Raw genomic sequence first — 144,179 nt, forward strand, 5'->3', positions numbered from 1 at the left:
GTGAGTGAAACAGACGGAATTTCGACAAACACAACATGAGAAATGGTTAATTCTCCAGCTAGAGGGCTCAAGGCGTAGTTCTGGCCCTCACACACAGCTGCTCCCTGCATTATACATTCATCCACATGGGAAATAATGAGATCACTGAGATCATTCTCTTAGAAAAAGGAAATCCGTTGCATTCTCGTGGCTGGTGCCCTGTACATGTTAACAGCGTGTGGTGAGGAGAAAAACCAACTCTCCCTCCACGCGCCTCTCTCCCTCCTTTTTTCATTTCTTCCCTCACTCGCATTTTTTTCCTTCTGGTTTTGCAAAAATTAGAGCATGTGTAGAAAATACACGGGAATCCCATAGACGGGGAATGGGAGGGGAAACCAAACAAAGAGGCGTTATAGAAAAGAGAGCAGATGTGAATCTTGTCAGCAATAAGTCTGGGGAGTTGCATCACTGCTAGACTGGAGGCAAGACTAAAATGTTTAAAGTAAAACATTCTCATTGGAGAAGAAAAGCTACTGTATGTGAATCCTGAACATAAATGCATTGCTGCAGCTGTGCAAAAGGGTAAAGATGAGATATGTAAGCAGCGAAACATTACCAGCCGGGCTACTTCTGCATGATATCACACAATGATTCATATGTCAAAGATGATCCTCCTCACAATGTCTTCCATAAGTGATCAATTCTATGCGGTGGCCTTTCCCCAAACTAATGAGCACCAGTTTTTGATGGTTTGAAAGCCTCAGTACTGTAAGCATGTATTATTAATGCCCTCTGACTAAAGGTCTTTTTCATGTTCTGATTGTTCATACAAATGAAGAGCAAGAGCGCTTCTTCACATATGTAACAGAGCAGAACAAGACAGGAGACCTGTAGAAGGCACATTACACATTAAAAAGGTACAAAGACTATCTTTAGTTGTAGAAGTTGTATGAGTTGTTACCCTCACAGGAATTCCCTCCCTATCAAGATTGGGTCCTTACATTTTTAATTTTTTTTAATTACCCTATAGATTTGGCTGCAAGTGTGTTGTTGAAGCTAAAAATAACTGATAGAATGATTTTTGTAGTAGATGGAAAAGCCTTTTAATTAGCACATTTTTGGTTAAAATATCTGATATTTGCACCCAATGTGTTGCTTGGCTTGTGAAATGCAGGAATATATGAATTGGTTAATAATTGATTGTCTTAACCTTTGAAAAAAGTGTAGCGATGTTTTGTGTGGGGGAAAAAAACACTTGTAGGACTAGTGTGTATACTAGAATGAGATCATATCAGGGTTTAGACCAGTTAAAACTTCCCAAAAGTTACCCAGTGGCATTTGTGGCCACTAGTAGCACTATGGAGCTATTATGAGCTATGCTGCTTTAGAAAACAACTCACTTTTAAAAAGGTTCTTTAAAGGGTTTCTGAAATAGCACAGGTGCTTAGTCAAAGATGAAGGTCCCTCTCCTTTTTTGAAAATGTCCTCCTATTCAATATTTTCTCAAGGTTTTTTGGGTCAGAATTTTGGGAAATTGCACTTTTTTAATTATGACTTCCTTTTCCATACTGTCCAGGAATAAGTGTATTTTGAAATTAGAGTTTGGCTGCAATATATTAAAGTTGTCTTCATTTTTCCAGGCCTACTCTTAAAAATATAAAATGTTTTCAGGGGGCGGGGGGTGTCGTATAGTAAATCAAACAGTCACCTTTTTCTCAATCCCTTTCCCCCTCAGTCTACTTCAATCTATTTGTCATTTCTCTGCCTCCTGCAGCTCTGTCTCCCCCTTTCTTCTCACCCGCTCACTTTCTCTTATGTAAGTAGTTCTCATTAATCACGGCCCGGCTCTGACTACTAAGGCTTGTATGGATTTTTGTCAAATTGCTTCTGCCACATAAATCTAGCACATATAAATTTGTGTGCATTCAACTCACAACTGATGTGTGATTAATGGGAGCACATTTGCCTGTTCCACTGCAGGATTTTGGCCTCGCAACAAGTAGCATTCATACCTCATGTTTGCTTGGAGGCTCGTGGCTGTAGGTCATTGTGGGAAATCTATCATGCCGCAGCAGGGGTCACGGAGAGTCTTGTGGGTAATAACTAGTGACCAGCACACACTGAAAAGATATCACTCATACCTCCTCTGTGCAAGTCCTGCCTTCTCTGTGTCCTTGTGTGCAGGTGAAAACTGTTTGTCATGTACACAACTGACGGGATGAGAGTGAAAACAATGAATAATGGAACCCAAAAAGCTGCTGAGATATACTCATGGTGCAGTGTGTCTTATTTACTGTGCATTTCACTGCAGGTTTGGTGCAAGGTTTTGTGCAAAATGTAGTTATATCCTAGATCTGTACATATAGTAACTACACAACGACGCCAGCCTAAGAAGGAAATCCCTATCTAACTCTAGGATGTATCTGAATCTGCAAAGTAGCAGGTATACATGAAGTCCATCAATGGATGGATGGAAGTAAAAGAACATTATCTGCCCTTTAAATGTAAAAGAATATAAGTATAAAGTAGCAGAAAATGGTAAAACTTAAGTACAGTACCCTAGTTTAAATGTACTTTCAACTTCAGACTGTTGAGTGTAAACAACAGGGCTTGTCGAGTAAAAGCTAGCATGATAGCGCAGATAGCTAGCCTTAGCTACAACTAAAGCTAGGTTGAGTTATTTATTTTCCCTGTGTTATCTGTAAATACGTAGATTCATTTTGATAAAATGTCCGTTTTGGAAATGTGTTACTCAATTTAACAAGCAGCAGCCACATCTATGTGTGATAAAGCACAAGACTAGGGTCTGAACTGAAGCTAGCTAAGCAGGCTTCAGTAGTTGCCCACCCAGGTGAATCTAGTGGTAAATTAAATGTAAGATGGAAGTTATTATTTAATTGTTATTTTAACAACATTATTAGTAGCCATTCTGATAGAAAACAGACGTTCATTACATTTCCTACAATTCCCTTCTTTTTTGTCTAAGCATCTCTTTAACCTTTAAAAATGAATAACAAATCTCAGAGGAAACATCCCATAAAGATTATCCAAAAGCAGAGTGCAGTGCAATTTTCGGTTCATGTTCCATCCATTATAGAGGGTTATTTGGTAATATTGTTTTTGGGTGAAAAAATTAAACCTTAAATGGAAGCAATATAACAATTTATCCATCGAAAGTTTTCCGTCAAGTCAACTTTAAATCCACCATATTACAAATTGCAACAGAACAAAGCAGCAAATCCACTCTCACAAATGAATTTCCTATAAAAGAAACACTGACTATAGCAGATCAAGTGTGACCACAGGGTAAGGCACACTGCATGTTCTATGCGTTTGTCCATCTCTGCTGTAAAAGCAATAAAATTAACTTTAATGACATCATCCTCGGGGGAGCGATAGCTGGCAAAAAAATAAGCGCTGATAGAATTTATGTGATCGCAATTAAATCACAGTTATTGCAGGAGTTTCCTCATGAACTTGTTTATTTGTACCATCCACAACACATAAAAACTTAGCCCTCAATCCCTGAGCACATTCATAAAATAAATATGAAATAGAAATCAATTTAACAAAGCCCTAACTGCTATTCCTCGAATCCCACTTCCTGCGGTTGCGGCAGAAAAATAAAATCTAAAGACAATAAAAAAGTCATAAATTGCGGGTATCATATAGCTCCCTTTAAGGTTTATGGTCAAATTCCATTTGCTGATGTGATTTTAGGTCGTTATTTCGCACCAGTGAGCATAAATGGGAATTGAATTCATATTAAAATGGCATACCTCATGTTTGATGTTGGAGAAGTGATCAATGATTTCATTAATTAGCTTTACATATTCCAGCTTGGGGAATTATATCTTTGATATCTCTCTCTTGCATATCGAGGCTGCCCCCCCCCCCCACACACACACACACCTTCCTCTAGTGCCTGCAGTGTTATCTGCCTGTCTGTCCCACACTATCTTCTCTCATAGGCTGGTTGAACACGACACCACTGCAGAATGCTCCTTTGGTTGCGGTAAATGTGCGATCATTCTCCAGGTTTAGCCTATGCCTCTTTTAAGGATTTTCATATTGAAACTTGTATGGGAGGTCGAGTTCATGGCCAGACCTTCTCTATGAGTGGGTGCGTGTTTGCATGGAGATGGATGATAAGAGGGCAATGTCAGATTGCTGAGGATCCCTGCCAAAGGGTGTTTGTTGCTGCCAATGAAAATCAGGTGCTTATGAACCTCTGAACCAGCACGGAGTTGCGATCCAATCGGGGAAAATGCTCACACCTACACACTCTGACACTCACCTTTAACCTGATGGCAACCTGACCTGAAATACCTGTTCCACCACAATGAATTATTATTTAACTCAATAAAGGATTTAAATAGATGTGTGTATCTTTTAAGAAATTATAATATGTACATAAATTGGATTATTGATTTGTGCCTCCCACTATCCAGAGTTATCAATGCACCTCCGGCTCTTTTTCTTATTTATGGCATTCACAGTACTTGCTTATGTTTCATTAAAAAAAACACATTAGTATGCATCGCCTAAACATTAATTACATTCAAATTAATTCTAATTTGTCTTAATTTGCCTCTCTCTCAACAGCAAAATTATTACTGCCCGCTGATTATTCCATGCCAGGCAATTCAAAAATGCTTCAGAAGGGACAAGAAAATGAGCGAGACAATTTTCATATCAACGTGACTCAAACCTAGTATTTCTTGGAAGTGGGATCTTTAGAAGACAAATATGCAGAAATAAAATGGGCAGACTATTTGAATTTTTAATTGAATTGTACATCAACAAAACGTCCAATCCTTGTTGGAAAACAATGTTTTTCTCCAGTCTTGTTCTCTCCGTATGTCCTCTAATATTCCCGAGACAACTGAGAGGAAAACTTTCTCAAAATGATTGAACTTTGGAGAAATAATTTTACAGCGTATTGTAGTTTCCTATTAAGACGCCATTATCAGTTTGAGGCTGGTGGAGAGGCTGCTGTTAATCAGAGCGTAGGGAATGGCTCTCTAATCACCTACACTGTAATGGCCTCATACATCACCCAGACATAAAGGCAAAAATAGTAAACGCATAATTAAAAACATATGAATATATTCACTTACGCTAACAAGGGCACATTCAATATGTATAAACTCACATACAGCTGCCAGGAAGGGCTAAAGGCTGGTTTCTCCCTTTTAAATTAAAATGTGTTCCTTATTATTGTTACTTAATTGCATATATAACTCTCAAAATCACCAAATATCACTCTGATCTGAAGGATATGATCACCAGGTTATATCATTTTAGGCTAACTATACAAACAAATTGGTCATTCAACCTCTACAATTTATTTTGTAACCAAACCCTTAAGCATTCATTTGAATCTTAAAACTGAACATCTTCGTTCACCTTATGGTTGGATGATGATGTGTTATGTGAAACTAATTGATGCAGAAAAATGCTCTTATCAACACACTGCACCCTGTCAGGCGAAAAAAGGCGTTAAAAGTTAGGGCATTGCTGAAATGATAGTTGGTTGAGACCGAAACAGAACAAAAAATGGAGTGAATACTGGGCTTGCATTCGCCTGCTATGCTTATATGGGGACATGTTTCAAATATAGTTTGAAATGTAGCCCTAAGTTCTCAATTAAGACTTGACTTGTCTGATTTCAGGCTTGTTTCACATCCCCCAAGTGGCAGAAAGATAGATTCCTGTATTAGATTATCATTTGTTTAAATACCTGTTTTTAAAGTGAACATTATAAAATATGACGTAGTTAAACATAAAGGTGGCTGATGAAGTGCTGCATCATGATGACGCTATAGATTATTGTGTATTCATTGGGCAACCTTTAGCGTACTTCGGATAACTGTGTTATGGTTGAGGCTGTTCTACGATCCTAAATTAATTCATTTCTATAAAATACAAACAAACATAAAAAAAACAATGAAACCAAGTAGACTTGTTTTACCATGTTATATTTTAATTTCTGCAGAGACAAAAATGACAAGCAATTTATTTACACAAACCTGTACAAAAGCAAATTAAATTATGTAAAATATCTCATAAATAGAAGTGGACTTGCGTTCAATACACTTTGCCATGTTCAGCTAAGCTGCGTGCATAGTGACTCATATTAAACGATGATACATTTGTTCCTCAATTTCTATATCAACATCCAAGTCGCAGGACAAATAGTAATGGTTAATATTACAAATCTCATTACACACCGTGAAGGCTATACGAATAGAGGAGAGCACGGACTGAACACACACCTCGGACGGCAAGAGACAAACATTTTTTTAGAGGCAGCTACCTCCAGTCCAGATTTCTGCAGCAGTTAACTCAAGTAAAAAAAAAAAACAGTGCTCAGAAATGAACAAGTGTACGCTCTATGTATGGCATTTTTTCTTTCATGTCTCCTCTTTACGTCTGAGGTTCACACTACAGAGTCTCTGTTTCGTTCTGATCTAGAAATTCAAAGCATCACCTTGCGGTATCATAGCGAACATCATACCACGCTTATTTGTAGGACAGGATTCCATCACTCTTCTGATATGCATATACTTTAAATCTGCGCATGAGTGTTGTGTTGCTCGGCACATCCTGAGGTGTGTGTTCTGTCAGCGAATCGCCCCTGAAGCTTTTTTTCCCACCTCTACTTCCACTCCTCCTAGTAAACCGTAACATTAGCATTTGTATCTCTAGGCTCCCTCAACTCTGAGCAGTCTCCAAGCGTTGTTTTTTTTTTATCCCCGCCTCTATCTCTCTATGCTTTTATATTCAGTCCTAGAGCTTGTTTCATGCACAAAGAAGGTTACTTGACCTCTGATGTCATACATGTACGTGAGTGGAACACGACAAAAAAAATCCATTATATCATTAATATTACTACCAACAAGCAACTTTTGAATGTACCTGTACTCACTCTGTAATGCACTATGCTAGGAATGGAGATCTCAACAAGGTAATTGAACCCAGTGAACACTGGCCGTTTTGGGTGTTAGACCTACAGGCTCACTGACATTTAACTGGTTGTCCTCCAAGAAGCTTTTGACATCATGGGATTTCATCTAAGATATGCAAATGTATTTCAGTCCACTCTTGAATGCCACCCCATCTGCTTTTGTAAGCATGTAATTGTTTATGCACCATTCCAAACCAACATTAAATCATACCAATTGGTATAAAAAGGCACAATTGCATATTTGCATTCACTCTTGTGTTTAGTTTTTTTATGTTTTGTTGTCTTTTTTTTCAGAAGCACTCTTAATATACAAAGTGGCACAAGATAAAGGAAAAAAAAAAGGAAAACACATCGAACATTGTCGTGATTGTGACGAATTCCATGGTTTCGACGGTGACAAATAAATGGGATTACAAATAAAAAAAACAAGAGGAATATAAAAAATTGACAATTTCATGGTATAAAGTTGATTTAAATGAAATATATGAAAGATTTAGGTTTGTGTGATGGTATAAGGCGGTGAAATAAAAAAAAGGATCAATGGTACGGTCTTCACTGATGTACTAAGTTGTACTACATGTTTCTTTAGGTATAACAAAAGCAAGCAACAAGGTGAATTTCCATGTTTACAGGGAAAACATTTTTTTGTACATTTTGTTTTACAGTTTTTTTCTTCTTCCTTCTCAGTAAGTGAAGTAAGTTCCCATTAAACGTGCAGTAAAAAGTAAATATTTATGTATACAGTTTATAAGTATAGGAGCACTTTCTGTCGAACAACGAGTAGTACTTACAGACTATAGATTGCCGGAATACAGAAAGAGCAGCTCCGGTGAAACCAAAGGGGTTCTGCTAACATACAAAAAGGTTCCATTGCATCTGATATTCTTTTGCTTTGATACAGTCATGGGATTTTTGCGCCAGTGTAGCTGCGAAAAGGAAACATCACCGTAGACAGGGAGGCACAACATCTCAACATTTTCATGTGTCTGTGTGAGGGTGGTCCGTAAGAGTCAGCTCGGAGGACTTTTAGTTGAGACATCACATTCTTATCTCAATTCTTCATGAAAAAGTCTATCATGAAATGTGTCCTTAAAGCAAAGTTCTCCCTAAAAACAAAAAAGGTTGTTTGTGTGTAATGTGGGGAATGCTTCATCCTGTTCGGGAAGCTTTGGTTTAACTTTGACACCATTTTTGACACCATTCTGCAACCCAGAAACCTTGTCAACTGCGGGCGTACAGACGTTTGATTGTTCTCCGTTGAGCTGATTCTTACATTCGTGCTCAAAGATGCCATCACCATGTACTATGGAAAGCAACATCTACTAGTGCTTAAAAAGGATTCTTGGACAACCATGTGTGTGTGTGTCACCTTGAAGGCTTGAGGAGGAGTGAAAAAGAAATTGATGCTTGTTGGTCACGTGTACATTATGATATTTATTGCTCAGTCTATCACACAACAAGAAAGAAATAACAGTAAAAAGCTGTCCTTGCAGCTGTTCGAGAATCAGCTTGGCCATGTCTACGCCCTCCTAAGCCTATCATCGGTGTACATCTACAGTATACACTAAATATAGCCTACACACACACACACTATATACTGCATATCGGGGCCATACACACGTACAGTTTCAAATGCACCTCCAGAATTTTAATCTCGGCATGCCACACACTGTGCTAACCCAGGAATGATCAGTCCGGCAGCACCACTGGCCTGTTATATGAATCGCTTGGGTGTGTCTGCATATGTGGTTTGGGAAAAACAGGGTAAGTATTACAACTCGATATAAACAGTAGCATGACCATGTACACACATGCTTTTCCAGCCAATAGATGTAAGATGTTGCATCTCGTAAGAAGGTTTTGGTCTCAACCTTGCCAATCAAAGACAAAGAACGAGAGACTGAGGAAAGGTAGCAAGACAAAAGAGAATGAGAGCAGTTAGCGTTGTTGCTGTGGTCCAATGTTTATGTACAATGAGTGACTTTTCAAGAGCGTACACACTGGTAGGTTAGAATCAGTCATCATATGTCCATTATACCAGTGTTGTTGAAGTCTGTTACATGGTGTTGTTGCAGCAAATTCCATTGGCTCCCATGTATGTCCAAAAATCTCAATAGAGGACTGACACAAGTGTTGTAATCTGGGCAGAGTATTTAAAGCTTCCCGTCCTCGTAAGATTTGAACACGGGTATGTTTTGGTCTGCTATAGAGCCACATTTATCACAAACAGTCAAGGTGACAGAATCCATAGCAAGCTCAGTATGATAGAGACCATAATGTCCAATATATTGTTGCAGCCACTGAACATCACGGCCATAGCAGAGTTCTGAAATAAAAAAAAGGCAAAACCACACACTTTGAAGTCAAAATAGTCCACATGTACAGCTTTGTTTCTAGAAAAAACACAAACAAAAAAAGAAATAGTCTCTTTTGTACAGTGTCATCTTCAGGGAATGGGGCAGGTAATGCATGCATGTACTGTATATGTAAAATGAGTTGATTATTGTACAGATTGACTGTCAAGCAGCAGATCATGTCCCAGGAGGCCGACTCGCCAGTAGAATAGCCTCATCCCAAGTCAAGTCAATGCCCCTCAACAGTTCTTCCTCCTCCTCCTTTTTTTCCATAACATGGCCGGAATTAGCACTTTAGAAATTGTGTTTTTATATCCACTCAATTAAGGAGCTGTCGTAAAAGTCTTTGGAGAAAGTTTAGTCCTACCTTGCAGAACAAGGGTGGCTAAAAACTTCTAGAGCTGTAACGGCGGTGGGTAAGCAACTATTCTTAGTGTTCATTGCAATATGTTGTGGCACAGCAGGCTTGTCTGAAACTCACAGGTACACCTCCCGTCTCGTCAGAGTACCACAGGAAGTGGGCTTGTACTCCCCAGTAGGTGCCAGAGGGATCTCCTCAGTGGGGTGGCGCAGTACTTCCTCCCCATTTCCTGGCGAGCCATAGGAAGGCGAGCCGAAGACCTCGTAGGAGGAGGAGGAGGAAGCCATCTTTTTGTTGAGCAGGTTACGATTGCGGTCACCCATCATGTGAGCGGCGGTGGGGTCTCCGTTGGCCATGGCGGCCATGGCGAGGGTCTCTTGGCTGCCGGGCTGCTCAGCGCTGCTGCTGCTACTGCTGCTGCCATTGCCGCTCATGAAAGTGGAAAGCTTTGGTTGTTGAGGGGTAGTGGTTGACTTGGATGGCCGTCGCTCAGGCGACGTGCGCACAGGCATCCAGCAGGAGTCGGAGTGGCCGTACTCGTCACATTCCCGGGTGCACTTGCCAGTCATGGCTACGTCAGGCAAGGGCCGGGAGTCTAGAGGAAGCAGAAGGAGAGAAAAAAGTAAATGATACTGTGTTTTTCACTAAAGTTGGATATTTTAAGATAAACTAACATGAGTTAATACAAATCCTAGCACTTGGTGTTTTGTGTGGTATGTGTCACATGATTTGGCTATAATGAATTCGTCATTAGATGCGTGAATTCGTATTTTCTGCTTAATTACATCATCAGCGCATCTAAATGTTAATGGAGAAGGCAAAAAAACAACAAAAAACGCTCAAAATGGTTGCCAGGCACCTATTGTCACAGCCAATGCAAGATCTGAATTTTATCACTCGTGGAGAGAATCAAGCTTCTACGGATAAAATTGCATTTCATGCAGAACCCAAACCACATGACAGAAACGGTAACGTAAAACACCAATGAAAAGAAGACTCCACTGGCTACGACAACAGCCTCAAACTAAAAAACAGTGGCGTGAATCAGAGTTGAAATAATGTCATGCTTCAAAACGTGTTTGTCCTAAGAGGGGGAAGGAGAGGGGAGGGGGTTTGCAATGGAGAGAGAAGGGAAGGAGGTCAGTTTGTATTTCTCAGTCTGCCCTGATCCAAAATGTAAGATGCACAGGCCTTCACTGTGTGTCTTTGATATATGTGTGTGTGTAAGTATGTTTGTGAGTTGAGAACACCAACAAAACCCTATTTTCTTATCATGTGATTGACAGACGGCAATCACATCCTGATCTAAGTAGCTTAATAGCTTTGTGTGGCTAAAGCGCCCTGATATCTTCTTAAATCCACTAATAAGGGTCTTAACCAATTACCTAGCTGGGAGCTGGCCCCAGATTAACTACGGCTACTGTATTATTGTGGAAAGCAAATTATGTGCTTACGATGCTACATAAGGACAACAAGTTGATACCCAACTGTCATTGACTTCTGTCGGACGATGCAAGGGTTTGTTTCAGTGAAGTATAATTATCCTAAATACATCAATTCAAGGCTGAGTAGCGTATTATCAAACGAAAAGCTAGACAGAGGGAAGGTAGGAAGGATTCTGTACAAATGCTTGGATATTACAAGAAGTTAATAAGAGAGCCAATGTTATAGAGATGCTATGTTAGATTTATGATCTTGATGCGAAGTATGGAAAAGCAAAAAGAAAGCAAAAGCGAGGGTGAGTGCAAACCAAGCCAAGCATGCCTTTGCCCATTTTAGAATCATATCAAAAGGGTTTGGACCATGGCTTACTTTTAATGCTCTTTTTCTCCTGTAAAAGAAAAAATAGAACAGAAATCACTCTTTATGTTTAGCACTTATGGGATAAAGATATATTTATGTATATATATATACTGTATTTGAAACCATAACTGTAGCTAAGCACCACAACAATGTTATGCAGAGCAGACACAATGCAGCCAGACGAGGAGAGCAAAGAAAGAGAGGATAGGAATAACAGAATGCCTGCCGACTGTACTGTTTAATCAACTAATGAATAACTTTCACTAGGAATGCCTTTCAGCAAAACATTCAATATCATTTTGAGAGTGCCATTCCTGTGCTGCCAGAAATCCTATTCATACTAAATACCTATTAGAATCCATTTTGATGTCACAAATAACCTTTTGTAAAGCATCAGCTAACGATTGCCAGTCAATATATAGCCAAAGCCTCAGGGAGCTGCCACTTGATAGAAAAATCAAATAACTTGTTGTCATTAGTGAGCCCAAACAACTGAATAGTTTTGTTTAATGGAATGTAAAAAGCCAAATAAATGAGACGACAGACGGGAAAATAAAAGAAAGCTGCATTGGCAATCACAAATATAAAACATGCCAGCTGATGTGTTGAAAATGACAAAAGTTGCTATGGATCATGGCATGGGAAGAAGAGATGTCTCCCTCTCCCTCCTTATTCCCGACACAGCTTGATAAACACAGCCATCAAAGAAACAAGAGGGATCCCAGGTCCTGATTGTCTTTCTCATTTACACCTACGATTGAGCCATCACACTACCCACAATGCTCGGCGGTTCTCATGAGGCCACCCTTCTCCTGAATGCTCATCCAATTGCCTGCTCACCCCAGTCGCATTTAGACAAACGGGTGGGGAAATTTTCAGCAGGATGGACCTCTTCCTTCCTCCAGCTCTCTTTGGTAAGCGGCCAACCTTGGGAATCACGTCTTCGCCGGCGTGTGCGCTCAGCTGCTGAGGTAGTTAGGCGGCACTCTGTGTTGTGTGCGCTGAAAGGAGGCTGATTATTTCCTAGCCATGGTCCATTGACTCAGCAGGCTTGCTAAAAATGAAGACATTTCCCACTGAGCTATATCAAAGCAAAAATGCTGTGTTTTTTTCTCTACTTATGGCTATACAAGTGTTACCTCCCTCTGAGGTAATGCTTTAAAAGCGCTCAAACCCACATGTCCTTAAACGCTGGACAAAAAGGAACTGTTTTGCCAACCTTGACCTCTTGGAGGTAATGCTAAATTAATTTCAGATTCTTTTTTATTCTCAACAAAATGGAAAGGAACCACTTTCTGTATAAATCCTTAAATGATCTTAACATCTTAGAATCTAAGTTGGCCGAATAAAAGCAAATGGCTGATAAAAAATACATTGTAATCAAGTTGGGGTTTTTTTATGGAGAAGACACGCACAGTGCTTTCAAACATATCCAAAGGCCCTTTCAAGACCCAATTCAGAAATCAGGACGTAGAAAATATCTTCAAAGAAAAGCCCTTAGAGCACACGCAGCACTGTAGAAGGCTTTTGTTACATATTCACAAACATCCCGCAAGCCCACACTATCTACCATAACATAACACAATACAAGTGGGTCACCCGGCTGTGCTAAAAAGCCTCCCTGCAACACAGAGCACCCAACAAGAAGGCCCTCCATACCAGGTTACGTCCCCAGGGCTTGGGTCTTGTTGTTCGGGGGAACAAGAGCACATTCCCTGTGCCCGCCTTCTCCATCGCTGGAAGAGAAGGGCTTTTCAGCCAATGCTCACAATAGCCTGCAACGCAAGCCATTAATTCTTTTGCCTTTTCTCAAAGAAAACTTCCAGAGGAACGAGGGAGAGGTGGCAGTGGTGGATCGGGGAGTGATTGACAGATGAGTAAGAGGGACAGAAGGGAGAGGAAGAAGCAGAAGCTTTCCCTGAGATGTAATTCCATATGGACAAAAGTTGTGCGCTGCCGAAGTAATGATTACCCAGAGACTCTACTGTACAAGATATTTGCGCCTCATACTGTGTGACTTTCTTGAAGAAAGCAGGCAGAAAGTGGGCTAGAGGCTGCAGTGGTTGAGCCGTGGCTTTTCTTAGCCGGGCTTTAGTCAGCCACTCTATCAGCTGACTGGCTTACACTCTGGGATATTTCAAAAGAGCCTCCACTGCCGGGGCACAGTAGCGATTTGATACGGCGTCTTTAGCACTCGCTAAGATGTTGCAGTGGGAAAAATGGAGGGTTAGACTGTCTTCGCTTCTGGCCCTATCCGCGAAAATGTCTGTTGCGTGGGCATTTCTTGGCAATTAGGGTTTAGTGCGTTTGTTTGTGTCACAGTACTGTACCATGTGTTTTCCACTGCATGTCAGCAAGTCCCCTTTCTAGTCCGCATTCATATACATCACCATATTTCAATTTCAAGATATGTCATCCCCTGCACCATCACTTCTCTTCTCTCTTTCTATATCAAGCTATGAACCGCTGCTACAGACTGAAGCGCCTCAACCTTTTGCCCTCTCTCTTCTCCGGCCGGCATATAACCCAAACATTGGGAGGAGAGGACGAAGGGAGAAAAAAAGACAGAGAAAGGAAAAGGAGTCGAAATAGAGGTTATGGCGTTTTTGTGTCTTTGACATACATTGCAGTCATCTGGACAGCAGACAGGGGTCAGAGCAGGAGGGAAGGAGGGATGATGCAAATAGCGAAGGATAGAAGAGGAATAAAAGACGAAGAGACAAGGAGTGAGAGTGTCTGTGCTGAGTATAGCAGGGTCAGGGCCTGGGAGAAAGGGAAACAGCAGATTGAGTGGAGAAGACAGCATGGCTGCCTCTGGGCCGTCACAGGCCAAACACACTGCCAAAGAGAGCAGTGGAGAGGAGAGTAGGGGAGACAGGAGGAGAGGAGGAAACATTGAGGACATTAGCAGAGACGTGAAGAAAGGACAGAGCGATGATAGAGGGAACTTCTGATAACAGAAGACGTTCTGTGCTCTAAATAAACCCTCACACATTAACCCATCAATGCAAGGACCTTTATTTAGCCTCTCAGGTTTCTAATTATCTCCCTAACAATGAAATTCTGTGTGCAGGTAGATGTCAGGCGCTGCTTACTTCTCCATTAACTCAATCTAATAAACTCCATCACATTCCCTGTATTTGGAAAGCTAAAATAAAGTGTCTGGGTCCACATGCTTCCAATTTGAAGGTTCTGGATAAAGTTTTTAAGGCCTGGCAGAAAAGGCACAAGAGGGCGCCTGTGTGAGAACAGAGAGTTTGAAAATGGGCTTATGATTGCCTCGCGCCCCGCATCAAAGGCCTCCCTGTACGGACAGATCTATTTCACACGGCGGAGCAATCAGCGTGAAGATGACAGTGTACATTGCCGGGTGTCATACAGATTACTCCGTGCGGGCTGAGGGAGGGAAGATGAAATATTTATCCCGAAAAATCCAGCCGTTGGAAATACTTCAGGACAAAACAGAAAGGAATGAGACAGGGATAGGAATGAATGTCAATCCAACAAGAGAACTCAGCTGGTTTCATTCTCACACCCTAACAGGTTCCCGTTTAATTAGGAGAAACTTGACGACTAATTACGGTGTAAGAGCGAGTCTCAATATGTTTTGCTGTCTTCCTTTTTTGCAAGGGCCCCCGTGGCATCGCCTTGCAGCTAAGAGGTCCTTGGCATCAAAAGAAAAGACAGGCAGAAAGACACTGAGTACATACACAACTAAAGATGGCCATGGGCAAGGAAATGGAAAATAAAACAAACCTTAGAGGAGACAGTAAGGTGAGAATGGAATATGTAGGAGCGTGGAGAAAAGGAATAGGTGCTAAATTATTAACGGCGAGTTCAGACGGAACAATATCCACAGGAAAAAAGCGATATTTGTCTTTCTCTTGCCGAGATGTTTGCAAGGCAATTAAGGAGGCGCGGGAGAGGGAGAGGTACGCAGCGGTGCGGGGGGAAATGAGAACAAAAGGGGAGTCCTGGGGAGCAATGCCCTTTGAAATCGCAAGTCAAGCCGCGCACCGCTAGCCACTGCATTAATTGATTGCATTAATGTCAGCATAGCATTATAAATAAAAACCTGCAGTTAAGAGGTTTAAAGCGGGAGCTCAATTTGATAGGAAGGAGCAGAAAATAACACTTGTTTAATTACTGTATGTTATATAACACATACCTATGTGACTGACACTTGCCATTTCTCAATGTCTTTCCATGTAACCCAGCAGTCCTGCTTATGCGCCAGCTGCAGCAATACTGTTTAAAGTGGCAGCAGGTGATCTATTCTCTGCCTTCTGAGCCTCTTGAAGTATTTACTGCCTGGCAAGGGCAACTAAGGGAATAATCTGGAACCCCCCCCCCCCACACACACACACACACACTACCACCACCCCTTCTCCCCTGCCATGCCTTGAGAGGTGGAGGACGGGTGCGGAGAAAAACAGAAAGGAGAAAGAGTGAGTGAGCAGGAGGGGAAAGATACGGAGCCCATGGAGTTTCGTAATGAGCTGTCACCTCCTTTTGCCTCGCTTTTCGAGATGCCCAACCTCTGCATGGAACAAAAACTCAGCATAAAAAATCCACATCCAGTACTTATAGGGGAACTTTTCTAGGCGATATGCAGGTAGATGATGACACCACTTCCTGTACATTCTTCCTTTTTTAGCCGTCCCCTAACAGGCTAACACTGCAGGTGGGTATGATATGGCTGCTTTTCTATTCCAGCAGGGTCAATACTCTTTCTGGAATGATGAATGTACTACAGCCTGCTCCTGTGGTAATTAATTGAGGAGAGATTAACTAGCATAATTTCATTCTGGTGATGATCTTGCGGCCAATTATCAAATGTGGCTTGCACCTTCCCTCCCCTTTGCAAACTTCCCCGCTCTCCAGGTCTCAACCCCTCTCCTCCCATTCGAACAGTCAGCACTCAAGAGCCCATAAATAAAGTGTCCCCGCATGTCACGCTCCCTCATTCATCTTGTGTGCATTAAGCAGTCTTGCATGCATGTGCACAGCTACAGCAGGTGGTTGTCGACGTTTTCACCGGAGGCATATGGTCTCTTTCTCAGGTAGACACACGCGCACACACACACACACACACATACACACACACACACACACACACACACACACACACACACACACACACACACACACACACAAATACAGGCCACGTCCTTAGATCGCTTCATGACCCATAACCTCATCTTTAAGTGGAACAACAACCGGAGGATGTGGAGAGGAGAGAAGCAGAGTGACTCATCCACTCTGCTAATAAGAGTGATGGTGCTGGCTTCCTGCCACACACACAAAAAAACACCTAAAAAAGAAACCTCTAAAATCCTCACATCCTAAAACAAAGGGAATTTCTCACGAGACCTTCATATTAGCCTTGATGTGTAATACTTATAATCAGCTCTACTCGCTTCAACTAATATCTTTAATCCGTTTATGAAAAAAAAAAAGGCAAATGATAGTAGTTAATAACACCACTGTCTACTGTATGTGCAGTTTTCTTCACTGCTCTGAATTTATACAGCTCTGGAAGACCCGTAAGGATTAGCATTAGCCGCTCTGCTATGGTGAACACATGCAACACTGCTAGCAACCGATAAAACAATATGGCATTCTCAGCTCATTTCCACACCAGACTCAGTGCGGGTTGTAGCAAACCTTACATTAACCATGCAGCGCGTGTGACGCTGGTGTGTCGATGCTCAGCATTCACAGGCACAGACAAGAAGACGAGCACACAGTATTATTTGATAAGACAAACACAGCATAGGGGATGAAGGGATGTGTAGAAAATGGTAGGGCTTACTGAGCTACTCTGTATGTAAGCAATGGGTTAAATCAGTTTAAAAGAAAGTGTGTTTGTATTGTTTACTATTTCTCAAAAAAAAAAGAATTCACAAACATCCCCACCCTCTCCCTCTCTTTCTAGTCCTTACACAAAGTGTCATTGCTCCTTCTCCACTGTTACTCTTATCACAAACCAGCAGGCACATTCACACAATGGCCTGTTTTACACCATTAAATGGTTATTTGTCAAAAGACAATTTCGATTAAATACTCCCTTAAAATAAAGAAGTCTGTGGTTGGGCTTTTCTTAACCGAGGGTACTAATAAGAGAACACATCTAAATCATGCTTATATACAGGATACTTATTCTAAGAGGATGACCAGGAGTAGTTTAACAAATATATATCATAGCAACAGGGGGCTTGGTGTATTCTTTAGCTTATATGGTTACTGAATGGTGGCAAAACATGCGTAATGTTCAGCCTTATACAGGATAGGAAGAAAGCTTTAATCACTTGGCGAAGACACTAACAGTAGTACCTCATCTGCATTAGAATTTCATTATGTGCCTTGAATTTAGCATAACCTACACAACACACACGCTGTTGTATCATCCGTCTCATTTACACATTTAAAAAAAGCACCTAACCAGCTCCTTTTTTGCTTAATTTGCAATAGAAACCAATAAATAACCAGATGAAAGCCTTTCCTCCCATTACAGAACTTAGCACCTGATGTCTAAAACAAATGTTCCAATTGTGATAAGTAGTTAGCGGTGATGGCTAGCTGGTTAGCTCGAGTGTCAGCCAAATAACACCCACTGTCTACTATGCTTCCCGAGTGAAGCAATTAGCTCTCAGCTGCTAGCACATTCTCGGCCATTGCAAGCTGGGCACGGTGAGTCACGACCTAATGGAAAGCTAGTGGTTGAAATGTGGTGGGGTTAATTATGCTGACCTCAAGGGACATGCTCTCAGTTTTTTTCTGCCGTGTCGGCTCAGTAACAGGCACAGGGAGAGCCACTCCAGGGCAGAGAAAGGCAAATTATCCCGGGCCTTGTGTTTTCCACAGGGATTTGTTTTCTGTGTTTCAGCGTGTTCACAAAACATGATGGACTTTTGTGTTCTGCCTCAAAGCTCTGCAGAGAAGCTGAGCTGCTCCAGTGTTGTTGATTCAGTTGAAGAGATGCCTACTTTTACTTCATACATTCCTTTTCATGGCGGTTGATCAAGTCTTGCTAACAAATGATCGTCCAATCATTTTGAAAGAGCAGCATTATTCTTTTGTTATTTAGCCTTTCTTAGGCTATTGGCAAAATGCAAAATATGGTGATTAGAAATTCTATTTTAAATCAGACAATAATATTCTACTTGTTAGATAGAATAATCGTCTTTTTCGGGTCACACCTAAACTAATGATAAATTCAAAGTCTCCTTTACAATATAAGAGCAAAAGATTGACTATAGTGTTCGGATAACAGCCGCCTTTAGTATTTTTGTTTGTAGTCTCTGTCTTCTAAATCTTAAACTGTCATTTAGACTTCTAACTCACATACTGTGGGGATATTGGAATGTGACAAAACTCTAGAAACAGCTTTACAGTTTTATGACTACGATAACCCAACAAGCGTTCAGACAGGTTTTAGAGAATTCTCCCTTCAGACCACCTACTGGCAAGGTTCAAAACAAACCACATCAAATGGCTCTGTGCAGTGTAGCCGCTCATATAAGTGCTGAAAGGATGTGCCAGTCAACAAACAGGTCCTCCAGCACCTCTTTAATATATCCTTCAGTCTGACCAGGGGGTCTCTGTTGTGTAACAAACCTCCCACGGTGAATGAGTGTTCAGAAATTCAGAAGTAAAGACTTCCATGACAGCATGAAAGCCTTATCCTACACAGCAGACATCTGGTGCAGGAGTCTTGATCACTTACATTTGCATAGGAGTCATATGTACTAAAACATGTCCAGATATACCGCATAATGCCAAGATGTCATCAAATATTGGACTTGCTCCCACGAGTAGGAGGTTTGGGAGCTCTGTGAGAAACGGGATCTTTGATTTCTCGAGTGCCTTAAACACTATCCAGCCACTGTTGCTCAGGCAGAAGCTCAGAGCGATACAGCCCGATAACGCCAAGGTGTCCTGGATTATAGACTATCTCAGAGATAGGCCACAGTTTGTTCCCTCCCAGAGCACTATATTGGATTTGCTGCTGCTGAGAGGCACTGTGCTGTCACCTTCCTTATTCGCGCTCTATCTTTCGACTCAACTGTAGGTCACGCCACCTCCAGATTTTTTGTGGTGATTCCTCCATTATGAGATGAATCCACAATAGAGAGAAATGGAAATTGGTTGTGGGGAAACTAATTGAGTAGCTACTGTGTAGGCACCTTTTTTTGAGTGAGGTTGCTACTTGGCTTTAGAAAACCAATTCGATACCAGTGTTTAGTTGTAAAGCTCACTGTTAGGAATTAACTGGGAGGCAACAACATGCTTTCCTAACTTTGTAGAACAAAATGTCCAAAGATATTTAATTTTATGCATCGAATGTGTTGGTGTAGCTATCTTTAAACAGCTGATATGTTGTTAGCTCTCATTGCTATGCAGTGTACTGTCAGGCCTCATGACATGTGCATGTGTAATCAGATATAAACATAGAACTGACATGAAGAGATTGGCCCAACTACTTTTGATACCCAGTCCAGCTGTTTGAGTCAGTATCGCCTCCTTACCGATAACAAAATCTGATCCGTGCCATCCTATTTTCGAGGTTTATAGTAATTTAAATAACATATAAATATTCAAAGTTCTTCTCACACAGTAATGCATGTACATATATTTCTATGTGTTTCTATGCATACATGTCAACGCAAGGACATGCAAGCTGTGTGCATTACCCACGTCCGCTCCCCATCCCTAAGAGGTTTCACATGCCGGGTCAAATTATGCAGCGTGAAGAAACAAGAAGCCCATCTGAGCATTTTCACCGTCCTCTCCTCCTTGCCTTGCTTCACCAGCTAAGGGGGTTTCAGCGACAGTGGCACACCACATCTTAAACATTCAGCAGTGCATGATTCTGTTTCCAGCAAACAAGCGCCACAGGGAGACAACAAGGCTATTTGCAGTCATCACTCAAAAGTCGGTTCCTATCTCCGAAGCTCCACATCTAGATTGGAATGCAAGTGGACACTTGAAAGCAAGTTTCACATTAACATTTGCATGTATCACTCGGATGAACAAGAAGGGTAAAAGATTTGAAGGGAAACCAGACCTGGATTTGAGTCACAAAACATGCCTCCTTTTTCAACCCCCAACACACCCTTCTTAACAGGCCAGATTAGCAATATAGAGCTACATTGCCATGGCTGGAGCCATACACAGTGTATTATTTAAAGCACCAGGGGCCCAATTTGTCACTCTGGCGGGCTCATCACAGGCCAACATCCTTTATGAAATGCACTTTTCACGCTGCCTGTCTGAGGGATCAAAGCAGCAGCAGCCTTGCCCGTTTCTCTCTCTTCAGTTTCCCTGCTCCGATTCCCACTGACAAAATGAGTCAATTTAAACCAAATGGATCCCCTATCAAAATAACTAGTGAGTGAGGGAGACAAACCGAGAGAAAGAGATTCATATTGTGGGTGGATGAGATTTGGACAGGTGGGCAGGAACTGGGGAATATGGACACTCAGCCTCTCTTATTTTTGACTGAAAATGGTTTGATGTAGGACATAAATGCCATCACTATATTAGAGTTGAAGTCAGTTTTCAGCTAAATGGACCAGATAGTCCAACCTGGTCTGTAAAATATCAGTGTGGTAAAAGAAAATAATTCCTACACAAGAATTCCGCTGAGGAAAATAGTTCCTCAGCGGTTTCTATGAGAACCAAATTAAATAGGTGATCATCGAGGCCCGGTTATTAGGCATTTTGAACTTTTTGGTTACGGTCTAATATTAGGGTAAATACTCCCTGAGTTGAACGATTTAATTCCAATTTGTGAAACGTCTTTAACCTGGCATTTATCAGTAATAATTGAGAACCCTGCTGATATTGGCTGCAAATATTAGGCCACTGATTGCTCCTTAAGAAGACACTTGAAGGTGGTAAATGAATACTCAAAAGCCCCATGTTCACTCCATCACTCGGTATATGATTTCTGGCTCATGTGATACTCAAATTCATTTGACATAAGATGACATAGAGTTTGTAACATAACTCCACCATGCCTCTTTCCCTTTGAAGCACTGAAAACATGCTTCATTATTCAACCATCTTGACAGGCGTATCTTTCCCCCGCTCCTACCCCCTCTACCACCCCCGTTTAGCAAAGCTCTCTACCAATTGATTTTTCCTCTGTCTGCCACCCACCCCCCCATCCCCCCATCCTTGATTCTAATGCTTCTGGGTTGTGGGAAATATTTATTCACATTGATCGACGACGGAGCTGATGGGTCTTTCACGAGCGTCAGAACTCAAACTGTTTTTGTCCCACCGAAGTCTCCAAATATCAATCACCAGTGGGAGGAGTAAGGGCCAGACTGCAGATGAGGCCAAGAAAACCCCAAAGGCCAGGCTCTTTTTCCCACCAGAAAATACAGAATAGATTATACACCACAGAGCATTAATCTTGACCCTTGGAGAATTTGTGTATTCCCTGTGCTGTGCTTTAAGACAACGTTTTAAGCGACACATTTTTCCGAGCATGATTGAAATACGTGTTGGGGTTCTAGACCAGTTCAGCCTGGAGGTACTGAGGTCTTTAGGGAGCAGTCAGTTGGTAATTCCTGCATCGGCCTGGTCCTTATTAAAATTGCAGCGCAGACAGGATATTTTCCACATCAAATGTTCATATCATCAAGCAGTCTCGACAGCCCCCGTCTGACAAACGTTCACACGTAACAATGATGAAGTTCTTGAAGCCCATCCCAATCTCTCTCTGAATGAATGCTGCATGGCTTGTGTATGAGAATTGCAGACAGGGTTCACGGTTCAGAGACAGTGTTATTCCTCAAGGGCCTTCGCTACTGTATGCGTGCCATCCCCCCCCAGATGCACTGACTCACATGCATGGACGCACACCAACATGGCTGTTGACTAGCTCTGCTGTCTGTACGTACACAAAACTGCATTTAGAGATGAATTGCATCCCAGTGAGGCTGAATTATCTTTGTTTTTGTTTAATTAGCATATAAAAACAGAGCATTTCTGGATTACTTATTAATAGAAGTATGTGGCATGGATAGTAATTTTCAAAGTGAAAAGAACGTCATAATTATTTACGTGTCTATTCGTAAGTTGAACAGTATCTTGTATTATTCTGTACTAATTGCCCTTTCCTCAGATAGCTTCTTTACTTCATCATCAGACTGTCACATTCAATAATTTTCACAATATTGACAGAAAATGAATCTCCAATCTGCCCCCGTATCTGGTGACGGCGTCTCATTTATGCCTAGACAACAATATGTGCGCTACATGTAAAATAAGCAACACATTTGCTCATTTTAGATGGCTGGTAGCCCACACATGCAGTACCTTATAGTCCATTGACACAATATACAGTACGGTTGGCAGCCAAACTAGTAAACACATTATGTCTAATCCTCATGAATATCACGACCCAATGTGACTCAACTGCTCTTTTTCATATTTTCATATTCATATTCTGCTGTCACATCCAAGATAAAAGCACATCATTCTCGCAAAAATAAAACTGGTTCCACCAATTGCTGCTTGCAAGGTCATATTTAAATTGGTTTCCCTTGCAGCAAAGGGAGACGGAGGCATCGCCATCCCTGTCAGCATTATAAAAAATGGCAAAAGCCACGTTTGATAAATACGCCGCTTGGTGCACAGTCACACGTTTTCCCTCCACCTAAGCAAATAGTCTAAGGAAAAGAGAGCTCTGGGAGTAGCAGGGGCAATGATGATGTTCGCTTAACACATGGTCACCTCTTCCTCATTATCACCCTACATACTATTATGTTCTTTTCTCCCGTGTTAAGACCAGGAACAGCTCATCTTGGGCCCCGTTAAAACCCTTATCGTGAAGAAAGCTGTAGTTGTGAAAATGAAACGCATAAAATAAGAAAAATCCTTTTGATGATTCCCAACTTAATCCAAGCAAAGCTGACAGAGTATTTGCTTTCTATCCAGTCGAAAGATTAGCATTATCTATATCCTTTGATAAAAAGAATTCAGGAAGAAAGGAACACTAAAGCATATACAGTGAGTTATATGAGGGGCTGCTGCTAAGGAAGGGCCTGCTGTGTTAATACCTGATGCATCAAAAAAAGTAATAACACTTATTTACTTCCTTTGTTTCCTCTTGAGAGACGAATGGGAGGGGGCTCGTTGAGCTACCGCGGAGTGTGCAACCAAATTAAGAGAGAGGGAGAGAATTATAATGAGTGAGTGGTAGAGAAAGTGAAAGATGCAAGTGTGTAGGAGTGAGAGAGAGAGACTGGTAATATGCTTGGGAATTTAATAACGCTCAGCGCTCCTCAATAATATCACCCGCTTCACAGTCCTCTGGGGAACATGAAATGTGTCGATAAAGGATGATGCTTCCCTCTGACAAACTGGGTGTGCTAGAAGCGGGGTAAAAACATGGGCAATGCATTTTGAGAAGAGTTCCTGTGTGTGTGTGTGTGTGTGTGTGTGTGTGTGTGGGTGTGTGTGTGTGTGTGTGTGTGTGTGTGTGTTATTAAGGAGGACAAAGCAACATCAGAATGTCAAACTGCGCTGTTCCTCTATCTGCCTTTGACATATTGTTTGATTTCCCTGGCTGTAAACAAATACATTATTTTATTGTGTGTGTGTGTGTGTGTGTGTGTGTGTGTGTGTGTGTGTGTGTGTGTGTGTGTGTGTGTGTGTGTGTGTGTGTGTGTGTGTGTGTGTGTGTGTGTGTGTGTGTGTGTGTGTGTGTGTGTGTGTGTGTGTGTGTGTGTGTGTGTGTGTGTGTGTGTGTGTGTGTGGGTGGGTGTGTGTGTGTTAGGATTCAAGCCTATATGGCCATGTTGAATGCACAGCAAAATGTGTCATGGCACCACAGCTTTTCCTCTTTGGATTATACTGTAAAAGTTGTTAAAATACCTTCAAAGTATGTAGATACCTGAATATCACACGCATAAACTATAAAAGCATCAGCATCAACATCGTCTAAATACTCCAGCTACTGTAAAATCTCTCAGTAACTGATCTCACCATCCATTAATGTTTTATAAATGCTTATAATATCTTTCTTTTTTGTAAGCTTTTGCACCAAAAAGCAACAAAAGCGCACAGTAAAAATGTTTCTTGGGCTTTATTTTGACAACTATAATCATGGAGTGAAAATCTGATATTGTGGCTGCCCTAAGAAGAGCTGTACTGAAACATTTCTTCTATGTTGTTGGCTGTATGGTATTTGGTGGAATTTATCAAATGTCTCCGAGAATCCTTTTTTGAAACTTGAGCAAGGACATTTTCAACCAACATTGGGCCGTATGCGTACTGTTGCTCTTTCGCAATATCAAAGAAAGAGCAATATTGGTTAAATAGCATTTTATGTGTGAATTTTTCTCCTTTCCCAAGTTTTTCCAAGGTTGCAACCCTACCCATGTATGTCCAATCCAATGTGTTCATGTTGACACCAACACAACGTAGAAATGCACCCCCATGACCCGTCACATCCTCTCAAACAAACGGAGAAAGACAGCCTCTCGCTCCGTTGAGTCCTATGACATTTACCTACCACACTGCCTGGTAGTGTAGGAATCACCCTAAGGCTGTACCAGGCCTTGAATTTTGGACGGACCCATTTTTTTCTGTCCAGACCCCCCTCTCTTGTCACTACCTCACCAGGACCTGCTCACGCTTGACAAAAAGAACCCCAAACATGTACCTTGCTCGACTGCCGCCAAAACGGGCTGCTGGCTTTCAGACAGGGGACACAAAGCGTGAAAGGGAAAAAAACATGGCCCATTTCTCTCGCTTCCTCCCTCCCTTCCTTCTTCCCTCCTCCATCCTATCTGAGGAGACATTGATGTTCACATTCTTTCTTTCATCGCACCTCTGTCTAGGCTCACCTGCTCTTTTGTCTTCACTAATCCCTTCTCTCACGGTCGCTCAATCTTCCACGATTTATTTTTTCCCTCCAAAACCTTTGAATAGTTCTCTCCCCATCCCTTCCTCTCTCTCCTCTCCCACCCCCCACACCACCCGCCCCCCATTTCTCTCATTACCATCCTCCGTCTCTGCTGATCGGCCGACGACTCCCTATTGGCAAATTCATGAGATTGATCATTTTTACACGGGTGGGTGGACTTACTAAAAGGGCCCCTCTCCTCTCTTCCCCGATACACGGCTCCTACACAGTGCGCTATGTGGCACCCACACCCCTGCCGGTAAGACTCTGAAGCCCTATCACTTAACATGCACTGGGCTCAACTCCCGGGAGAAGGGAGAGAGAGACTATGGGAGAGAAGGAGAAGAAAGCGGAATAGCCTGTCTGAGCGGAATACTAATAAAGTGCAGCACTCGAGAAAAAGCAGTAGGGAAAAGACATTGGTGCTACAAAAATTACCACTTAATTTGATTCAATACTGTGGTATCTCCGTTTTCTCCTCGCCTTGTGTTTGTGTGCACAAATTGTGTGCGGGAATCTATGTGTGTAAAGTGTGCCCACAGGCATGCAAAGACACAGAGTTATAGAACTCTCCACTTAAGATATTCATATGCCTTAGGGGAATTTGGGCACTCCATTCGTTCTCGCTTTTTTCTTTAACGTCTGTGTGTGTGTGAGTTCCCGACGACGTGTGTGTGTGTGTGTGTCGGCTTCTTTGAGTGCAGAGAGCAAGAGGGAGAGAGATAGCATTAGCATGATTAAAAGGACAGTAACAAATGACTGCTGTCTCACAGAAGCCATGTGACTATCACAACAGGATATAGGCCAAGTATATCAAGGCGGCTACTCCCTCATGATTTGACGTTCCTTCTTAAAGAGAGCCACAGTGGCGGGAAAACGAGCATTGGGTAAAGGCGACACAATATGCAACATCGTGCCATTTTGGACATTGTCTCGATTGTATATGTTGTGTATATTATTTAAAAAGGCTGGTGTGCACGTGTGTGTTCAGATGCATGAAATATTAATGGGCACATGGTCGCTGGTGAAGCCTCATTATCACAATTTCTTTTGGGGGAAGAATACAGAAAAGAGAGTTTCTTTCATTGCTACAACTGCTGAGTAGCGGCAAAGGCGGCCTCTAAAAATAGCCTCAAGGTTTCATGCGCCGTAAACCCATTTCTATGCTCTCACACTGGGTGGAAAGTGGTGGAGCATATTCTTACTCTGGTTGTGCTCATTGTTATTCATCTGCCATGCCGAATATTTCTCTTCATTACAGCTTTTAATCATTTAGCTGAGAATTACTTGCCTGGTGCTGGGAAGTTCATTGGCTCAGCTTTCAATAATAACCATTCGGAATGGATAAAGATATTAAATCCTGCCTATCACTTGGCAAATGCTCACCCATGGCTCGGCAGTAAACCTTTGCTAGCCAAATGAGTATTTTTTCCAATTCCACTCAGAAAAAGGAAGCTATAACCTTGTACATGTTAGCATAGTGGAGAGAACATGGTTCTATCTTTGCCAATGGCAGCATTCGGCTGACATTCATTAATATTAGATGCAGAAGAAGAGGGAGAGTGAGAGAAAAAGATTCTGTGGTACATTAGCGGCAAGATTTATTGACGTCTTTGCACTGTGAATGTGGCAGGTGCTCTTAGGCTACTTGTGAACAGTGGAGCTTTGCTCAACTTCTGCCTCTGGAGGTATGTTGGGCGGGGGGGACACACACACAGCACATTCTGTCAAGGTTGCTGAGACGTTGCAGGAACTTTTATGAATGTTCTCTGTCTTGTCAGGGCACAGTGTGTAGCCCCTCACTGACAGCAGGCACTAATTGATGGAGGGTCTGTGAAAGGCGTTGCCAACAGCTGAAAATCACCTGCTGGACCTGGGGCCGGTCCTTGAAAAGAGACCATTTTTGAAGTCTCTAAGTCATATTTTAAATATTTCAAACTACTGCAAAGGCTCGTCTATGAATAGTGGCTGTGGCACAGAGCTTTCAACACAAGGTCTTTCTAGCTCAGGGTGCAGGAAGGACAAAGAAACAGCAGTCGGAGCTACCTGCAGAATACAAGCTTAACAAATATGTTCCTCTTTTGTAGAGTAAAGACATAAATCAGTGCAAAAAGGCTTCTTTCTTTACTCATGTTGACATTTTTCTTGTATTGTCTTGACAGTGAAAGCCTTGAATGGACAGAAAATCATATTTTCTTTCTACCATACCTTGGAAAGCTTTCTTTGGCACTTCTTTCACGCTGCTTACCTCACTATTTATGTTGCTTTAACATTGGCAATGCTTAGCTGAGGTCTAAAAGTCCATAAACATAATATGTCTCTCACCCCGCCATGCAAGACAAAACACTATTAAATCTCCAAGCATGCAACTCATTTATTTTTGCTTTATGATGCCGTTGTTTCATCTGCGTCCACCGGATGGATCTGTTCTATCTGTCCTGTTCAAATTACAAGAGTAGACAAGGAAATATAAGGTTGCTACCAACAGATGAATGTAATATATACATGCTCTATAATGGTCTTGGCTTTCTTTCATTGGAGCCCCGCAAGATTCATTTCTTGGCCCTGCCCCAAGCCACAATCATAACCTATTCACCCCGGCTCATATGTCTCTCCGAGGCCTGCGGCAAACAGTGAGCACCATCACTCACCGGATGAGAACTGATGTATGGAGCCACGCATTGGTTCAATACCATTTAATTGTGTTCGGCCTAAAGTATGAGATTAGTCTTCAAATCTGTCCCGAAGAAACAGGAATGCTGCGTGAACGCTGGTGGTGGCGTATTAAATTGATGTGAGTCCGCAACAGTCTAAAGGAGTGGAAAAGCCGACTCTGGTCTCGGGAGATAATGACTTGCTTGGTTTGTTTCTGCGGGTCGGCCTGGCCATTTCAGGGCTGGGGAGGTGCACAGTTGATGTGTTAAAAACTATGTATCCCCTCTCATCACCAGATATTCCATGCAACTTGATTTTCATTCCCTTGCTTACAGCTCTGAGGCATGTTGTCTGCTATGTGAAATAAATTAGAAAAGGGAAGGGGAGAATAAATCACATTTTCATTGGATTTTGTAGTGAGGAAGTCTCTGCAAGTATCAAAGGGACGAGTTTAGGCTATGTAACACTATCTATTTTTAGATTCTGTTTTAGAGTTCATGTGTTGCTGTAAAGCATGAAATAATATGCTGTAGTGTGCTTTTTGTCATATGAAAGGCCTCGGTGCCCATGGTGATAAACAGAGGACACAACTACCATTTATCTCCTTTTTCGTCTGTGCATTATAAAAAGCATATTGTGTCATCCTTAAAATTGCCAGGAACAAAGCTCTTTTGTTCCTGTTTCCTGTGTGTTTCCATGTGGAGGAGTGCAACGAAATACAGATGCGCCAACCAACCTTCCATCGCACACACGGACAGATTTTGTAATTCAAACACAGAAGCATTCCGGGTACTAAATCTCCGAATCGATTGGAGCTGTGGATATCATAGCAAAGGCAAGAAAAAGCCACCAAATATTTAATACACAACAAACATATCAGCCGCTAACAGCTGAGTATGGATTAGGCCATCTTCCTTGAAAGTGAGCGCATATTTACTGACACAAACAAGCTACGGGAGCATATTACCGAGATGCACATTGCTCTCTGCCAGCATATGAATGTTAAATCAGACGATATGGAGGTTTAGAAATTGTGACTGAGACATTTGTTGCAGAAAATAAACAATACTGTTGCATAAGGCTGCTCAGTTACTGGATTTAGCTGTTATTCTTTTGGTCAATTCGAGGAAGAAAGGTTGATTTAATGACAAATTTACAAAGTGACTCTTTTGGTTAATGCCTTTCTTGACTAGCTGAATTCATGGTAATGTTGGAGTTTTAATACCAAGAGATTAAAGCGTTGCCATCTGTGCAATGAACCCTCCCAACAGATGCTGGAATAATGGCATTTATCTTTTGGTTTTCCCTTACACTTTTCCTCCCTTTTTGTTTAAAGGCATTTTGACAGAGAAGACAATGGTACAACAGGGAAAACAAATAGTCTCTGATCTCATGGATGTAGATTGGTATTGTTTTTTATTGATTTCCACTGGCTGAGGAGCTGGTGACAAGGAGTCTCCACTCATCAGGGTAGGTTATCGATTGGTTGAGGAGGAGCAGCAGGGAAGTGTGAGGGGTCAAGCGTTAGAAGCGGAAAAAAAGTTGGAATGCGGTGCGTTCAAAGGCAAAGCACCGCCATAATCTGGTCATTAACGTGTGGAATGGATTCAATTCTATCTCGGATGTAAAAGGCCAGAGTCAACATTTTTGCTTGTATAAGTCAATGGTCTGACATCCATGAGCACTTAAAGACCGAAGTATCATGGGGAAGGCGTCCGTCTAGCACAGTTGAATTGTTGGGTAGGTGGTCGCACTTCCTGTTCTGGTGCCAGTCAGCATTAATGGACAACACAGCTTTGTCCTTTTGTTTGTCCTTAGCTCATTACCAGTACTAATAACAGCATTTGCTTATAACACCTTCCCAAAAAAGAATAAATGTCTATACCCTTTAAAGAATTATCCCTATGTTGTAGAAGTCTACACTTAGAGGACGCTGGTACATTCAGAGGTGGATGAGACAGATGACATTTTGAACCCCCGCAAGGACTGAATCATTACAAGCACCTCCCCACTAGAGGTGTGGTGGGATCAGCAATATTTCACACTGACAGAAGGACCTGACAGCAGGTGGCCGCACACATGCCCGACTCTGCTTCGACTCTTTATTTATTTATTTCTGTGTCTGTTACTTCAACCTCCTGCCATATATTTGGGACATACCAGATTGGATCAAAAGCACATCAAATGTACTCTGTCGCTAACTTGAAGAGGTACTCTGGCCAGAAAAAAAGGCAGAGTGTGAGATTAGAAATCTCAAACTCCACAGAACATTCTTCTTTATGTTTCTAATCAGCAACTAAATGTAAATTTGTCTGTGGCTCCAGCTGGAGTGATGGGACTAGAATCAGTATGTGTCTGCTTAGCGCCAAAGTGTTTAAAATGCCTGCTGAGTACCCCTCTATCTTCCTCCCCTCTACTTCCTCTGACTTTGTTGCTGATGTATATGCAGAAGACACAATATTAGGCCTCTGGTTCGGCTGATTGAACACATTTACTGCCTCCATCCACACGGCCATCCGATAATACCTTATCGCACAACAGTTTGCTTGTACCTCTCTGACATCTTACAAAGAAGATGAGCTCATTTGATCTGAATACTCTGTTCTTAATGCATTTCGTTCCTTGTGCTATTTATTTCTATTTGGGCCAAAGCCTTTCTTCTCCTTTAGGAACCATGAATACTGCATCATTCTTTGCTGTGAGCAAAAAAACGAGGAACACAAAGAGCCTTGGATGTCTAACTTTGACTCCGGGGCAAGTCTCTTTCCTTGCCTCCCTCAGCCTTCTTCCCATGTACCTCTGACTTTTTTTTATTATCCTGCAACACATAAATGAAACGAGTTGGAAGTAACAGCTCTGTCTTTGGCAAGGAATCTGAACATCGTAATTCTCCAAACAATCGAGGCGTATTAGCTTTGGAAGCTACTGACATGGAAAGATGTTTGCTGACAGATACCACACTAAATCACTTAGGAGGAGTCCTTTTGTTAGAGGACACTTCTGCTTGGGTGGCCCCACATAGCCTTTTGGGATTAAGACCGACAGTTGTTTGTTTTAAATGTCGTGTTTTCATTTGGTGATTAGATATCTCAACGTCTATCTGTTATAAAGCTGGAGTTCCTCCAATGTTTTACAGATTAAATGGAGGATTTTTCTGTGAGCATATCATGGCATAAAAACCAGGAAGAATTTCCTTGTGAAGTACATACATAACTTTCTGGTAGTACAAGTACATTGTCTTTATAGCCAGTAAAAAAGGAATCACCATAAGCTCTTCAGAATTTGTTCCACTGTCAGCCACCATGAAGGGTGACTGCTACCATTTGCTGGGATCAATTAGACTGATTGGCTTAGGCTCTGTCTTGGCCAGCCCAGGGGTTTTGCAGTTGCAGACAAGTTGTCCAATTAAGTGAGCACAAGTACTTGCCAATAATGGCTGAATAATGGGCCTTAAGGGGGGTGCGATTCATCTCCAATGTTAGGCACCAGGGAGGCAGCCACTAAGTGTGTACAAACCATAGATTTTTCTTTTCAGATTACAATCAATATCACCCCCATGGCTTTGACAATGGCCTCAATGAAGGATTAGACGGTAAAGATGTTGGCTTCCTGGGTTGATGCAGATAGTTATGTTCAGGCGAACTCCCCCAGTGTGCAGTGTACAAATGTCAACACCTGCTCTTTATAAATGGAGGATGCAATTGGACTTTGGTTAGCATTCATGAATGACTCTTCCTTGCTTGTCCTGTTTTTTCCATTTCCTTTCCAGTATTGTTCCCATTAAATCATGTTGCCAAATGCAGCCAAACTCGTTCAAAGCTAGTTTGTATGTAGTCACTGCAGCATTTTATCCCACTTCCCAATGAGTCTAGAATAATTGTAAGAAGTTGAAAGGCTTTCATTTCTTCTGACATTACATCCAGCGCCGATCTCCCTCCCCTCTCTTTCACTCTATGGATCTCCTTTGTCTCTGTGTCTAATACTGGCACATTTCTTAATGTCACATGTAAGCAGCTATAATTGAATGCGTCGAGTGTGGCGCCTGACAGTCGCGTGTTTAATCTCTCCCTGTCGAATGCTTGTTAGTGCCACCACCTGATCATAGGCCTGGAGTGGAGGAGGCCACAACGCTCACAAAAGGACCATTTGAAATGAGCTGGAAGAATGACTGCCATCTTTGAAGCATTCTTTTTTTATCCCTCTTGTTTCCGTTCCTTGTATTTCTCATACATATTGCGTGATCACTCAAGATGTGGCTTTTTGTCATAATGAAGAGCGGAAGAAAACGGTGCAGTCATTTCAGTTTCTTCTCTCTAACACATCCCTCAGTCTGCTTTACGTCGGCAATGCACTGCACTTGGTTACCTCTCTGACTTATTTTTCTATTCTTCTGCTCTCTTCATTTTCAAACCTCTGCTTGTAGTCCCTCGGTGTGCATTGGCTGAAGGGTAGAACATGTAACAGACTTGGATGTTTTCCTTTTCTAACACTCTTTTTTTCTTTCTTCTATTCTCTCGTTCTTTCCTACTTCCTCTCCTCTCCCAGGTGGCTTTCTCCGGCCAACCGTGTACACTGCACATCGGGGTCAGTAGCAAAACGGACGACATTAACAGGGGAATGCACAGTTGCACATGTGTGCAAGCACGACCGTTCCCCGATGCACACATTCCCTCGCTGATACCAGGGCTGTCAATCATGATGGCCTGGGAAATGTGTGCTTCAGTACAGCAACAAGCCGGAAATAATACAAATCCTCTGTGCAGCGCTAGGCCCCACTATCTCTTCTTCCCTCCCACCATCACTATTGGATCTCTTTTCTTGTTACCTCCAACAGACACCTTCCTTGTTTATTTAGCTACTACAATAAAGTATAATCCCTCTTTCACAAGAGGGTACTTGTTTTTTTACGTACCTACTATAGTGGTTGCCGGCAGATAATTGTTTAGACGACACATTGCCGTTTTAGTTAAGATTTAAAACTGAGACACAGGAGAGGGAGACAAACCAGTGACATGAGCAGGCTGAATCTCATTAGATATATTTGAACATCAGGGTTTCATGAGATTCCGCTGACCACAATGCCACGCAGTTACCAGCGGGGCATTATGGGAGAAAAAGCAATTTGCTGCGGCAAGGCTCAATGGCCTCATGAATCAAGTCAATATGGACAAGGCGAGAGCAGTTAAGAGACCAGTGCACGCTGCCTGGAGATTTCACTTAATGCCGTTCTGTAGTGAAAAAATGTCACACATCTAGCTACCTTAACCCACAGGTTAAACCTTCTTTTTTTTTTTCTTGTCTCATTGTCATCTGCCTATTGCATACAACAGGTTTCTGTGGGTCGCTGTGTAACTTTTATGAAGTTCTTGCACAAGTTAAAGTGCTTGTAAAAATAATAATTATTATTATTATTATTATTATTATTATTATTATTATCAGTTCTTGTCCCTTTTGGGAGCCAATGTTCTGCATTGGCTTGTTTGCTTCCAAACAACAACCCGTAGGATTCTGGTTGAGTTGAAACACCTGTCATACCCCACTGTCAAACCCTTCCTAGTAGGTAGCTGCGTCGCTGAAGTTGATAATGATAATGACGGCAATCAAAACATTTGCACTAATGCTGTTAATAGTGATGATGGCGCTAATGAGGACACTACCTGGGATGCTGTTTGCCTAAACTGTTGTTCCTGGCTCGCCTCCGGGACCAGAGACAGAGGCCCTGATATCCTGTTGCAGGGTCCCCCGGTGGTCTCCTTGCTGTCCTGAATAGCTTTCATCGGCACGGGCTAACTGCTAATACAGACCTCTAATTACAAACAAGGGAGATGAGGTAACAGCAAGGACGCCTCTTGGGGCTAAGAGATGCACCCTGACTGCTACCACTCCTTGCGCTCTTCCTCCCTGGAGGGACGTGGTCTCCAACACATTTCTAAACATCTATTTTTCAGTTTGGCTGTTGCACAAGTTTGAAGAAAATAGGCATATTGTTAATCTCCCCAGCTCTTAGCCTCTCTGTGCGGCAATTAAAACCTGACATATTACTCTGCAAAATGGCTGCATTAATGATCATTGGAGGCAATGGAGAGGCAAAAGCAACAAAAGGGACAGAAAATAGCTCTTAAGCTCGTCTATGTTGATGAAAGCTATTTATATACTGTATATTCTGTCTCCTAACAAAAGCGGTGGAGGAATGGGGGTGTGGGATTACAATGTTGTGGGACCACCTTTGTAATGCTAAATCCCATTCTTAATCTGCCAGTATTGATTGGCCGTCGTCAGCATCCATTTACAAAACAGAGGATTGTGTGGGAATAGGGGATTGAGAAGGCGGGACTAGGCAGCACAAGAAGTTCCCAAATGGCCGACACTGGATAAAACAAAAGCCAGCGCCACTGAGCCTGCGCAGACAGTAAATAGAAAATCGAGGATAATTCTCTCCCTCTCGTCTACTGTTTCCACACGCCACAAGCACAAGGGAGAGCATAATCGGCAGAGCAAGACTGAGCTAAAAAGGAAAAAGAGGGAAAAGGGTAAAAATGAGCCCTCCTGCCTCCATTTTGGCTCTGATATCTGGCAGTTGCCCTTTAAGAGAGAGAGTCTGCGGGGTCCAATTGGAAACGGGAGCTCAATCCCCTGTTCGGTCATTAAAAGCGATTTCTAGAATGGCATCCATCTGCTGCTCCCTCATTACTGCTGTGAGTGATGGTGGTAATGTTCCTAAATACGGTACTGGCGAATTGTCATTGTGACCCTTGACTCGGGAAGTGGACACAAGCCGGATAATGATGCCAGTGTGTAGACAGAAGTGAGCTCTGGGTGTGCAACTTGGACTCGATGCAGGTGGGGCGCGGGCCGTCGCATCATTAAGCTTAAAGGACTTGTTCATCCGGTGCAAGCAGATTTCCTTGCTACTGTGTTTGTGCTCCGAGTCGATTGAGCAGCCGCCTCCATTAACACAGAGGGGTTGCCAACGCTCATTGAGGGATTGCTCATCACCGTCGGATGTCAATCAATGTCGCCTGGTACTCTCATACCCCCCTTCCCTGCCACAAATCCCCCCACCACCCCCTTCTGGACCTGATTCTTTTCTTTGCCTCCTTTGACTAATGTAAAAACTCCAATGTGTGAAATGAGTAGTAAAGCGTTGCTAAAGAGCTAAGCTGTGACTCAGCAAACAGCACATTCACTGAGGATAAAAGCCTTTTCCACGGCAGCCATTTTGATTTCACATCCACAAGTTGAGGCTGCCGTTGTTTCCTCCTCCATAGAGTGAAACTCTCTACCCTCCTCAGATTTTTTTTCTCCTCCAAACCAGCCCCTCCTACTTCTGCTCTCCATCCATAGCTGTGGCCAACACTCCCATTAATTACCTGCTTACAGAGGCTCTGCATTAGTCCTGCCAAGACACCAACAGAAATAGAGCAGGTGGAGTCACCCATGTTGGGGGCTTGTGTCTTACGGCCTTATACACACAACCAGACCCCCACCCCTTTTTGTTTGCTCCAGACAAATACACACAATCAAACGTTGTTGCTGACAAACAACTTCATATGCATGCGGCTACAAATCTGAATATGCAAATAGATACAGTAAATTCGGAAACAACACTCAGACTTGCATGTGCACGGATATTACTCATCACTCAAAGATGTGAGGTGCGCTAGCGTTAAGTGTATTTACCTAGAATAGACATGAACTATACAGTACACTAAGGACTAATGAGCTCTCTGCAGCCCAATCCCCTAGGAACAACACACACACACACACACACACACACACACACACACACACACACACACACACACACAAACAGTATACACACTCACATTCAAGCTCTCTTCCCCGTTTCTGTTGCTTCCCCTTCTCCAACCCCTTTCGTCATTTTTGCAATTCCTCCTTGTGCGTCTCACTTCTACTCCTCTCCTCATCGCCTTTTTGTTCTTCTCTATCCCTATTTCCCTCATCCCCGAGGCATATCCCTGGGAGCCTGACTGATCCAGTGGCTGTTTGTTTGGAGTGCAGTTGATAGGGCACATGGGTACCTTGGGGCACAAAGACGGGGAAGCAGAAAGAGGCATATGAGGTGACAGGGAAGAGGAAATAACAGTTGTGATGCTCCGTTAGGTGCACACGCTTGGAGGCTTGGAGGGAGGAAGATACAGGGCAAAACGCAGCGTGTTTACAATAGGTGGTGACTTTTTAACCAAAGTTTGGGTGACACAAGTTCAGATAGAACCATTGATCGTTAGTTTTTTGCCATGTCCTGCCCCGGAGCTGTACAACAAAAACATTGGCCTCACATTTAAGTTGACCTTGTGTGGGAAAAACTTTTCTCATTGTACTGGCAGCTGGAATGGTGTATCCTCTATCACGATGTATGAAATCCTAAATTGAGATATTGATATGAATTGTCATAATTTACATTTGTATGCAAATCTATAAAGAAATGGTTTAATGGATGAAATAATGACATATGGTTGCCTATGTTTGACGTATCCAAGCATTGAAAAACCATTGTACTACACCACATTGATGCAAAAGGGACACATTTACAAAACCTTCACTACACATCATGGCATGGCAAAATACTGTATGTTGAGTTAGTAAAGGAGTAAGAGTAAGATGACTTGATTTCATGTTTCATTCTTCCCTTGTTGTGTGAGAATAACAGGCAGCTAAACAAGTAAGTGTTGGCAAAAGAACATGTACCTCTCTGGCAAGCATCAACCATGTGGCTCCATTTAAAAGCTTATATTCATACTAAAAGCAGCACACATCGACCAAGACATTGATTGACAAATAGCAAAAAAAAATTGTTTTTAGAGTCGATTTGTCCCGTTGCTAAGGAAACCCAAACTCATACACACAAATGCACACTTCTACATGAGAGGTACACAATAAAATGGACACCCTAATCCCATAAAAGGTCTCTTTGTGGTATATGAAGCTGCCGCACCGCTGACTACTTCACTTTGCTGGTAATTATCACCGTCTGCCTGGAAGACAGAGACATTAATGCTTCATTACAAAGTGGAGGAAAGACTGAGGACACCAAGAAGAAGAGAACAGGCTTGGAGGAAAATAGGCGATGAGGGTGTATCATTACTGGCCCATTTGTCTTGAAGCGATGGAACGGGAAGGTACAGAGTTTGAGGAATGGAAGGTGCACAAGACGCATGTATGAGAGCCAGACCCTTCAGGAACTCATCCAGTTCAGTCTCATGGGACTTACCGCCTCTCTGTGAGGGCTGATTGGCGAGCAGAAAAAGAGCCGGTGTCGAAGTCACTCCAATTCAATTTCGTTTTTCCTCCTTAATTACTTCCCCAATTTGGGGGCTATAGTATGCCTTGATTAAAACGGACACTATTTAATAACCCCAGCCCCCTCAAAACGGAACGCACCTTGAAGATGGAATAATTAAAGTAGCTGTGAGATAAGATTCATATCGTCGCTCTTTAACTCACTCCCTGCAAATTGGATGTGCTCGTAGAGAGGAGTGAGGGGAGAGAGCTACAATGGGAGAGCGTGGGGGGAGTTTAGTGAATGAGCGAGTGGCGGTAGGATTTGATGGACAAGCTGGACAAGTGAGAAGATACGTGGGGGAGAGAAGTATGGTAAAAAATAGTTCTGGGAAACTGAGAGCAGTGTCTGATTTAGCATTCATTTGACCAGTCTGAGGCCTCAATCTGGAATTGCTTAACACCGCTGATACAAAAGAGTCTCCCTCGTTGTGAAGGGTAAATGTGCTGGAGAATGTGGTCGGGTTAGCAGCGTTGCCTTTGCATGCGTCCAAGGGTACCCCCAAGGGAATGGCTATTTAAAGAAAGGGACGGACGGCAGAGTTTCGTTTGCTACTCTCACTAAGATATGAGGAAAAAAGTGGGGCAGGACTTTTTCAGTGTCCTCCACACAAAGAGTTCATACCGAATGTGCACGAGCAGCATCTGCAGCTCTAGTTTTGTTTCTCAAAGGACTCTTTGCGTTGAGAGGGGAACTGACCGAATTAGTTCTCACCTCCGCTTAATCATACCCAGTGGACCAGAGGTTATGAGCCAAAACAGTAACAAATGGGAGTTTTTTAACTCCAGTAAGCCTCACTCCAGTTTAACCGTTATTTAACAAGAAACATACTTTAGTTAGAGATTAAAACCTCTTTAATATTAGTTATACAGTTTGTGAATGTTATATTTACCTCCACCTCCTTTACGGCTTTCAGTCTCCATTTGTTTATGAAACATGGTTGAAGGGTGTAGCATAGGCCACAGAAGAACCCATAGCACTTTGGAGCAGAACTCAATCATTGGGAAGATACATGTCTTACTTTGGTTAACATTGCACCATCCAGCATTTGTGATGCAATCATGTGATGTCTGAAAAAAGACCGGGTTAATTTTCATGAGCTCTCGGTGGATCAGGCTTGTTTTACCAGCTTTCAAGTCTTTTGAGCCACTTTCCTGATATTAAAAGCATGTCTGCATGGGGTAAAAGTGTTTTTTCTGCCGTGTGGATGCGTGAGACAGACTGTACCGTGTGTGTGTGCGCGTGTGTGTTTGTGTGCCACTGTAACAGCTACTAACCTGCGTGCCCCCATGGCCTCACCTAGTGAGAGTGCCATGGCTCGTTAGGCTGGCAAGGATGATAGGGCCTGACATGTATTTACCGTAGCCATGCAAACAGACACAGACACACACAAATGGCCCACTTTGGCCAACAGCATCGCCCCTGGCCGTTTTATGACTCTCACTCTTTGACTCTTTTCCTTCTATTACACCCACACCGCAGCCCCCCCTCACGTCTCTTTTTGATCCCTTGGTGCCTCCATCCTGGTCTGAAACGATTAGTGTCATACCTGGCTATGAGCGTACTTTACTGTTCAGTGCCCTACAATAGCTTTCATATAAAAACACTGTAATCTCACTTAGGAAGATGGCTTTGAAGGTATAAACACATCAAATGATTAACAAGATGTAGCAGGTTATCATATACAAAGTTACTTTAGGCTCGTCTTTGTGGATGTGTGTCTGTGTCGAGGGCTTGCAAATCATCCTTTGCAGAGACTTTCCATATCTAGTTGCCCAGCAATGTAGTGGGAAGGCTTGCTCTTATATGGAATACCTTCACTTGAGAGTCCTGGGAAGTTTTATAAGCATCAGATTGCTAAACATGAAATTTAGCTTGCTTAAGGTATTCAGAAAGTGATCTAAATGAATAAAGCGGGGGAAGAGACTAATGCAGGAAGATGGATGAAGGGGAGAGCCAGCCAGGGAAAAATCACAGCATGCCACCCGTGGCTCAAGCAAATCGGCGCTGTCTAGGTCAGCATATTTGAAGTTAAAGTCAGTCTTAAATGGGTCTTCAGACACCCTCAAATAAAGCCGACAGACAGCGCTGACCTTTACAAACTACTGTCTGCAGCGAAGAGAGATGGAGAGGAGGGAGAGATGGAGCGCACCTCCTTCTAATTGAAACTTTTCAACTCTGTTTCGGGGTTGAGCTAAACTCTAGGGAAGGCAAACAAAAAGAGGAGTAGGTTCTGTTTTCACTTGTTCTTTTTCAGTAGACTCCCCACAACCACCACCAACACACTCCCAATGTTTGTGTTTATGTTCAAATCTAGGTTGCCGCAAGTGTGGGAGCGGGAGAGACGGGTGTTATTTGGAGCTCACGTTATCTTTTTTTCTTTTACCCCCACACTGCGCAATTAAATTTAATGACGCACAATCTCGTCTAAATCGTTTGAAGTGACTTAGCGTTGGCGAAACTAGAGCGGGAGAGGGCCAAGGTCGAAGGCCTGATATGTCATATTCCGTCTCATGTTGCATAATGTAATGACCCCGAGTGTTAGCTTGTTAATTCATTCATTCTAAGGAGTCTGTAAGTGAGAGATGGAGCAGCAGGAGAGAGGAGTGGAAAGAAAGTTTTAGTATTGCTGAACAGAATGGATCTGCAAAACCAGATGCCTCACATTTCTTGGGGGCTGGTTTGACCAATGCTGTTTCTTGCCAAAAACCTATTCTGTGGGGTTGGGTCGGTCCCCTATAAATCTCCCCCTGGTGCATGAGTTATTTGTTTATGCGTGACATGCTTTGGCTAGGAAATGTGTGTCAAGTGAGCAGGTGGGGCGGTCATCAATGAAGACAATTAACCACCTCCAAGGCACTCAGCCAAATCTTCCCTCTGTCCCCTTGCTTTCCTGTACCCTTCCTTCCCCTCCCACTCCGTGGCTCTGACAGATGATAATTCAGTGGGAGTAAGGGGTCACGGCCTGACAGGGAAGGGCATCATCAGCTGTGATAACCATCGCTGGACTCAGACAGTCAACAACAAGTTGGCTGCTGAAAACAAACAACAGACGTGAAAGAGAACTTTTCAAAGGCACACATATACGCATAGGCCTGGGGTTTTAGTTACAACCTCACACACCACTCTTGAATGTGCGTGCGCTCGCATAAATGCTGAATCGGCGGTTTAGATGAAGGGTGGTGCAGGTACACTTTGTACTGTGGCGGCTGCTTACTCATCCTAACTTGACTCCCCTGTGTACACTGAGACCCGGAGACACACAAACACGCACTAAGACACAAAAACGTATCAGTGCTCAGCCCCTGTCGAGGTCAAAAGAGCTCTCAGTTTCTGTGGCATCCTCTCAAATGCTCGCTAATTACTCGGGGTTGATGGGTATTATGGTACTTCCTCTAATTGCTGAATATTCTAGAAGGACACAAAAATACTTCTGACACTTGCACATCCTCAAAGGAGGGATTATAGTCCCAAACTAGAGTGGGGGAAGGAAAAAAACAGTGTCACAAAAGGGGATCGACTGTCAGCTCAGCTAATTAACCGCATTGAAAAGAGCAAGCTTCATTTCCCGGACTTATGTCGAGGGGAATCATTTGTGGCGACCTCATCTCCGACTTCATGAAAAGAAAAATTACATTCACAATATTACTTCACTCCATTCTTTCCATGTGGCTCTTATTTTGACGACTAATTCCAGTGTTTTCATTTCAGAGGCATGAGCTTAATTCTAATGCATATTAGCGCATTACAAGGGGGTACCGCGGCAGCAGCCCACACATCTCACTGACACGTGGGATAAAACATGTAAGCTCTCGGTCACAACCACCGTCAAATTAGCCAACAGTGTGCTGAGTGATAGCTCCACAAATTAGCGCTTCTTTAATGCACTCACACTGTTAGCCTTGTGCCTTTAACTGCTCTGTAAGAGGTACAACTTGGGTACCTCACTCTGAGTTCAGAGTGAACATGATGCAATGAGGTCAAAGCCGGGGCACTCACATGATCGATGCTAACGTGATTAGCGACACGCTAACGTTCAACCAGAGGCTGCAATGGCGTGTGTGAAGGCGCTAGTATCGCGCTCTCTTTCCCATCACAGAGAGGTGCATGTGAACCCAGGAGCAGACATGTGTGCAGGTTAATGTGGAGCTGCCCATGGACCATAATCCATTTACTACTGTAAACATGAAGGAGGGGGGGAAGGCATTTACTGTCAGGCAGCACTTGCCACAGCCAGTATATCATCTCCCTGTCAGCAGCAATGCACACACTGCCGGCCTCTATGAGATCGCTGCAGCTACTAGTGGCTTAAAGCTTCTTTGTCCCATCAAATGTCATTAAGACTCATACGCAAGTAGTGGAATTTCTTCTCTTGGTGAAATTAATAAATGAATCATATAACATTTTAGTAAGATGGCAAGATATATAAATTACCATAGCGATAGAGCGGTCAGTATTTTCCTACCGCTCTGGCAGTATCATCTTAATCCAGCGGCCCTATGAGAGGGAAATAAGGGCACGGTTCTGCAGCCAAGGTTAGAGACTTGTTCAAGAAAGGCTGACATTTGAACACAGAACCTCCTAAGCCTTTAGACTCGCAACATTCATTCAGTGGCTTTATGTCCTGCTGCTCATGTCCTGGCATATGGGTGGCGGTTAAGCCATTGTGATGTACAGTAGGTGTGTGAGTGTAAAGGAGTTGGATGTGACACAGAGAGAATAGAGAGATAAAGTGTACCTCTGTTTAGGGCATATAACATCTTTCCCGTGGTGTGCGAGGTATACAGATACTTTACTAGAGTAGAAATATTAACTGCAACTGTACTCCATTACAAGTACAAGTAGTCCTGCATTGAGAATGGCACTAAAGTAACACTGGTATCCCTTTTGATCTTCATTTGTTTTGAATACTGGAGCCTTGCCTGTGCAATGGACCACCCTTTCTCCATAATGCTCACAACGTTCAACCATAAGAAAAATACATCATTAGTTATATTTTGATGTTGGTTTGTCTATTCAGCTAGACGGCGATAATTTCAGGTCAAGCAATGTATACTGTAGCACAGATGTCTGCCCTCAGACAGCCAAGGTTGTCTGCGTCCTCTCGATCAATAGTTCTCCTCGAAGTAGCTGCTGTAATAATGCAATGGCTGCTCAGTAACATCAGAGGTGAAACACTAAACTTGGGGTTTATGGGCTATACAATGTCGAGTTCTAAAATCTGGAAGTTATAACATTTTAAATAAGTTGCAGCTGTTGTTCTGTTCAATTTGGATGTTCCTAGAGCAATGCAATAATGGATAGAAGGTCATGACCAGTAAAAGCTTGATAAACAGAATAACTAGTGATCATAACAGAGGGGATGAACTAAGAAAGGCTTTTAAATGTAATGTCAATGCTTAGTTGTATAGACCTCTCGTTCTTTGAACACGTTAGCTAATGTTTGCTAAAAGAAAATGTATGATTGTTACTTAAGAAAGTCAAACATATGATGGTGCATAAAGAGAAAATGTGTATACAGAGTTGGGTTACTGTAACTGCCCTGCAGAAAAAAAGGTGCCTCTAAAGCATTGGCAATGGACTTCTTTATCGACCGAGTTCTAGAGATGAAGGGTACATGTTGCTAATAGTTTAGCTTCTGCTTACAGAGGTCAAAGGCTCAAGGCTACGGCTGCTGTAACCACTATCTCTTTCCAATACGTTTTTTTCTGCAAGATGTTTCTCCATCTATCTTGAAGTTAAGCCTTCTGCGTGAGAAGGGGGAACAATTAGCCATTTTCGGGCTAGCTGAACCCGCGAACCCTTTTCTCAAATGTATGCGGTAAAATGTTGGAACCATACACCTCTGACTCTGACATCCCAAAAAAAAAGGATGACATTTACCATTTATAACTTAAGCCTGCTACTCTGCGGTGATTCATTTTTGCCTCCAGTCTTTCTTTGTGTCGCCTCTAGCTAACACTGTGATGTAATCGTGACGTCGGCACTAAAAAGGGTCTATATGTTGGTGTATAAATCATTTCATTACGAACCAGTGACTCACACACATAATGCATATGGCTCTCTTTATATGCACACACAAACACATGCGATATTCAACCTTACACCCATGGAGAAATAACCGGAAACTTGTTCATTTCATAGCAACGCAACACTGCCACCAGAAATCGTCAGAGTTATTAGTCTATTATTAGCTGCAGTAGCGGTTGCGTCCCCCTGTCTCCCCACCCTTCCAGTCTACACAGCGCTGTCATTATAGATTACTGGATCCTTATTGTATTCAGACGGGGGCCGCATCCATGTTTCACACACTGCGAACGGCTACCGAGTGGAGAGAGATCAGATTTTCCATTAAATAGACCCCAAAATGCAAGAAGTAACATTTCTCTGGGAAGTGGCAAGCTGATCACTCTGTGAATGGTATTGAGGCTTTTGCATAAACAGATGATTACAGTCTGTGGAGGAGAAAAAAGGGGAGGGGGGAGTTGAGACAACAAGGAGAGGGGAGAAGTTTGTGGAACAATGAAAGACCCTTTCTTCTCCGTCTCTCTGCGCCTCAAACATTTGGCACCTATGTTTCGTCTTTTTTTTCTGCTCACATAAAAAAGGAAACACACACACTCAGACACACTCAAACACATATATACACACACGGTGGGAAACTGCAGAAATGACAAGAGGCAGCTGTGAAAACATTGCTTTTCAGTATCAGAACAGGTTTGAGAGGAAATATGGTGCAATTTAGTTTTTTTTACAGCTCTCTGCCTGTCTGGGTGAGTAAAGAGAGCCCTGTCCAGTGGAGCTTTTACAGTCTACACACCATAAACATACACACACACATCACGCTTGAAAACCCAAACCCTGGTGTCACTGCAGGGTTGTGAACATTTGCCTTTTGCCTGATTTGAAGCAACTCGTTTTGTTTTCTTACCGCTGCCAGATTTTTTTCAAGGGAACACATTCTCTTCAGTGTCCTCATTTTCTACTGAAACATAAGCAAGTGATTTCATGCTAGTGACAGTGGGAAACTTTCTACTTTTCTGCCTATTTTTGGGCTCCAGACATAGCACGGTTAACTTCCTGTTTCCAGTAAACACTTTAATCCCTTGAATATGTTGATCAAATTGTTATTTTCTGGCCCTGCTTTCTGAATGACTTCCACACATTTAGCAATTGATTTCTTTAGAATGTTATCCCCAGCAGCTCAAAAGAACAAGGCTTCATTTAGAGTGTGTGTGTGTGTGTGTGTGTGTGTGTGTGTGTGTGTGTGTGTGTGTGTGTGTGTGTGTGTGTGTGTGTGTGTGTGTGTGTGTGTGTGTGTGTGTGTGTGTGTGTGTGTGTGTGTGTGTGTGTGTGTGTGTGTGTGTGTGTGTGTGTGTGTGTGTGTGTGTGTGTGTGTGTGTGTGTGATAATGTGTCAGACACTGCCTTTCATTAGGGAAAGTGCTCTGTGGATCTTAACTGTGCATTCTTTGTTTCTCGTTATTATTTTGTATCCCTCTTCACATCATCAGCACTCTAGATTAAACTGACACAATCTGCAGCCTGAATGCGAGGACACATCAAACGCACACACACACACACACACACACACACACACACACACACACACACACACACACACACACACACACACACACACACACACACACACACACAATTAATCACAAGAAAAAGGAAAGAGTCTGTCCGGGTTGCATAACACCTTGAACATAATACAGTTGCGTCTACACACTCCCACACTTATTCTCCATTTCTCGCAATTTCCTCTCTGCCATCATCACCTTTGCCAGAGGATAAATTCTTTGGCTTGCAGGGTTTCTATCAAAGCCTCAAACCACAAAAAGGAGCTCACTGTCTTCATTCGTTCAGTCTTCTGCAAAAATCTGTTTACGCACTGTGTCTCGTCTAACCTCTCTGCAGCCAGCTCTCCTCAAAACCCTTTGCTCCTCTTTTGATGCTTTTGAAACAAATTGCTTTGTCCTGCCGCAGAGTTCAGCTGAAGAACATGAGTGTTGACAGCTATGGTCTTTTTAAGAGGAGTGGGGGATTACTGCATGTATGTATGTATTGAGGTGGATTAAGACTTCGGCGCTAATGAAAGGTCCTGACAGGAGCAGTTTGGGATTTGGTCAGCGAGTCTTAAGCCCAGATAATGCCTTTAAGACCAACATGAAATCAGCCAAAGCAGGGGTAGTAATAATCATAATAACACCACGGAGGGAGGGAGAAAAGAGCAAACAATCAAAAATGTCTGGAAAATGTAATTTTCACTCCGAAACCATCTGTTCCTTGTCTATAATCTGCAGTTGCTTTTGATTAAGATTAAACCCCGCTCAAGCCCTGTGAGCCGTTAAAGAAGTGCAGCCTGTATTTTTTTTTAATAAAAATGAGTGATTTGAAGGGTGATTTAGGGAGTTCTGGAACAAGGTGAGGGGTATGTGTGTTTATAAGCGTGTATATGCATATAAGTGTGTTTGTGTGGATGTGTGTGTCCTTGCTCTTTCTGCAATTGCTCAGGGATTAAGATGATTTATGCTGCCCTGGCGTGACTTCAGATTCACAACGTGTGGGGTGATGGAACCATCATTCATCTCTCTCTCTCTCTCTCTCTCTCTCTCTCTCTCTCTGTCTCTCTCTCTCTGTCTCTCTCTCTCTCTCTCTCTCTCTCTCTCTCTCTCTCTCGCTCTACGTCTCCCTTTTTCTTCTTCAGAGTCGGTAAAAATTACACTCGTAGACTCAATTCCCCTCAGGCTGTCTAAAAGTTTAGATTCATATTCAAATTCTTACCACAGCTGATATTTATCTATCTGTGGGGTTGTTAGTGTCACAAAAGAGCACTCAACAGATTTAGCATAGCACTCTAAGAAAAAAAAAAGTGGTGAAGCCCAGCCTTTTTTAAATGTATTCATGCTTATAAATCTAATTTCCTGTCAAAACCTGGTGCCTCCATTACCCACAATGCAACTCAAGCTCAGACGATTCCACAATTTTAGACTCCATTCACACTTAACCAGGTATTGCAACCAAATGGTCCTATCGTTGTAAATGTGGGGAGTGCGTCCTGGGTGCGATGGGACCGCAAGGGATGCTGGGAAAAACATGTTGAGTATTCCAATAACCTAGCTGCCCATCAATTGGTCGATCAAATTAAATAGGGCAACCAATAGTGAGTGAGTGTCACTCAATTGGACCACATAAGTGTCAATTCTATATAGCCACGCAACCTTGAGCTTATCGCCAAATAACCTGATTTGGTGCGATAGCAAACATATGCTAGTAGCTGCCGTTTAAATTGTTGGAATTCCACTTTAATTGGCTGAAGGCAGTACTGTATTAAGTTAGGGAAAGCAATGAAATGACCAGAAAATGGCAAACAGTTGAGTTGCTGTGTGTGTGTGGCAGTCCTGATATGAGACAACTACCCAAAAACGAGTACATCATGACCGCTATAACTGGATAATGACTGTAACTTGTTTCCCTGTGCAGTGTCTGAACCCAATCTGTCACTTCCAGAAGATTTTCAAATCCAAGCCTTACATTGTGTGTGGGAGGAAGACTAAACAGCGCTTCTCTGCAGCCCCTCTGTACACGCAGCGAAGAGTACAGTAGCCAGCTGCAACCCAAAAAACGCTCCAGTGTTAATTTGAAAGCAGTCCAAACATAATGCCTTTTTTTATTTCACATAAGCTTTCACTTACACCTACAGCACAAAGGAACCCCTTCTTGTCTATGTATACAAGCTCTTGATTTGTCAGAGGTAAGCCTCTTCCCAGTAGCATCCCTCAAACAATTACACAAATCCATTCACTCGCAGTGAGTTGCAGGCGAAACAATGTTTGCAGAGGCTGCCAAAAGCTGATTTCAGGGCATTCACTTAAAAGAGATAGAGAGTGATTTGTGCATGTTTCGATCTGGTACCGAACATATGTATTTATGTGTGTTCAAGGATGTGTTTGTGTGCATTGTGAGCGGGCACATCGTCTGGATTAGGATGCTTTGTTTTGTCAGGCCATCGGTGGTGGGGGCGCATGCAGGGGCGTCTTTTGTCATTGTGTCAGTCTCTTCTTTTTTCTCCTTCTCTCTCGTGTCATGCCTGATAAAAGTTTAACGGTTGCTTCATGCTGAGAAAATGTGTAAAAAAAGGTCTCAGAAAATAAGGGTCCGATCAAGAAGAGTATGACTTGAGAAGTGCAACTTTCCTTCAGACAATGCTTCAATTCTCTTTTGACCATTGTTCATTAGTTAGTTTTTCCCTCCACTTATATCTAATCGTGTGTGCCCTGTGGACACACTCCTGTGACTCGTCCCACAACCTCTGCTAAAGTGGATGCCTGAGGCTTTCTGTGAGCCGCAGACAAGATAAATACTATTGTTTTAGCCTTCGAGGTAGCCATTAGTCTGCGGGCGGGAACTGCAAAACAAAGGGACAGGAAACAGACAAAGAGTCACACTCTTTCCACAATTGCACAGAAACAGGTGTGTCCCCTTAGCGTTTGTTCAAAGGGTTCATCTTTTTTGTAAACCCCCTGGGGAAAGAAAAACAACTCACCTGGCTTTCCCTCATAAAATCCCCACCGCATTTACCTCCATTGTTTGGTGTCGGTGTTGCGTTACTCTGCTTCCATTTTGCCGCTGATGTGTTTTGACTTTAAGGTGATTTTTCTATTGTGGTTTAACTGGAAGCTTTTGACTGCCATTGTGGCATTGCCCAGCCCTCACAGGAAGTTATGCTTAAGGCCGCATCATCAGAGGGGTTGAGCCCGGGCTTTGTGAGGTGATTGCTGCATTTCATAGGCTTGAAAAGGCAGCTGCCACGGTGGATGACGAACAAAGAGGGGGAGAATTAATTTCCACTTCTTGTTTTGTGACCTTGAGGTGAAAGAAAGAAGTGTACACCTAGGGGATGGGTGGGTTGTTGTATGTTTTGGATGCACGCTTCCTCGCCTTCGTGACCAGGTGCACGGAAATTACAAACAACAAGAAAAAAGGGAGCGCCGTGCCGATGATGGAAGGAGACTCGGGTGAAATTTGTCAAGTCACGGGCTCAAGTTGACTCGGCACTTCAATTACTGGGTGCCAATGAATATTCATCCCAGCGTGATGGGGGAAATGGTGCGTGGTGGCCCAAAATAATTCCTGAGCTGTCAGCAGGTTGTTCTATTCGACGACAAACACTGGCGATGCAGCTGATGACATTTCTTTGCAATCTACCTTCCAGGACACGAGAAATGACGGTAAAGGGGAAGAAAGAAAAGGAAAAAAAGGATGTATTCATGAATAGAAAGAAACAGACAAAAGAAAAACCATTAAATACAAACACATTTTCCTCCGAGTGGCTGTATCGTTTCACATTTGGAGTTACTAGAGACAGCACAATAGTGAAAACGCTAAAGCCCTTAAATGGGTCAACGACGCATAAGAAAGCAGCTTCACACGCACAGGAGAGAAGAAGGGAGAGCGCAAATATTAAGAGCACACACAGGATTTACTCCTCTCTCTCACACACACACACACACACACACACACACACACACACACACACCAATTTCACGGCTGCGCGAATGCTTCAGCGAATGTTTGTCTTAAGTAGGGTGAGCTCTCGGCCTTCATAAAACATGTATGGTGCTAATGTTGACCATTATGTGAATGCTTTGCCTCGCAGTTTCCAGGGAAACAGGTTTGATGGACTTAATGGACAAGGCTTTAACCAAAAAGAAAAAGGCATTAAGTCACTCACGATGCTCAGTGATGGGTCAGACAAAACCTTACCCTCGATTTCTGAGGGAAGCACAAGGATTGGGTAGGGTTAGAAAAATATTGAGTTAACTTTTTTGTGTACCCCTCCTGAAATAGAAAGAGAAAACATCTACCCACATCTACTTTGGAAGGGGACCCTAACGCACATATGACCCTATGAGTAATTGTGTCCATGAGCGCAGTGCCTACAGAAAATGCTTCGCCAAAAGGAAATAAGAAGAGACGGAATAATGAAATTCCTCAGCTAGAGGAACTCAGGAGGATATTGTCCCTTGAGGTGGATATTTTGCAATGCTGTATAAGCAGTGTGTGACAAAGGCTTCTGTAGTGCATGTGCCTTCGGGGGGGATGTTATGAAACCATCAAAGGTGTCAAAGGTTGTAACGCGTGCCCTCAAATACAATGCTACCACTGGGAGGCCAACTTCTATAAACCGTGTTCATTTCAATCCTTTCCCCCTCAACACTCTTCCTCCATATGAGACGCATTAAATGTGTCCTCAAAGAGAGAGGAGGCGAGAAGAGAGCGGGAGGATAACCCCCGTCTCCCATTGTTACACCCTTTCATCTATTTTTATAAGGCGAAGGCGCGGAGGGGCAGGAGAGAGGGAGCGGATGGAGGGGAATAAAAATAAGTTCTGGTGGGCCGCGGTATTCTCGGAGCACCGTCGATAACATAATGCATCTACGCTGTGATCCATACATATGTACAAGTAATGTGCACACACCCAGCTATACTGCACACACATGCTTGATTACACACAGTTATTTTTGTTCAGCGTTAAATCCACACCACTCTCTGTAAAAAACAAGATCGTACTTTACCTTAAACCCCCTTTTTAAGTAGTTATTATTCATTTTGACAACAGTAGTGTTGGTTCATGAATTTTATAATAACTATTCTATATAAAGCATCGAGAGCTGATGTTTATACTGATTTCTGAGCGGTTGCGCTAACAAAAGCATGTTAAAATGTATAAAATGTAAAGGGCAGTATGTTGATTAACCTTTACTACAAGTTACAAGTGTTTAAGGTCATAACTGTTCAATGATACATTTAAAACTCTTAAGAGATCTTCGTATCAGTTTGAAACATAACACTGTTTCATACTTTGTTTAAAAAATATATACTTGTTGTTTATATTCATTTTTAATTTGAATAAAGTGACAATTGAACCAATAATTATTAGAAGTAATGACCTACTTACGTTCCTGCACCCTCCGCATAGCCTACAGCCCCGGTTAAAACACTAACAACATCTCCCTCATACTGTAAGACACACACACACACACACACACACACACACACACACACACACACACACACACACACACACACACACACACACACACTGATTATCATTAGCTTTGCACATAATGCCTGCAGCAATGGAGCATTTGCTTGCTGTTGTTTTGACAGTTTTACAGCATTTAGCTGCGTCTCTGAGTCATCAAACCACCCCGATTAAAGACGAACACGATGTCAAATTCCTAAATAATACAACCTAATTGGTATCAATTAGTGTTAGCAGCCGACGCTGCTGGCACAGTGAGGAGTTTCCTGACAAAATCCCTTTCCCAGAAGGAATGCCAGTTTACAGCCATGCCTGCTGGAGATGTAGCACAGCAAGCTGTTCTGCAAATAGGCACACGTGGGTGAACTCAGACAGGGTGGCAAATGAAAGCTACGAAAACAAAAGTTCGGATGATTTTTTAAACATGTTGGAGGACAAAGTTGTGGGCGGTGGTAAGAAAGCATAATGTGAAGTATTGGAACTGTCGGAAGGTTAAGCGTCTGGCGGGCCATATGCCACATAAATAATGTGTAAGATAAACAGAAAAGGCCTAAAACATGCAAACGTCAGCTTATGCACAAACACAGCCAAAAAAATGTACACAATTTGCAATTCCAACCTTAAAGGTCAAGTGGAGAGTCACTGCTTATATTCAAACTGGAGTCACAAGGGCATCTAAACAATTTTGGCCAAGCGTTACATCTGGCTCCTGTTGGCTTTGGTGATACATGTTCACCTTTAGTGCTAGTTCTGTAATCATAAATCGCATGTTTCATAATCAGCGCTGCGTTCTTTGTGTGCGAAATTAAATTGGCGGTTTCTCAGAATGTGATGAGCAGGCAAAAAGAGTTCCAGCAGAGTTATTATGCATGAGTTTGAGTATGTGCTGTAGTGGGAGATGGTGTTTGCACATAAAGTGTAGTATGTTGGCAAATGCATGAATGAATGCATGAGTGGTCCCAGCTTGGTGTACAGAATGTGTGAGCACCTGAATTTGTTTTTCTGAAATCTTATTCCCCGAAGTGCGGGGAAAAAAAAGAATGCCTTCATTCTTTCTTAGTGTTTCTCTCATGGTGTGAAGTTGGCGTGCTGCAACATATGCACATACATATGTATCGTTCTTCCTATCAGTGGTCTTGTTTGGAAGCTTGGTCCATGTTCGAGGATCAGAAAAAATAGAAATAAATAAATAAACACTTGCAGGCAGCGAGGGAGATTATTGGAATACTTGCAGCTAGCCCCCTCCCATGTTATAGACCTCACACTGGGAAAAACATGGCTCCCAACTGTGCCACGGTGCGGCACACCTGATGTTCCTTCTGCACAACCTGTTCACCTCATCTTCTCCACAATCATGCTCAGAATCCAAACCAGTTATTTTGACAAAAGGGAGGAAAGTTAGAGCGAGAGGCAAGAACAGGAGGAGGGGCAGGGGAAGATCCAGCGGGAAGGAGGGAAAACAAGCAGAAGACAGAGTGCCTGGGAGGAAAGGGGGTAAAGAGGAAAGGAGGGGTGGGAGGCTTTGGCTGAGTGCCTTGGAGGTGTTTAATTGTCTTCATGAAGACCGCCCCGCAAAACATTACACCTGACACACATACCCTAGTTTAAAAGTGATGATATCATGGGTGAAGAAGTAAAAAAAAGAAAAAAGCATCAAGGTTCATTTCAAATTAACAGCTGTCGGAGAAAGTGATTTTATTCCGAACATAACAAATACCAGTGCCATTTGGAGACAAGCCAAATTGCTAGTCACCGCTCCGTTGCACCTAAAAAGGCACAAAATGCACATGTCGGCGCGTATGACTGTAGGCACTCATTGAAAAAACAGTCATGTCGCTGCGGTGTCATGAAAAAACATTCTGCTTCTCTTTCTCCTGCAAGTGCTGCCTTTATCAACTCCACATTGTAGAAGACAATGCCAAAGTACAGCCATGTTTGAAGTTAAATCGTCACACATATTTCCCTGACTTTCATTGCCGGTAATTGACAATAGCCTACCACTTTTTTTTTTTAAACCAGCCTTTTTGTGGCTTATATTCTGCACATAAACAGTGGACATAAAGTGGCCGTGTGCACTTTTTCTCTCTCAAACCAAATGGCCAGCGCGGGCTGTGTATCAGCTTTTGATAGCCAGCTGAATGGCTTTTTTAATCTCTGTCAGGAGTGGGTGTCCGCTGCCTCTAGCTGCACAAAACACCACAGCAACGATTCCATTATCCACACTGGGACCTCCACAATATCTGTGTGTGTTGGTGTGTCTGCACACCACATTCATCCGTTCTTCTTTATGTTTGGCCATTTCCTCTGCATCCGACATTGCAGTAGATGTACTATCAGAGGCACAACATCCATTTTGAACAAATCCTTACAAAATTCCTCTTCAGTCTCCTGTCCTCTGTTGTTATTTGAAATGAAATGTCCAAAAGTGTGTCCCTGAAATCCCCTGACTAATGCTACATTTAATTGAGGAATGTGATTTTTTTTTACAAATTAAGTAAACCACTCTGGCGTCTGATCCCCCAAAACAGTGGGTTGTAAATAAATAAACAAATGACATATTCTCACTTGGTTTTCTTAAAGAAGGAAATCTCAAAAGAAAGTATGTTGAGTTGCAATAATCTGTTGTTGTTGGCTATAGACAATCCACAGAACAAACCATTTGCTTTGGTATAAAGTACCTAGTGAACTCTATGCAGTACACATTCACCTGGACATATTTTCTGGCAATACAATTTTCAAATATGTTTCTAAAAGTGGCTCTCTGACTCTCGGGTAAATAACACCACACAGTGTATGCGTGGCTAGATTCCGATATAGCTAAATGAAAAACACATTGTTTGCAATTTGCATTTGACAGGAAACATAAACAAACTTTCCGCACAGATTCCTCTGCTCTGTTTTAAGAGAGGGTATTTCTCCGAGCTTAATTCTGTCCTTGTTACAGGAGTTAAGACTGCACTGGGTGGGCTTTACAGTCCGTGTGTGCCCATGCGGAGAGGGGGACAGGACTGTGGATGTGACACTGGGGTATGATTTGAATACCTGCCGTCTCCGGCGGAGCAGTGATCAATCATCTCTCCGTCAAGCGCCACTCCCTGCTGGCAACTTCTCCACGCATGTAACCCCATCCCTCACTTCTCCCCAACCTTCTGTTTCTCATTTTTTTCCACTTTTAATATTAATTTTCTCTCTATCTCCTGGTCCCTTTCCAAACTCCCATCCTTCGATCTGTCTCTGGGCTCCTGTGCAATGTGTTACTCATTTACTCTGCCCTGCCATGCTTTCCCTCAGTGCTCTCTCTCACATCATCTCACCAGGTCCTCTTGTTCCTTCTATCTCCCTTGCTGTCGTCTTGCCTTAAGATATCACAGGAAAAAAACAAGGGGCGTGGGGTAAGCGACAGATGGAAAAGAATGAGGAACACGCTGTAGAGGACCGCAGGCACATACTTAATTCTGTAATCTTTTAGACACTCTTTACACATTATTATGTCTTTCATTTCCATCTCGATTTTAATCTCCCCAATTAATGTTGCAGTGTTTTTAACTTGTGCACACATGGACTGTGACCTTGGGGATGGCGATGGGTGGGGGTGAGCGTGTGTAACATGCTGATTTATAGTGTGAATGCCTTCCGCTGGGTGATTTTTCACTGCACAGCCTTCCGCCGGGTGTGGATGGGCACACAAAACACACTCATATACACACACACACACACACACACACACACACACACACACACACACACACACACACACACACACACACACACACACACACACACACACACACACACACACACACTCCCATCCCTCTAACATGTAGGGGGAAATCAGACCTAAGACCAGTGCTGCTGCTGCTGCTCCGCTCTTGAAATATGAATGGTTTTAATTAAACAAACTTGCTTTGCCATCTGGCCCTACAATTGGGCTTGCTTAATGAACAGAGTTTCACACAAACACACACACACACGCACATTATTAAACAGGCTAAGCAGCATTCCAACGGGTAAAGCTTTCGGAAAACAGAGAGAAATAACAACTATGAAGTGATCTAGTGAGGTGCTTCAGAGCTGGTGCAGTGCCTCGTTGTGGTGCGGAATGTGGAGTGTGTGCGTGGCTTTCTGTTTGTACGTGAATGAGCATGTGTGTTCATTTCTTGATGTCTTTACAGTCTGTCCATCAGTGGCTCAGACAGTCTGTACTCGCTGACAACTGCTGTGATGTGCCACTTCCTGTCTGTCCGACTCTCGCGGCGCAAACTAGCCAACAGTAAATGATGATGCTTATAATCCAACGGTGGAACCCCAAGATTTCTCAGCAGGAGAAGAGATAGAAGCGTGTGTGTGTGTGTGTGTGTGTGTGTGTGTGTGTGTGTGTGTGTGTGTGTGTGTGTGTGTGTGTGTGTGTGTGTGTGTGTGTGTGTGTGTGTGTGTGTGTGTGTGTGTGTGTGTGTGTGTGTGTGTGTGTGTGTGTGTGTGTGTGTGTGTGTGTGTGTGTGTGTGTGTTAGGGGGTGGTTGTCTAGCAGCAAAAGCTCAGAGACGTGGGAGGCATGCTAACGTTAGCAGCCAGTGGGATGTGCTTTTATACCCTCTGAGGCTACAATAAATTTGTCCTATTCATCTGTCTTGCAGGCAGCTAAATAAAATTAGGCATCAGCCTCTCCAAGATGCACTCAGTGATATAGTACGAATAAAATTTGAGTAACTTATATATTCCATCATACTTATAACCCCGGTGATATGTAGGATCCATTTTTTTTCAGGAACTTCTTACAAAGTAAAGTGAAATGCTGGTCATTTGTAACTTCAAACTGGGATAATGTGATGGTCTCCTTTTCAAGTTTCCCTCACAATGGCAAGAGATAAATGAACACGAAGTAAAGTCCTTTCCATATGGTGTCAGATACTCTGAGTGGTCATACATTGAAGGTGCACAAATGCCCCATTTAGCCACTGCCCTCTGTAGTGTTCTCCTTTATTACCGGACCGAAGTTACCTTTAAAAACTCCTTCTCTCGCCTCTAGATTCCTACACACACTTGTGTCTACTTTAACAAGTCTTAACTGTGTTATCATTTATTTAATATTTATCATTTATATAATGATTCACACTAGGGATCAAATAGAGTAAATCCTAAGCAGCGTGACCTACCTCAACCATCACAGCAAAGCCGCCATGATGTACTGAACAATCGTATTACATCGTCAGTGCCCGGAGCTGCTCACATTCACACAGAGGTTTTATATGAAAACACCTTCCACACCTCACATATGATGAAAGGGCAATGTGGAAGCATGTTATTTTGAGGTGTACTTGAACCCCTCCTCTCTCCCGGCAATGTGGAGATCAATAACGGAGCAAAAGGGTTTGACCCATGATAACACCGTACATCTGCAAGGGTTCATTGACATCCATAACGGCCTAATCGAGTGTTTGACTCAAAACACTCAGCGTTTATGAATATCTGATGAGCACCGGGGTAAGCTTATGAATAAGTGAGGGGCCCAGCTGTGCATCAAAAAGATCAAGACGTTGTGAAGTGTACCAAATGCTAGAGTGATGTGCTGCTCATGATTTATAATAAAATGTATGCTTTATCTTCCTCACATGACTACAAATTGAGTTCTTTGTGCGCCGTTCAACTGAACAAATTTCAAAAACCAAATTCTCAAAGGCTCCTGACATGCAGATATTGACTGCCTCTCAGTCTTCACAAGGAAGAAACTACAGAGGAGTCTTGTGAGATAGGTCTGGGCAGTGTGGATTGGGTCAGGAATATGTTCATATTCCCGCGTTGACCCCAGCACTCCCTGTTTTGAGACGGTTGGAAGAATCTGTCTTGGATGGAGAGGTTGTTTTTTTTTCTATTATATTTTCCTATTCGACACTCCCAATGGAAAAAAAAGTCAGCAAATAGAAAATAATAAAGTTTGAAACCTGACCTTGATGAAGGAGATGAGAAAAAGAAAACATGGTCCCTTGGCACATCTGTGCATGGGAGAAAATAAAGGAAGGATGAAGAGCGAGGAGGCAGAGAGTGAAAAACAGATTGTGTGTGTGTTGTTGTCTTCACATTTGTTTGTCTGGGTCTGTGTTAGTACGGATGCCTGCATATGTGGGTGTAGGTGTTCGTGCATTCATGTGTGTGAGACAGACGAGCAGCTGCAGTGGAGGACGATTGTTCCCTGCACATTGTGCAAGCATCGATCGACAACAAGCAAGTTAGAGCCAGAAAAGGCACGGAATCAAAAAGGGACACAGGCCTTTTGTCCACATCTCACCCTGACACAAAGCAAAGACAATCAAACGTGATCAATCAGTAACACTGTGAATGGGAAAATCTAATCCTCAGATACAGTTTGCAAACGGGCCCCAAGGTCGAGGTTCTCATAATCTTGATTTTACTCCAATCGCTTTAATCTAAAAAGGGTAAAACAAAAATCACCTTACCACGAATAGTGTGCACGTACAAACCTGCAATTACACGCTAATCATGCCCATGCTAACACTGAGCACCACAGCAAGCCATCTGTTACCTTTTGTTCTCCCTCTTTCCCCATAACCCCCTCATTTTCTTAAAAGGGCTCGGGTTTCATATAAAACCGTGCGTGTTGACTACAACACAAGGGGGAGCGCTAATGACTGTAGTTAGCATCCCTCAAGAGGCTGAAGCACTTTGCCAATATTTGCCCTAACCTTAGATGATTGCATTTACTTTACACTCAGGTATTTAGCTTATGCCCTTCTCCACGGTGACCTGAAGTGAGCAAGTTGGGGCTCAGCTTCTTCCTCAAGGACACTTTAGCAGGAAGCACATTTTAAGCATTAAATGACCTGTTGGAAAACAAGGCCGCCCAGGTGCTACACCCCAACTCTAGATTATATCTCACCATAGCCTCGGAGAAGAAACTTTAAGCATTGTTATGTTGCAAGAGATTTCCGAGGTTGCTTTGAGTTTAAAAACAATCTGTTTAACAAAACAGGCCAACGTTCACATGCACTCAGCTTGTACAGCATGCCTTCCTGTATGCACACATATACACACCATTTTGATCTCACTGAAGATAGCGAGCAGCAGCCGAGCATGTTGTTTCTCTTGGATGGAGACTGATTCATATATTGACCTTGACTCTGTTCCTCCAACAAATCTCCTCTAAAGCTGCAGTGTACTTTGTAACAGTACCCGCAGAAACCGTGGAAAAATGAGAATTAACAACATGTGCGCTGAGCTGAAGCCCAAACGAATGGGGATTATATTACCATTTTATTTGAGATCATTGTAAAACTTTTCACATTGGACAATATGTTTTGATAGATGTTTTTTTTGTACTGGTCTATATTCCATTTGGATTAACTATATACGCTATTTTTTGTTCTCAAGTGGGATTTGATTGACAGGCTGATAACACTTTTCATCTAAATGGGTTTTCCACCATTGGCGGTCCCTGCCGTATCACTTTAAATGGAGGCTAAATTGAAATGAGTCTTTTAATTGGTTCTAATTTAGCCAATAAATGAGTGCCCATCGTCTGAAAATAGGACATTTTAAGTACCCACAAGGTAGCCCTATCTGCTCATAATAAAGTGGTTCAAATCTCTTTTAATCTCTCTTAAAGCCAAAAGTCCAGAAAGCTCACTGTGGGCACCTGCCTGTTTGAAGAGCACATCTGTCTGTTTTGTATGACCTTCTACTTAATGTTTGGGGTCATTGTAAACCTTCAATTAGACAATTTACCAATGTTCCCTAAAGGATGTGGACACAGCAGAACAATTATTTTGACCCCACTGATCTGAGATAAGTTAAGGCATCATCTCCGAAACAGCTCCATCTTAAAAGAGAGGATGTGAATCTTTAAGCCATTTGAATATCCTTATCCTAAGCTGCAATGGGGAAGCCTCTGCACTTAGGCTTAGCGCTCTCGAGACAGCTCCTCCTTGTTAAGCATCGCCTCAGACTCCGAGACTATGAATGGGACCATTAGCCCCATCTCTCAGTGCACACCCAGATACACACACTTGCTCATATTTTGGTCTTGGTAGGGAACTGGCTTAGTTGAGCTGTGAGAAGATTCTGCAAGGGGAGATGCAGCGCTGTAACCAGGATTGTACAATAGGCTTTTTTCCAGTGCTCCCACTCACTCTAGACTACACTCTTTTTACATTGCAACCTACAGAAAATCGGCCAATTATCTCCCACATGTAGAAAAATAAACTCCTTCATATCGGCCTCAAGCCAGCACGCATTGCAAATCAGTAAAGCTACTATAATATAAAATAACTGAAGTAGGTTATTTACCCCCTATTGTTACTCCTCCTCAGAAAAAAATCTACACTGAGTCAAGCTGAACCCCACATGAACGAAACTCAATAGGAATTGTAAGGAAAATAGCTTCAAACTAAAATGAGAAAGAAGGCCTAAAAGGTGTTGATCTTAAAGAATATACCTGCTTCAAATAATCCCCCGTGTAGCGCCTTTGATCAAATAAGCCGTCTGTTTTCTGGAAACAGAACTGTAGGTTTTATAATAAATCCCACACCATGTCCTCACATGATGTACAATTGAGCAAGGGCTTTAGCTTTCACAAAAGTTGCCCCTGCATCACAACCTCAATAAGACTACAAAAAACAAAAAAATGTCCAAGCCAAAAACACCTAAAGAAAGGTCTACTCTGTGATAAGAGTTAGGACAGACCCTCACATGTTTTTGTATGTTTCTGACACTGTCTACCGTTGGGCTTGCTACTGTGATTGAATGCTCTATAGTATCTAAGTGTGTGTTTCCTGTATCTTAACGCTTTCTTAACCTTCTTTAGTGTTTGCCCCTACCATTTTCCATGTGCTCTGCCTCACCGACACTGCCATCCGGCGTTGTCCTCTCGTAGCTGTCCTCGGGCAGGGGAAGGGCGCCCAGCCGGGGGCCCGACGAACTCTTGCTGCTGGGCGTCTCTGACTCGTCCAGGCCGCTGTCGTAGCAGCTCTGCAGCGATCCCTGCTGGTGAGGGTCCTGGGGCTGGCTCACCACCGAGAAGGTCACTCGGCGAAACGGCTACAAGAGAAACCAAACGGCCGGGGGTCACTATAAAAGGGACTGTTGTACTTTTATTGTTTGACGACAGGTAGGGAGTTCGATCTTCTGGATTTTAGAAAGGGATTTCGGGTCAGGGTAGTGGAGAAATAGGTTAGAAAAAAGGAGGCTGGGGTAAGAAGGCTATTGGAGGAGTCATATAAATGTGCTGGCTAGATTTTAAGGACACAACCATTAGAGCTAACATAAATCTCCAAGCTAGCTGTGATGTCACTTTCCTGACCCCAAAACAAAGACACGCAACCTACAATCTGCTCTATCACTACAGCCAACAAAGACCTTTTATCACCTCAAACAAGGTCATGCTTTCCTCTCAGAGACCCCTGAGATCTCTCAATAGCATGGCGTGAGACTGTACAAAAGGAATCTTTCACAAGCTTGCGTGAAGCTCAGGGGACCAAGACCACAACTGACTAAATGTGTTTGTTAAATAAAGCAAAGGAGGGAAAAAATGCTGCGGCCTCATTTACTTGTTTGTTTGCCCATTAAAAAGACGACAAGGTGAACAAGCGTCCTACTCTGTAGGAAGTCTAATTCCCCTCGGCAGAGCGAAAGCACAAAGACGAGTGTATACAAATAGGGATTGCGTGTAAGCACATGCGCACACACAAAAGCTTCTGCTAGACGAGTTGTGGGTTAACAATATAAATAAGTGTAGCCGACTCAAACACATTATTGAACAGTGTCCGGAGTTAAGCAGTAACAGGGCATGTCATTAAATCGGAGGCCTATTGCTTACAGTCTGTTTGCCCTCCTCCCCTCAACATCTCTCAATCCCTGTCTGAACATTGTACAAAGGTAATGGCAGTTGGGAGGGGGGGGTGGAAAGAGGGAGAATGAGCATGAGGCAAGGAATGGAAGATCCAGTTTGGTCATTACCAGAATAAATGGCATAACAAATGGCTGATGTTATTCATTAATTAGATACAAACACAGTGTGAGCATACCCATGTTGCTTCCCCAACCCATTGCTCGACCTCATCACTTGTTCTTCTGCTTTTTGCCCACCTCCTTCCTCTTGTTCCATCATAACAATATTAAATAGGACAAAAGCCCATTACACTCTTTCTTTCTCTCTCCATCTTCTAATATTGGTTCCCCAGATTGTCTCACCTGATGAGGGGAAATCTGTTATCAGCCACTGTGATCGGTAACTGCGTCTTTAATTTGTACATCTATCCATTACCCATCTACTGCCGTCATTTGATCTGAGAGACTGATACCAAAACATCATGTCAAGCTCTAATCTTGTGTTCATCTACATCTTCAGAAAATGAGTGACAGATGAAGTGCACACAGATACACACACATACAGGAAACATCTCAGCACATGTCACCATAGGAAGGTGATTGTTATTTTGTCATCCTATCATACTTACAGTAAGCATATCTGAATCTCTGCCAGACACATACCATGAAAGAATGACTTTTTGATAATGAAAATACCCACAAGCCACTGGGGGAAAAAAATGGGCTTCCTTCTGCTGTTTGTTTCTGTATGGAAATTTGCATTTATTTATATATTTCGGCCCAGTTTCTTTTTCTCTGGCTGGCTAGCACAGCAATCTTGGCAATAACTCATGTTTCCATGTAATTACAATCAACACTCAACAAATGAATTGGTATAAATATTCATGTGAATTTCACTCGGATAGTCAAACATTTGTTGCATAATTAAAATCGGGGCCCAGAAGGAAAACTGCTCTCAATAAGTGCAATAACACTTGAAGAGATGCTGAGATATTAAACCATGTTTTTTTTATTTTGTGGTGTGTTTGTTTTTACTCTATTTATCTGAGACACTTGTTTGGTGTGAGGTGTGTGTTAACAAATCCCACAGCTTGCATGTGGACGGAAAAGAAAGCACTTTGTCTGGATCAGATTCAGTGGAGTGCCACACTGCCTCGGAAACACGGTTTTCTAATGATACAAATTAAACCACTGTTGCCTAATGAATTGCTGGCGAGACTGTCGCAAAGAAAAGAAACACTCGAGCAGGCGCGCACCGAGGGAAAATTGAGTTTGGGAGAGAGAAAAGAAGCTGAAGGGAGGAAAAGAAAAAAGTTAAATGAACAAATAGATTTTATTCACCTGAATTTCCCCTTATTTTCATTGGAGGGAGAGCGAGATAGAAGAGTCAGAGGCAGAAAAAAAAAGCTAATTTGTTTGCAGACCAGAAATGGAGTTCATGCCGAGATCGCCAGAGGCTTTGGATTAGAATCTGCAGCAACCACCGTCTGCACAGCGACCTTCGCTCCCTTCATTCTGTGTCTTTTCAATAAATGAATAAAATAAAAAGCGATCCTTTTTTCTCTTATATTTGCGTGTGCGTGCAAGTCTCCTTGTGTGTCTAAGAAGTAGCCAGGGAGCAAAAATGAATTGTCCAAAATGCCATGTGACATTACATATGCTTTTTTCTCTCTCTCTCTCTCTTTTACGTATTCAATTGGGAATTTTTTAAGGGGTTTGTCACATGGCCACACCACAGGGAAAATTAACAAAAATGATCTGCCATGCACACACAAGCTATCTGGGTTGAAGGCTGGAGATTTGCTGCCACGGAGATACTTTAATGCATGAGCAATTGCAAGGGAGATTTTACATTGTGAGACATGAAAGCAAGCTGTGGGTGTTACAGGGAAAATGTTCCTCTCGCTGTCCGTCCATGCTGTCATATGGCCCAGAACTGTCCCCTACTGTACTGGTCATTTTAAGACCCAGTGTTCTTGTAAAGCCTGGATGAGTACAGGCCCTTTGATGGCTGTCCCTCTACTTCCCACCCTGACCCTGCCTGCCCTCATAGTACGCTCAGCTGTCAATCAATCTAGACGTGCGCATTCACACACACTTAAATTTCCTGACCCCAGTCGCATTTAATTTCAAAGGAGAGCCCCGTATTTCTGAGGAAAAAAGATGCCTTACGAGCCAATAGAGTTTGTTTAACAGTCCTCTATGTGATGGGTCATTTTTGAACACTTGGATTTAGAGGTCATATATTTTTTAAACACTTATCAAATCACTTTATGCATAAAGTCAATAGCTAACGTTGGGTTCTGCCAGAGAGTGCCCAAGCATTACATGTATGGCTTTCATTACATGTTAGCACCAGTTTGCTTTATACGAACCAGATGCCGGGACCCATTTAGGAGGGGCCTCTTTGGGGTGCGCCTGTGATTGAAAGCCAGCTGTGACAGCCACGGGTGATTGAGCAAATCCGTCATCCCAGAAAATGAACAATGCAAACAAGCTACAGGTTTACTGGGAGCTCTGGCCGAAGCTTGGCCGGGCCCTTTTTCTGGACGCTAAAGGGAAAACACATGGGCTGCCTGACTCGAGCTGGGCTGGAGCCAATAAAAACAGGACCTTGCCACTCTTGTCAATAATGTGTGACCTTTCGGATTTGATTTTCATTTCCTTCCCCCTCCCCCTTTAAAAACATTGAGCCACTGTCAGCATCGCTCTCTTCAAACCTTGTTTTTTTTCTCCCAGCAAATCATGAATGGGTAACAGATTGTTTAAAGGTAGAGTGCTCTGCCTTTGCATGAAACCTCAGAGTTATACATTTCAATGGCACTAGTCAAGGCACATTACTTAGGGCTATGTAGTAGCTTTCATGTAAAGCATTTGCTAAAAAAAAAAAAAAAAGTCCTCTATCAGATCTGCAATTATCTTCCCATTTGGTATGCTTAATGTCACTCGTGATACACTCTATGTATAGGACACACAATGGTGACTGTGTTTATGCTTTACTACAATCCTCGTCCACTGAGGAAGCCTTTTGAACCCGTTCTCTCTGGTTGCCTGGTTTTATAATTAAGCCCACCTTCACCAGAGCCTCCGGGTGGTTTGAAGGATAATGGAACGATGTAGGTAAGTCTGCTCGGAAAACAGAGTGTGTGTAATTTCAGCTGTAAATACCTTTGGCGGATGGCAGTGACCCACTACCGTGAACCACAGGAAGTAATTGAGGCTGGGCAGGACTTGGGGCTAGGGGAGCAAACGCAAACTGCAGGGCCAGTGTCTTATTGCAGTCAACCAGGAGAGATGAAGGGACACAGGGAGTGGAGTATGAGTAAGTGAGATGTAGAGACGGATAAAGAGACCATTTGAATGGGCTGAAGTGAGAGAAGGGCCTGACACACGAGTATGGCCATGATTGCCAAAAGTGCCAGTCTGTAATTAAGAAGCCATGTTTCATTTTTAATGGGCAACTAGACAGCGACCTGCGATACGCCACCTGAGACGCCCAGAAAGTGCCAAATAGCCACGCTACACCAAACAACATACTTGCGGGGATCCTAAATTGCATTAACCTAATTGCGGACACTGATTTGTAAAGTTTAAATGCAGGTGAAGCTGTAATTCCAGGACTGATGAATTAAGAAGCTTATGAGATACACTGACGCTGATGCTATAAACGAGACAAATGCCCTCAAGGTGAATGTCTGACTGGAAATCAATTGGAATCTGATCAGGCTGGGTTCAAGTTCTGTTTGGGTGCTGCTCAGCTGTACTTAATTACGATGCAATGCTAAGCTAATCCAAGCATAGATTGCCCTCTGGCATTGGTAGTCACAAACGAGAAAGGTTGAATTTGGATGGGCTCTCCGGTGTGTTGACAAGGTGGATTTCAAAAAGGCTTTCTGTCAGGGCCGAGTAAGTTGTGGGAATTCTGAGGGAGTTCTGGATGCAGCTTTGTTAGTGCAACCGCCTGCAGAGGCTCAGGTATCGTGTTCTAGCCTGACTGATAGCTTTGGCCCTGTCAAGCTCCAGTGCTCCTCTTCACTTCCTCACATTCCCCCGGTCTTCTTCAAGCTTCTTTCCTCCGCACATATTCCTCCCAGGTCATTCGGGATGAAGAGGAGAAACCAGGCTAACATTTCCAAAGAACACCCAAGACTCGGGGAAGAAAAGAGAGAAAAACATAGCCGAGATAAAAGAGGCTCTTGCGAGTTCAGTGTCTGATATTTCCAACATTGTCTTCTGAGTCAACAAAGATGCAGAGAGTGTTTTTCTTTTTCTTGTCCTAGTCTGCTGAGTTTGAAAAGAAGTGGTTTTATTCACATCTTTTACACAGCCGCTCTCACAAGGGCACCCAGCTGCCTGTTCCTCACCTTAACTGTGCCTTTTAATAATGGATTGGAATATAATAAGAGATAAGATGGACAGATTTGAATGCTGATCGTTCATTTAAAATCGAGTCAGGTAGATACGATCCGCATGGGTCCAGAGCTTGATAATAATATTTTTTAAACACCTTTAAAAATGCTTTTATTACAGGAGGTGCACACATTACGGGCAACACAGCACACAGCCTCGTTAAGAGTTGATGATGCTATTAGCACTCTCCTGTCGATCTTTAAACTATGAGTATTTTTTTACCCTTCCCTTTTACCATGTGGTCGTTTTATGATCTTACCGCGCACAGATCAATCGAATGTCCTTCAGCACTAGCTCAGGCTTTCTCTTGAGTCTTTACTGACCCTTTATTGCACTCTTTGGCAATAGAGAAAGCTATATAAATATAGTATGTGCTGCAGTAAGAAAAAGACCATTCAATAATTCCAAAAAGACAGCAGGACACACAGAACATGAACTCCCTTATGCTTCCGATGATTGTATGGTTGGGTTGTGCCATAAAAAGTTGTTGCTAGGCACAAAAAAGTCTTCTGAATGAATTCTGGAGGGATGCATTCTTAGTCGCAGAACTCATGCCTTGGGAACCATTTTGGATTAAGAAAAGAGAAGTGGGAATTGGATTGTAAGAAAAGATGCAAAAGTTGGAGAGAGCCTAAGAACAGAACAAAGAAAGGGAAATGGATAATAAGCAAATGAGAAAGCTTCATGTGCTGTCTTCATCCACACCCCCTCTATTGCATTTCCTTTAACCAGTGTGTTGGGAATGCCTTTGGAGGAGTGCCACAGTTAGCACTTTCCTATTAGCATGCACCCCATGTGTGTCAGACCCGCAGAAACGGGGGGGAAAAAATGGAGAGTAAAAGAAGATCACATGTGGTTACTTTCTTAAAGTCTGGTCTAAACTTTTAATTGCTCTTCAAGTGGCGGATTAGGCCATTGGTGTAACAGAGATACTATTCAGTGGGGATGCGTTTGAACATCTTCAGAAGCTTAGCCCAACCCCTGACCTGCCTTGAATGGCAAAAAGAAGAGTGTTTTGGTTGGTTGGGGTGGGGGCTGAGATGGGTTGGAAGGGGGGGTGGGGGGTGGGGGTGTTGAGTGGCAGTGGATTAGCTTCAAACTGACAAATAACACCCTTTGTAGGATTCTGCTGCTTTTCTGCTGGGCTGCAGGAACACCATCACAGCAAGCCTGGTGTCATGTAGCATGAGGCTAAAAGGGACATGAAAAAACGATACATGAAGGCTTCATAATTCATAAAGGGAGGCTTGTCATTGTCGACCAAATAACTAATGTATTTGCGTTCATGCTGTGGTAAATTTTTTTGCGGATTTCCACAGCAACATCCGCGTCTGTCAGCCACGAATTATGTTACATCCTCTCATTATGAATGGATGGGGCCTATCCTGTGTCGCTTTGTTTGAGCCACTGATGCTGACACAAGCACTAGCAGACGCTTGGAAAGAGCGTCAACCAAACCCTGCGCCTGGTGTTGCTTACATAGAGTCTGCCGGCAAAATCTTGAGATCACCTTTCCTACTTTTTTGGAATTCCACCCTTGTTTGAAAACCAACATCTGAATGGCATTCTCAGGCACACTCAGGCATGCAAGCACCCGTTCTTGGTTATCTGAGCGAAAATGTATGTGTCATGTCTTTGGCATTGTCATGTCATTTCACATGTCACCCCTCCGTCAGCTTAGGTTCCCAGTTGTGGCATGGAGGTTGGTTGGGTATGTAGGTGTCGTGTGTGGGGATCCATCACAGCAGTGACTGAGATTCATCTGACCACCGGCCCACTACTGTCAGTTTTTGATGAGCCTGGGGCTGGCGCTAACGCTAGCTTGTTGTGACACAGGTCTGGATGTCAGCAGAAAGCATGACATGGCATCAACGGAGCCAAAGCGGCCAAATGCCAGAGTTGAGCACTCGCTGCCACAGTTATGAGAAACAGAAGCTCACTTGTTTTGCTACCTGTCCCATGTGAGCACATATTTAGAAGGGAGATTTAGAAGCCTTCAAATGCTATATCTAAACAAGTCAATGGCAAAAACAGTGATAGTATCTGAAGGAAAGGATAAAGAAAGGAAAAGGCTGAGATAAGAGAGGGAGAAACAGAAAGAGAAATGATTCTTTATTTACCGTCATGAGTCACTGATGACAGATAACCCGCGTTTAAGGGATCAGGGCTGCCATCCAAACAGGCAAAATAGATGAGCGAGATAAATTGGGGGAGGTTAGAGAGCACATCCAGCTTATCCGCTAATGAGGCGTTCTATTTGTGTATGATCATGCGGGCATGTATCATTCAAGTGGGATAAGTAGTATGCTCCCTAGTGTGTCGCACATGTCCATCCCTTTTTGTCTATGTGTGTTTGAATCCCCACTCCTTCAATCAGCATAGCACCACCAGGTGGCGCGTCTCGATGTAATGAATGCCAACAATATGTCCTCATCATATCACTTACATGCACTTTCCTTACAGGTCCCATCCACCACCTGTTCCCGACAACATCAGCATAAGACAATTACGATCCAAACAATGATGAAAGGAATTATTACAAATAAGCAATTAGACCCTAATGTCAGGATGAATAAACAGACGTTGAGAAGGGGGTGAATGGGGGATAGAAAAAAAGGTCAAAGGCAAGCAAGGGTACAATTATTACACAGCACTGCTAACGTGCTAACATGCTACTCTCTGGTGCAACATAAAGATTATGAGAAATGGACTGGCTACACATACTGAGCTGCATATTTAACAGACTGTGACTTGGCATTGAAGATGTTTCTTCCCCCACATTTCTTCCTGTCATGTCCCCCATCCCTCCATCCTCGTTCATCATCTCAACTCGTCCCCCCTTATCTCCCGACTTCCCTCTCTCCCCAATCTCCAGTCTCTGTCACTCTCGCCCGCTCCTTCCCTCCCTTGCTATCTTTGCTGAGATCACGCAAGGTCAAACCTTCCTGACGTTTGATGGATGAAAATGGAATTAAGATGAAAGCATACTTTCAGATAATGAAGATATGCGGCGGGAGATTAGGAAGCCGGTGAGGCTGCAGAGGTGCCGACCAAATTAATATTGAAATTTATGTGTGTTTGGCTCAGGCCCAGACAATCCCCATGTGTTATTTTCACCAGGGGGGCCAAAGTGGAAAACATAACAAAAATGTTAATAGTGTTTGAGGGGTGGCGTAGTGGAAAAGCTGTGGGATTTATTTTCTTTTTCAGCCGACAGTGTTCATTTTTGTCAGATGCAGGAATGCAAAATGAACTAAAACACAATGCAGCTATTCAGGAGCAGAGAGCAGCAAGAGATTGTGTTGGGAGCATCAAACCTGCACACCTGTAGGGCTTTGTGTGTGGAAATCAAAGATTAAATCCGTAGGATGTAAAGGTAGCATGTTTGCAAACTTGCCTATTCAGATAGCATTCACATTTAAAAGCATACGATATAAATCTTACCAATCTTCCCCATCGCAGCAATTCTAAAGGCTGTATCACTGCATGCATGATGGAGGAGCATGTTGTAGTAGAAGAAGGTGAAAGCGATAAGGCCTCGTGCCTCAGAAGGCATCAAAGACATACAGTCTATCAAGCCCCAGTATCGCTGTCTGATGACGGTGATATGAACACTAATCCGCATGTAAAATAGTCCTCTCCTCTAAGGCACTGCTTTGAGTGCTCTTAGCTAACAATGTCTCTCTTCTCCAATCCTTTCCACATTCTTGCTTTCTCTTTGACACTATTCCCAGCATACCAAAAAAAAGGCAGAACAGATACACAATGTGCTCTTAAGGTCTAATTTTCAGCACCAGCTCTATTAGATCTCATTACTCAGTTGTTGACTGGGCAGCCATTTTGGGGCAGCTAATGGGAAATTTGATAATGGCGTCCGGTTGTTTTGGTCCCCACTGTCACGAGTTCTCCAGCACTCTGCTGGCATTGGCACTTTGTTAAGGGGGCTCAGGAGTGTATGAAAAACACAATTAACAGTGCAGCTTGTTTGTTCCCTCTGGTATTTCTGCCTGATAAGTCAAAATAATTCAGAAAAAAACATTTGGAGTAGGAGTACAAGACAAATGCGTAGTTCAATTTGGCCCTGTTTTTGTCCTCACTAAGCTGCAAGCTGTTCCCCAATTATTGAATGAGAAAGACGGGAAAAAAACGTGGTCAGGTCACATGGGAGATGCCAACAAAGAAGCTCTTTGTTAAGACATTAAATAAGCAGGCAAATTGCAAAAAATATTAGCTTTTTTCAACCTTAATGAAAGTTACAGAAAGGTCAAAGAGGCATTATTACTGGACACCTGTGCCTGCTTTCCGGTGAGCTCTGAAACAGTGTACCAATGCCTCTGTGCCATCAAAAAGCGAGTGTGTGTGTGTGTGCTTCACCTATCACCTTACCGGCAGCTGGTATCCTAGGAATAAAAGAACCGCCAGAGACGGCAGCGGAGGTAGAAGATGAAGGGGAACAGTGGGTGGGTTTGTGGCGGCGGTGTGCAGGGTTAGCAGATGGAGCGGATCCTGTGTCTCGTTGAAATAAACCCCCCCCCCCCCCCCTCCCCGCCTACTTTCTCTACGGTGCAGGTGAAAGCACCTGACTGTATTCATGCTCCCCCCCCCCCCCCCTTCTCCTCCTCCTACTTCTAATCAGGAGAAGGACAGAGATGAGAGGACAAGGAGCTTTGAGGGCAAACAGGGAAAATAATGGATGCTATTGAAGAAACATAAGCTAGCGGAGAAAGATAGCCTATGTGGGGACACATCAGACTGATCACACACACACACACACACACATACTTACATACTTATTGAAGGAGCGGCTGAGTCTAGGGCAGCTAGTGTGTGACTCAAAGATGGTTATTGATTAAAGTGACATCGGCCTGACAGATAATAGTGACGAGTGGAAAGGCGGCTAGTGCATCACATGCAGCATCATCAAGGATCCATGATGCCGGTTCAATATGGCGGCATGGAAGCGGGGTTGGCGATATGTGTGTTTGTAAAAGGCTTTTCCGCACCCTTGTGGATTTTCAACCGAAGCAGGAAAAAACGCTGTTCTGTCTCCAACTCTCTCTTTTTTCTCCCTCTTGCTTCCTCTGTCACCCATCCACAACAGAGCCGCTTGGGAACAAAAAAAAACAACATCAAAACTCAAGGCCAGAATTGAGGCTGTCACATAAAAAGACAAAACATCCATTTAATTTGAGCTCGTATTACATTGCCATTTTCTCTTTCTTTGATCTAAGAACAATGCCCAGGTTCGCCTCAGATTGGGCCGCCTCCAAATATATACCTAGTTTCTGCTGAACAGGTTTTTATTCCCTATTCACCGCTTCATAAAAGCAAAAAACGAAAGAATGCTAGGAGCGTAGCACAGCACCCCGCCACACTAATGATGGCCTCATCAGGCTGGCTAATTTAAACCCCTGTGTAAATGAAGAGGAGGAGGTCATTGGGTGGGGGGGGGGGGAGTTTGAGCTGAAGCAGCATAGCTAAAAACAATAATCACATCTCTAAAAGAAAAAAAAAAACGCTGCTTGGCCCATATTTTGACGCTAACAAAAAGATTGGATGTGTTTTATTTATTTGCCGTGTAAACCAGATTATTATGAATTTGGGGCATTGGAAGAGAAGTTATTTAGCAGGCTACAGTTTCTGTTATCCCCCATGTATTTACTTTGCCTCCCCTGCTCTCTACCCCAACACTCCTTCCACCCCATCGCTGTGCCTCTGGCCCTCCTCTTCGGCCAGAATAAAAAGCAGGTCAGGCTTAAATTAAAACTCGATAAGCTAATTATTATACACCAAAGAAACTAGTTGATTTTTTTTTTGAGATGCAACACATCGCCACTATCTGGTGGAATCTGCAAACCTTTTCTTTTAATATTATCTCAGCCGGTAAAAATCTGCCTTTACGTAGTTTAACATCTTTCAGGGATTCTGAGGGGAGTTGGGTTTGATAAGCGTTGGGTTCAAGGTGTTTCTTTTCTCCCATGATTCCTGTATGAGTCATTAGTGGTTTTATAATTGAGTGAAGCAACTCATGCGTGTACAGTAAATGGTTTTCCTTGCTTTAAAACATTGCCCTACATGACAATGCTGATGATTGCTGAGTTCTTTTTTAAATTGGATCCAACATGTGCCAGGGACCAGCCCCCATCCAGATGTGATCATCTCCATTACTATGTTTGTTTTTTCAGCACCGACAACTTTTCATTTCTCATCCATCTGTCAGGAATATTACCCACCAAGTCATCCATCACCCTCCATCCACTCCCTAATTCTCACATCTCTCGCTCGGCTTATCTCCGTACTTTGGCGCTGAGGCGTAATACTAACAAGGTAGAGAAAGACGAATGGCTTGTTGGGTCGTAAATCCGCAGATAAGGTGAGTGACGTGTTTCACATTACCGCTTTAGCCCGCGTTATACCATGGAGGGAACTTTCCTCACACTCACATGCCTAAGCACACACATGAATAAAGGTCCCTGTCATCCTTCCCTCTCTCCACTAATGAGTTCCATTTCATTCCCACATTCCATTACACGACCCTATCAACCTCAGCCGTGTTGAGTTGCAACGCCACCATCTCTCTGCTTCATCAGTGTGTCTCTCTCCTTCTCGCTCTATACAATGCAGCTGATCTCCGTCGAGCCCCGCAATCTAGTTAATATTTCACTGAGTTGGGAATTTCACATCTGTAGGTCACATTCTGGGCCTTGGCAATTAGAAACTCAAACAGCGACCTGGCTTGCTTCTTTAATTCTCCTTCTTCTCTTTTTCCTCACACATTTTTTTCAAAGGGAATGAACAAGTTGAAATTAATTTGAGCCCTCGCTGAAGTACTTATGAGTGCAATCGCTGCGAGTGGCCAAGAGCAGGCGGAGGGGCGAGAATATGGGGGGTGTTGTGAAAGATTGAGTCAGAGAGATATAGCGGAGAGACCACCCGATTCCACATGAATAAAATAGCATTTCTGGTTTTAAAGTGTTGCGCAGCTAAATGAGAAACGACCACAGTCATTTGCTCGGAACAGATTCTCTTTGGTCTTGGACATATCGCTCTATTGGGGAACTAAGAATGTGATATCGCCACGGTTTGCTGGTGAAACAATGAACTGGAACCCATGGCTAATTATAGCCACACCAGTTTGTGTGATAATGTACTTGTGTACATTTTTGTAATGAATTTGCACGTGTGTGACCTCTTCTTTTTATTTGTATGTAATTACATGTGTGCTCACTGAAGGACATCTGTGTATGCGCATTAATGGTGTGTGGTGTGCGTCTTAAGTGCATGCTGGAATCTGCGGGTTTACCCTAGATACGATATCCGAACTGGATTACCAATGCCTCATTCATTGCAAGATCTTTGATTAACCCCCGTCTATACCTCCCGGCATTAGACGGCTTAACAATGGATGCCCGGTTCTAGTATGTTCACATTTACAATAGCAATACAACAAGACCACCTCAGGGAACCTCAACATTCGGCATTGTAGAGAAATACCAATGTAGGACAGGATAATAGACTTTATAAATGAGCCATTTGCCGTTGTTTCCAATAGGAAATCAACACAGTTGCTCGGGAATGGATTTAAGAAGATCACTGAGCCTTGATCTGCTTAAGATACTGAGTAGAGTTTACATAAACATAGAGAAAAAGCTCATCATGCTTTATATAGCACTAACTAAAAACAATGTTCTTATTCAAGCCCTGTTTCATGCCTATTACAGGGGCTGGTCAGGAGTCTTGCTGATTTAGGAACATTATTAGTAATGGCCACTTAGAACCCTGACCCACAATGCACTGTAATACGTGACCTTGTGACCTTGTTGTTGGCAGCCGGCTTACAGCTAATACGTATTGATCTGTTGTTGGGGAAGTGAGTGCGTGGAGGGAGTGAGAAAGAGATACGGACAGAATAAATGTTAAAATTCGACCAAAAAAAAAACGCATTGGCAACTGAAGGTCCCTGCTGGGCTAATTTAAGCAGGCAAACAAGAGAGGCAGCCCAGCAATCTGGCAAAAATAAAAACCAATGCTCCCCGCTGCAGTCAGCCAACCAAGGCCATCACGCATGAAAAATGGCTAAAATCCACTGAATCGTTCTCGGTTGGTCCCAGCAAAACATTGCAATGCAAGCCAATGAGCGCTCATATTGAAATGAGAGAATAAGCCTTGCACCTTTTTTTGGGGGGGGTGGGTGCAACTTTGATATGAGCGCGCTTGATATTTCGTACGCCAGATCCAGACACACCCATCCCACACGCAGCCCAGATCTGTCCATCAGCCATGTGTTTAGCCAACCTGAAAAAAAACTGCCCCAATCAACACAGAAGCCGAGGCTTGTCAGTCACACATTAGCAGCCAAGTCACCACAAGGCAGAGGAGGAGATGAGGCTGAATGCTTATTAGTGACTGTGAAATCTTAGCCCCAAAGCTTCTCTTTGCATTCACAGGCTTCAGTCAGAAAGCACCATTGCTTTTCTATAAGAGGATTTTTTATTTTTTACAGGAGTGAATGCCGGGGAAGGACTAGGAAGAGACTTGTATGTCCAGGACCTGATAGCACAGTATAGCCCCCGCTGTTACTGTATGCATAAGAAAAGGAAGTTGTTTAATGGAGTATGCTCTGAGAGATTATGAGGCTTTTCTTTATCCCAGGGAAATTTACTTAAGTGTACTGCAGGGATGGTTATGTAGACTTTGGCCATCGACTTCGAACATTTGCTGTTCATTTAAATACAAAATCATTGAATGCAAACCCCCGCAAAGGTGGTAAACCATGTCAATTTGATTTGCCGTTATCCCCCCCCCAAAAAAGCTTGGACAGCTTAGAAATACACACAAGCAAATAATTCAGTTTTTTTTTAAAGAGCCCACACATGTCCCAACATTCATACATTAATAAAAGCATACAACCACGCACGCCCCCTCCCACATACACAACAATACAAATCCGGCTCACATGTGCCCGCTGGCAGCAAATGGACCTGCCGTTTAAATGGATGTGACACTAAAACAGGCAGCATCGTTCTGATTGCGGCTGGTTCAGAATCACACTCCCTCCGTCTATGCCGCTCTGCGCATCAATGTTGAAATAACGATGTCTTAACATATTTGTCAAACAGATGCAGCTACTTTACACTTGCTCGGGGAAGATGCAATATGCAGCGCTTTATGGGATTCTGTTTTTCAATAACGATGCACAGCAGCTGTCAGTCAGAGCTTGACCGAATTTCAAAACACCCACACACTCCCCGGGTCCGCTCAATAGTTGTCATGAGTCACCGCTACAAGCAATTACTGCGATAATAGAGAAAAATACAAATGAAGGAAGAAAAGACGGAAGCATTAAATATATATTAGATCAAACTGAGGCTTCTCAAATCTATACACACAGATTAGGTACTTGCAGAAAACAGGGCAGCATAATCGAGATGGCAGGCTGAAAAACAAACCATATTTTTAGATTTGTCTCGCAGCCCAAGCATATGTGCTTTGGATTGGATTCCACCAGAAGCAGAGAGGCGCGTACCCCCGCTAGCATGTTTTACCACTTTTTCCCCGCCTCTCGGTGTGTATCAACCCGAGGATTGACCATCAATCGCACACCGTCCCTGTTCAATCTGCTCATTGTTTGATCTAAGCAAAGGCAGAGCCAAAGAATAAACAACTCTATCACAGAAGGGTTTTGCATACAAGAGAAAGGCAAAGAGATACAAAGCAAACAAATAAATGTGCCAGCCCGTATGAAGAATTCTGGGCTGCGTAATTAGGCAACATTCATAATACATGACCGGAGGGAGGAAGGGAGGGGAGCAGAGAAAAAGAGAGAGAAGAAAGGTAGAGGGGAGAGAATTTGAGTGCGCAGGCAGGAGTGGTAATGCTTGATCCGCTGTCATTGATCAAATGTGTGTGCGTGAGTGTGTTTATTTCTGTTTGCCTCAATCATGTGGCCTATTGGTGTGTCTCTGCACCTGTGTGTTTGTTTGTGTGCATGGTGTGATGGAGGCAGAGGGCCTGTGGCAGGTAGAAAATGGCCCGGGCCTTTTCATTTGACACCGCTGCGCCTTCAAACAAACTACCTAGGGCCCCCGCGCACACCCATAATCCATTCAAGGTAGCAAGCAATTTTCATTATTGACTGGTGAGAAACACGGGCAGAGAAAGAGAGACAGAGAGAGGGGGGAGAGTAAGCGAGACGAGATGGAAAACAAAAAGAGAATAGCAAGGCTGAGCGGGGGAGAGATTGAAAGTAGTAAAGAAGGGAGAAGAGATAGCAGGGTGTTGGAGAGAAAAGAGAAAGAGAAAAAAAAGGAGAGAAAATAGATTACAAATAAAGAAGGGGGCTCAAGAAGATCGGAGGATGGCTCCAAAGAGATGGATGTGATTGAGAGTGATGTGTCTGGAGAGGGAGGGAGGGTGGAGGTAAAGGGGATGCAATCATAGAAGGAGCTAATGTATGAGTACAAATATATAGGGAGCTCATGCTTACCAATGGAGGAGGTGGCAATTTCTATATATGAACACACATAGACCGACATACACTCCAAGTTTTCTGTGATTCAAGTGAGAGGGGTGGAGTACATTTTGACAGTATGCTAATCCAGTCCTTGTAAAAAGGGCCAGGGTTGGGCGGCCAGACATGGTCATGACCGTGAGCTGATAGATGGTAGAAGAAAAATGTCTACACACACACACACACACACATACACTCTTTACAGTTTCTTTTTCTTCCAAAAACTACAAATCATAATACAGATTTAAACTCAGGTGATCTCCGGCGCCTGTCATTTCCTCTGCGCTTTTACAGTATCGCGCTTTCAAGAGCTGTCAAGAATATTGACAGGGCATTTTGGGACAGTCTCATTGAAATGCAGCTCAGCAAACCAACGAAGAAGAGCAAGCTGAGAGAGATCGAGAAAGGGAGGGTGCTGAGAGTTGTTAATGCTTGAAAGAAATCCCTCTACGCGTTATATAAAATCACACAGATTTGTACTCTTTAACCCCCCTCCTAACACCGATGCAACCTTTAAAAGCGGGCTTCCTCTCCCGAACACATTGCAAAGTGTTTTATGATAGGGGTTTGAGCTGTACATTATTCACTTCAGGCCTGCTGGGCCGAAACAGCAGTCGACAGGGAGCATCCTCTGCTTTTATACATAGAGCGAGAAGAGGCTGGAAAATGAGAGAAATGATTGATATTCCGTCCCCGTCTTGTTCCAGTCAAGTGACAAAATTCCCCTCACTGTGTTTTCCTATCTCTCTCTGTCTCACTAACAACCTGAGCCAGCAGCCAGGAAATGAGCCTGTTTTGTTTTGTTGGAAGTTTTTTATTTCTTTTTTTGTATATATTCTAAATAAAAAGTGACAGTTGATTTGTCATCCTCACTGCGGTGTTTTCACTGTGTGTGTGCTAGGAGTATGAGCATGCTTGTGTGTGACTCCTGCAGCTAAAAAAAGGGGCAACCTGTGCGAGCATGGATGCTTTTGACTGAGGGCTCATAGCGGGGAAGCGCATGCCTCATACCTCGCTATAAAGGTTAACATCACTTCCCATGGTGCATTGCTGTGGCATCCATTAAACCTCAACAAATAAGTAATAACAGCTCCGATCGCTGCCAAATTTCTCCCTTGTTACGCATTCAAGGCTGCACATCCTGCTTCTAAATCCCTTATGCTAACATCCCAGTTCTCTTTCGCCTTATCTTCTCCTCCTCATCCTTTCAGCCTCCCTCCTCTCCCCACACTCACATCATATCTCTGTCTCCCTCCCTGACACACACATTACACTCACAGGGAGTGTGTCTATGATTATGAGTCTCTCTCTTTTTCTTATTTTTTTTTTCTTTACGACCGGGGCCAGGGCCAGAAGTTGCCTCTGTCAGCACAATGAGGCCCTATAATGGATGGTAATCATTCAGTGAGCGTGGCAGCTACGGCTAGCCTGAGAAAAAAAAAAGAAATAAAGTGAGTGAGTGAGAGAAAGAGAGGGAGGCAGGGAGAGAGAGTAGCCTGGCTCCTCCGCTGCTAATCTCAGCTAATGGCCTCTGCAGAGCCAGGAGAGAGCTATACGCACTAATAATGCAGCGGGGGAAGAAACGGAGGGATCGGGCATGTGGGGTGGAGAGGGTGGGGGGGGGGGGTCAACTGAGTGTTCACTGTGTGTGTGTGTGTGTGTGTGTGTGTGTGTGTGTGTGTGTGTGTGTGTGTGTGTGTGTGTGTGTGTGTGTGTGTGTGTGTGTGTGTGTGTGTGTGTGTGTGTGTGTGTGTGTGTGTGTGTGTGTGTGTGTGTGTGTGTGTGTGTGTGTGTGTGTGTGTGTGTGTGTGTGTGTGTGTTGGGTTTAAAGAAAGAGAGAGAGAGATGGTGGGGGGGTGTAAAGAAGGAGGGAAAAAGGAAAGCAAAGTCAGCTTAAGCGCAGGGTTTAATAGCATCATTATTATGGGGAGGCACCCACTATGGGATTTGGAACCACACACACACACACACACACACACACACACACACACACACACACACACGCTCATATGCACAAGTCAATTTAAAGACGTGTTCATACAATGTTGCATATCACCTAGCTATTCATCGGTTATGGCTAGTCGACCTATTGTTTTTTTTTCTGATGATATGACTTAAACTAAATGTTCTTAAATTATACATTTGGGAAATAACTGTATTCATCTTTATTGCAGAGAGATCGAAAAATAAATTGATTACAGTCATGTTCCTGCCAGGCTACAAGTCTACAGCTGGTTAGCTTGCTGAATATAAATAGCTATCCCGTTCACTTGAAGTTACTGTTCATGGCCACAGATTCATTGGAACTGTATTTTTAAACGTGTGTTTATATACAATTTAAACAACAACATGTAATGTGTTTACTTTGAGTTACGGCAGATTCAAGTTGAACTTTTCAACCACATTTTCCATTCTTAAGGTGCTCCAGGCTAAGCCCAGTGAACTGGCTCTAGCTTAGTATTTAAAGGAACAACATTTGTTTTTCACATGTAGTTCCTGAAAGTTATTATTCAAAACTGAAGCTAAATCATTGAACATTATATATTATATTATGGATTGGCTAAAACAACTCCTAACTAGCAGTTAAACCTGCTCATAGTGTGTGACGATGGATTGATTTGGTCAGTATTCACAATGGATTGGATGTGCTTCCCTAAATATTTGAAACATGAACAGGCTGTGACCTTTTGTACCAATAAAACATCATAGATGTTTTGGATTTCTCAAAATAAAGTCCAAAGCAGAAACCCTGTGGCAAGAGTAGAGAGTCAATAAATAAAAAACAAATCAAATATTTAAAATATAGGGCTGTAAACAATCATGATTTGACAATGCGTTGGCTAGTGTTGCAAAGAGCACCATGTTCTGAGGGATTGGAGGTTCGTCTAAAGGGATTAGCTCAGGGGATAAGCTGAATGTTTCCCATATCGCTTCAGCCTAACTGAGCAGAGAGACAGCAAAATAGTACGTGTTTGTGCCTGGCTCATTTTCCATTTCCAAAATATATATTTATCCTTTTATCCAGTTTTCATTATCCGCAAGGTTATGCAAGCATGAGCAGAGACAGGGCCATAAGGTTGGAACATAGGAAAGGCTGATACCAAATTACCGTTGTCCAGAGCTCATGCAGAAAGACTGAATGCTGGGGATTGGAGGAGAGACCAGCGGGCGTTTTTTTCCCTCATTACAACGCCAACAGACACAGATGGCCGTGGCCAGAGCAGGGGATCAAATCCGTTGGACAGCACCCAATGGGTGAGCCATGAGCCTGCCCATGGTTACAGACCACATTAATTGGGAGAAAGAAGCTTGAGAGAATTAGCAAGAGCAAAGTGTAAGACATGCAATGTCTGTTGCGACAAATGATGAAAAAGTGTAGGGTTTAATGACATTATTTTGAGAGATAGCTGTCTGCAAAGTATATGTCATTTTAAGTCACAGACAAGCTGTGGTTTTCACTTAGCAATGATGTTATCCATATAAGATTCCCTTGGTTAGGGATCTAATTCCTACAAGCGATCCACAATAGATGATGCAGTAAGGATTATTTTTTTTACAATTTCCTTTGCTAGACCGGACTAAAACATTCTTTTCTGAAAAAATAGGTAATATTTGAGCTCCGGCAGAGGGACAAAACAGATGTCATCTGTACTGTGTCAACAAAAAAGCCACACAGAAGAATAAGTACAAGAAAAGACACTTATGTGTATGTGGGTGGTTAGGGAGGAGATGTGACTTTAAAAAGTTATACAGCGAAGAAGAAAGTCCATGAAAAGACTCAGAAATTAGAAACTGTGTCGAGGAAGGAACATGTTGAACTACAAATGAACTTTAAACTAATAACTATTTCATATATTACTTTTAAATAAAGGACGTTTATCATTCCTCAAGCGCCACTATGATGCTGCTTTGTTTGATTTAGAGTGAGTTTTGTGATCACCTAACTTTTCATAAGGTTACCATGAGGTTACATTTTTTAAGTTGTTCAATACTTATGTCTTTTAAAAAATACCAGTCAAACATGCCCATCAGTGAGCTTTATTTTTTCTTCAGGGTTAGCAGGATTAACATGTTTTAGCATGCTAAAAAGCTAAACCAAGATGGTATAACTGGTAAACATTATACTTGCTCAACATCAGACATGTCAGCTTTGTCACCGATAGCATGCTAATGCTAGCATTTCTGTGTTTGAGCCTCAAGGACCTGATGGCATGGCTGAGTATATATACTGTATTCAACTGTATTTTGGTTTCATTTCCCAATTTTGCACTTCTAATCGATTGCATCCAGTGTGTTGAATATATTTTTGCAGAGGGCAGTAAGGGGGACCCATATACTGTAAACCGATAAATCTTGTCAGGATGTTTGCCCCAAAGGCATCTCCCTTTTCTGTCTCTTTACCTAGTTCCTCTAATTAACTTCATCCCTTCTTACCATCTCTCTGTCCCCCTTTTTGCCTGCTTCTCTCTCCTCCTCCCACCCAGTTTTGCGACTCTGTGAAGACTGATGTATGCCTGTTTAAGAGGCGCAAAAAGAACATTAATCAACAAAGAGTTTCCTCGACAATTCACTTGAAGTGTGTGTGACTGCACGCATAAACAAAGCTAATACTATCAGAGACATTAAACATGTGCGTCTCAGCGTGAGTGTGTGTGTGTGTGTGTGTGTCTGGGTGTAACGCAACTCCTTGAACCTACTTCCACCTGCCGTGACTGACTGGAGGCAGTGTGTTGAATGTTCTCTGCCTCTTTGTTCTTGTTGACATTCAAAGAGTGTAGTAGGTTTTGTTGCTAGTGAAGTGCCAGAGGTGGATTCTATCTGGCATTATGAAGAAATGTGTTGACAGAGGAGTGAATTTCAGGAATACAAGTACAGTTGAGATTGTGTATGAACATTCATGTGTGTGTGTGTGTAGGACTAATACCCACAAAGGAGCCATGAATCATGTTTACACCCTTGGTGAAAATCTTTCATTTATCATTGTGGTGTGTTTGTGTGTGTGCAGGTTGCTGCTCTCCTAATTTGACCAGAGAATGAGCGAATGGTATCATTTCCCTGCCCTTGACCTGTTCCCGCACCAGTAGAGAGAAACAGCAGATTGAGAAAAAATTGAATGAGGGGACGGGAGAGAAAATTAAATAAACAGGCGGAAGAAAAGGGAATAAAGTAAGGCAAGAATAATGCAGCTTCAGGCATCAAAAGAACAAGACAACTACAGGGGAAGAATATTATAAATAGTTTTGTTTTATTGTCTGCCGAGGCTTTTTCTATCCTCGATGGAAAATCTAATTTTCAATAACACAGCATGTTGCAAATATTAGATCTCCTCCAAACCCAGGATGTGGCCATATTCATCACAAAGTGTCATCAAAAAAGAGTTAGCCTCAGTGGATGGATTAGCTTCAGTCTTACACATGCAGACTTTGACCTTTAATGTTGTGTATCGCAGATGGTTATCGGGAGCCAAGTGGAAATAGAATGGCAACCGAGGGGGGATTTGATCTCTCGGATAAAACTTTGAGCCTGTCAGAGAAGTTTGAACCCGTAAAGTTTGTTAAAATGTGTCCGTGTACAGGGTTTTTATCTCTTGTCTTGTCAGTTTTTGACATTATCAGGTGTTTCTAACAGGATTCTGGCTGATACGCATAGGTGTGTGCGCACGATCACGCACTTCACACAGCTTTTGATCTGGCTCGCAGTGAGGTGACATCCCGCTGCCAGTAACGAGGCCTGCTGTCGAGGAAGGAGAACCTGAGGTCAAAGAGGCAACTACAATTCCACATGCTTTCATTTAGCGCGCCGCTCAACCACCCCACCTGTCTTTGAGCCGAGATTAAAGACCTTCAAAAATAGACAGAGAGAAAGAGAAAGAGGGGTGAACGGGTAAGAGGAGGGGAGAGAAAAAGTTCAATGACAACAAAAACACCCTCAGCTGTCAAAACTCAATGTCATTTTATCTCAGGAGGGAATTGGTAATTGGCCGGGAGAGTAGCAGGGAGAGAGGGACTGGAGACAACAAGGGGACCGGAGCGGAGGTTCTTCAGCTGTGAAACGCTGTTGAGGTATGCTGCACGCATCCCCTGTAGCCCCAGGCAGAGAGGCCATAAGAGCTGCTTCTCGGCATAGTTCTGAAACGCTATTGATGTCAAAAGGGGAATGAAACTCAACAGCACTTCCTATTGTTGCTTGGTGTGTAAAAGACAAAGTGCTACCCCCCACCATGTTGGGGGGAAAAGATGTTGGCATGAGTCATAAAGAATCACCCCTAGCTGCTCTATGCTTAACCAAATCACCTGCTGGGAAAGGGGGGAGGGTGTCTTATGAATAGGGACGGAAATATTCCAATATAATTTGCTGCTCCTAAACACCTAAATCTGCCAGGAGAAAGAAGCACTTACTCTTCACGACACAATGAGGCCTTTTTTTACATATGCAAGGACGACACTTTTAGGGGAATCCATGTTCTGGGCCCTTGTACAAGACAAACAAAATTGACTACAAAAGACCAATCCGGACCTCTTCCAATATCTTGAAGAATGCTTCGTCGCCACTTGGGAGTAACAATGATAGGGTGATGGCCTCTATTTATCCCTGCTCACTCAGCCTGCTCTTTAATTCCCATGTTACGTGTAGTGCGCGGCATAGGAATGCTTTGAGTTTAGAGTTCAATAGAGGACCAAGGCGAGCCGATCAAAGGGCAGACTAAGGGTAAGCATCACTTCAAAGGGGCAGCCCGGTTGTATGGAAGTGTGTTGGACAAAGGAGTAGCAAGGAGGACACTTAACTAGGTTCATTCAAGGAAGGTAGAATATAGACTAACGCTGGTAACTGAAGGTTGACTAAAATCTGCCATTTGAAAACCAAGATATTTTTCATTCATGAATCTCAATTCACAGTACACAATAATCCAAACCGTTCAAACTTCCTATCTAAATTAAACATATCAAAAGGGCACATTTCTCCCAAAAATAACAAGCTGGGCTCCAATTTAAGTGAACAATCTTCGCATTTAGTCATCATTGGTATCATTTTGACATTCCCGTCCAAACAAAGCTCAGCGACAAGGCCCCTGATTAACTATTAAACGCTACTTGTATAAAAGAGTGTTGACATAAATGCCTTTTGTCGTCTAGCCAAGACCTCAGCTCTCGCTCAACCAAAACAAAGCAGCCTGTCGCATGAAACATTTCATGATTAATATTTCAGCATTCAATTCAGGCAGGTTGAAAGCCCCATTGCTCCAGTGTCTTCTCCCGAATGCCAGATTGGTTGGGTTAAGCCAGTTGCACGTCTGACCCCCCACCTAATACTTCATTGGTAGATTTACTTTCTTTGACCATTTGGATATGCTACTAAATCCTACAAGGTTTATCCAGATGGTCGCCATCCAGTATGTGACGGTCTGAATATGCAATAAAAAGGACAGAGAGGATACACACAGATATCTTTGCAGCACTCTGCCTTTAATATTTCAAGGTTGTGAGCATAATACTTGCATGCTCTGGGACCGAAAATTCACTTCAAAGGAAGGGAGTGTTTAACCTAGAAAATATAGCAATTCAGTAAAATGATTTCAAAGTGTGTGTACAGGATTCTGTGTGCACAGCCTAGGGTTTGGCTACGAACCCAAATTCAACTGCACAGAGAAGGAAAGGTAAGCACATGACAGAACAGCCATCAAGAAACTGCAAGGGTTCACTTTTCGTTCCCCATGCAGGGTAGCCTCTTTGCATATGCAAAATGCACATAGTGTGTGTGTGTGTGTGTGTGTGTGTGTGTGTGTGTGTGTGTGTGTGTGTGTGTGTGTGTGTGTGTGTGTGTGTGTGTGTGTGTGTGTGTGTGTGTGTGTGTGTGTGTGTGTGTGTGTGTGTGTGTGTGTGTGTGTGTGTGTGTGTGTGTGTGTGTGTGTGTGTGTGTGTGTGTGTGTGTGTGTCAATACTAAGACAACCGACACATAAGCTCCACTGCCGCTTTTCAGCAAAGATGTTAAAATGATGCGGTCTGTGTGTGTTCCCTTTCTCTCAGGCCCTGCATCCACTGCCTCATCTTTTGTGCCTTTGACACGCTAGTACGTTCTGGGTTCTTTTTTCCTTGGCGCTATGTCATGATCAATTTACCGCTCGGCACATGACGGCCCCTAGCGCCTCAGAGGATTTAAAGGACTTTGTGTGCAATCCTAGCCTGCCTCGCTTTTTCTCTCCCACATACAAAACGGCCATTTGTATTCTTATCCCGCTTTGGCCGCCAAGCGAGATTGTGTCCCAGCTTTTTGCCTCTCTGATTCCAGGTTATTGTTTGGAAGAGAAATCGCACCGAATCCTACCTCGCAGACACCGACCGGCAGTTCCTATTTTGAGGCAGATCAAAATATTTTATTCCCACTCTGTTTCAAACTGCGTGAGGTCAGGGGGTCAATGTGGTCGTTTTACAGAACTGCGGCTGCCTGTTTGTGTGTATGCTTGCCTTTGTGTTCATACAGAGAGAGAAAAACAGAAAGCGCTCAAGCATTTTAAGAAACATCAGGCTCAATCAGTGCTCATTTGTTCAAGGACCCCGAGAAACTGAGCTCATAGTCTTCACAAAGCGACGGATTGGGAAATCGACAAATGTTGTTCTGTGCAGGGACACTATGTTTTATGCACCTGCCTGCTTTTTCATGTTTCCCACCAGCGCCAAAACCAAACACAGCTACGCACACGTTAAGCCACATTCTTCTAGATTTCTGTTTAACTCCTCATCCGAGCAGCAAAAAAAATCGTCTTGAGCTTCCTGATGAGAACACAGGAACATGTTATTCAGCTTTTTGCTTTGAGAAAGAGTGTAATGCAAAATAACTGGGTTAATAATCCACCGAAGCAAGAACATGCCGCCGAAGACATTTGCAATTCACCAACTGTCATCAGTGGTAATGCCTGCTATGTCAATCCAGCCAAAATATTAAATTATCCTTCTGCTTTCGTATGCGGATGGTGCTGCTGCCACTGGCAAGGCTTTAGCTGTCTGTGCGTTTGTGTGTGTAGGTGGGGGCACATTATTAAGCTGGCCTGGACTGAATTGCATTCACTCAATCTGGATCGCTCCTTGCGTTGCTTATTTTCTTTTTCTCTCGCCTTTCCTTCCTCCATGACACCGTCCTCCCTTTCCTCTTCAACCCTTTCTTTCTTCTTCTATGTTCCCGCAGCCACCTGGCGAGTGTCCCGTGATGGGGACTTTAGCCCTGCCTCTGCTCCTTCTTTCTAATTGAATAATGCAGTGTAGTATAAAATCCCCCTCATTAAAGGGGCCATCTATGGATTGAAATGCTGAGGCAAACACATTTTCTGCATGCCGAGGTAAGCTAATGTATTCGGTTACCTCCAGTAATGAAGTGGATTTCAAGGGTTGACCGATGGGATCCAGTTTATGTGTTTGCTAGAGACAAGTGCAGGTGGCACGCTTTGGCCTGAAGCTGCATGGTTTTAGGGCATTGCTGAATGATTCAGTGTTACGTGTATTTGTATTACGTTTTCTTCGATCATCATGCATGTCAGTGCTTTTAGAATGAAGCATTCATTGCTGTTTTTCCCATGACATTCAAATACACCCAAAAGCAGAATCTTTATTAATGCCTCAAGGAATATAATCATTAATAAATTGTTCGATTTGTCATTGCTGTAGCTTTCCCCAAGGTGTGGTGTACTGTATAGCAGCCTCATAGATAATAAATACAGCTTTTAATTTGTATTAGTACGGCCAATAATATTAGTTTGAATAAAGTACAGTTACAGCACTGCTTGCTCTGACAGTATTAGCAAAAATGTTCCATTAATAATTAACGGTGGCCAAATTGAATCCTGTAATTGGCTCATATATTTAAATAGCAAGAAGAAATCAAAGCATATTTCTGTTTATTGAATGTTACTCACTTACTTATTCTCGATCTATATTTGGCTTGGGACCAGGCTCTGGATTGCTCAAGATACGTTTTAAATGACATCTACAATTCCAGTATGCATCACCCTTGGATGTTACCAACAGTACAACTCCAGCTGAAACAAAACAAAGGGGAGTTGAGCGTAAAACAGGAAGAATTATGTCTACCTGTGTCTAGATTGGTGGCCCCAATTCTGGCTGACCTTAGACTAGTTTTAAAGCAGTGGCAGCTGTTTGCTTCCTCTGAGACCCAGATGTCTCATGTCAGAGACAAAGACCGAGGCTCTATCTTTTTTTTAAGCCTGGTTTTGCACATCCTGCCTGGTTTCCCAACAGCTCCCTTTTCCCTAAGCAACAAGCTAACCATCATTTATTTACATGGGCAGACGAAGAGCAACACGCCATGCAAAGGGTGTCAACCATTGAGAGACTTGAAACTGTATAATTTCAAATTAACCAACCTCCTCCCAGTAAGGATATGAGATTTCTTCGGCTAATATTGATATGCAGAGTTTTCTCATTATATCAGGCGCATGACACCGCTACAAATAACACCCCGGCAATCGTGCCGTGGAGAGGCAAAAAAGACCGAGAAAGAAAAGTTTAATTTCTGATAAGAACGCCCTGACTAATGAATTTTGTTTCCATGCTTACAGCTCCTTGTTTGGCTGTGTTTTAATAGAGCATGTTGATTTGGAAAAAATGAGAGCGGCAAGAGCAGGAGTGGAGAGAGGGGAAAAAGGTGTTTGTGCCGAAAAAACCCTTATTTGGAATTTTCTGAGCTGATCCGAACATGCTCTGCCAAAATGAGATGTTGGAGCTAAGTGTAAGACAAGAAACAGCTTACATGAGGAGTGCATTGCCAGAGGCATTTTAATGATCCAGGGGTCGAGAAACGTGAGCAGCAGACGGGGCTCCTCTGAGCCTTAGACATGAACTGAATTATTACTGTGTACAGAAGCCAACATCTTCTTGTAGCATTGCATAAATCTAGGCAGGAAAAAAAAAAGAGAAGCAGGTAGTCTCAGTGGCCTCAAAGATGTGAGGATATGAGTTGAAAAAAAGAGATTGCAGAGCGTGAGTTCATAGAAGCCTTTTCCAGTTTCTCTGTGTCAATGTGAACGACCACTGTTCAGGGAAAGCCTTCATGTTGCAGCAAATGCAAGGCCACCAATACTCTGAATGCAGCCATTTGAATAAAGAATATAATAAAGTAATATCTAAGGAACTAATGGGAAAGGAAACTATTTAAACAAAATCTTTCAACTACTCACTGATGATAGGGACCAGAAATACTGTTGCTCGGAAATGGTATAACTTTGCATAATGCTGGCACTTTGTTAGGCTGAATATACACTGAACGAAACCTTGACCTTAATTAAATGTATCATGTCATATGTATTTATTAGGTTAGTTGAAAGCAATTATATTAAGTTTAGATACCATTTATTTATTTTTTACATTTAATCCAGTATTGTATTCAGTGTATAAACCAAAAATGGGCCATTCTGCATAATGAATATACTTGTACTGTAGTTTGATTCTCATACTTTTGATTACTGTCATGTTTAAGTACCTTGTAATGAAGAGTATTTCCATTGTATGCAACTGTATATGTATTCAACTACATCTCAGAGGCAAATATTTAATTTAAGTACTATTACGAGTGAGTTTATAAGAGTATCTCTGATAATTCTTGCTCATTTTAGATTTGACTACAGGACTTTTACTTGAATCTTCTCATGACTTTAGTTAAGGATCTGAATGCTTCTTCCACTTCTTGGGCGGTTCTCTAAATAACTACAGGTACATACCTTCAAACCACATGAAAGCTGCTAAATTCTATATTGACAGCACATCTCTTACAGCATTGACACACACAGAAAGGAAGGACGCACCCTCTCAAATGCAAAAACAACATCAGCAGTGAATGTTGTCTTACCAGCTTTTTTTGTTTATCTTCTTGACAATCGATTATGTGAAAAAAAAAGCTTGCATGTTTACTTCAACACCCAACCATTTCCAAACCCTTTCACAGCAAAATTCAATGGATCATTATTTCAGTAATCCAGAATGCATTACCAAAAATGTAGGTAATCTAAATTCAGCCAAAGGGGAAACACAGACAAAGACTAAAGGCATGTTGTTTCCTTTCTGGTATCAATGCTGAGGCGTGCTTATTGGGAGTGGAGGTTGTGAATGGGTTGTGGTGGAGGAAGGCGGAGTGCCACGCTCCAACCTGGCAATGAGATGGCCTAGTTAGGGCACCTTCCGTCAACATGAAAGCGTCCTTGTTTATTCCCATCACATTTCCCCAAATTGCATGCTAATGCGTCTTCAAGCGGGGTTTGAAAACTCCCAGCAACACTCTTAACTTTGACATAATTCATTACTTCAAAGATTTCCTACGCATGACTCACATATCAGTGTTTGTTTAATAAAATAAAAGAGATTCATTTTCACACACACATAAATCCCCCGGAGGATGAGAGGCGTGTGTTTGTTCCAACTTATCACAATAAATGTAATTACACTGGGTATTTAATGTTTTTCCATGGTGATTTTTTTCTTTTTGTACTTGTTTTTTTTACAAGCGCATTGTCAGTATGTAATTAGTGATCACTGAGAGGAATAAAAAAAAAACAAGACCAACTTGTTTTTGTTGAGCTCCCGCTTCCCTTCTCCGTCTTCCCTTTCTCCCCCCAAGGGGAAGACGCCTCACACGCAATTGATTCAGAGCTGAGAGCCGAATCCAAACTCACTTGACTTCAGACAACGTTAACTCTTGGAGGGTCGCGCACCGTGTATTTACAACCTGTTACGTAAATAAAAGAAGACGTGTCCCTGGTAAGGAGAAGAAACCTAATTGTGTCACTGACATTGATGTCTTCCTTTTTATATATTTTATTCCTGCACACATTAAAGACCTGGGCGGCTTCAAAAAGACCTTTGTCTCTGTGCTTTGATACATATAACTCAAAGTTGACACGATCAAATGCGTCGAAAAAACCTTCAGGGCATTCAACTTCCTCTTTTCATTTGATCAGGTACTATATTCAATATTTAATTAAGGCAAATGAAACAACAGCTGAAGTATTCCCAGAAACGTTATTTACCTTAGCTAGTTTGAATATTTTCAGCCATCTGGTTGCGGTCTTCCTTTTTGTGTCTCTTTGCTGCTTTTTAGCCCGCTCTTGTAAAAGTTAAGCTAAACTACTGCTCCTCTGACAGTTGGCCCCTCCAGGACAATTTTCTGGCCTGAGTTTTTGTTTATTAAATCATGGTCCTCTTAGAAAACATAAAGACAACAGTGCTACGGAGAAGCTTTGGACTGCTTGTACTCGGAAAAGGTCAAGCATGTTTGGCTACCAACAAAATAAGGCAAAGAAGTGACAAACCAAGAAGAGGAGAGACCTAAAGCAGCCGTAACATCCTCTGGACACAAACAGCAAAAACATTGTGAAGGTTTTGACGGATAAATATTTTCATCTGAGGGGCTAAACTCAGCATTTCTGTAACATGAACTGATGTCACAAACCGTGGATTATATGATGATGATGTTTTTTTGGCCAACTGACTAATGGATATTTCAATACAAGTTTTTCTGTTTGTCTTATCAAACCCAAGGGATTTCTAACCCTGAAATAAAGGCAAGGCCGTCTTGGCAGAGCTGGGGTTGGGGGGGGGGGGGGCTTTCAGTGCTCTTTATAAACACTATCATTAGAGATAGGAACTGGCACATGTTTGAATAACTTTCAAATGTGAGAAGCCTGGTGTTTATCCACCATTGATCCCCGCTGTCCATTACCCCTGGATGGGAGGACCGGCGGTTGTCACGAGCTACCATTACAGGAAATCTATACCTAATACCTTTCTTATTATGAATGCTCATTCCAAAACTTCAATAAGAGAGGAGCTGCAGAGTGGCCGGTTATCATTATTCCTGAAGGGGGAGGTGAGGAGAAGGGATTTTATAGACTTTGTTTATGTTATTTTCATTCTCCAACTTTTGAAAACACCCCCTGTGGTCAGAATGTTGGGATGCAAACAAAATCTATGATGTAATATGCAAGTCTTCTTATATGCACAACTTGGTAGTGCAAGGAAACCAACATTTTTCAGGCACTGCAGGGGGGCTTGTGACTGCAGTGGTGTGGAGCAAAACAACATCACCAAGGGAGCAGGAGTTTTAAATTGCAATGTGTATTATAGACGTATAGATAGTTAGACTTATAGAGTCAAAGCAACCCCGGGAGCCATTCTGAGCCGTGGGAGCTTCCAAATTTAGAGACAAGCCGGCTCTCCCAGGAAGCATCTCCATTTGGGCTGGAATGGCAAGTGTGACCCTCATCTCTCTGCTCCTCACCTCCTACTAATTGAATCAGGCTGCTGCCCAGGATAGTCCTGTGTGTGTGTGTGTGTGTGTGTGTGTGTGTGTGTGTGTGTGTGTGTGTGTGTGTGTGTGTGTGTGTGTGTGTGTGTGTGTGTGTGTGTGTGTGTGTGTGTGTGTGTGTGTGTGTGTGTGTGTGTGTGTGTGTGTGTGTGTGTGTGTGTGTGTGTGTGTGTGTGAGATTGAAAGAGGTGTGTGTTTGCAAGAAGTCCGTTAAACCGTGTTTAAAATCGTTGAAATGTGTCTGACCCTCACTTCAGATAACCATCCAATATAGTTTGACGTGAACGGAATGGGAATATCCTGTGTGTGTGTGTGTGTGTGTGTGTGTGTGTGTGTGTGTGTGTGTGTGTGTGTGTGTGTGTGTGTGTGTGTGTGTGTGTGTGTGTGTGTGTGTGTGTGTGTGTGTGTGTGTGTGTGTGTGTGTGTGTGTGTGTGTGTGTGTGTGTGTGTGTGTGTCTGTGTCTGTGTCTGTGTGTGTGTGCGATTACAACACACCAGCCTTTACGCCCATTTCTACCAAGACCCAGAGGGCATATATATAACTCCACTACAAAGTCATGAGAATCTCTTTTAGAACAGATCTATTCAAATCCCTCATGGACATTCCCCGGGAATTGATGCATTATAAATGTGTCTGCTGCTCCCGAACCCGGCTCCTGATGCTAGGCTTTCTACTGTATTCAGATGCATGGATTTAATTAAGAAACAGCGAAATAAACATTAAAAATGTATGACTGGAAATTGCCGCAAGTTCTAGATTATTTTCTTCCCTTTTATACCGCCTTCCGTTGAATATGCGAAAACATTATTTAAGCACTGTTCAGAGCCTTTCCCGGTATTAATTAAACATGTTTTTTCCCGGTGAAAAACCAATATGTTCTGGTGGAGTCTTGGCATCATCAAGGCCAGCCACGGACACAGGGGGGGGAAGCTTGAGGGAGAACACTATTTCTCGTAGCTCACCAGCTTCGACACCGGCAACCTCATCAGCGTGCGAGATTTAAACAGGGCTTTGAGGAGCTTACGCCTTATAATTAGTCAGTAGACTGCTTTAAGAATGTTGAGGTAAACAGGGTTTAATTAGGAAGGGGAGAGCAATCTGGGACAGATGTTGTGCAGGAAGGATCACACTGTGACTGTTTTTTAGTTTGTGTCGCAGTGGTAAAAAAACATTCTTGCTGCTCCAGAAAGACACATTAAGTGGTGAATAGTACATTTACTCAGGAACCATACCTATTTGACATACTTAACTTAAATATATTTCATTTTTATGCTACTTTATACTTCATTTCAAAGGCAAATATCATCTTGTTTACTCTACTTCATTTATTTAGCTCTAGTAACTGTTTACTCATAAAACAAAATTAAGAAGTATTCAGATCTGTTACTCAAGTATGAGTAAAAATACTTGATTTGAATAAATCCATTGCTAGTAAAAGTACTGATATCAAAATGTTTCTTGGCAAAACCAAAGTACGATCAACACATTCAGGACTCTTTACTTGTACTTAGGTATTTTAGGGTCATCGTGTTTCTACTTTTACTGAAATAAAGGATCTGAGTACTTCCTACCCAGAGTAATTGTTTTACAGGAGCTTTTTTACACACGCACACATACATGAGAAGTTGCAAGCATGGTCTTGTTGTATTGTTAAGGAGCTTCTGATGAATATGTTGGACAGCTGCACCCATGCAAACAGAATGGACAGAACACAAAAGCCAGAATGAGAAATTCCGATGCTTATTGCATAGAGAACAATGTTAGAAAATGCGTGCTGTAAAGAGCTTATGTCCACAGCCCTGCAGGGTGAGTCCTCAACAGTTTTCCTTGGGGGGGGGGGTGGGGGAAAAACAGGTATCTTGAGAATGTCTTCCCAACTTCCCCACTAAGTGGCAGCTGCACCACTTAAAACCTGCTGATGGGATCGCACGGCTCCATCTAGGCTTAAGACGCCACTAAACCACATGAAACTGGCCTCTGACGGGCAGTGGCTGAACGCGGATCAACAGCTAACAATGTGACAGTCTCAGCACCATTTTGGGAAAGTAACAAAAGCAAACACACCTAAGGCGGGTTTTATGGATTCTAAGCCTCAAATAAGCATGTCCGCTAAGCTGTAAGGAACAGAAGAGGGGGAGGATGGCAGTGTGAGAATGAGAGAGAGAGAGAAAACACACGGAGGAGGCTATGTTGGTGAGAGAATGGAGTGTTAAAAACAGAGATGATGAGAGAGGAGAAGCGAGCTTTAAAGGGGCAGATGATGAGGGTGACAGCAAGCAGTGGGAGGGGAGGGAGAGAGAGAGAGAAAAATCACGGATTCCTGACAGAAGCAACATGGCAGGATCACACAGCTATTTTTCATTCACACTCCTCTGCATTCGCACATGATTCCAAAGGTACCCAAGCCCCAAGGAAGCCTTCCAGCAAACACTGTTTGCCAATTTTTCAAACCTGTCACTCCCTTTCGGTGTATCATCCGCACAAAGACTAGTACTGTTGTTGTCATTGTGCCGATTCGAGGTAAACACGTGAGGCAGCGTCGTCCATTCCACCCCTACACAATCACTCTCGGATGACACCGTAACACTACTGTGGGAGGGACATTTTTTTATTTCCTTGCACTTGCATTTTGACAGCACACAATATCCGAGCAGCATATTTTAGTAGGTGTTGAAAAATCACACTGGAAATACAAATGGTGTAAATAAGCGGCGATGGCCTGAGCAGTGAGAGGATGTTTGGATTGCACAGTGTCAGTTCAACAGAGGCAGTTTGAAGTGGGTTTTTTCGGTACCTTACCCTTCAGGCTCAACCTTTTTTACACCTTCTGGCTGTTAATAAAAACAGCTGAGCCTCAGACTCTGTCTTTCACAAAAAGCTGTGAGAAACCAGAACAGGCAACTGAAGGCGGGCAGGTGGAATTTAGTCGGAAACAAGTGTTGGTGCGCTTGACGCCTGAGGAACATGTCTCCCACATGCAAGGACACACGTGACAGCTTTGTTCTCCTTCACACACATAGGTGCACGCCGTTACTGCCCACAGTGTTCATTATGAGCTTTGACAGAAACTCTACAGAGACGCTGGGGCTATAATCAAATAGGAGCCACAATGTTGCTGGCAACCCCGCTTTAAGGTGGGAGAATACTATATTTAAAGCTCCTACTGAGGCCTTAAGAACTCCATATACCTGAAGTTGATAGTCCATGTTTGATTAACATTTGCATATGTTGAGAAATTGTCATCCCTGAGACCAAAAATCATACTTGTTCATACTGGACGAAGGCGTGAGCTAGTCCCTGAAATGGTGAAATACGCGTGTTTAAAAAGTGTTTATCTTTAAGCTGTGTAACTACATAGAGGAAGACGTGTTAAAACACCGCAGGCAGCCCCGGGGTGATTTCTGGTGACTTACAATCACACACATTCCTGACGCAATAACTGAGGCGAAGTCCCACTTCATTAAGATGCATGCGTGCCAAGAGTCATTACAGCGAAGAGACACACTCCAGCTAGATTCACACACACTTCCCTGAGCTCATTCCTGTCTTTCTAGCTTCTGTTTAAAGCTGCGGGCTGATCAGTCGCATGCATACCTTTTGAATTAGATCCGCCGCCTTCCAATCTACATAGCCTACACTTGGTCATTTGGTTTGTTCCTTATGAATACATTCCGTATTTATACAACGTTGCTCCTTTTTGATCCGTGACACCAGTTCCTTTAATCTGTCTGAATGAATTCATTGCTATTCAGCTGTCATGCTCCTCAGATACGGGATGAAATATAGAAGACTTGTTTCATCTGTCTTTAAGATTCATGGCTTATTTGATACTCCGTAGCATTGGAAAACACTAGATTCCCTATGTAACACATAGTATTAATAATACACTTGACCTTGCGAGGCATGTCATTCCTCAAAAGGGTTGGATGCTTGGCTCAGATCTTTCTAAATGCTTTTGTTTAACCAACCTGCTTCAATATATGTATATATGGTGGACATATTGTAATGAAATTCACTTGTGGTGGTGAGGGAATACAAGGCTTTAGTTAAACGGGGATATATCATGCTCATTTAAATTCCCATACTTGTTTTGGGGGTTTTATTCTAGAACATGCTTTAATGTTAAAATCACACACAATTGTTTTAATACTGCCTGTCTGAATATTCCTGTTCTCACCATCTGTCTGAAACGCTCCGTTGTAGCGCCCTGTCTCTTTAAATAAAACCTGAATGCTATGATTGGCTTGCGAGAAAATGACCAATTACCAAAATAACCATTGGGGAGATTGTGGGGATGAGTTTATTCTAGTGAGCATGAATGTGACATAAGAATGCTAGCTGAATCCGACCGACTTGTTGATTTCCACATTTTCAGATTTAGAAAAAAAAAGCTTGGTGGTCTTATTTCCCAGTTAGTGGGTTGGTAGGCACTCCAGATAACCTAATGTATGTGCACCAGCACTAAGTGTTTCATGATATGTCTTCTTTAAAGAGCAAAGTATTGTTCAACCCTTCACTGTCTAATTCGATCCAATAAATCAAGAACCCTAAGTGGGGAAGGCAGTAAATTACGAGTCCCTAAGGAGCTGTGACACAGGGAAGAGATGAGCCCATTGTAATGAAACAACTACTGCCAGTTTAGTGTTCGAGGACCTTCATCTTTGAAAAGCTCCCCGCATGCCCAGGTGGCTTTATCAAAAGCATTTAGTGGGACATGACGTTCCCACGCCTCATCCAACTTTGGGCCAACGCTGTAAGAATACTGTGCTTTTTTTTACGGGAGGATGTTGCCCCTGAGCACCGCTTTTGGCATTGATGCGTCTGAATTACGGGGTAGAAGCACGATGAGGGATCAGTACAAACCTTTAAAAAAAAAAACCTCCAGGCATACGGCCATGGGAGAAGTTACTAGTAGGAGGGGGCGAACATGGCAGAGGTATATTGCCATAGTAACAACGGATAGCCCACGAAGGATTCCTGAGTAAACATATGGTTTAAACAGCGACTCAGGACCCTCCGCCAGTGTGCCTCCTTGTTCAAACAAAATCATGCTGGCACAGATAACGCTGGAATTTGAATCATAAATTACAAGGTCTCCGATTGTCATGTCATGTCCCCAATTCACTGAGAAAAGAGGCTGCCTTGGCAAAGAAAGGCTTATTCAAAAAGAATCAAAGAGCAGACACACACATGCACACGCCCTGACATATATCTTCAAATGTGCAGAGGAAGGCAAAGGAAGGGGAGAGCGGTTTGCATGTTAAGCACATTTACATCAAACGATAGTAACGCAATTGGCTTCACTGGGGAAAATAATCTGCCCTGCTCAAACATTTGCTGCAGCTCCTGCAGAATTGTGATGGTGGTTACATAGAAAGTAGAAGTCTTCCCCTTTTATAAGTCCGACTCGGGGATCCGCAAGACACTCTGGTAAATGTCACCCATGTAGGCACTTAGCTGCTTGTCAAAGTCGCTATGAGCTCCCCTCATGTCACCGGTTCATAAGAGCTCTTCACTGGGTGATCGACTTCCTTTATGCACTTCTGTTCCTGGTATGCCTCCTTCCGCCGAAGTCTGTTATTAATATATCATCATGGACGGATTAGACGTGATGCATCTGACGTTAAGTGAAGCTTATTAAGTAAAGGCTGGGTTGGAAATAAAGTTGAGGTAAAATATGAAAAAATGCTGCTCAGGTTTAAGTGGCTTTGTTTACCATTATTGTAATCATTTTACCGCCCCCGGACCTGTCAGTTTGATTGATGTGCTTGCCTTTCCCCCCAATCCCAGACCTCATCACCCTGTAAAAAAAAACAACAACCAATGTAACAACATTCCCCGTTCCCCCGCCTCAATGGACCAGCTCCCCCTCAAGGCAATTCTCGCCATTGGATCCAGTCTGTAATTTACAATTGGCTATTGTGTCCCAAGTGTTGCATCGGACCAACTCAGAGTAAATGAAGCATGTCAAAGACCGGCCTTTCAGTCTTGATTACACATCCCTGTTTCTCTGACTCTATGATTGCTGCAAACTGAGCAACAGCTATTATTAAAGCACCCGAGCTCACCCACTCATTCACGAACCAAAATGGCGGCCTTCTGACAGTGGCCGCTTTGAGTGACTATTTGAAGTTGTTACTAAGAACATTGTTGCTGGGGAGAAGAAAGGGAGGAATAAGAACTCCATCTCCTGAGATACTGCAAAGAGAAGAAGTAAAAGATGAAAGCAAAGCGAGATAATAAACAGGCTATAGGGCAAGGGGCCGCAAATCAATACCTGAAACCATATTGAATGTCTAGAGCGCCTCAATCCGCAGAAGAATTTGTCTGACTAAAGCCAGCATTACAGTCATCTCCACTTTATTTTGCAGGGCTGGCCGATGGGGATATACAGCGTATGAGGAACTGTGTTTATACTGTATACACACAGTTCCTCTGTAGAGTTCTGCTATAAGAAACAAACCTTTATATCTAAAAAATGTTTCTATCAAACACAACACATCGATCCAATCAGTTAAGAACTCAAAATGTCATTAAAATGCATACATTTTCATAGGTATAGCTACACAAAACAATCGGAAGAGCAAAGGTTTATGCAGATGCACTTGTTTTTTTGACATCAATTATTTTATTCAACTGTTGGTTATCAGTGAAAAGTAACAAAATAAGAACTTTATAATTTCCCAGAGCCAAACATATTCAGTTTAATATAAATCATGACAGAATAAGCATAAAATCTTCACATTTAAGACGCTGGAAGCTGTTTGCTTGGTGAATGGCTCAATGCTACATTTCCAGTCAGTCACAGTGATTGAGTGATCCTTGAGGTCCAAGGATAAGCAAGAAAAATTCCTACCAGCGTAAAACAAAGGGTGTATTTGTCTCATTTTACTGGCAGGACCACCTTATTGTTTGTCCTTTTAAGGATGTCTAGAGGAGTCTCTGTCCCTTGTTATATAACATCACATCATTATTGGGTAGGAGACGTAAAATGGAAAAAAACACTAAAGATGTTTCGAGAAAATTCAATATATCAATGTCATGTCCAACGTCTGTAAACTGTCTGCAGGAAATGCAAACTCCACCAAGGCTGTAACCTTATTTCCAATGCAATTCCCAAATCGCTGCATGGTGAAAGAGCATGCTGGAGAAAGTAAACAACAAGGAAAAATTAGCATTTGAAAAAAAAACAAGCCTGACTTCATATTTCATTTGATTTGATAGTAGCTTCCTAGCGAGGCCGCTCGTAACTCCAGCTGCCCCGTGACCTTCATTCTTCAGCATGCAGTCAGACAAGAGTTATTGGGCCCGACTAATAGCCTGCTCTCTGCCAGGTAAGGCCTCATCGATACATGGGCTTCTCCTGCCCCTGCAAGCACCTCTGCTAAGGAATATTTCAGCCCTTTTGCACACACCTACAGCGTTTAAATCAGGTGGTTGAAATTCATATTAGTAGTCCCAGCAGTGTCCAATAAATAGTTCAACCGGGGCAAAGTATCTCCCTGTGCCTTGCTCGAAGGTGCTCTGCGGTTACCACGACTCATCCACTTCTCAAGCTTGTCATGGGGTTTTTTAATAGTTGGAGATAAAGCATTGCTCAAGCCTTCGGGCTCCATCTGTGTGTAGAGAGTATATGTAATAACCAGACACATACAAATATAATGAACCGCATTCCTTGGGTAAACACAGCAGCACACAAACACACACACAGGATATTGAAACCCTCTCAGGCATGTCGCCGCGCGTGTGCCTGGCGTGCAGGATGATGGAGAGGCTGAACTGTGGAGGCCCCGTTTGCTCACAGGATACGCAGACACACACTTTCCTACTGTACACCCACACGCTTTATCACACCCTCACACATGCACGCACGTAGCGAGTGTACCTGCTGAGTACACATGCACAAACTTTCACACAGGTCCCCCCAGGCTTTGATGGATGGTCGGTGAGTGCTCTACCTCCTGTTTCATACACACATAATCTCATTTGGGGGCCACATGGTGGAAGCCGCACCAAAACAGGGCTAATAGAAGCAGTCTAGCTCTCCTCTTCCTCCTCCTTCCCCAAGTCAAGTCATATCCATTATACGCCGCTGCTTAGCAAATATGTTTGACTGCAGCCTGTTAATAAAAGGCTAAATATCTCTTTGTAGAAGAAAAAAGCTTTTGCATGTATTATTTAACCCAGACGATTCTTAATGTGCCTTACGCAGCCAGGAGATCTCAGCGCATGTTAATATTTCAGCACTTTTGCAATACAAAAGAGGAAGGTCAAAGTGAAGAGGAGGGGGGGGAGTATGGGGGAATAGAGAGAGAGCAGGTGCATGTCTGTCAGAGCTTTGGAGAAAAAATCAATGTGAACCTGAACCTCGGGTGAAGGTTGTACCTATTAAGTACACTTTGATTACAGAGTTGAACTTGTTAACTTTTCGCCTGTCAACACGTCCTCCCAATAAGCCTTTCCTTCGGAAGACAACATGTTAGTTAAAGTGTTTGTTTGGGTACTTAAAAAGGGGAACAGCACTTGAATTAAGAAGTTAAAGATGTTGTTTCAAAGGCTTAAAGAGTGTTTAATATATATGTGTGCGCATGGGCCTCTCAAAGCCAAAAAAACAAAGGGTAAACCTTGTGATGACATCAAGAACAACTTTGATTCCTTAGGGAATGACCATTGTTTTACACGTTTTACTTGTTCACGTCAAACCTGTCAGTTTTAGCACTCTAGTTTAAGGATTGATGTCTTAATCCATTGGCCTGTCCTGTATACAATTTGTTTTAAATGGCCGTGGTTCTTCTTTAATAAACACATTTATTTTGCACAGTTTTACAGTTGACTGCCGGAGCAAAAGGTGCCACTTGGTGGTAAATCAAGAATCAACGTGTCTTGCTTTCATGGCTCATATTTTCATTTTCACGAAGGCCGCGTGTGACAACGTGGCTGGATGCTGGATGTGGTTTAAATCGCCGCTCCCTGACGGGTGGGCCACGGACCCCGCTGGCAGTTCCCTTGACACCCTGGACCCATGTGAGCAAGACTGACAGGGAGTGATTCATCTGATTCATCGTCATAATTCATATCGTGAAGGGGGGATGGAGAGAGAACCTCTCACATGTGGAGATAAAGTTTGTAAATCTAGAAGAAAAACAGATGCAAATAACCTTCTTCTACCTGTATGAAATCAACATCAAGACAACAAACGGCCAGAGACCTTTCTTGCAAAACAACAAGAACATAAAACATCATCACGGAGCTAACCCTGCCAGACATTTTTGCATTTTTGATGAGGTACAGTGTCACAGTAAACAAAACACTATTGTTTTGCCTATTAGTCTCGCAAACAACAATCCTCACATCTGATCCGTGTTGTGATCCAGCTCGTCGACAGAAGACTATTCCCCTGGGCTGTATAGCAGAAGAGCCAAGCGATGCTCTCATTTAGTGGGTTCTAGCGTGTGCAGTCGATACCAGAGGACAGCTGTAGAGAAACAACAAGGCTAGCATTGCATATCATAGACCTTGGGAGCCTTGTAAAAGTCAATTTACTGCACAAACTCCTCCACATGGAAAGCAAGTCTGCAATATGGTGAGTATGCCCTGATTGATAGTGCAAGAGGAAAGGCAAATCTGCAAAAATGAATCAGCTTTATCCTGGTGAGCCCTATCTAATGCGATCGCTGCCGAGTATGAAATGAAATTCCATTTTCGATGACAACAAATTGAAAGAAGCGGCGAGGAGAAGGTGGCATCCCTGACACTGCCACTTACAATCAGCGGCGTGGAGAGCAATCAAGGTGGCATGCGGCTTACATTTCTAGTCTGTTTCTGTGTATTTTGGCATCTCATAATGGCAAATGTTGGCCAATAACAAGCATTTGTTTCAATAAGAAGACAACTGAGCTCATTGGTTCATCTATTGTCTGTCAAGAAGACAGGGGAAGACTACTACTTCATGTTACAGGAAGCAAAAACCTCAGAATTGACATATTATGCACAGTAATATAAAAGAAACCCGCTATAGAAATCTCTCCCCGACTTTCGCTCTCAGTCCCCACCACTTCTGCCGGCGAATCAGGTAAATCTAATCCTTAGATTAGTAATTGCCTGAGAGTAAATGCATTCAAATCACCAAACCAAATTATACCACAAAATGCTGCCCGCTGCAATTTCATGAGTATTACCGTGCATTCTTACTCCTTCCATTTTCCTTTCAGAACATAAACAACAAAAGCCCGAGCAGCCATCTATTGAATTAAGCCGTAATAGATCCAAAACAATTTTGATAAAATTAGCCACAGTCGGCGGTTCGCAGCAGCACACAAAAGGGCAGGTTAATAGTAATGGGGCAATAAACAAACCAGCTCATTCCATATAATCTCATTTCTTACTGAAGGCAAGGTTTCCAGACTGTGTTTTTTTCACCTCTGTCACCTTATCAGGAAATTCAGTGAAGTTGCTATACAAACTGTTTTTCTATGTTGCTCTTCTACAGGATAATCAGCAGATTGCTTAAGTGACTTTGCAACGTACTTTCCTAGGAAGTCAGATCCAATGACAATTAATAAAGAGTTTCTCAGTTTACTCGAGAAAACAAGCTGACCTGTATCAGCAGCTATGGAGGGTGGGGCATGTACAAACATTGTTAAAGCTCCTGTGGAACCTCTTATCAAGTAATTACCTTATTGAGCCCAATGAGGGACTGACTGCCACATCAGTTCCACAGATTATATCATGCCATCAGGGGAGCTAAGTGGTGATGACTTCCAAGGAAAATACACAGAGGTTTGGACAATGGTTCTTAAAAAAAAGATTGCTTAAAGGAATACTTTCCCCTCAAAATGAATGTCTTTAGTTAATTACTCACCCCTGTTGCCTTACATGAAACAAAGCCTTTTTGTGGCTGCTTTCCAAACACATGTTTTAACTTGAATCTTAATATTGAATCAATTGTGCTAGTCAAAGCTTTCCACAAAACCATATGAATGGATGATGACATGAGACTTGGATTATAGTGCTCAAGATGTTTTGATTTAGTTCTGCTGTTGTTAAATGTAGGCCACATTTACTTTACCTAAACGACTTTTCTCAGTTTTGGTTCGTTGGTAAGTTTTCTTCCAAGAATTTGAGGTAATATTGGATGAGTAACTGATATACAAAATGGGATTAAGTAGGTAAAGTATTACTTTAATCTATGCACAGGTGTTCAAATAAAGAAACCTGATATGCTGAGTAACTGGGACTTTTAGTTTCAATTGGGTCAGGTGTGGCTTTCTGTAGGTTGGCAGCTACATTTTGTAGGTTAAAACAAATGAGGCCTGAGGCAAAGTACTGCATTTCCATATTGGTTTCCTGATCTGCCTGGAGCCTGAAGGGCAATCATATCCTATGTTTTGGCCACAAACATCGTCTAAGTGACCTCCATTTGCATGGTGATATTGTTCGACGGGGTGAGGATTTGCCCTATGCAAATCAGATGTACTCGGCTTGTGTTTGAGAGGTTGCAGCTACAATAAGGCACAGGGGGAACAGCTGGCCAGAGCGCGGGTGGCGAACACAAGGGGCTGGGTTAAGGACAATGTCCAGTTTTGCTTGCTGCATCAGCCCCCGAGGCAGGATAACCTGGTATAAGAATGTGGGCCAGGGTTTTTCCTGCCCTGAGGGGCTATGCTGCGAGAGCACAGAATACAAGCTGCTGTGGCTCACCACTGATTAAAAGTGATCCACCTGGGCACGAGTGGACGCTTTGAAGTGGGAAGATAAAACAAAAGCTGATGGCTCGTGCTAATTCGAAGGCTAAATGATTTCATTCCTCACTACATTACAGTTGGAAGGCATTATTTTCTGGCACTGGATAGAGCGGTAGCTACTGCCAAAAGTAATACAGCTAAGTGTTCTGTGAAGTGTGCGCACAACTCATCCGCCTTTGGATGTAAGCATCTGACACGGGTGTGTAAGGAGCAGATACACCAAGAGTAATGTGGCCAGCTAAAAACAGGAAATGTGAAAAGTCCAAATCAGTGAAGTTACTAATAAATGTCAAGGCTGTTGCACGTAATGTTCAAGCCTCAACAGATGCTAGGTGACAACTGGCTTCTCCTCACAGTTAGATCAGCTTGATGAGTGTTTAAATGTCTGAAGGGCTAAAAAGAAAGGCTTGCCTCACCGATTAACTCCCTCAGTTGCCTGGTTACCTGCCCGAGCGAGTTGCCTTTGCAGTTATTGTAAGATTAGGTAGGCGAGGAGAGAGAAAGACGGAACCCGATACCTCAGAGATTACAGTCAATGGTCAGCACTATTCTCCTTCCCTCGCCCTCCCCGTCTCTCTCTCTTTCTCTCTATCTTTCCACCCGACCCCCGAGTCCCCTGTGAAACAGTAGGGGCCATTCTCTACACCGCTAACAGGGCCGTCTTTCTTGTGCCTGTCTCTATCTCTTCCCATAGGCAGACAAAAAGAGAGGGAGTGGGAAAAGAGAAGGGTTTGTGGGCGAGGGAGTGTATGTGCACACACAATGAAAAACGTCCCCTGTCATTAATTTTAACCATGCACAGGTTCAACTTGTTGGTGGCTAAATGTGATTAAAAAAAAAGAAGTCACATTTCAAATATAACCTCTGTGATTTGAATACATTCCAGACAAGTTGATTCCATCCATAACTTTTTACCACTAATCCAGATCTTGCCCAGAGGTTTCCCTTAACTGAGAAACATGATTGCCCTTAAGTCTTTTATTATATCTTTAAACTGTAGGACCACTTTCTTAACAACAGAACATGTCTAGAGGCAGCATCCCTAAAATCGAGAGCATGACCGCTTCGCTACTTAATCTAATGCAGAGGTGGCCGTTTAATGCCATAATTGGAGCACACAATGCGCACCTTCTCCTCAATTAGCTCTCTTGTGCAGCCATTAAATTAAACCCTATTCACCCCAACATAATGTATCAACAGTGAGTATTTACTGAACCCATGGGATATAAAAAGGCTTTTTGATTACCTGCTAGCTATTGTAAATTAAATACCAAACAAGCTCAAACACAATAAACGTGGATATTGCCCAGTAGACCAGTAAACACTTTCTTCAGTATTACAGTTTAAATATCCAAACAGAACGGACTAAAATCACAAGATCTCTTTGTGCATTTTGGTTTTCCCCTGACGATGTCTTCTAACAAACGCACAGTCCATAAAAGTTACCGCAGCATTAATGTAGGGAGTAAATAAATAATTATAAAAGTGGAGCATAGTGACACACAATACATGCTGCTGCCGCAGCAGCAAATAGAGTGCCCTTTTAATTATGCAGGAGACATCGGAAAGCAACAGCACTCCTCACACTCTGGGAAACAGCTCAGTGAATACACCATATTAGAAGCTGTTAGAGACAGAGCAGGGGTAGAGAAGGGAGGGAAGTAAAAGGGCAGTGAAATGATTTTAGAAGAGGGGAGAGGGATATAGAGAGATGAGAGTGGAGATTTAAAAAGAAACCACTGCAAGAAAAAAAGGCAAGACAGAGAGCACTAATGTAAAGGGTATGAGGCTGAAAAAAGTGAGGAAAAAATGAATACAGTGGGAGAAGCATGGCAGCACGGGAGGAGGCGAGGCAAGCAAGGATGCACTACACAAGACCAGAGGAGAGTTTGAGGTGCGACAGTTGGCATGTACTATAAAAAATGAACAAAGGGATTTCTCAAAAAGAAGAACGAGAGAGAGAAAACGGAAAGTTGAGGAAAAAAATGCAACAATCCAGCTGTGTTCTGAGAGAAACCGCACTCAAAAAGGAGTATTGCTGACGTTAGATTAACATAATTAGCCTGGCATAGACAACACATAAAACAAACAAAAGGGTTTTTTTCCTTCCTGAAAACGCAAATCAGCTGACTTCATTGCATATTAACTTCATTTTCGACTGTTGTTGCACATCACAGCCCAAATCTATAAAGATTAAATTAATAAAAGCCCACATCTGAAAATCCCATCATTCCACCTACACCTTTTTTTTTTTTCCCAGCAATGCAAATGTAAGAAAATAGTTACTGGGAGAAAGGAAAGCGGAAAAAAAAGCAGTGAGATAAGACTTGCTGGAGGGTGGAGGATAGTCGAAGACAAGCAGCTATAAGATAGTGGACATTTATATATGAGGATAGAGGGAGTGAAAAAAGCTGAGGCAAAATATGGGAGGTTATATAAAAACGTCCACTTTCACAGCTAGGTCAATGAATTGATGCAGAAGAATGTTCATATTAGATCCTGGCCAGATGTTCCTACTCAAGCCGAGCCTATAAAACTCAAAAAAACCTCACAAAGCCATGTTTGTGCTGCATTCACCCGCCATCTACCTTTCTCTCTTATCCTATTTAGTTTTTGTTCTCTCTTCCACAAGAAGACAAGGCACCTTTGTCAGGCACAGAGGGGCAGGGCAGGGCTTGACATGGCTAAGGGGGAGTGTAGATGGCCCCTGGCATGCTCCCCTCTGGGATAAAATAAGTGCAAACCAAACCCTTATGTGAGCTGTCTACAACACTACGACACATTGTTGCTAAGGTTAGTAGATGTGACACTGCGGGCGGAAGAGGTTGCCTCAACACATGCCATGATGAAAGGGAAAAAGTTGGACATGTCTGGTCGAGTGGTAACAATACGCCCTACATAAGCTAATCTAAACCTTTCTCTTCCCTTTCAATATTACATGTGAATGGCACTCCAAACCAAAACAGATCAATACCGCTAACTTGACACACATTAGCACCATAAAGGCAACAAGACTACTGAGACTAGCCCTGTCAGAAAGCATTATGGTAGAAAGAACACTAAGAGGAAGAAACAGAAGACATTTAAGAGTGGTGGTGGAGGGGGGGGGGGAGAACAGAGGAGATTTGTCTTCTTACCTGTTTGTTGTACTTGTTGATAGTTTGACTGCTGTATTCAGAGCAGTGGTCAGATCCAAGGGAAATGTTATCTCCGGTGCCAACAAAGGTGTTGGCAGGGGGCAGGTCCTGAACTGCCTGGTGCTTTTTTCCAGCTGTCGGTGACTGCGGGTGAAGCTGGACAGTAGGGAGCGGTGAACTTGACTTGTAGTGCCGGGCCAGATCTGGGCTCCCCGGCCCTCCGTTGACCGATCTGTAGCGGCCCATGCCAGGGCTGTCCGACAGCTTCTCGTTGACGCCATCGTAGCGCTGCCCGTTGGGTTTGGAGGCCTCTACGGTGACTATGCTGCTGTAAAGTGGCTGTTTGGACTTCTGTTTTTTCTTATCTTTCTTGGGCTTCTTAGCCTTATCGTGCTGCTGTGGCGTGAAGAAGTCTTCATGATCCTTCTTTCCTGCCTCGTAGCCATTCTTATTCTTTGGGCGGCAGTAACGGGCCATGACGACGACTAGTATAATGAGGATTACGGTCATGATGCCCGAAACTACTCCGATTACAATGCTCAGACGCTGCTTGCTCAGATCATAGTTGGGGTCACCGGCAATGTTGGTGTTCAGAGATGTGCTAAGGCTTCTAGCCACCTGGGCCTCCACAACTGTGGAGTTGGAAAGTGTCTCGTTGACAAACACATGGACTAGCGTTGTGGTGCTCTGTGAAGGCTGGCCCTTGTCGTTCACCTGGACAACAAGTCTGTGGAGGCCATAGTGCTTCTGCTCCAACTTCCCCACCAGGGAAATGACACCAGTGCCCCCATCAATCTCAAACAGCCTGAAGGGGTTTCCCCCAATGATGCTGTAGTTCAGGTCTGCGTTGACGGCGCTGTCCGCATCAGTGGCAATGACTGTTCTGACTACTGTTCTGATGTTACTGGAGGGAGGAAGAAGGGTGTAGGAGCTGTTTAAGGGGAAAGTCACTGTTGGGGCGTTGTCATTTTCATCCATGATAGAGAGTGAAACTGTGGCGGTGGCAGATCTGGAAGGGTCACCACCATCTACAGCTTTTACTCTGAACGTGTATGTAGTTTTCTGCTCTCTGTCAAAGGACAAGGTGGAGAAAATAGTCCCAGTGTCATTTTCAATAGAAAAGTTTTCCTCCTCTTCCTCAATGAAAAGACTCATCTCTGCATTTTGGCCTTTATCTGCATCAATGACTGTGACCATGCCAACCGGGCTGTTTGGCTCAAGGTTTTCTTTGACGTAGAAGGTGAACACATCCTGCATGAACTTTGGCTCATTGTCATTCTTGTCTGCCACAAGGACGACCACTGTTGCAGAGCCCTGTAGAGTGTTTATGCCCTTATCTTTTGCTATCACTTTGAATTCGTAGCGCTCTGTTTGCTCTCTATCCAGAATGCTGTTTACTCGGATGTCTCCACTGTCTGCATCGATAGAGAAAATCCCATTTACAGATGAGTCCAGGGAATACGCTATTTCAGCATTCTTCCCACTATCTGCGTCGATGGCTGTCACTGTTGTCACCCTCTCGCCGGGGGCATTGTTTTCCAGAAACGACACCTCTACTACATTCTGGCTGAAGATAGGAGGGTTGTCGTTAGTGTCGCCAACTTTGACGATAAGAGAGTTATTACTTGCAAGACTGGGGCTTCCGGAGTCCACAGCCACTATGACCACATTGTATTCCTGTGTGGCCTCAAAGTCCAGCGCTGCAGACGTGTGGAGGAAATATTTCTTTTTATTCTGCTCACCCTCCATCTCGCTGGCTGGTTTGAGCTGAAAGGGAACATCCCCCACCACTGTGCAGGTGACAATGCCATTTTCTCCCTGGTCGCGGTCTGACACCTGAACTAAGGCAATGGGTGTGTCCACCACCACATCCTCAGCCACGTTAGCAATGCCATCTTTTAGGAATATGCGTCCAATTTTCCTAATCTCTATAGCAGGAACGTTGTCATTCTCATCCTTGATGTTCAACACCACAGTGGCCTTGTCCATTTTCGGCGGCTGACCTCGGTCACGGGCCATTACTGTGAACCTCAGTTGGCTCACTTCTTCACGGTCAATGCGGTGCAACACACTCAGCCACCCTGTGCTCTCATCCAACCTCAGCAGCCTCCTCACTGACTCGGTGGCTGCCCCAAACACATACTCTATTTGACCATTAACCCCCACGTCTGCATCAGCCGCTTTGAGCTGCAGTATGGGGGCACCAGGGGAGCTGTTTTCTGGTAAGTCAGCTTCATACACACTCTTCTCAAATCGAGGGCTGTTGTCATTCACATCAGTGATCATCACCCTAAGAATGGCTTGGGAGGAGCGAGGGGGGTCTCCTCCATCCCTAACACGCAGCGTAAGCTCATAGGAGTCTCTCTGTTCCCTATCAAGGGCCCCTTTAATGATAAGTTGAGGCTGCTTCTCTCCATCAGTAGTGTCAGCAACTTGCAGTTCAAAGACGCTGCTCCTGCTTGCGCCTTCCTCAAATCTCCTCTTCCCGGAGAATGAATCCCCAGAAGAGCCCAAGCGCCTAGAGTTTTCCCCATTATCCTGAATAAGCTCATATCGCTCTATTCCATTCCTGCCAAAATCTCTGTCTGTAGCTGTGGGCAGCAGATAAAGGGTTCCAATGGGTCTGTTTTCCTCCACAGACAGTGTCAGGACAGGGGAAGGGAAAGATGGGGTGTTATCATTTATATCTAATATGATGACTTTTCCCTCAAAGAGGTCGACCCAGCTCTGGGCTGGCCCGATCACTGACACTTCAAAATCTATAAAACACTCATTTTCGTCAAATATCATTTGGCACTGCTGTAATTTTTCACGGTCTATGCGCCTCTCGTTGGTGGTGAGCTCACCTGTAATGTTGTCTATTTTGAAAAAATCGGAGCCTGATTCTAGCGTAAATGTCACCTCACCGGACCCGGCAACAATGCCCAGGTCGCCGGCCACGTTCCCTACTCTGACATCGGCAGGTCCCTCCTCAGCCAAACGGTACCGGAGCACTTGCTTGGCAGCCGGCTGATGCACAAACTGCAGGATGAGCATGCAATAGTACAAATAGTCCACTGCACCAGTAGTCCTCATTGTACCCCCTTGAAATAATGTCCACCTAGATTAGAAAAAGAAATGTCCAGGAAAATTAATCACTAGCGGAGAGTCCGAATATGGAAGGAAACAAATCGTTTTCATAAAGAGCAAAACCCTCTGCTGCGGGATGCGTGAGACTTCATCCTCCGGACGACTTCCTACATCGCTCCTGCTGCAGTGCAAAGCAGCAAGTGCACGTCTGCTTTTTCTTCCTCCAGCACAGTATGTTAGTTGCTCTGTCCTTATTTTAGTAAAAGAAGAAGGAAAAACTCAACAGAGAGCCTCCGTGTGCTCCCACAGATATCTGAATTGGATGCGCGTAAAAGCAAAAATGTTATAGTCCGAGCATCATTTCAGCAGAAAGTCCATATGCCGCCGTTTTACTCACAGTCTGTGGTTCGAATCTCCTTTTTTTGGGTGAGGCTGCAATATTCCGATATGTCCACATATGTCAGAAGATCATTTAAATGCCCGCGCAGTTTCCAAACTCGTCTCACGGCGAGTGTTGGAGACCTGTCAACTCTCGGATCTTGAGGATTGTGAATATAAAATTACTTGTCCGGTTGCTGCTCTCTTCCTCCAAGTCACTTGCAGCCAGACAGCAGGCAGTACAGTTCTCTCTTCTTTTATTGGAACTCCACAATGCACAGATTGCACTCAGAAGAAAAATCAAAAAGGATTAACAATGTATATCCGTCACTGTTTTTCATTTAAAGGATGAATTCCTCAGTGTGTTCCAGCACATTCAGCCTGTTCGCTCACCTGCAGACGCGCCGCATGTGTTGGCAGCCCCTATCTGCAGCACTGTGAGAAGGATTCACAAATGATATTGCAGTCTCTCTCTCCCTCTCCCTCACCCTCTCTCTCTCTCTCTTTCACTCTCCACCTCCCTCCGGTTGCTTCTACCCCAGAAGTGCGCACGTAAACAGGGTCGGACTTGGTCTTGAACGCCGGGTCCAGACACCGGCAGACAATATTTGTCAAGAATTGGACATAGAAGAGTAATGCCTAAATAATAATCTGTGTCGTTTTACTGTATTTCCTCGGAACGTGGCACGGCACTTTGTGAGCACTGTGTCTCTGTATATGCGTAGTGGGCAACACGGCAAGATATCCCACCAAGAAATACTAGTTATAAGAATGTATAGCGTTTTTGACCACCAAGCAGAGTAGTGGGTAAGTGTGTGCTTCTGCTTCGGGAGATTTATTGTGTGACAAGAGATTCAACTTTTACCCACTCATAGATTAAAACAAGTTTTTCTTTTCATGATTTCATGCGATTCAGTTCGGAATCCCTTGCCCGAAGAGGACACACAGACGCTGCAGGACATATGCGAGACAGGGACGGGGTAGCGTGTGTGCGCACTGCTGTGGTTTCCCTGTGGTTTAGTAATATGAATGCGTGTGGTCGCCAGTGGCTGTGCTCCCCGGCGCAGCGTGCTCCGTGTCTCTCACCCTCATGCTGCTCTGTCCACTCCAGGAAAGTGAGACAGTGGATTTGAATTAATTTGCGTAAAGAGGAATAAAGTCAGAAAAGCCCCTTCCACGTTAGCTTATTAGACGATCTTTTTCGGCCACTGCGCAACTCCATGTGTAAGATTAGTGTGCACGGTGTGTGTCCTACTACAGCTGCATTTCAGTACTTGTCTTGGGTACAGTGTTGAGCAAACAGTCATTTGATGCTGCCGGTCACTCTGGCCACATTTCGACTGAATTTGTTTTCGTATCCACAGCACGTATACGTATTTGCTGCTTAAGAAAAAGAGGGAACGTGTGCTTTAACCCGCTTCTGTGAGGGTCTCCTATAACTTGGATTTGGGGATGCTCTCCTCTTTTATTATAGAGGTAGTGCGTCGCTGTGTGTGATGTTGTACAGTGAATGGGTGAGTGGAGGAGTGAGGGGCAGAGTGAGCGAAAGGGGGAGGGAGTAGGGAGCAGGTCTCAGCAGCTGCAGCTCTCTCAGACGGCTATCTGAATTCCAGCAGTGGCTTTATCCTTGCTTACTAGCGCCCTCTATCGTCACATTAAAACAAAACCCCTGAAAATGCTGTAATAGAAATCCTGTAACACCATTTGTGCATTGTGGAACTGTTGTTTGTGTCCTTTAAATCAGGGGTTTTCAACTGGTTTTGTCCCAGGGACCACCATTCGGACTAGAAAGCAATCCGCGGCCCACTGATGTGCCTGCGCGTGCGCGTGTGTATTTGGTGTTACATGCATAGCTCAATGCATGAAACATGAAAGAGAGGCCACGCAGATTTTATAATAATAAAAGTAGATTTATTAAATTAAATTAAATTAAAGATTATTTTAAAGAAAGAATAAAGAATAATAAAGTGTTGTGCAATTCAGTATTGGGAAAAGTAACTAAAAATGTCATGCAAAGTCAGTCTAGGTGTGTGACAAAACAACAACGGAGAACAAAAATCCAACAACACCGGAGAACCAAAATCCAACAAATGAAGACCAAGGCAGCCTCAACTGCTGGCTGGTCAGGGCTTTTATAACCCAGCCAGGACAGACCTGTCACCAATCACCTGCTGTAGAGACAGAGAGATTGAGAAAAGCAGAGAGAGATTGAGAAAAGCAGGGAGAGAGAACAGGCTTACCATTAACACAGGGCGGGGCCTAAACCCGCCAGGGTCGTAACAGTGAAAACATGGGAGAATTAGGCCTACCTGTCAGTGTGATATCTGGGCGTGGTGAAGTCCACACAGCCTGTCTATTCGTGGCGAAATGGTAGACAGAGACAGTCTCATGTCATTCTCTGGATCAAGCCTAGCCCTGTACTTATTCTTTAAGTACGCCAGTGTAGAAAAACCACTCTCACACAGGTATGTGGTTGGAAAGGGCAAAAGACACCTCATTGCTTTTGCAGCAAGCTGTGGAAATTCTGTCTGGCAACTTATCCAGAATTTAACAAGGGGCTGTGTGTCGTACATATGCCTCCTGACAGAGTCTGTGGACATCTCAATCAGCTTATCCTCTTCCACAGCCGTCAGACTTGACCCTACTGATGCATCGTCACTGAATGGGAGCAGGATCCACTTGCTGTCACGGCGCCACTCTTCCGAATCAGTGAAGTACTTTGCGAATTGACGCACAAGCTTCCTCAAATGCTCACATATAGTGTCGTTGATGTCAGTGCTGTCAGGGTATTCCTCAACTGAAGGAAACATCGCCAAGTTATTGCTCTCCACTCGTTCGATCCACTTTGACATTTTTTTCACAAATGCGTCGAGCTTCTCGTAGAGCTGCATGACGTTTGCATCTCTCCCTTGCATGGAGCTGTTCAACTTGTTCAGCTCTGCAAAAACATCTGTGAGGTACGCCAGCTTAGTTAACCAGTAACTATCGTTGAAATTGGAAGCCAGATCAGAATGCTTCTCGCACAAGAACTCGTAGATAGCTCCGCGTAGTTCAAACACACGGGCGAGCACAGCGCCGCGAGACAGCCAACGCACCTCTGAATGATAAAGGAGAGAGCTGTGTTCACTTCCCAAGTCATGGCATAGGGATGAAAACAGGCGTGTATTCAATGCGTTTCGTTTTATGAAGTTGACCGTCTTGACAACGACATCAAACACACCACTGAGCTCAACACTGAGATCTTTGGAGGCGAGAGCCTCTCTATGAATCAGGCAGTGTGTCCAAATTACCCCCGGAGCCACCCTCCTTACATGCGCAAACAGTCCAGTCTTGCTGCCACTCATGGCTCGGGCCCCATCGCTGCATAATGCAACGCACCTCTGCCACGAGATATTGTGCTCCGTGAAAAAATCGTCCAGTGCTTTAAATATTTCTACACCGGTAGTTCGCCCGGGCAGTGGTTTGCAAAAAAGAAATTCCTCGCACATAGTGCCACTGTCCTCGTATCGCACAAATGTTAACAGTTGCGCATCATTAGTAACATCTGTCGTCTCGTCGATTTGAAGGGAAAACAGAACTGTCTGAAGTTTTGCCATCAGCTGGTCTTTGACATCATTTGCCATTTCCCCAATTCGTCTTCCGATTGTGTTGTCTGACAACGGAATAGTTTTTAATTTGTTGGCACATTCTTCGCTTACCATAGCTCTGCACATATCTATGGCTGCTGGCAATATAAGCTGCTCTGCAATGGTATGGGGCTTCTTACTTTTTGCAACCCTGAGAGCGACCAGATACGATGCTTTCAGTGCGTTTTCATTTATTTTTGCACTCTTCCTCATGGTAGCCTGCTGTCCTTTGAAATCACGCAACATCTGTTGCATGTACTCAACGGGTTTGGCCTTCAAGTGGACGTGATGCGTCTCCATATGCCGCGTAAGTTTCGACGGCTTCATAGCTTCATTACAGAGAATTGTTGAACATACGAAACACAGTGGTACCTCCTCTCCTGCTCTGTCTGTCGTCACTGTGAATCCATATTTAACATATTCCTCATTGTATTTTCTTTTTCGTCTTTTTTGCGAAGTTGACGCTTCGGAAGCCTGTCCTTGCCCTATCGTGGCGGCCTGTCCCTCTGTCGTGGCAGCCTGACCCTCTGTCATGGCAGCCTGTCCCTCTGGCACTTTCCTCACTACAAAACGATCCATTGGTGCTAGATATATAGCTAGACTAGTACATATGTAACAAATGTTTGCTGTACTACAACCTATCTTAAAATACTCTCGTCGGCTATGCTTATAAATGTGTGTCAACTTTGCTCGCAAGACTGTACGTAATGAATAATAAGTGAGGTTAGCGACGCAACTCATTACCATTAGCGAATCACAGGCTACCATAGACTGGATAGGCGCAAGGCTACATTCTGTCAGCTTGAATTTCCTTTATATTATTTTAAACATATTTTTCACGATATGTAACGGTATTCTGGAAATGTGTTGAAATATCAAAGCGAATTTATATTAAAAAAAAACAATGGTGAACTGATCAACATAGGCTCTTGTCACGGACCACATGCAATGCCGCCGCGGACCACCAGGGGTCCGCGGACCACCGGTTGAAAACCCCTGCTTTAAATGACTAGGTTTGCTCTTTGTAGTATTAAGAAAAGCACAGCCAACACAATAATGGGTTGATAGACCGAGGGTAGTATATGAAGGGGATCCTTTTTCTATGTGAATGTAGTAAGGCAGTGGTAATGAGAAATGTAAATATATAATATTCTATATGGGGAAGTGTGGTCTAACATCTTCAGAATTATATATATGAGTATTCTCTGTGATGCATGCTATTGATTCAACCACACTGAACTATGATTCATGAGAAATGTACACATATAAAAAGTAAACATAATCATTAATAAATAGCAAGTCTAAAGAGCTAGTACAATAACACATCTTCCTACCTTAACATATGTGTGGGTCAAATCTGACTCAATAATTGTCCCTGTTTGTATGTCTGTCTTTGTATAACAGTGACACTTATGGTCTCCTTTTTGGAGAGTTTAAACTCGACCCTTAAGGCAATTCAAAACATCCAAAGACTCATATTCAACACATGCGTCTTTCTTGACAGCCTGGAATGCAGCAGCCAGTATTTATTCACTCCGTCAAATAAGAATCACAGGAAATAACAACTCTGTGTCCCTAGGCCTTTGGTATAGCCACATACAGTGATGAGCTGAGCTTCTAGGGTGTTTACTATCAGAACCATGAGGATGAAAGCCACACAATCCTCACTGGGAAGCGTTATCATCATTGTGTGTAGCATCGATCTTGCTCTTGAGAGGATGAGTGGTCTAAAATGATGCTAGGGAAAGCACTCGACATTGTTGCAAAATAACCTCATCTGCAAAAAATGAGCTGTTTGGAGAACGAGATGTTCAAAAACACTGACTCATACACCCACGCAATGACCGACAGCATGGAATTAAAACAAATCGAGATGATGCATTATTCACTTCTTTTTGCCCCAAAATGGTATTATTGCTTCTTATAGACAGTCTATAATTTCTTATGTAGTGAATAGTTCCGGCTCTCCAGTCTTTCAGCAATGCAACACACACTGTCTACTATTATCACACAATCTCCAACAGTGAAAACTACATTTTGTCACACACACACAAAGTATTCAAAAGCTAATAATCACGTATACTGTGTTATAACATCATGGGATTTATCTGTTATTAATCCTGAATAGTTTCTGACACTGTTTTATTCTGTCTGGTATGGTTTTGATGTGATTCTATTGCTATTTTAACAACTTTGTATTTACCTACTTATTATAGCATCGATTAGTGAAGTTGCAAACTTAATCTTATTAAACACATGTCGTTCTCCAAATGTTCTCAAGAGGTACATTTCAAAGCATACAGTAGTAAAGGTGTGACTCCCCTGTGAATATAGATGTTAAACAACCACTAAGTGTGAAGGAGACGTGAAGAAAAAGCTGGATTATGAAGTGTTTACTACCTGGTAGAGAACATTCTTCACACCTGGGTAGACTTTGACAAAATGATACCGGCAAGATGTTATTCACACGTACGAGGAGAATGCAGTTGTCTTCCTAAAAGCTTCAAAACAATTAAGTAATGGCAGTTCAAAGAGGCCTGGGGAGTTTACTTGTGAACAAAATAAACGTAAGAGTAGCATGAAATCTGAATGTGTTGCCCATTCATAAAAACAACGCTATTTAGCGCCGCTAATGGTCAAACACTCCATAGGATACCTTTAATAAAGTGCATACATCCTACTCACCTGTCAATTAGACATAATTCAGTCCAAGAACTGTCAAAATAGGTAAAACACTTCATATTTCCTTCGAAGTATCCACGATATCAGCCATTTTTACACAGGTTGCTCATATAACTGTGAAAAGAGGCCAATTTCTGAATACAGTGTCTAATGCATCATTCTAGGGGTAACTCTGTGATGAGCAATCTACCTCCTATAGCTTGGCCGCCATCATTACGACTGCATGGAACTGGATGCTGGCAAAGGAGTGGTGGTTGGATGTTGACATCAGGAGCTGGAAGCTGCACACTGCAGGTGTAGCTAAGTGGATTAATATAGGGGACGGTGATTAGTGACGGTAATATTAGCCTAATTTGATTGGGTTGTTTCGAACCAGGATGTCTTAGCCTCTTTAGAAAAATATATGAATGGTTAAGAAACGAGAGGATAAACAGCTTTGCTCTTCTTCTTTGACTGATGCTGCTCTTGAAATTTGAATGCAGTGGATTTGCCCACCATTGAGCTCTCTTACATGTGTTGTGTCGCTTTGAATAAATCACATTCCAATTGTGTGATTGCAAAGTCTTTCTTTGAGACAGGAGAATCCCGCTAATTGGCATTCAGCTTTGATGGCAGTAACACAACGTTGGAATTTTCCTTCAGGTATTTCTTGTCTCTTTTCTGAAGGGATTTCAGATCACACGACAAAAATTGGATTTGACATTGAAATACCAACTTCAAGAAAGTCCTCAATGAAAATAAACGTTTTCCATTTTGTCTAGAAGCAAACAAGAAATGATCGATTCATAACAGCTGAACATGACTAACATCCTTTATAAAGATTAAGATGTACTTGATAAATCCCATGGGGGAATTCAAATGATCCCTCTGTTGTTATGTACATTATATCATACAGATTGGCCCGAAATACAGACATGCACAAATACAACCTATGCACGTGTATTAGTGGAGGTGTCAGAGGGAAGAGGCTGCCAATGGTTTGGCGCCATGGAGCAGTTGATATATCACAAGATCGGGTTGATTTCCACAGAAATCTCATCTGAAAAGAAAGATAGCAAAGATTTTCCAATGAAGCAAAAACGAGAATCCGTCTTGTTTGCTGTGTTTACAGCTCTGAAAGTGTGAAAGTTAGTTTTGAGAAATGTGTGAAAAGTGTAACTGTAATATCACAACCATGGGAAGCCGTCAATCTAAATCCTTCTTTTTTTCTCTCCATCCTCAATTTAGTTTTTATTTTCAGCCTGTCACAGAAGTTGGGAAAGAAACTTTCAAGTGTACATTCATTTTGTATGATTATATTATTCCATCCCTTAAAGGGGCCCTGTTAAGATCAGAATCAGGTTTATACTTGAGGTTATTTTGAGCCTCTACTGTGACATGTTTACATGCTTTAATGTTCAAAGGGGTTTTATTTTTCTCATACTGCCTGTGCTGCAGCACCTCTTTCACCCTCCGTCTGAAACCAGAGCCCAGTCTGCTCTGATTGGTTAGCTATCCGGCTCAGCTGTTATAAGTTTAAAAAAAAGAAGAACATCAAGAAATGCGTCTCTTTTTAGAACAAAGCAATATAGTATTCATCCCCATTACCACCAATACAGGGCTTTGTTGAGTTCATCTGCAAGTGTTTTCTTATTGGACTGTAATTTACACTTCGACCTCGTAACTATTTGCAGGTGAAGCTATTCCAGTGTTCGTGAGCACGGACTGGAGGCGGAAAGATGTGTTTAGAAATGCTTTGGACAAATCCTCTTGGTGAACTCCAGTCTCCTTTATCAGAGCTATGAGTGTAAAGCAACCACACACACTCTTATCAAAATTCTGCCAACAACTCCCGATGCAGGAAGAATCGGCCTAACCCTTAACATAGCATCGATGTACGTGTGTGTTTATCTCCCATCCTCCGTATACGTCTTTGCATGTGTGGGTGCAATCATTGATTCACACTTCCGATGCATATGTGTAGGTTTTTCTGTGTTTGCTGTGTCAGTCACTGTCCTGAGTTGGGCTTATGTGTAGCCCTTCACTGTGTAGTCTCTGATTGCAAGCCCCCAGGGGAGAAATACAACCATCCGTCAACAATGTGTAAAAACTGAGGCAATGGCGGCCAGCCAAGGCCACTCTCAGGCGACTCTTTGTAGTGCTGCCCTCTCCGTAATATGTCACAGCATTCCTCCACCTTGAACGCCAAGAGAGAAAACATCAACAAGGAGTGACTCAACAGCAGGAGAAGAAGTGTCCAGCGCTGTGGTGGTGGTGTAGCTCGGCAAGCCTCTTTTTCTCTCCAACTCCCTCTGGCGAGTTGCTATTTTGGGACGCCCGACGCCTTGTTCTGCCTTCTCCCCCCCTTGGGCTTTGCAAGAACTGTCGAAGAGATCACAATACACAATAGAATTGGTTCACAAAGTTTCAATTCCGCCCAGATCATTCAGGTAGTCACAGGGGGTAAAATGGATGTTGCCATGCTTTGAATTTGAAAAGGAAGTAGTGTCTTGTTCTCGTTCGGTTGAAAAAAGTGAAATCCAGTGGGATTATTGCTGAGTTCATGAGTCATATTGACCTTGATTTTATGCCATGAGTGATACAGATAGTTGGTTTGTACTAAAGCCCGTCTTATTACAAAAGAAAACTGAGCCCTGCAGCTGTGGAATTCCCTACCTGAAGATCTCCAAATGTAAAAATGGTACTTTCTACAAGATGGCTTTTTGTTTGTCTACTTTATCAGCTTTTCATATACAGTCAGTATTATTCGTGTAGAATGTGAGGCATCAAAAATTGGGAGGCTTAATGTCTTACTTAAGGGCATATTGATATGTGGCCAAGTGTGGATGGAACAATCGACTCTGTTATCTGGTATTAAATTAAGTATATATTATACCATATGAACAACAACTTCAAACAGTATGTGTGTCATATTGTTACCCAACATCCTTAAAGTGACACATTTTTGTATGGTAGCTTGAAGCACCGTAGAAAAAGTTACGCTTAGCGGTGTGACGTGTTTAAAGTCTAAAAAAAAGTCACATTTATGAACAAAATCAACTAGGCCACAGCCAGAAAAAAAGACCCTAAATAGGGTTCAAAGTACATTTGTTACATAAGCTCTATGGATGTGACTTCATGTGACATTACAGTAAAAATACAGACTTCTGGTTTTACAGGGAACATGAATTCCGATGGGGAGTTAAAAAAAGTCTTCCTCCAAATAGGAAATGACAAAAAGATAGAGAAACACTGCGATACGTATGTATTTACTTGTTGTATGAACTGTTTATTTCTATTAAGTCTTTAAATCAGTTTCATTGTTCTAATGGAGAGGTTTCCAAAGGACTGAGCACTTACTGATTCATATCCCTCCCATCAGTACAAGGGGCATATACATTGTAGGCATTAGTCACCCCCCACCCAGCTAGTCTGTCACAACTTAATCACTGACACCAGTGACACACAGCTTTTCAAAGCCCCTCGAAGATCAAAAGGGGCCCTCTCAAAGCAGCCATTCAGAGTCCCCTTTTTTCAACAGGACGAGGGTCGCTGTGTCTGCCATGAATGGATTATTTTGGAGCAAATGTGGTCTGAGGCAACTTGTATTGTGATAATTCCAGTGTCAACACTCCGATCCTCAATGAGCCGGGCTGTTGTCGCGGAGAGAGAGGGAGAGCCTTGAAAATCTGACACTTGCAAGGGAAGTTTGGCACAACAACCCTGCTAATTCCTCACCCCCTACCCCCACCCCCCCAAAAAAAAGAATGAGCATGCAACACTGGCAACATTATTAGGATCTGTTGAGGGAATAATAAGGATGAATTACCCCTCCCTTTCCTGTGACCTAAAAATCGCAGAGCATACTGAATCTTGCCCCGGTGTCAATGGCTGCCAGTTATATGAATACATTACAGCAAAAATAGCAGCTCTGTTTTGTGACACTCATTTTGTGATAGTCACACTGTGTCCCTCTCTCTCAACTTCAGCAGACGCGTGGAACACATTACAAGTGAAGGGCAGTCATTTCCCATGCATAGTTACTTGTTGACTGCTAGGAAAATATGCATGTGTGAGTGTGTGTCTGTTTCCCTGTCTGCTGGTGTGTTTATCTGTTTATCAACACAGTGTTTGTGGGCACTGTCCAACTGTTTCGGCAGGAAAATAAGAAGACACCTGCTCAGGTGATTCGGAGCTGGCTGTCAAAAAACAGGAAGAAAGTGCAGTTGTAGGAAGAATAAAAAAAAACAGGCAGCCTCGAGATATATCTATTCTGGCTCTCAGCTTCCCTCAAGCTGCCGGTAGGAGACTTCAAAATGGCTTCACTCCCCACCACAGAGTGGGCTCTGCCCTGTCAAAATGTCTTTGAACGGAAAGGTTTTCTCCCTCTCTCTTTTTCAGTAATTTTTCCCCCTAACCCCTTCTGTCCATCCTTCATCACACACAGAAAATGGCATCACACACTCTCCAGTGAAGCTCTCATTGAATGCAGCCTTTGCTCTGAGAAAAAATACTTCCTCGCTGGAGCCCCGCCAGAGCTCTTTGTCTCGGTGAGGTATCTGCCAGTCAGTCAGAACTCCATTCTTCACTAAAACATGATGTCTATCTCCTGGGTGCTCTCTGAAGAACAGTGCAGGTCTTGCTATCTTTTGTCAGTAGCGATTATGATCTGCGGAGACGACAGAATCGCAAATAAAACTGAAGTGAATAAAATCAATTAGTTGTGCTCCATTAACGGGGGAGATTTGAATGTCTAACATTGACCAGATTAAAAAAAAAATATTGACTTCATGGTGAACATTTTGGGATAAATAATACCATGAGCAGAATAACTGTATCATTTCCTCAGCTCAGCAATTTCACATTATTTTGGACAAAAGTTCTTACAAATGATAATGTAGAGATCTCGGCTTTTTGCCATTCATTCCCTTTTGAATAGTCCTTCCCCCTTAAATATCTACGAATAAAAGCAGAACTTGTGGACTTTTACTTTTGCTATATTTGTAATGTGTCCTGAACTGATGGATTTCTCTCTGACGAATCTGGACTTGTGTGAATGTTTGAAACATTATATCAACCAATGATCAACCAGTTTTCTAAAATAGCTAGATGGAGGTTCAGGAGATGCATCTTTTGAACCTTCAATTGGCAGGCATATAAAGACAGAGCACAACACAGTGTTACAAGTTCTGACAAGGGAAGAAATACAAAGATATGAACAGTAAAACATGTGAATCCTGTCAAATCTCTGGCTATAAATCCCCCACATACAGTAGTGTATATCTTTGTACCATTTAACTAAAATATTGAGTGCAGCCTTGTCATTCAAATGTTAGCCATATTGGGTAGGCCACTATTGTGATTGTATGCTGGTTGTATACCTTCATTCATTGGATGGATAGATGGATGGACGGATCGAAGACAGAGATTAAAAAAGCAAGGAAATAATACAGTACATTACGTAATACTATCACCAAGCTTAAACAGTGGGACGATTCTTTTCCTTTCAACGGTTAACCAAGGGATTTAAGAATGTGTATGATCAGTGAAGTGTCATGAAAAACATGAACAGAATAATGCTTCACTACAATACCATTAAAAATGTCATTACACGTGTTGCCCATTCATCACTTAAGAAGCCAATCATGGTTCCTTTTGATGGTATGGACACTTGAGAAATCTATCGGCTGAAATTTGGTCCCCAAGGCATCTTACATTAACGGTTAATCTAATACTTCCCCTTTGTCCATGTCTAAAAAGCCCATTCTGCTTGTACTTTTCCCATTATTTCAGGTGGCTTCATCACCTGTGGCCAGAAGGAACCACCTAATGGCCATTTTTATTTGATAATTGGTTATCTTGACATTTGAAATCGGCTCCATAATTTGTTCATCTCTATTGTGAGTGGCTCGTTAATTAGAGTGTGTCTGTGCTTAGCTCATCATTTCCGAAAAGGATTTGAGGTCATTGTCGAATTACACGGTTGGCATTCTTCGGACACGTTCATTAAAAATGGCAGTTTTCGCCAGCCTCACATGGGAACTTTCGGAACATCTGATAATCCTAACCCTGGCGACGAAACACGGAGAGAATATTAATGTTGAAAAACCTGACCGATTCAAGCGGTGTTTATTTAGATACCTGCATTTATGCACCTGCTGCAGTGAGATATAGTCTTCAGGACGGAGGGTGATATTTGCCCTGACAGTGGTGAGATCCATGTTCGCAGAGTTAACTCCGAGGGGGACAGAGTAAATGTCCTTGTGAAAGTCTTCAGATGAGTGATGCCTCAGACTAAGCCTTCAATCTCCCCACAATGCCCATCTCAGTCATAATTCATTCTGCATCCTCAGAAATGGAAAATATTGATTTTCAATGAATAACACCACAAACCAGCATGCAGCCCAAGATTGCAGGTGGAGTAAAAAAAAAATACTGCGCCCTCTCCGCCTCAAAGAAGTACATCCCATGCTTCCACTCAGGGCGTGATAAAGCATACGAGTAAACACCCTAAGTACTTATTGTCATTACAGCTAATTAGCAGATAAGTCCTTGTTGCGTTCAAGAGGCTCAAACGGGCAGATAATAAATTGCTGCTGTGTTCATATTCGCTGTTGTTATTGTTGGTGTTTTTTTCGCCCGAGACACAGCTGTCAACAACAAAGTGGGGAGATCTGGCGAGAAATTAAATTCTGGAAAGGTTGAATATTTATTTGGCATTTATATTCAAAGTGTCTGCTTAGTCAACAACCTGTTTGTGCTGGCTCGAACAGGAAGAATGGCAACATGTGCTTTTGAATTCAGTTCATTTTAGTGTAGTGATTTCTCTCCCTATATTCCCATTATTGTATATAATTGGATTTCTATAGATCACAGGTATGGCTAAGATGTGTCTGCACCATTATACTCTCCTTTCAAACCTCTGTACCTTACAGTAAGCCTCGCATTGGCATATATTCAGCTCTGAGGGTATAATCCATTATGTAGCTGTATCAATGACAGTGATTTGCCAGGATTAATGTGTTCATCAGGATTGATCAATAAATAATCTTAGATTAATGTTTCATTCCAAAGCTGCCTTTTGAATCCCCCATTTCAATCGCAATAATATCAACTTTTCCGAATCTCAAACCTTCACACCTAGCTCCTGTTTACCATCAGAAAGAGAATCCCACTGTGTGATACGAGGTTTCCATCTTTGAAAAAATAGCAACAGGATTGTTTTAAGGGATGAAAGGCTCCGGCTTTACTGATGTGATGAGAATTAAAAGTATAATGGTTTAAATCCCCTCGATGATCTCTTTTGTTTCAAAGCATGCGGAGATGACAGACGGATTAAAGGACGTTGTTAATTTTTGTAGATCTGTGTGCATCAATTACAGACAGGCCTACTATTATACCGTTTAGTATTAATAGATTCAGAAAAGAATGTATTCTGCAGACAAAGCTGCTCTCTTCGCTGTTAGGCGGACAGAATTTAAAATCTGATCTGTGTGCACTTATGGAAATTGGCATCTATGTCATTCTTGCTTGAAGCTGGGGACTGCAGTTTGATTCAAGGAGCTGGATTTTAATCAATAGATTGAAAGTTTAAGTTGGGAAAACATCTTACGCAAGAAGTAGTTATTTTGTTAAAAAGTTTGTTGCTGTTGCGAATAATTTGTACTTAAACATCTCCCATGCCAATTCCTCGATGTAAACATTAATATTCTGGATGAACGTTGGCCAAAACCCAACCGTGTCGAGACTTACCGTGTTTTCAAACATCAATCTCTAAAACTTTGTCACCCACACTAAAGCATCACTTTTACAGAGTCTAAAGGAACTTGATCTTCCTTGACTTAAATGCCAATTGGCTAACCCCAAAATAGTCAGTCTAGAAGTTACAGTAGCTCTTGAGCAGTCAGTTCAGTAGTTGGATCCTTCAGTCAAATCACATACAATTAAAATGAAGGAGTTGGCCTGAGTCGTGGATGGTTTAATCACTGGTCACTCCAATCCTCCAGACACACACACTTGTATTCAACCCATGTAGAAAAGAGACATCAAGACATTGTGTTTTATCAAGCAGATCTACAATTCCCTTACCGTTTAGCACCTAGCTTAGCATCAGTCATTCCCGAAAGCTGCAGTGCATAAAGTCAAGCTGCCTGTGACTCACTAAATGTGTAAACACAATGTAATGCTTTGCTTTATGTGCTACTGAGTAGTAGGTTTACTTGCTTTTCAGATTAAAGCTTTTGTTTTTTAGTTTCGATCAGATCTGTTATTTTGTCTTTCAGTATAACATACAGTGAATTCCTGTTAAGAGAAGCAAGAGCACAAACAAGAGTATACTCATTGTACTCAGAGTCTACCTGCTTACCAAGGTGAATTATTTTGCATTTTGCACTGAACCTCTCAAAGAAATGCTATAAAAAACACTGCATGGTTAAATGAGGGCCATGAACAAAAACTACAGCATGAATTTTGATATTCAGCAACGACTTTTCAATTCTTCTTCTTCTTTTACTGTTAAATATGTAACAATTCATCAAAATAACAAAATACGATATATACATCTATATATATATATATATATAAAACACATAGTGTGTGATCACCTGTTGATATGCGGAGAAGAAGTGCTTAAACACACGTCTATATAAGGTTTGTAAAGTGGTCCAAAATTGGCTAAAATGGTGCAGAGGACACAGCGTGAGTCCCACTGTTTGCACATAAAGGATTTACTGCTGGAAAGCACCAGGCAAAGCCCTCTTAAATGACTTTGCGGCTTGTTTTCTTTTCCATCCTTGGGCCAGGCAGTGTCTCACTTTATACCCACTAAAATCACTCAACTCGTCCCTGGTTACCACATTCCCCTCCTAGCCCTCACACTGTCTCTTATCTGTCCCCTCTCCCCCGGCCTTTGCTACACCCCTGTAGCCTCCACCAGTTCCCCAGGAGTGCAATCTGCTGTCCACTGGTATTGATCAGGCACACAAGGTTTTGATTAGCACACTTGGCTGGATAACGGGGGCTTCACTGCATGATTGTTCTCCGCCCTTCCACTGTCTTGTTCCTCTATTGGCCGGGGAGTACTTCACTTCATTGGAGTCAGTGATTGGATGCACCCCGGACCCCGCTCCTCTTCCACGATATGTGGTAAAAGATCCAAGAGTCTGATGCTTTCTACACTTGACTGAGTGTTTTTGTGTTGGTTTTGTCACATGGAGGCAAGTTAAATGCAGGCAGCAATGTGCAACCGAGAAGCGGAATAGATCCAATGTCTCAGGGCGAAAAAAAACTGATAGCGGTAGCTTTTGGCAAAGAAATCTCCACAGGAAATAAAGAATTTCACAGGCGATTCAGTAGAAAAGAACCCAAACAAAAGAACAGGCATGAGGGGAGATGTGAGGGTCGATAGGGATGTTTAATCAAGAGGGACGTTCAAGCTTTTTCTCATTTGCGAGAGGAAGAAGGAGACAAGGGCAAGCTGTTATACGGTCAGGCATTTTGACATTGCAGCCTAAGAGTTAGCCACCCATTGGCCTATTCACTGGTCAGCCAATTAGGTGAAGGCTGTTAAGGTTTAATACCTACAGTTAAGGCTACCATTGTGTGCCAGCTAATGCTATTTCAGGCTTTCACTCACTTTGGAAGCTTTCATTAAATCCAGAAGAATGCAAGGCTATTCACATGGAAGGTTGAGTTAAAAGCCCTGCATTTTTATATTTCTTCAACATTCAGACCCCGTCCTACCCATATTCTCCCATATCCATATTCAAAGACACAATCCTTCAAACAAAGTCGCTTGTAAGAGCAAAGAAAGTCGAATTTTTCATTTCACTTTTCAGATGTCTGGGCTGCAGTCATTCTTGCCTTCACAGGGTCAGGATGCTCTCATCGCTTTAAACTTTTACAAACTCCTACTTCTTCAACAAGCCCCTCACCCGGGATCTTCATGTGATTCACTGACTTTCTCACACAAAAGTCAGACGAGAGTTCGGAGTGTGTTCCCCGTTTCATTTGAGAGGTTTCCACAAACATTTCACGGTCATCTGACTTGATGTTTCCGCTCCTTGTTCCGCACTGAGTCATTGTAAACAGTGCTCCTATTGAGAGTGAAACTTATCAAACAAATAGGCAAGGGACGGGCACTGGCACATTCCTTCAGTGGTGTTCATTAGTTGCACGCTCGCTGTGATGCATGCTGGGGGATGTTGGCCGGGCTTGGCCGACCACTCGAGCATTCAGCGCGCCAACAGATGTAGCGTAGCCTCGCCAAACAGAGGGGAGCTGACTCGCTCAAACTTGGCCAGGAGTCTGGGGAGTTGTTCATGGAATCGCAAGAAGACACGAGGAATGAGAGAGAAGGGTGTGCAGAGAGAGAGAAAAAAAGAAAAGGAGAGAGGGAGATAAAGAGAGACAAACAGAGAGGGGTGGGCTTGAAAGAAGAGTTGTTCCCCAGAGGGATCACTCTCGGTGTCTCACTCCACTGGTCCTTCTAATGTGTGACGCTCAGGAGATTGACAGACTGTGTAAAACTCAGCCCACAAGAGAAAACAACAACAGCACAAGTCAGAAACATGAAAAAGGCACCTCGACCGGGCTGTGGTGAGAAGAGACTGCGGTTTGGGAGTTGAATGGACAGCATCACTGGTTGATGTAACCTTTACATTTTCTGGGAAGGTTAGCGGGCACGTGAATTGTTATGTGATTTACACTCACCTAGCACGAGTTCGAATCAGGAAGTTGCAGAAAATGAAGCGCGGAACTGTACAGTAAGTGTTCCATGAGGAAATGCTGTCGTTACAGGGCCTCACATAAAATTGGATAAAGGTAACAGAAAAACTGCTTTCCATTTCCTCTACCATATAGCGCCCAACTATATGTAAAGGGTCAGTTCATCTAAAATACATATGTTTCCACTTTCCAGTTCTCCCATGTTGCAAACACAAAAGAAATGCCAGTTTTAGTTAAAGCTGGCCTCTTATGTATGTGCAGTATCACTGTGAAACGAACCAACCGTGAATATGTAAAATGTTTGTAGATATAGGTTTGGTTTTGCTTCCACAGGTTTTCGCTTTATTTTTTGGAGCAGTTTGATGCCTTTTTCCATCAGAGATTTGGACAGTAAGTGCTTTAAATGTGCAGTCTTAAAGTGGCCTCCAGTAGGTAACTCTGGTGTTGCAAAAATAAGTCAAATTTCCCCAGAAAACATTTTCAGGTGAAATTAGACCTATGCTTTTGGGCTTTGTTACCTCGTCATTGACAAGCTGCTACCACGGATGGCATTGTTCTGGCACCTTGCTTAACAAGCTAGCATAACCACTGTCTTGTTGACTGTTGGAAGAGATTTATGCGTTACTGTAAGTGTTTTCATACTGTGGTTTGCAATGGAATGCATCTGGGACGTGTTCTACGCAGTGGATGAGACATTTTATGTGAGAGGAGAATGGGATATGGTTTGTGGCGCTCTTTCTTCAAGGAACAAGCCACAGACTAGCTCGCTGTAATTAGCTTTTTCCAAACAATGTCTTCATTGTGGGGAAATACTCCTTATTAATATTAATGGAGTGTCCTGTGGATTGTCTAGCATAGCGAGATATTATTTCATGTTTTCTCAAGTTTCATTTTTTAATGGTTTGATCAGCACAAATGGAATTCCCTCCACTTCCACTATTAGCATGATTAAATACCTCTAAATGGTAATGAATATAATCATGTCATTTTGTTGATCCTTTAAGACATTATTTATTAACCATCATGATTAGGTGACCTTGACTTGATTCCCAAACACCATAGTAATTTGAGAAAAATGGTGTGTTCACAACAACACACACACGGAGCAGTTACCTCTTACTGTATATCTTACTATCTTGTTCACAAAAACCGTGAAGACAGAGAGTAATCAGGATAAGCCTATTTTATGGGCCTATCCGTTTTCCTATCTCCCGATTGGCACACCTCACATGATATACCTACATATCAAGCAATGTGATGCTCCTACCTTAGATTGGAAAATACCATAGCCCTCAACAATCCAACATTCACACATCCACTCCATCATGTCCTTGACACATGAACATATAATTGACTGCAAAAAGGGGAGCGTTTCATTCACATGTATCTCTCAGCTTGACCTTCAGCAATGATGGAGTGAAAACCGCCGAATGAAGATAAATGGCAGGCGCAGACAACTCCATGACCCAGTGCTCCTCCGCCTCACTAGCAGGTATAATACGGCCATGGGCTAATCCTTATTTAGGAACCATCATCGCCACCATCATCACACACACTGTCAGAGCTATTAATCAAGGTTGTTCGGGGAGCATTTATCACACACAAGCGCAGACTTGTACACATACTGTGTTGTGTACTCATCATTAGCATACAAAACATGCATTTCCACATGCACAACTGGATATGCAAACAGAATAACAATGGGTAAATAAAAAGATATTTATGCATTCCAAAATGTTTCCTATCTCCGGTTGGGTTTTTGTTTACTGAAAAGCAATCCGCTCGGCATAAGGGTGAGTTCAAAGTACCAAACATATCGTACTTGTTTGGCTTGATTTAGCATTTTGTGTTGTTATTTTATAAGATATAATCTCCCAGAATTATGATAACCATTTTAATATGCATTCATTTTATTCAGTTTTATATTCAGATGCATGCTGGACCTCACGCAATATAATCTTAATGAATTGTTAAAAGCAAGCCTCGACTTATGTTCAAAAGGTTAAATATTGATGTGGCCAAAGCCTGTGCAAAAAAACATTGAGGGCTTTTGGGCTAAATCTCTACTTTATATCATTTCGAAGTCTGATTCATAGTACTGACCCAAATATCTTCAGTGAGTTGATTTGTTTGCTTATTGATTTCTAATATTTTGCTAAGATATTACGAAATCAATCATTTACAACAAATAGTTTGGAAGTGAAAGTCCCCGGGATGCACCTGCATTTCCAACTGGGCCCATTGCGATTCTTGAACTGGAGTGCGTCATACCCAGCAGCTGCCAATGTGCCTGTGTATTTGTGTGTTCATGCATGTGTTGGACGCCATATTTGTGTGAGTGTGTATCTGGGCTATAGCCGACACCACGATGGCTGCCATATGGGAGAAATAACTCCATTAGAACATAAACAGTATGCTAAATTTGCTCACACACACACACACACACACACACGAAGAGTTTCAAGTGCACTAATAAACTGGTAGCCCATTAACAATGGCTGTTAAAGTCTGAGTGTATGTGAAAGCGTGATCTGTGACTAAAGCAGTGAAACATTTTCAGTAGTATAAAACCACACACCATTATATCAGAAACTATAACAGAGCATTTTAAAGGGGCACTTCGCCGATATTACAAAACCATATATATTGTTCCTGGTACATGCTATCTGAGCACGTTTTGTTTTGTTTTAACCTGTTCCATCCAAGGTTAGGGTCATCCAGCAGCCATAGCCTGAATATAATGGAGGTAACGATTTGATTGGGTTGCTTATAAATTGGGCAAACATTGGGGAATAGAGCTTGGAAACATTCATGTAACCACCCAACCTCCTTCATTGTGACCGTATTAGATTTTTTTTCATCCGTCTTTTTACTATTTATTTCACTTTGTCATCAACAGACTTCACCCTCTGTCTAAAAACGTTCCATTAAAAAACTGTTCGGTGTTGTATATGTGGACTATTTTGGGTAAGCGGTTGCAAACAAGGTTTGAAAATGCCATTTGTGATGCTTTAAAAGACATTCCATTCATCTCCATTATGTTGAAAGCACACTTTTTAGGATAACACACAACAAAAGATGGAGAATCTTTTGAGATTTGAATGTGTTATTCAGCTTTCATGGCATTTCACATGTTACCGTGTGAAAGCCTAACCTAAGCTCATGCTACATGTCAGTTTAAATACCACAAAACAGATCTCTGTCAAGTTGGTCACCATCTTCGAACATGTGTGTACATTTTCAATGCCTCTCTGACAGTCCTCTCACATGTGACACCCCAGCTCATGTGCACGTGCTGTACATGTGACACATCTCCCATCAGGAATCAATGTGTCAATGCCGCCTCTAAGACCTGTGTGTGCGTGTGTGTTGTGTCTGCACAGTGACCACTCATGACACCCACATGCTGAAAGTGAGACATGAGCACAATTTCAACCGCGTGTCACCCATAACTTGACTTTTCCCTGTCACGTGACAAGGGCTGTTGTCGAGCTGGCGGGCAAACAAAGCATGCGTTGTTTTGCCAGCGCAACAAGAATGCTGAAAATGTGTATTCTCTATTAGCTCACAGTATTTGTTGAAAGATGATAGCACTGCATCATCGCTAAATGCGTGCTCGTCAGAGGACTTAAGCCTGCCTGAACACTGGAGAGCAGGCCAATTACATTGTCTGGATTAAACGGCAAATCCCAGCTTTAATGAGAAGCAATGACAACGGCTGCAGGGTTTCCTAGCAACCGGCAGCTCTCAAGATGTTTGTTTGGGCAATGTACAGAAATATTGTTGTTGTTATTATTGTGATGAGAGGCTACACGGAACAAACAAAAAAAAAGCGACAGAGTATAAATAAGTTCTGGGTGACAAAGAGAAGGCCAGAGAGGGAAATAAAAACAATAACATTACTGTGAAGTGTGGGAACTGACAGGCATGTGAAGGGGGATTGAAAAGAGACATGAAGGAAAGACACGCTGTGCGAGGAGAGAGAGAAAAACAGCAAGACAGACAGAAAAGGAGACGAGGGAGAAAACATCGTGGGCTCTAGAAGGAATTAGGCAGCTTAGGGGGCATTATGTCAGTGTACATAGGATTTAGAGTATAAATCTGGATTATGGCCTTTTGCTTTGATAGAAAATGCCACCTTATAGGCAATGGAGCTGTGTTTTGTTCTCCGGGCAGATATCAAAGAGGGCACCCCGTTGCTTTTTGGAATGCACAGTCAGAAGGTGGGCACTCAATCCCTTTCACTGGGGAATTTGGACGGGATTTATAACGCCAACCACTCCGTTTCTAACTGTGTGGGGCCAAATGGACCACGGTACAACAAACTAAAAGCAGCTATACAGGCATTCAGACAAATAAATGGACTCATGCATGGGCCAGGCAGTTTGCTTTGAATTGCACTTCAACTTTCAGTTTCACTTCAGTTTTTTTTTTGCCAAATTGTAAACAGAAAGTGTGGATGCGAAAAGGGGACATTTACAAATATGGGGAAAATGTATTTGACATTTGCACATTAATATCCTTATTTCAAATGTCACACAAATACACATTTAGTCCTCACACAACTTTGTGTATATATATATATATATATATATAGACACAGTATATAATCAGATTTGCTGTCATCCCTACCAACCAACACCCTAGAAGTGCCGCTTTCCACTCTCCCTCCTGCGTGTTATTGTCAGCCCTATGAAGGACACCGTATGATTTGGCCCAAATCCTACACAGTCCTCCTACACAGTAATATGCAGAATTGCAGCGCTCTTTCAGGTGCCTCAGTAAATAGGGTCATTGTGCGGAGTGCATTACCAAAAGGTTTTACTCCCATCTCTCCCCAGCGGTTTGTTGGTGAGTCTCATATTGGCCTCACTTTTCAATGCTGCAGTCAAACGCCTTAATGGTGTTAGGGGGCTAGGAGAAGGCTTCGTATGTTGAAATCGTGTGTTTCAAAACACTACAGGAGAAAAGTCCTGCTTTATTCCTCTCCGTCTTATTGTAAAATGATTAATTGCACTAAGCAGAAATAAATTATGTGGCCAAAAACTAATTAAAAAAACATATTGAAGCTTTTGCATGTCCTAGCCCATTAACTACTAATTATCCATGCTACGATTTTGCCAACAATTTTTCAAAGCAAACTTTGCTTTAAGATGGATTTCATACCCTCTGGGCAACTGTTGGGTACTATTTTCTTGCTTGGCAGCAGTGACATTATCCTACAAGTATATATGAAGTTTCTTTGCACAGAGAAACTTCTCTTTGTGGTGCACTCAAAAGAATGCAGGCAGAGAAAGAAATTGTGGTTTGGAAGTGACTATGAACACATGAAGAGGGAAAATTCAAAAGTTCAAATTTGAGACTTGAATCTATTTGAAACAATGTTAATTTGCCACTCCACTTACCAATGGTTCTCAAAAAGGGGCCCATATGGGAAATGTATCATACGTAACAACCACAAGGGGCAGTGAAGTGCACGTGAACACCGCTGAATCCCAAAATCCCATAAAAGTCACAAAACACAACAGTACATCAGCTCATTGGATACAGATTTATACAGATAATAAAAACACTAATACTCTTGGGAGATTAGAAATTGGAACAACAATGTAAACAAAAGCATCAAAAACGAAACACTTTCCTAAATCAAAACCAGGGAAACAAAACAGCAAACAGCCCCTCACTAACCCACACAGCACCGCTGGTCTTGTTACCATCACGGACAAAGCTACAGTCTGCCGGAGTAAGGTATAAAAGTCAACCACCAGAGCCTAACGTGCCACTACCTCTTTGATTGTGGAGACTTACCGGAAACGTCTCGCTCGAACGGGACAGAAGTATCAGGTGTCAGCTGTTTGTTTACCAGGTGAATGGAATGCGGAAGTGGGCGATACCACTTAGCCGCAATACTACGGTGGCCAAAAGGTGGTTTACATTTATGGTCGGCTACATATGGTAATAAATCAAATGGATTATAGCTGGTTTATTTAGTTTTGAGTTAATATATTTTGTTGGATTTAATCTGTTAGACCAAACACTCCAAAACCCAAATATTCTAATTATGTTTTTACTAAATCCTTGTTATATATAGCCAAATTAAAACGTGATCATTATTTTTGATGATTTATAGCTTATTAAGTGTTATAAAATTAATGAGTGAGCCTTTCAACTTTACTGCTATTTGCTGTTTCCTTACAGTACATACTGAACTGCGCAGTGCTTTCCCTCAGCTCAGTTCTATTATGTTTTCCAAACCACATGAACTTTACGGTCAGACACAGCGAGACATCACCTTCCTCCCCCTTTAATATCTAAACTCGGTTTACCACTTTTGTATTTTTATCTCACTTCTTCAGAAAAGAGTTGGAGCAAGGAAGTCGAAACTGTCTGAACTCCCAGAACGAAAAGAAAGTTATAAGGGTGATGTTACCCTGAACGAGTCGCCCCATCATGGCATGACTCACATTTACACAACCCCTGAAGGCATGAGAGCTCTGATGTCTCCCTCTCTGTGTTTCTGTCTCTGCCTCACTCTGTCTTTCTCAGCGCTGCAACTTGATGTCAAATAGAGTCAGTGCCCACACCACAGGCCTGAGGGAACATAGAGACAAGTCTGCCTTTCTGCAGTCTATTCTCTTCTTCTTTCCCCTTGACTTCCCCTTTTGCGAATACAACAGGGAAGAATCCACACTCTGAGTAGTCATTCTAAAAATGTAATTCCTTTCATGCCATGAGAAACATACAAAAGAACGAGTGTATTGATCAAAAGGATTCCAGAAAAGGCTTTTTATTCAAATATTTTTTCTCCAATAAATGTCAATTATGCTGATGATATTGCTGATGATTGCAACAAAAGATCAGCATGCATATAATGTGTATTTCAATCTACGTTAACGGCACTATTTTTGGGATATGATGAGAATAGATTGTTTAATCAATATGAATGGTTTTCACCAGCTGTCCTTGTCCCTTTATTTAAAGGAATATGACAATGAAAGAGAGCACATCGAAGGAAATTGCAGCTCGTGTGTGAGTGGGGAGGGATTTGTTAAGAGACAATAAAGAATGGGAGTGGGTGGGGAAGGAGGAAAAAATAGACGAGGGGACAATTAGGAACAGCCAGTGTTAGAAGCAGTCAAGACACAGATTGAGAGTAGCGAAGGAGTGAGAAAGAAGAGTCTCTTGTGATTTATTTGGTTATTATCTCTCGCACTTGTGGGCGTGAATGGAAGCTGTCATGCATGCACCCTGGCAGGTCTCCTCTCCTTGTGTTTGGGGAACGTGGCCAGTCCCCGGGGCCTAAAGTTTGGCATTAGCATTCTGCACGGTAATGGTCCCCCATTTGCCGCTTGTCACCTTAAGATCGGTGGCTTCATCCTTGCCAGAGTCCTTCCAGCTGAGCAGGGGCCCGCGTCCCTGTGGTGCTCAATGACCCCTCTCATTCTGACTGTCGATTCCCTGTGCCGCTTTCTTGGTCGCTCGCTTTCCTCTTACTTCCTCCCTTTTATTAAAGCAAAATGAAATATAAGAGCCAATGAAAAGGTTATTCTCTGCCATGAATAAGCATGTGTTTTCCAAACAAATTAAATCTGAATGGCGCCTTGCAGTCGGTGAACTCCGCTCATTGCCGATCTAATCCCACGTGGCCCAAGGAGAGCAGTTTATTTTCCGGATTCATGCGGTCATATTAGGGTTCATGATAGAACAGATGCCGGTGTGTGTGCAGGCTAATGAGGTAGCAGAGAAAGGTTCAGAGTTCGCCCGTATTCTCCACCGTAGAGACCTGAGTTTGTTTGGAGCCATGCCCTCAACTCCGTATCGCCCTGAGCAGAGGAGACAGAAGATCACTAAGGTCTTGACCATACTACAGCAGAGAATATTAATTGGAAATTGGAAAAAATAATGTCTTTTTCAAAGCTGAGAAGGATTTGAGAGGTAAAATGAGGTGTGTAATGGGATGGAAATGCTCCGAAATTACATCCCAAACATATAAAATCACCAAACCATAAGAATTGTCTTGCCTTTCCTCCAACCAAAGTCGGGTATTATAACCTAATCTTTCTCAACATATTGTGTATTAAGAGCACATTTCATACCCTAAAATCCAGTATATGTCGGAGATCAATGACTCATCAATTTTGCATAGCTGATCATTAGTGTATGCTCCATAATGGCCACGCTGCTGTTCCGTAAAAGCCAGATCGCTCACAGACAGAGTCAATGTATTGGCTGACATGTTGTCCTCATTTTGCTCAAATTAGAGCTTCTCTGTTCAAATATGTACAATAATGACGTTCACCATATGTCTCATACATGTTTTCTGTAATCCGTTTGCTTTTGCACATTCACGGCTTAAAACTTGACCTCGAAAGGGTCACACCGATAGAACGAAGAGGGGAAATCAAAGTTGCCTCGTGATGGCCCATATTACGGAGTTTGAAGATTAGCTGCTGATTGATGCTCTATGTGAAGGTGAGGCGAGCGACTTGTTGCCCCGCTGCCTTGGATCCGTCGGAGCATAATACAGAGCGACAGCCAGCCCGGTGTTTGTAGCGCAAGCCAAGAGGGATTATGGGTAGTGGGCTTTAATATCTGATTTTAATTAGCAGTTTAACACAGTGATCACGCCTCATTAGGGAACAGGGGATGCTGAGGATGTGAGTACCAAGAAAGTGCGGAGAAGAGAATATAGATGCATGGGAGAGGACTCGCTGTGTAAAAAGTCATTACAGCAGAGGAATTTGTTTAGCTGACAATACTTTCATCACCAGGATTCAAATCCCAAACCATATTTTGGCACGAGCAAAATGTCAGGATGTAAATGATAGTCTTAAATGTGATGTTTTATGGCTCCACCATCTGCGGCCGGCTGCCAGAATTCCTGTTTGTGTGGAACTCCCCTCGGCCTTGCCCTCCCATGCCACTTAGGGATTTAGAGTGTATCAAATCTGTGAATAGTCCTCTCTCGCACAGGATAAAAAGATTAAGGCATTTTAACCCCGTCAGAACCCGATGCCCTCTTGCTCTTGCCATCCAGGAATCAGTCTGGCTCTTCCAATTGTGTCCATTTCTTGGTGGTGATGGCGCGGCAAGGCAGTGGGACACTAGGCAGGCTTGGCGCTGTACCAGAAAGCAGCATGGCTGAGCGAAAGCAGGACCCCTCAGTCTCAGTAATGGTATAATGGGAGAGGAGTGGGGTTTGAAATGCTCCAGTGGTCAGCTGGTAACACACCACTGCTCTTTTTCTCACTCCCCTGTGCTCCTTTTCTTCATCCTCGTCCCACTCGTTGACTCACTCCAAGTCCCCTCTCTCCCCATCGCTGTCCCCGCTGCGCCACTGGCTGTCTATATATGGTGTGATGCATTCAATCCACTTTCAATCCCTTGGGTTTAGTTCAGGAGCCATGCTCATTTTGTCAGAGGCAGTCTCAACCACCTCTCTAACCCCCTTGTATTGCTCTCTGCCTTTCTTCCTCCCATTCCACCCATTTTGAAAGGGGAGCAAAATAATGCACTATATAAATCCTTGGAGATATCGTGCAGAATACCAAGCAGTCCTCAGCAGCAACACATTCAACATTTGCATGAAAGTAAAACTGTTTCAATGGTGCCAGAATCCCACTTAATTTCTTTGTTTTTCTCGACTTGATGATTGCAAATTAATGCCTAAATTCACACAAGATGTTCCTGGAAATCCCCTGTAATGCTACTTAAACAAAGAAAACAATTGGAAAGCTCCAGCTCTGAAATGTGAAAAGGAAAAAGTCTAACATTAAAGTGTACTAGAAACAAGAAGGGAAAGTATAAATGTTAATACTCTAAAGAGCCCATTAAGCCAGGGGATGCATGGGAATTAGAGCCAAGATTAGTACAGCAAGAAGAGCGAATAGTGGGCCTGCATCAGAACTCAAAGTAATGACCGGCGACCAGAGGATCAGATCCTTTGCACCAGATGTTGCTCATCTCTCATAACATGTTTGTGTCACTCAGTCTCTCTCTCTCTAATGCCTTCATTTGATACCCACATATCCAATGTTCTCGTTTTTTAAAGGCCCTCTGGTGTCTTCCAGATATAGACCAGCTCTATCACAATGATCATCTGCACGGTGTGATGGATATCTGTCTGCTTTGGGCTCACACAGACATTTGAGAGGCTGAAATGAAAAGATGTTTCTGCACTGTCATTCATCTTTATTGTGAATGAATATCAATTGAAATGGATTATAAGCAGCATGTAGCGGTGTGAATCTCAAGGCACCGTTCAATTTGATTCGCTTCAGACTCAGTGATGCAATTTAAAGCGTTTTATTTCTATATGTGATTTATTTTTTTCTCACTGTGTGACTTCTTCTTATTTGTTAAAAAAACAATTTGTATTGAAACACATAAAAAAGCCCAGTTTAAATAACACTTGGCCATCCTATTGGTTCAGCCATAAATAATGTAAATATGATGCAGTGACACACATTTTTTACATTGCATGTTATAGTGTTTAGCCCAAAGGAACGAAGAAACAGCGCAGTAATGCACCGGTTTACGTTAAGTATTACCACCCCTTTTATTCAGTCGTAAGGAACGTAAACATCAGGGCACAGGACTTCTCAATTTTGTTTCATCAGTCTAATGGTTCATTTGAGCGTAGATACATCCGGAGTTGTTAACTTTTCCTGGTTCGGCCCTCAGGAGGTGATGCTTTTATTTTGGGTTTAAATTGATCTCAATAGGGATCAGCCCTCATTCCCAAATCCTATTTTACTTTTTTTCAATTACATGACTCTTTCCTTAGGGACACAATGCTGCCGTTTTCCTTGTGGCGTAAGGTTCCTCGAACTAAGGCATAAGCAGCATTGTTTAGTCTAACCAACTCCCACTGTTGGCCTGCAGAGCTTAAGTCAAGAGGTGCTGTCTTTTCTGTGCCTCATTGAGCTTGCCTTTTAACACCACCTTAATTAGTTTTTACCCAGCCTCCAGCCCTAGGTGTCTGGTTTTGTGGTCCGTGTCTCTCACAGAATCGAACCTGTCTGGCAAACAGAAACAAACTGCCCTGCACGACTCCCCTTGTTTGTACGCCTCCCTACCAGATTGCTTATTGAACAGCGGGCGTGACAGCTTAAGGGCTAGAAAGGGCAGAAGGGGGGCTGGCAGATTCACACCAAACACAATGTTTCAGGACACCTCTAATTTTTTCATCATTTAAGTTGTCCTGTAATTAATCTGCCTGTACATTTAATTAAAAAGAAAAGTTGAGGGTGTAATTGAAAGCAATGCCAGCCCGGTGAGTCTACCCTGAGAACAATGTGAGCGGTAATGCATCTTGACAGTGGGAATGCATCACGTTAGTTAATCTGAAGTTGACCTCAGAGCAACTTGAGGAAGAGGAGACTCTTGACTGCACCAAACCTCCAGCAAACAATACAGAGAGACATTTATTTGTAAAAATGATCTCATTCACCTAAATTATTTCAAGGACCAAATCAATGTGACACTTTAGATAGGCTATTCAAATAATGATAGCAATGCTTATATTATTAATTTGCTGCTGAGGTGAATCTGTATTATATATAATAAATACATGAAAGCAATTTCTTTTGCACCTGAAGGTTATTTTTGTTTGCATTGAAACCAACTTGTAGGCTCAAGATGATTCATCCTTGTATTAGATCACTCTCTGTCTAGGTTCATAACAGGGCAAATGCACCCTGCGTCAACAAAACACTTACTTCTCTGTCTGCATTACTTTGCACCCCTCAGACAAAAAATGAATAATGGAAGAAAGACTAAACCTCGCACAGTCAGCTCAATTGCTAATGGCATGTCACGCTTGATTTTGGCATTCAGCCATACTCAGCCCAACAACATCTGTGACATGAGTGTGCAAGGAAGAGGAAACAAAGCAATTTCAGAAGTCATTTGAGCCGCGTCAGTGAAGGTCCAGCGACAATGTTTTGCGCTTGTTGTTAGGGGGGGGGAAAAAACAAACAGCGGGGGCGAGTCAATGAGAGTGAAAGAACGACAAGTGGCAGGCAATACAAATAACACTGAGTTGATTTTACTGCGTTGGTGAGCCAAGTCTTGAGAGGTTGTTATGTCACGCGCCATGGCATGTTTGCCCGTCATGGTGGAGATTTCACTACTTGTCCTATTTTCGCATGTGATTGGACAGTGTGTCTATAATTTCAAACAATATCTGGACATTCTCTGGTCATTTATACAATATGATTAGACATGTACAGCTCTCATATTGCTTGTAAAGGCCTACTGTATATGTAAATGTGTATTAAATGATAACCAATCTAAAAATAGTTACTGCACATACAGGTGTTCCCCAAGGGTCATTCCCGGGTCTTCTGCTTTTTTCTCTATCAACTAATGATCTATGATCAATCTGCGGTATAGTCCTCCGATTTTTGAAGATGATCAACCAGTTGAAGAGACACTGTCCAATCAAAGCTTTTAAGGTGTAATTTAATAAAGCAACATTGAGCTAGCTACATAGCTTGCTAGCTAACAGGTATCTCCTTGAAAAATAGGGTCAGGGTTAGAAATATAAGAACATTGGCAAGACATGTAGGTTGTCCGAATATTTCTCAATCACAATCAATAAATGTAGATGTTACAGCTCCCACGGTTGTTTTGGTGTAGCTTGCAACCCTAAACCACTAAAATCAAACTGAGATGATGTTCTCATTCCAAACTGCACTAAAATGGAGAGCCCTTTGAATTAGCAAACAGGAAAATCAAAGCAAACTATCTTAAGCTTTCTAATGGCCCTGCAATTACTGTAACTCCCACATTCATACAAACAGCCCCGGCACCAGCCATGAGGCATTAGGATCAATTTTAAAGGCCGAGCACTTGCACAGAGGTGGGGTGAAGAATGAGGAGTTAGGGGGGTTTTGTTTACCTGCACTTCACTGGCTTATGGGCTGTTAAGAGGATTGACTAACAAATAAAAAGAAAGCTGTTTCATGCACAGGAAAACAAAGTCCAGTGAGACAAACATTTATCGAGTTTTAATTATATCTAGCTAATTGCAAAATGATTGACTTTGCTCATAGTTTGTCCTGTTTAGTATGCATGTCTCTTGTAGGTGTCTCTATCATCTTTTTGCTTGGCTGGAAATATCCCTGAGACGTATTTGCATGCTCATAGTTCAGGCTGAGGTCTTTCTCATGCCTTCCACCCTGACAACGCTCTCTTCAGCAGAGAAATATTGTCTTTATTTACCATTGTTTAATCAAGATGGTGGATGGGTTGAGTTTAATTAACCCAACTCGACGATAAATGCAAATGCCAAATGTCTGCCAGTGCCACCGCATAAAGCTTTTACGAGATAGAGGCCTTTTCTCTGAAGGGTATAAAGCAGCTCTGCGCTGACCCGCTGATTCTGGAATGGCCCGAGGTTGGTAATGAATATTGTTACGAGTTAGGGGAAGCAGTGGGAAATTTTACCTGTAAGTAGTATGACTCACAGTTGCATTTCAAAGTGGAGATCTTTGAACACAGTTATAATGTTATCAGACAACGTTGCTGTGTCAAAATGTCCCATGTGGTTCAATTAAAAACTGATTATGGTCTAATGACGGTGGATTATGGTGGATTGGCTCAACAAGCAATAAGTCTGCATTAGTTTGACATTTGACATTTGAATTCCCGAGAGCTACATGAGAAGATGCATACCATTCTAATATCCATGCTATATATAGATAATATGTAGCTAAAGCCAGCAGCTGTTTAGCTTAACTAAGCATAAAGACTGAAAATTAGCCCGTCCAAAAGTAATGAAAGGTTTCCTCTAAAGTTCAATCATCTAAACATCCCATATGTGCTTATTATATGTGTGGTTATGTGCTTATGTCTTTGCCGGACGCAGTTCGCTTCCTCGAGTCTTGTTGTCACTGAAGTTGCCAGGCAACTAGTGGATTATGGTACATTCGGAGTGGTAGGATATTGATCTTCTCATCTAACCCATGGCAAGAAAGCAAATAAGTATTTTCCAAAAATGTCAATCTGTTGCTTTAACCTTTCAATTTGGAAGGTCAGGTTAAAACGCTGTGCTCTTATTGGGGAAATGTTTTAGTTTTCATATCATCTCGTTTCACTAAATCAGTTTTTAATGAGAATTAGCTCTTTGAACAGATTTTAATTATAGATCAAACTCATGCCAAACTCGCTTTGAAGGATGTCTAAAACATTTGCACGTTTTTGTAAATGCATGTTTGCCTAATCTGAAACTTAAAATCCTTGCTGCCATAAAACATGAACCAAGAGCTCACTGGACTCTCTAATCAGTGCCGCTGCTAGCCATTTTGGTGCCCTAAGCATAATTCCTTCATGATGCCCTCCCCCCCCCCCCCCCCCCCAATAAAAAAACATTATGAGTTGTGATGAGTGAGTGGGGAGGGGAGGGGGGCACCATCGGTACCTTTGAGTAGTATGCCTAAAAAGTGCCTCATATTTCTATAGTCTACTGAAATAATTTCGGCCTTATAATTATTATGACGATTTTTCATTAGGCTATTTTTGGTGGTGCCCCCTCGACACTTGGTGCCCTACGCACAGCGCGTAATGCGCGTTATGGGAGCGGCGGCACTGTCTCTAATAGAGTACAGTAGTCCCAGCCTGGTATCGAAAGTGCCTGACGTGTTGCGCAGTGGGATCGACCTGCAAGAAACATGTCTAGACTGTACGACTGATGTTTATCACAGCTGGCCGAATGTGTCCTTAACACCGCCAGGGTTCATAAGACCAGTAGGCTATCTTATAGTACTTTATCATATTTTATTGATTTGTATTATACATTTTTATAATAGATAATCTGACAAGTCATATTCAGACAGTATTGCTCAAGGAAGAGGAGATTTAGCAGATTCCTTTCATGTATTTTTCTTCACCTAACTGCATTTAAGCTCCCAAAATCATTTTCAGACTAATAATTCTCATCCTGCATCCCCTGGCTCTCATAAAGGGGTGGGGGGAGCAGTAACAAACGAAAAATAAGGTCTAAATTTGAGTATTTATGTCTTTGTTCATAAGAATTATTCTTGTGTCTCATCATGGGAAACGCCTTAATAGCCTGGCTCAATCCTATTTGATTAATATTTTGCAGCAATCTCACATTTCTAACTCAGGCATTTGGGATTAATGTTGGGTTATGGGGGCGATAGAGCTTTTCACCCAGTCAACCACCCACACACGCATACAAATCTACGCTGTGTCGCATTGTGAAAGGATTATGATGGGTTGAGAAAAAATTGTGAGTCCCTGCTGATCTCATCATGCAAGCCCTCACACATCCTGACCCCCCGTGAAGAGTTCAGACCCGGCGGTGCCCCGAACCTCCAGCCAGACAATACTGAGTCAGGACCGTCACAGTCTGAAACTCTGCCTCTCCCAGGTACAGCACCAAATGAGGCACTTTTCAAAGAAAAGCGTCTAATTTAAAAATGTCATTACATTTTCATGCATATATGTGAGGCAGTATTTATTCACTGCGTCATGATAGACCCTGATAATTGCATTTGCTTTATAAGGGGAATAACCCATTAGCATATGAAATGCTCCTTTCTGTTATTGAACATAATTTCTACTTTGCAAAACAATTACTTGAAACATGCAGCGAGGGGTTCAAGATGGTCAGCACAATAGGACCACTTAATTAGAATCCATTCCATCCTGCACTCAAGGGGCATTGGGCTTTGATCAGTATGGTAATGGTAACTTAAAAAGGGCATCAAAACATGTGGGAAATACATAATATGAAAATCTGTATTCTCAAATGTTTTATTGCACCTCACAGCTCCATCTATAATTCATGCAATCATCACTTTAAGTTCAAGTACCATTCACCGTTATTGTATTCAACACAAGAGTCCATTAGAGCTAATTTGTTATCTTGTTGAATGCAACAATCAAAGCATAAATATCCAACAAACTGCGCTTATAGGTGACAATGTTTGGTTAAGCTATCAAGCTGTTTCATATTTTTCCCCTGCATCCTCCCAGCTGCCTCTCTTAAAGCAGCTTAACGACTCTCGGGGCCATTTTCACACCCACACTTGCTGCTGTACCTAAATTCAGTTTGGGGAGTTTCAGGCAGTTAACTTACCTGAGGCTATTACAGCTATTTTTACTTGCCAAGTGCTTGCCACTGCGAGACAGTCCCATCTCCAGTTTTCCCTTTCCTACTGCCTCACCCCGGTGCTGCTATTTGATCAGGGCTTTGTCCGTCAGATTTTATTGGTTTATACAGATGCAATGGGAATGAATGAGAAACAGGCCTGCGAAAAGGTCAGGAGTCAAATGAGAAATATGAATATATCTCCTCCTCTGTTTGCTAGAATGATATTGCGTGATATTTTGAATGTTTTCTGAATAATTCATGGCTTAGTGGGGACAGTCAAGTGGAGAGTCCACATACCAGCTTACTGTCAAAATGTTAAACTCCTCCAGCAAAACAAACATTTGAAAAACATGGAATTAACATGTCTTATTTTTTATGGAATTTTAAATTAACCAACTAGCATCAGAGAAATCCATTTGAAGGCCATCTTTTTCTATCATGTCAGGGCACAGTATAAGGCGGCTCTTTTTTTCTCCGACAGCATTCTCCACACCAATAACAAAATTGATCCGTCTGCATCCTTCAGCACTTTCAGAGTAAATACACACTTTATTCTTTTTTTGTTCACTCAGGGAAATTAAACCAAGAAAGGCTGTGCTAGAAACTTGCTCCCACACATCTAAGAACATATCTTCAAAACTGCTCTGATCTAAGGCAACCTGCTGGCTGCATATAAGCAGTTCATGAATCAGTATTGAAACACACAGAATGTATTTAAAAACCCACATGGCATCAAGAGGGGATGTGTGTTAACTTATAGAATCAAGACAATTGTCATTGTTATATTTCGAGGTTCTCCTCAGTCTGTCTGCCTCTTTTGCTGCTTTTTCTACCATTTATCTCCGCTCCTTACCCTTAGATTAGATAATCATCTCGAACACCCCCTTCAAGACCTCCTAGACTTCTGTTTCTGAACGCATAACTGGATCTGTGCCTCTTTTTTCCAAATGAGACAAGACCACTTCTACTGGCTCCGGGGGGTCAATCTCCCGGGGATCTGATTGGTCCATAATTGAATTTGAGGGGTCAGATCAAAAGCTTGGCTCTTCCCCTCGACTGCTACCGTAACCTCCCGAGAAAGCAACGAGTGGAATGCGGAGGCGAACTCCGGCGGGAGTAGGAAAGATTAAATCTAGCAGGTTTGGAGTGGGGGCCATTTACTGTACGTGTTTGGGTTGTATTGAGCTTTCACAGGGGGAAGATTATGTTAGATGCAATAGATAGTATGCATAATGGAGAAAAAAAAAAAGACTTGCTAGATGAGAGAGCAGGATTCTTAATGGTGTTGCCGGGGCGAAGCGTGTCAAATCAATTTCTCTCCCTTCATTAAAGCAAAGGCCACCTGAGCCTATTACCAGACATGCCTACGTACTCATCTTATCTCTTTAAAGTCCAGGATGTGACCTCACCGTTCACTTAGTGACCATCATTGTAGACAGGTTCAGGGGGTCACCAGGATATATATCATTGCGGATCATCTGGTGGATAGAAGTCTCTTCATAAGCCTGTGCTCTCTATAAACCCACCGAATTGGATTTTGGTGTGCTTTCTAACTCCCATTACCAATTCAAGTCAGTGCTGTTCCTCTGGTGTCCTTGTTTCAGGACGCATCAGTGAGTAACTTGATGTTTATCAAATGGAGTTTGTTTCAAGGTGTGTGAGCAGTCAGGTTTTTTTAATTAAACATCCCTCCATTAGAAAGTAAAATGTTTGCATTACTGATTGGTATCAGCAGGCCTTTGAGTATCAGAATGTCGAGTTAATTCAGTTGGAGTTTGAATATATTCATTGGCTGTGATGCTTAAAAAAAAGAAAGAAGAAAAACAACAACAAGGGAGCTGCTTCTACTTTCATATTGAATGACTTGTGTATGGTACCATTGTCTTGTGCCTCTCAAAAGCCTCCCCTCCTGCATTAATGGACATGTGCAAGTTTAAAAGCATTTCAATCAATGAGACTGAGTCCTCTAATGGGGCCTCCTTTCAGGAAGGGGAGCGGGAATATACGTTTTCATTACAAGGAACAGATTGCGGCGTTCACTCAGCGCACTCAGCCCTGTATTGAAATGAGAGGTGTGCTGCGTGATTACCGGAGAGAGTAAAAAGCTTCTGAGAGATAGAAGATAGTGAAGATGGATACACAGGCTTTTTCCCCCTTCATCCTCACTTCTTTGACTCACCTTTTAAGCGAAAGGAAGAAAGTGATTTGATAATGGCTGGCTTTCATGCCTGATAATGTGGAGATGATGTCAATGCAACACAATGTTTAGATTATATGAATGATTACAAGTTGATTCTGAAATGCAGGACAAAGTAATGCATCAACCTACTCAAGCTGTAAATTCCAACGTTAAAAACAAGAATGCAATATAAACATTTGTCTTGTTCATTCTTAATGTGTCTCCTGAGTTAAGGCCTTGTCTCACCAGGTTGAAGCAGAGCGGAATTAATCGTTGTGAAATATTTGGCCATAGTTGGTTTGTGAAATAGAGGCTTGCAGGACTAGCAGGAGAACTAACTGGAAAGCTAATCTCTGATATGTCGGAAAACATCCTAATGCTAGTCATAGCTCACTCACTTTTTCTAATATTCTCAGGACTGTACCATTCACTCCCATTTTGTGATCAGGACTGGTTATTTATACACCAATTAAGAGTTTTGATGAATATGAAAATGGTTAAAAACCTTCTTGGTAGATGTCAGTTAGCAATACAGGAGCTAAGTAGCTGTCAACTAGCTAGCCTGTTAGCTTGGCTGCTTTAGAAAGAACGTTCACATAGTTTATTGTAAACACAGGTATCATTGACTGCTGTTTCATACTTGTCTCTTTTGTTGAGCAGATTTTACAATAGTAGAGGAGGTTACCAAATTGGATGGTGACGAAGTTCCTTTAGCTTTCCCACTTTGGCCTGTCCAGCTCTCATTTCACACTGGCAGGACAGCCAATGTTGATTTGGCCTTGAGTTGTTGCTTCTTGTAATGCTACTGTGATCAATCCTGGGGGCATTTAAACCTAACAGCTGTTGTGTATATTATCATTACTAATTATATCTAGTTTTCATAGATCAGAAAGGATGCCTTTCAGTCACGCCTATTCAGCAAGTTAGAAGTAATACAAGCCAAAAGCAGTGCTCTGTAGGGGATAACAAGCAGGTATAACAGCCATGAGATTCTTTGATGAGAATAGAACAGGTGTTGTTAAATGAATGGGTTTTAAGGTGGTGTGAGTGCAGGGTGTAAACAAAGTGAAAA

The 144,179-nt window shown here is 42.7% G+C and overlaps 2 protein-coding genes across 4 annotated transcripts; both read right to left on the bottom strand.

Moving 5' to 3' along the window:
- Nucleotides 1–5,958: 5,958 nt before the first annotated feature.
- On the bottom strand, nt 5,959–108,205 carry pcdh7b (protocadherin 7b). 3 transcript variants are annotated; one of them, XM_063900989.1, is made up of 3 exons: nt 104,347–108,205; nt 59,255–59,450; nt 5,959–10,259 (listed from the first exon to the last, which is right to left on the bottom strand). In XM_063900989.1, the coding sequence occupies exons 1-3, from the start codon at nt 107,419–107,421 to the stop codon at nt 9,781–9,783; spliced, it is 3,750 nt and encodes a 1,249-aa protein (XP_063757059.1). In that variant the 5' UTR covers nt 107,422–108,205; the 3' UTR covers nt 5,959–9,780. The 3 variants fall into 3 exon arrangements, with proteins under 3 accessions (XP_063757059.1, XP_063757058.1, XP_063757061.1); XM_063900988.1 differs by having other exon boundaries at nt 59,231–59,450; XM_063900991.1 differs by lacking the exon at nt 59,255–59,450 and having other exon boundaries at nt 10,087–10,259.
- Nucleotides 108,206–109,533: 1,328 nt separating this feature from the next.
- LOC134875716 (protein FAM200A-like) lies at nt 109,534–112,420 on the bottom strand. Its single transcript, XM_063900320.1, has 2 exons — nt 110,103–112,420; nt 109,534–109,964 (listed from the first exon to the last, which is right to left on the bottom strand). Exon 1 carries the CDS (start codon nt 112,185–112,187, stop codon nt 110,106–110,108), a length of 2,082 nt encoding a protein of 693 aa, XP_063756390.1. The 5' UTR covers nt 112,188–112,420; the 3' UTR covers nt 109,534–109,964; nt 110,103–110,105.
- Nucleotides 112,421–144,179: the final 31,759 nt, after the last annotated feature.

Source organism: Eleginops maclovinus, chromosome 14, assembly GCF_036324505.1.
Source record: "Eleginops maclovinus isolate JMC-PN-2008 ecotype Puerto Natales chromosome 14, JC_Emac_rtc_rv5, whole genome shotgun sequence".
Classification (NCBI taxonomy): domain Eukaryota; kingdom Metazoa; phylum Chordata; class Actinopteri; order Perciformes; family Eleginopidae; genus Eleginops; species Eleginops maclovinus.

What these genes read in the sequence shown, in the direction of transcription:
- pcdh7b (XM_063900988.1), bottom strand. Translation starts at nt 107,421, where the DNA reads ATGAGGACTACTGGTGCAGTGGACTATTTGTACTATTGCATGCTCATC. An exon ending in TCAACAAGTACAACAAACAG is followed by an intron (nt 59,451 to 104,346) that starts GTAAGAAGACAA and finishes TTTCTCTTGTAG; the next exon opens with CCGTTTCGCCGAGTGACCTT. An exon ending in GGCAGAGCACATGGAAAATG is followed by an intron (nt 10,260 to 59,230) that starts GTAGGGGCAAAC and finishes TGCTTCCTCTAG; the next exon opens with ACTCCCGGCCCTTGCCTGAC.
- LOC134875716 (XM_063900320.1), bottom strand. Translation starts at nt 112,187, where the DNA reads ATGGTAGCCTGTGATTCGCTAATGGTAATGAGTTGCGTCGCTAACCTC.